Source organism: Ursus maritimus, unplaced genomic scaffold (assembly GCF_017311325.1).
Source record: "Ursus maritimus isolate PB19 unplaced genomic scaffold, ASM1731132v1 scaffold_10, whole genome shotgun sequence".
NCBI lineage: Eukaryota > Metazoa > Chordata > Mammalia > Carnivora > Ursidae > Ursus > Ursus maritimus.
In genome coordinates, this window is record NW_024423344.1 from 59,837,139 (window position 1) to 59,981,317 (window position 144,179).

Sequence of the window (144,179 nt, forward strand, 5' to 3'; positions counted from 1 at the left end):
TTTAGTCAAAGTCTAATACTTTTGCTACCTGTCAAATATCTTGTTCCCTGATGTCTGACTCCAAGCCACCACTATCTGTAGCTGGCGTGAATGCTCCACAGGTTGCATCTTCATCTTTGACCAGTGTAGAGAGCAAAATGGAGTCTCTCACGTCAAGCAGGAGCCTGTGTCAGGCAATGACACAAGCAGTTTAGGTACTGCAGGTAGGAGATATCGTGGGGACCAATGTCAGCTGACACCTCAGAACTGATAAGGCGCAGAACCAGAGGAGGTCTGCAGAGACCCAAAACTGATTAAATCCCTTTAAAAGGGGAAGGATTTGGGCAGCAAACTGTCACACTCTTCAGATCTGACCCCTCTTTGTCTGACCATTTATAAAAGGCAACTGCCGCTGAAGGTTCTGCCTGATTGATCTCTGAACAGAACCGAGATCCTTCCCTGCTTGAACATCAGAAGCAGTAAGTGCTAGAGCTGACCTGGACCCGACCCAGGCCTTATCTCAACTGGGCCCCCACTGACTGACTTTATGTTTGGTTTGTCACTTTCCTCACCTTTCTGTTATCTTGTTGTGTGGCTTGTCTTCTGTCCTGCTCTGTGTGCTGTGTAAGAAGCCAAGTTTAACCACATGGTGAATTGTCATCGAGTTTGGAATCCTGAACCTGCTTTATCATTGTGATTTAACTTTGCTTTATGTTTGAATAAAGCTGTCATTGTGGGAAGACACTACTCGTGTGTGCGCCTTCATGGAGTGCTCATGATAACTAATGATTGTGTGTTCTGTTCCACATCTGAAATAGATCTGACCTTACCTTGTTTTGAAGCAGCAGTCCATTGACTTTTTAAATACCTGAAATTGTTGTGGGTTTTGAGAAGGTTGTTTTAGTTATGTGTTTGTTTTATCATAGTGAAAGCGTGGACTCTAAATGTGTCTTGATGTAGACGAAGGTTCACCACCTTTTGCAGGACAGAGACAGGACACGAAGTAAATAAATCCTCCTTCTCTATGTGGGTTGTTCATAAGCTTAACACACAAAAAATCAAACATAAAGTATGTCTTAGAAAAATGTAGACAAAAAAAAAAAAAAGCATTGTCTGCTTTTATCCTGAATAGTAATGCAGTTTTTCAAAAAGGAGTAAAATAAGTTATTTATTCATTTGAGCATTAATTTAATAACATACAAGGGGAGAGGTACTAAAAGTCTATGAACTATGTATTAAATTTAACCATCCTTTTTATAATTAATAATCTCTGGAATACATATTAAGCCTAAATACCTGAATAACTTTAAATCGAGGGTCACAGTGTTAAATCTCTATGATAAATCTCAGTGAATTTATAACAAGCTAATGAACATACTGTGTAGTACAATTATCTCTTAAATTATTAAGACTGATAAATGTCCTATTTCCAATCCATAACATCATGAATTGTAGTTCAAATGAAATTTTGAATGTTTAAGCTGTTTTTATTTATGTCTTGATTTTATTTTAGTATTTTTTAATGATTCAAAATACAAAGAACTTAAAAAGACAGTTCTAAAACAGCTTGAGGGATGCTTGGGTGGCTCAATCAGTTAACTGTCTGCCTTCGGCTCGGGTCATGATCCCAGGGTCCTGGGATTGAGCCCCACATCGGGCTTCCTGCTCAGTGGGGGGGCCTGCTTCTCCCTCTCCTCCCCGCTCATGCTCTCTCTAGCTATCTCTAGCTATCGCTGTCTCTCTCTCAAATAAATAAATTAAAATCTTTAAAAAATAAAACAACTTGATGTTTTGTGAAATTTTAATACTCTGAACTCAGGCTCAAATTATTTCTAAGATTATGTTTGAATTCATGTGTAAGTTTTTACTGTCCTCTGGAGGCAGCTGCTTGCCCTTGTATTCTATAGGACCTAATAAAACTGACCACCTCTTGTGAAAGGCCTTAATTAAGAATAAAATGGAGAATTACTCAGTATTCTATCTACCATTGTCAAATATATGTAATTTCTGTCGTATGTTTAACTCTAAACTACAACTCTAATAGTCACTGACATATTGTATACTGAAATGAATTTATTTTGAACAATTATGCACATATTGTCTTATAAATACAAGAAAAAATAAAAGCGCTTTTTAAATCTCACTAACCAGAGAATAATATTGTTGATACATTATTATATTTCCTATTTATTGTTTTTTAATGAACATATCAATATACGTATATCCAATTTAAAAATAAATATTTGTCTATTTTTTAACTAAACAATTCCTCATGCTATAAAATAATTGCCATAATAATGTTACTAGTTTCATAATATGCTGGTGTGCAAAATTATAGTACTATTCTGATGTGCAAAAATGTAGTAAGTGACCTATGGTTGTAAATTTTGGTTGTTATCTTTGGAAAAAATATTGCTTTTCTTTTCTAAATCCTAATTATATATTTTAAGTATTAATGTATCTGTCTTTTCTCTAGTGCATGACACAGAGACTCAGTAAATATTTGTTGGAAGCGTGTTTGCATTGTTCTCTGCTACAGCTTCTTTCTATGGAGTTCAAATATACATGATTTGTGTTTTTATTAATAATTGAATGATAAGTATATGATAACTAAGTTCATCATGTTTTTCAGTATTCACTTCAATGTTTATAGTGAATCTTTCTCAGGAATAACACTGGCTTAGATGTTTTATTTTTGAAAGGAGTCCCTATGTCTGAAAACAGTTTCAGGCTTCCACAAAGGACTCAATAATAAGGATCACCATGTTCAGAGAAACTCAAAGCTGTGGCGAACTATCAGGTATTGGTGGTTCTCAGGCCAGATGCAATATCCCCATCAAGTGTCTTTTTACATAAACAATGCTACTTTCTTAGATCGCATAGCACCTTACCGGGTTATCAGAGGAACGGAGCTAAGTAGTTAACCAAAGATCAATTGTGCATGTAGAAGAGGAAAGAATTGTGTTAACTCTCTGCCCACATGTAATTATCTTGCCTTGTATGGATTTCGGTTTCTACACCTTTCTCGAATGTCTTTATACCATTTATGTATAAATTATTTATAACATTTATATGTAAATTATATAATATATACAAATGGTATAAAAACTATACATATGTATACATAACTGGTATAAAGAAATTTGTATATAATATATAATTATTTAATTCTTGTATATATGTATTATATATAGTGACATCTTTGAATGTAGGCAGAGCTTCATTTTCTTTTTTTCCCCTAGATTTATTGAATTATGATTGACAACTAAAAATTATGTATATTTAATGTTTACAACTTGATCTGTGACACCTGTACCAGTGTGAAATATGCACCACAATCAAGGTAATTAACATACCCGTCACCTCACATAGTTACCACTTTCTTTACTTTTCTTGTGTGATGATAAATAACACTTCAGTTCTATTCTCTTAACAAATTTCAAATATACAAAGTGCGTTAACTAGAGCCACATTTTTATACATTAGATCTCCAGAATTTGTTCATCTTCTGTAACTGAAACTTTGTACCCCTTGACCAACATCTCCCCATTTCCCATTCCTCCAGCCCTTGGTAACCACTAGTCTATTCTCTATTTCTAGGAATTTGACTGTTTTAGATTTTACATATAAGTGAGATCATACAGTTTTTGTCTTTCTGTGTCTGATTTATTTCACTTAGCACAATGTCCTCCAGGTTCACCCATGCTGACACATATGGCAGAACTTCCTTCTTTTTCATGGCTGAATGATATTCCATTGTATGTATGTGGATGGTATGTATATGCCAAGGCTGATTCCATATCTTGGCTGTTGTGAATAATGCTGGAATGAACATGGGAGTACAGATCTCTTCAAGATACGTATTCACTTCTTTTGGCTATATATCCAAAAGTGAGATTGCTAGATGATAAAATGGTTCTATTTTTAATTTTTTCTTCCATATTCTTTGCCATATTGGCTGTGGCTTAATTTTCTTTTAGTATTTTTTAGAAATAATCTACTTGCATTTCTTTTATTTTTGATAAATTTTTTCAGCATGGAAACATAGATTCAGTTATAAAATTCATAGGATCATAAAAGATTATGTCTCTTACACCTTTCATTGCTATTTCATTGTTTTAACACACCTGGAATGTCTATTTCTAAATGTCAGTTCTTTGTAGTTATTTATATACCACATACTTTTCCTCCCTTCTAGGTCTTTGCAACAATTCTGTTCCTCTGTTTCCAAAATAATTTATTATTATTAGAATTCCTAGTTGTCTTCATAGGCCACTTTACATTTTACTTCTGTAAGAAATTTTGGCTTCTCGGGACGCCTGGGTGGCTGTCAGTTAAGCATCTGCCTTTGTCTCTGGTCATGATCCCAGGGTCCTGGGGTTGAGTCCCCACATCAGGCTCCTTGCTCAGCAGGGAGCCTGCTTCTCCGTCTGTCTCCACCTGCCCCTCCCGTGCCTGAGCTCTCTTGCTCCCTCTCTCTCTCTGACAAATAAATAAATAAAATCTTTAGAAAAAAAAAATTTTTTTTTGCTTCTCATTTTTGTAATGAAGAACAGGTTTAAATAAATCCATTGTTTCTTCCATATATAACATTATTATTTTAATTATTTTGACTTCTCATTATTTAATCTTATCATTATCTAGTTTTTTTTTTTTTCTCAATAGATCTAGTAAACTGGATTCAGTCTACGGAGATCCACATAAAACTGATTGAAAATCCTGTTTCCACTTTTTGGAAACTCCAGGGTCTCACTAAAGTTTTCTGTTGACATCCCGAGTTTATATATTTTGAAGGAGAATTCAATCTCCGTCCTTCCCCACCCCCAACACACTAACTCTGCTCTATATGAAGGTAGCACAGAACCCAGTCCTGGCTATTCTGCTTTAATCACCACCTGCCACAAAACACACAGCACTGACATAATTTGCATTTGAAGTAGTGAAAATTAGTATTTTAAATAGTGTGATTTTAAAAAGTGATGTGTTCTGTTCATTTTGGTGATGGTAGTGGACTGTATATGTCATTAGAGAACGGTATTGGAAACCAAGATCTGGCTGCTAGATTTGTTCATTGCTACGGGGATGTCGTTACATCTAGGAATCTTAGCTGACAGAGCAAGGAGTTCTTACTAACCTAAACATATATACTTATCTACAAATATTTCTATGCATAACCATCTGTATCTATATTAAGCTAAAGATGAGTTCATACTGACGTTTCCAGCTGTCATCCATTAACACAAGGATCATTCTGGCCTCTTCCCCTTGCTTATCTGTAACCTCCCACTCCAACAGCGAAGAACCAGGCTCCCATTTATTGCCATTCATTTACTTAATTGTTTAATTCCAGTATGCATGTATAGTAATTTCAGAATTATTAATCTGGGGGCGCCTGGGTGGCTCAGTGGTTAAGTGTCTGCCTTCGGCTCAGGGCGTGATCCCAGCATTCTGGGTTTGAGCCCCGCATCAGGCTCCTCTGCTGGGAGCCTACTTCTTCCTCTCCCACTCCCCCTGCTTGTGTTCCCTCTCTCGCTGGCTGTCTCTCTCTCTCTCTGTCAAATAAATAAATAAAATCTTAAAAAAAAAAAAAGAATTGTTAATCTGTATCTGTGTGGGAAACAATTTTATCAGAAGTAATGTATGCATTTGATTTTGAGTTCCAGTTCTGTTAATTTCCACTAACTAATGAACATAAATATTTTTACTATGACAGGTCTATGAAAGAAAACTAGCAGAGAGAAGTCAGTATGCATAAAATGCATCTATGATGATAAAAACAAATAGATGGATGATAAAGCATATCAGTTACTAACTTGCTTACACATCTAGCTTAAAATATGTGTTAAGTAGTTGTTGGTTTTAATTAAAACTAAGCTACTGTATTTGTGCTCGTTTTTGCCTACTAAGGATACTCTGTGGTGAAAATTTAACCCCGGAGAAGAAAGAATTTGAGTCTTGACCCACTAACTCTTACAAGGAATCAAAATAGCTTAAACAATATTGTGTATGTGGGGCGTCTATGTGGCTCACTTGGTTGAGCGGCCGACTCTTGGTTTTGGCTCAGATCATGATCTCAGGGTGCTGGGATTGAACCCTGCATCTGGCTCCATGCTCAGGGGGGAGTCTGCTTCAGGATTCTCTCTCTCCCTCTGCCCTTTGCCCCCACTTGCTCACCCTCTCTCTCTCTCTCTCTAAAATAAATACATCTTTAAAAGAGACCAATAATGCGTATGTGATAAAGATAACTCTTTTGGAAAATAAAACAACTTAATTTAAAAACACGAATAATTATTCTCTTCTCCATCTTCAAACTGCTTAGCGGCCTCGTCTCCCTTAAGGACTCTGCTAGTTGGTTCAGGACCTCATACATAGTTTGGACAGAATCCAATGACTAAATTCAGTGTCTTTCATTCATAAAACTGCCTACGTTCACATGTTTATTGTTTTCAGACTTCATAGGGCTGAATTCCTGTTTAAACTAAAACGCGATGCCCTCTCTCTAGTCAGAAGAATTACATTTGAGGATGTCTGTTAGTCTTCAGTCCTGCCACATCTCAGGATAGAAATAAAAACACAATATAATAAGCAAGCTAGAGATAGTCAAGGAAGATGGAAAAATTCACTCATTTGAAAGTATATTCTGAACTTTAGTTGTTGGCTATTTTTTTAACCTTTACAAGTGCAAAATACTGACATAATAGATGCTTACTTATGAATAAAAACATGCTTTTGGTTTTCCATCCCAGTAACACTTGCTGCCATCACCAGTATCCTCCTCCCTGTAGTAATATGGTATGAATCCTTTTGAACTTTCCTGGTCTCTTCCCTGACCAATCCCTGCAATCCAAAAGAAAATTTTATAAATAGAGAGGACCAATTAGTATACCATCTTTCAGTGTGACCTTGGTGGAAAAGGGTGAAGGCCTTTATTAATTTATTTTTTGGTAAAAGTTTAAGATTATGTAACAAGTGAAGTATAAATCATTTTTTGTTTGTGAATCCTTGAAGAACTTAGCCCAAAAAAGTAGCTTAGTAGTGATAAATGTATTCGACTCTTTTAGTTATTTGGGAAAAATAGCAAACTGCAACTCAAGAGTGTTTTGGTCCTGTATACCTCTGGGACTAAAGTTACTATTTTCTTCTCTCTGGGAGCAGAATCTGTCAAAAGAAAATTTATGGAGGATTGCCAGTCCTGTATAATTTACAAGACCAATGAGGAATCTTAGACATTGCTGAGTTCTAAAGGACACTTTGCAAGTTTTTTCTTTGTTTGCTTTGTTTCTTATTTTGTTTTATTTTAATAGGAGATGAATATATTGGAATAGAAAGAAAAATGAAAAATAGGACTGTGGAGAGAACGAAGTAGTATTAGGAAAGGAAAAAGTGTCCATATGGGAAATTCTCTGCAGGTAGAGACATTCAAATTCTAATAAAATTTTGAAGAAGTAAAATTATTAAAGACTGTGCAGTTGCTATGGTCTTAGTTTATCCCCAACTAACTAGGATAAAAGAAAACCTAGAACCAACTTATAAAAATGCTTTCTGGAGCCCCTAAAGAAAATGAGTACGTTGTGTGTCTGTTCCATTGTATAATCTGATAGAACGGGGAACCTGTAGGTTAAAAAGAGAGGTCGTCTATTTATAGGGTAGGGTATAGTGAACTGGGCATTCCCTAGAGTAGTTTTGTAGGGGAGAAAATGTGTGAACATTGCACTGTTTTATGATTCAGTCCTACAAGTCTACCAAGAGTAACCAGATTTAATGGACTAGCATCAGCCTATTCAAAGTTTTGGTCCACTATTATGTGGTATAAGCCAGTAATTGGTAACTACTTCAGAGTGAGCTGCACATTTAGTGCATGCTGGGAAACCAAGAGCTAGAGGCTGCAGGGCAGGAAAAGGACATTTCTCTCTGAACACCAGCTGATTAGGCCTTACAGGTAAAAGACAAAGGGATTGATTTGAACCGCTTTAACTCTTAGGATTTCACAGTGCCTACAAAATTTTAGCTGAGGGCCATTTTTATTCTTTATTGCAATATTATATAGGCTAAGCTCGAGTGGTAGTTATATCTAATATTTGTGAGGCCCCAGAATTATTGGACAGTTGTTCTGTAGTAATTATTTTTGTCAAGGAAAGTCAATTATTTGAAGAACTTGATTAAAGAATTACTAATTAATAGCATTATCTCAAAGTACCAAGCCCATGTTAATTGTGAATTGTTGTAGGGCAGAAGAAATTAGAGAAAATTAATATGTGTGCAGATTATCACAAAAGATTGATTTATTTAAATTCTGTGTACAGAATGTCCTAGATTGCTTAGTAGCAAGCTAGTTTTGTTTCAGACTAGCAGATACTTTCAGTTTAGGAAAGTAGATAAACATATTCATCTGGCCAATAGGATATATATATATATTTTTAATTCAAAAATGCCTTAGAAAAATCTTTGAAACCCAAGCCTCTTTGCAAACACTGATGTTTCAGGATGTTCCGCTATATTTGGGAGTATGAATTACCTACAGGTGAATTACCTACCTATATTTTGATAACAGTTGAGTTTAAAGAGGTTTGGAAAAGCATGATCAATGAATGTGGAAAAAAAAAAAAAGATTCTAGGGGCGCCTGGGTGGCTCAGTCGTTAAGTGTCTGCCTTCGGCTCAGGGCGTGATCCCAGAGTCCTGGGATCGAGCCCCACGTCGGGCTCCTCCACTGGGAGCCTGCTTCCTCTCCCACTCCCCCTGCTTGTGTTCCCTGTCTCGCTGGCTGTCTCTCTCTCTGTCAGATAAATAAATAAAATATTTAAAAAAAAAAGATTCTAACTTAGCACATAATAATTTTCAATTTTGTCATATCTCAGTGAAGTGTTTTGGATCCATAATAGCCAAACAAGCCATAAAGAACATTAAAACAGTAGGCTTCCCCATATTTTTTAACCTTACCAATTAATGTAAAGGAATTAAAAGTGTTTAGGAGTTAGTGGTTATTTTAGGCAGTATGTCAAAGAATTCCCCAAGATAAAAAGAAAAGAAAGTCTCTTATAAAATTGGTGCTGGAAAACCATATGAGAGTGGATGAGCTCAGTGCAGGCCCAGAAAAGATATTCTGTGCCCCTCTCCCCACCAACAACACGCCCTTGTGGAAGTTTCTCCTTAACTTTTGTTACGCATCGCTGTATTTACTTTCGCTAGTTCTATTATGTGTTCATATTAAATGCTGATGCTATATCTGGGTTTCGGGTGTAGTATATTTCTGTGGGAAAAACATACCACATTTTCTCCTGAATATCTGATTGTAAAACTCTGTATTTCTCAACATTCTTAATTGCCAGCTATAGAAAATAACTCTGCCTAATTCAAAACAAAAAAATGAGTTTTGTTTAATGCTTTTAGTATGTGAAGCTATTTTCATGCAGCCAACATTTAGAATATAAGGAAACTGAATATTGTGTTTTCTTTTGAAATTGCTACCAAAGCTAGCATATTGTTATCTATATATTGAGAGGAAGTATAAAAATTGTATTAGAGTGGATTAAGGCTAGAATGATAAAATGATAGAAATCAATCTGTTCACAGAGAGGCTCAGTTGCAATTCTGACTCTAAGAAGTGGTGAGCTTAGGCGTCTGGGTGGGTCAGTGGGTTAAGTGTCTGCTTTTGGTTTCGGTCATGATATCAGGGTATTGGGTTCCGGTCCTGCATCGGGCTCCCTGCTCAGTGGGGAGTCTGCTTCTCCTCCTCCCTCCGCTGCTCCCCCTGCTTGTGCTCTCTCTTTCTCAAATAAATAAATAAAATCTTAAAAAAAAAAAAGGTGGTGAGCTTAGCAAATTTACAAGAAATGTAGAGGAGACAGTACCAGGGTTTTCACTGCTGTCACTGTATGCTTGATTTGTATTTGGTGATGAAGAAGGAGCCTCATGTGCTGAAATTTTCTACTTCAATGTGGATATCTGGCTCTATGTTTGACTTTAAAGAATCTTTTAATAGAATGTATATATCAAATATAACACATTTCTTTTGGCACCCAGGCATAAATGATGTTAGTGGTATTTGGCTTGCTGATGATGCTGAGCACGTTAAAACTAGTAATGGTTTTTACATCTTTAGAATTTGAGCTGGGAGTCATTAAAGGAAGCTGGTATGATGACGACAGCATCTGTAAATGTCTTGCCGAGATAGGCTTCTGTACGTCCTTTCTTTTTTGTCAGAACCACAGTATCCCTCCGCTGAAGAGCAAGCAGCTCACAGTTCTGTTCCTGGTACTCCACCTAAGCCTTTGTTTTTTCTACATTAGTCACCACCATGAACAAACAGTGCTCCAGGTCTCGTTGGGCAACTGCATTGTCAGATCTGCAGTTATTCAAATGTTGAGCACCAAAAACTGGTTTGGTGAGGTTCACTGATCTCCAGTCAATAATTTTGTCAGAAAAGGTAGCATCACTTCCACTGGTGCCAATTCTCTATATCCCTTTTATTGCGCTGGGACATATCTTTGCAGAAACATATGGTTCCAAGATCAGGAACAACAGCAACTCCATTCAACGTGTTTGCTGGAAAAGATGGATCTTTAGTCTTTGGAGAAATATTTAGATATTAGTGCTGAATACAATAATTACCAAATAACAAAAGATGATAGATTTGTTCTTTGGTATCACGCTTGTTTTGGGTAGTAAATTTTATTTTATTTATTTTTTCCAAGCTTTTGTTTAAATTCCAGCTAGTTAATATACAGTACAATATTAATTTCAGGTGTAGAATTTAGTGATTCATCACTTACATACAATATTGGGCAGTAAATTTTTTAAAAATGGGATCCATAACTCTTGTAAACCTAAAACTCCTTCCAGACATATTTTATAGTACTTCTTAATGACTTCTGTGACCCATGATAGGATACTTAGCTATATCAAAGATAAGACTTTGACTTAAATGCTATCTTGATGTAAGCATCTCATTTTAAAATACTAAATGTCTGCTATATGCAAGGTATTGTACTTGATACATTAAAAAGCAGGTTAATGTTTAATATTATTCTATTACAGATGAAGAAAACATAAAGTTAATAACTGGTAGAGCCAAGTTCAGATTTAGATCCACATAATACCAAATACTATATATATATATTTTCTAGGCACCAAGCTTAGTGTACTGACTTAGTTAATACACACCCTGTGTGCTCCCTAAAATCATACGGAGTTTGTGTTCAAAGGAATATGAAGTTGTTCAGACTGAGAAGAAAGTCTATAAAGGATGTCATGGGGATAAAGAAAAGAGACCTCATATATGCAAGTCACACTGTGCTGTTGGTTTTTTATCAAATACACAGAATTTCAAATAATATGCTTCAACATAGTTATATATATGCTATGTATGTGTGCTTAATTCCAATATGTCATAAATCCTATTCTCATTCTGTTATATCTATGGTATCTCATCCTAGGGTTCCTGAGATTATCCCTGAATTTTGTTTAGCTCTTTTCCTTACTAGGTCTTGTAGCTCTGTTTCAAACAATTTGACATACATTCAATATTGTCTTACTTCTTGGCTCACATTCTATAATTAACCCAAAATGTGGAATATAATATAATATGATATCTTATGACATTATATGATATGGTATTACATACTACATTGCATTATATATGCTATATTGTAGCATTTCACATCATACCATATCATATTATGTTATACCATTGATCTCTTTATGATTTCAACTGTGGCCTAAAATAAGGAGACAGGTGTAACTAGTTCTGTATTGTCAAATCTCAGTACTTTTATGCTATAAGCTTTACACTGGGTAATAAAGTGATGGGATCCATTATGTATATTAGAGTTCCTACTTTCTTCACTTAAAAATGGGAGGACATTATCATGACTTCATTCAAAAGAACAGTATTGCTTCTTATTTACCCAGTTTTCCTTTATTTCCTGTTTTGTTCAACTATGTTAAAATCAGTCTCATAGTATGTAGAGATATATCTGTGCCTTAAATTGGAATTGGAAATAAAAAATTCCAATAATACAAATTCTTAACACTCATGGGAAACATGTCACATTTTCTAAACCTTTCCCCACACAGAGACTCATTTGAGTCTTCGTGCACAAACAACAGCAGACAATGCGTTCATTTTCCTCCTTATTTAAAAAGAGAATGTAAGCCACAGAAGACATTATATGAGTGAATCCTTCTGGTTCTCACAGGCTTCAAATACACCTTTAAGAGTGCTCTCTATCGTAAAGGTGAACTTCAAGCTTCATCCAAGTATTTATTTAACTTCCAAAAATAAATCAGAAGAAATACAATGTAACCATTGACCAACATGTTACTCCCTTTTCCAAGCAGATGTGGTTTTTTTTTTTTTTTGCTAATATCAGTGTTTTGAAGAATTGTTTTAAGATAAAAAAAATTATTTTCTCCTTTTTGTAAAGCAAAGAAAAAGTAAAAATATTATGATTTTTATCTAGAAAATTCCGTTCAGTTAACATCCAACCCTTATGTTCTTGTATTAATAAACTAGCCCTCTCTTTATTTCATCAAATGCAGTTCACATCCAGCTTTGGTGATTGTTAATCCATGCTGTCATGAGCAAGGCCACTTAGGGACAGAAGAAATACTGCCACCAGGAGCTTTTGCTTGGGATTTTTATTCCTTTCTTCTGTTTGTTACGAAAAGACACATACAGGGCATTTTTGATTCTACAAAAACATGTTGTAGATAAACACTTATTCCTACTCCGACATTATCAGCTTTTAACAGAAATGAATTCTTGACACAGTGTTTTGTAGGTAATTAGCCAACTCAGTAATCTGCAGAAGCAGAAAATAAATCTGTACCTAAGGGTGAGTGGCCAATATTTGAGATACTAAGCATTTCCTTTTTGAAATATACAGTCTATAATATGGGGATTGAAATTAGTCACTGCCAATAGAACTGGTAGGAAAGAGAAGAAGTCATTAAAAATTAGAGAAATTTAATCCTTTTAGAAAGCCTTCATTTTAGTATCATTCTTCTATATAGTCTTAAAGGCATACAGATGCAAGCAATTATTTTATGTGATTCTTATTAAGCATTTCAGATATTAACCACTACAATCAAAATTATTATATTATCCTAAGACATGATTATTCTCCTTTTTGAAGTGTGTAAAGAGAGAATATGGTTTTCTGTGCCTCATGGTTACTGACATTCTTTCTGGAGTATGCTAAGACAGAACACAGTTTGAAGAGAAGAAGGTCTAAGGGGAAACCTAATGCAGAAATATTTTATGGGTGAACAAAGGCAAAAATGTCCTATTGGAGAGGAAGGTGGTGTAGCCACATTATACAAAGAAGAGTTAGAGAGAGACTGGTTTCATAAAAACACGAAAAAGAAGAGCCTTTCCAAAAGGAGGTATTTTTTTAATAATGATTCCAAGCAGTCGAACCACATAAAGCATGAATTGTGACCTCTGGATATAAAAATCAGAGAGGTAGATTTTACGTGTAGTTTTGTGAGTACAAAAGAACTAGAGTTGGGGAGAATTTGTTTCTCTTTCCATGAAGTCTGGCAGGGTCAAGGGAAGTGGGGCATCACTTACATGAAGAATAAAAATAAACCGTAACATTTATTGTTGATAATGTTGTTTTTGTCATTTACAGTCAAAGAGACTTTAGTCTAAGGCCTCTACATTGCAAGTTCTCCATAAATGTTAATGAACCAAAAGTACATTCTGAGAGAGGCAGCTACAGTAAAAGGAGATTCTGAAGTATGTCAGTAGAGGAAGGACAGACAATACAGCAAGTTCTTAGAAGAGTAAGAAAGGAATGTGTTGAGAGGACTACGAAAATGTAGGGAAAGGCCAGCAATATGAGAGGAAAGTATTGAGTCTACAGTGAGATTGTAGAAAGTTAACAGAATTCCAGGTGTAAGAACATGTATGGTGAGAGGGTATGTGTCTCCTGTGAGAGGTTTCCTACTTAGGTTTTCAAAGAGGTTTTAATTTCTTTTGAGGGAAGTGAACTGAACTTTTTCATTGGTAAAAGGAAAGTGAGCAGGAAAGAAGGTAATTTACAAAATTATGAGAGAGGAGATTTGAGTTTCCATTATGTCAGACCCTTGTCCTTTCGCCTACAAGTTCCACTCAGAAGGTTCAACCATTTGATGCCTTGCATAGATTACAATTGTGTTTCTAGTGAGAAATCACTTCTTGAACACATCTGCGTTCTGTTTCACCTTGTGCCTTTTTAGAGCACTTATATTTTAGGTCATAAGTGCTTCCTTATATCCTAAAAGGACGTTCAGTAAATGAGACCAGATTTTTCTCACAGCTCAGAGGTACTACCACCAAGAGAAACAGTGAGTTATCTTGCAGTTGGGAAGGGAAGTCCCAGGAAAGCATATATAGAATATGAATGAGGGTACAAAGTTTAATTCGACAAATGAATATATTTCTCAGTCCAAGGAATACCTTAACACTATTGTTAGCTTTTACTTTTAAATTAGAGTTAGACATTATCGTTAGCTTTTACTTTTAACTTAGAGTTAGACAGAGAGCAAGGTCTCTGAGGAAGAAATGAATGCTGTGCTATGATGGGTAGATGGGGATTCTGCAAGCAGGATGGTCATGCACATTTATGGGTCAGAGATTCCTGACCAAGGCAAAGCTTACACTCTGCATACAAGTCATGCCCCTTCTGCCGTCTTCCTGTACACAAAGTACTGTCTTTTCACCAAGTTACCCGTATGCAGGGCTGAACCCATCCAGAAAGAGAACCATTTTTTCTTTTTTTCTAATTTACAGAAAGGTGACTTAGGGGCTAGAAACAGGCCTTGAGCAGGAGCAATCTCTGCCTCTTTCATACAAAATATGAACTGTTTCCTTAATCATTGCTTTTTTCTTCAGATTTGATAAGAGTCATTATGAATCTAGTTAATTTTATGACTTCATTAAGTTAGATAGTAAATAATATATTTAAATTAAATATGTAATCTGAATCCACCATAAATGTATGTAAAAGACCAATAAAAGACAAAATAATAAATGAATGAAGGGGAATGAGAGGTAAGGGCTTCCAGTTACGGAATGAATAAGTCACGAGGATAAAAGATTCAGATTTAGTCATAGGGAATATAGTCAGTGGTATTGTAAAAGTGTTGTGACAGATGGTAATTGTGGTGAGCATAGCATTTTGTATAGACTAGTCAAATCACTATGTTGTACACCTGAAACTAAGGTAACATTGTGTGTTCACCACATTTCAAAGAAAAAAAAATGAAAGAATAAAGGAAGTTAAAAGCTGACACCAGAAGAACAAGATCACTAGAAAATATTAGATAGATGTATGTATAAAAAGAAAAGAGTAAGGTGTAATACATTACCTGCGGTTATGTTTATACATTTAAAAAAATCAGATCAAGTTAAATGAGTTCTACAATGAATGAACACGTACAGACAGCAGCACCAACTCTGTCCTGCCTCCTGGCAGTGCTGAACATGTTTCTGCAGGTGAAATTTGTTCATTCCCCTCTTTATTTTTTCTCCAACTGATCAAAAATAGTCCTTTGGCATTTGAGGTCCTCAGTTTGGAGGTACTCGGGAGAAAGTTCTTTATGTTCCATCCCTTCTCTTTGTGCGTTTCCAAGCTGCATCTGTTTATTTAGAATTGTAAGAAATTGCTTGGGATGGGTTGGGGTGGGGGTGAGGAAGAGGTGGGAGAAGAGGAGTTAATTAATCCTTTCCAAGACATTGGGGCTTATTGGTCTGCCAACCCAGGCACTTCTTAAAGCTGATACCCAAGCTAAAATTAAATTCAGGTTTAACACCATTTCATTTTAAATAAGTCTTTAATAAATTATAAAAATACAATATAATGATATTAAGGTATCTTTCAATCATTTTTAAATAACCTATATGCACATAGTTCAGCGCTCAGAGACTAGTGTCTGGGTATCAAAAATACATTTCCAAAAAGATTAGTTGATAAAAGGTTATGAGTACTTGTCAAAAAGCTGAGGAAAAATACTTATAAATATCATTGTACAAAATGGCAGATGCTAGCTTGGATAGGAAATTAGTTGTTTTGAAAAATCACTTGTCTGTTTCTCCAATTGACAAAAATCATTTTGTATGCTTATTCAAATAGAGCAAATTACTAATAATTTCAATATTAATATTTTTGGGATTGTTCAGTATTTTATGTACACATGATTTCTAAAATGTTAAAAAAATTTGTATAGAATTACTCTGCTGTTATTAGGCTCAGAAATAGAAATTGAGCCACGGTTTATCGTTTCATCAACAATAAATTTCTACCCGAATCTCTTTGCAATTTTTGTAGGATTATTTGCACTATTCTTTTTAATTACAATGTTCATATGCATTTCTCTGTGGCTATTTTACTTCTAATTAGGTTTATTTGAAAAAGCTAATTACACGCTATTCATTTCCTTTCACTTACCATTTAATCAACAGATTCTCAGTGAACCAAGAGGCAGATATTCTGTTAATAAATATATCATAAAACATAAAAGTTAGGCTTTGGCAGTGTATTTTTCCGTGTGCTATCAGATTATGTATTATTCTGTTATTTTTAACCCCTGTATATAATTTATAAATATTTTTGCTCATATTCTATAATATATAATGAACATTCATGTTGAGCAAGCATGTATATTCCATATGGTTTCCTGTTAGATTCATTTTGTTGCATTGAGAAATTAAAGCACTAAGAGATGATTATTGCTGTATAGATAATAAAAAGGACATCAGCCATCATCATAATATCCATCAACACAATAGGACATTGAGCTTCTGTAAATATGTGGTGCCCTGCTGGCATTCCATAAACCAAATTATGTAGCCTAGTCTCCAGTACTCTATAAACTTACAATCACTGACAAAAACATGCCCTTATAACCAACCAACAAACATGAGAAAAGATAAACCTTTAGAACATACATAAACACCAATAATGATCACCACTGAAAAAAAATGTTCAGTATGGTAGAATTATTTATTACAGCAGAATTTAAAAGAAATAAAATCAAAAGCTAATGCTATTCTATTTTTATGAATTCCTTAGTTAACTTTATGAAATCCTTAATTAACTTGACTGGCCATTTCAGAATGAGGAAGGCAAGAATATTCTGGTTGCATAAATGATATAAAGTGCTTTACATTTTTTTTTCTATTCAGCTAAGATGCTGTCAGATTATCAAATAAAATCTGCACCTCAACAAAGCTTTCAAGAATTCTTCTTTTTTTCCATTTATCTCTTGCAATTGAGAGAACAAAAGCCATGCTCACATACTCTCCTGCATGAGGAATAGCTGCCTTATTTGGCTTGTCAGGCACTTTCAAAGAAGCTGAATACTTAGAAATGTAAATAATGAACACTTCTTGCAAACCTAAGGTATCTTGCTACGGGGATGCTTTTGTTGACTAATGCAGTTCTGCATGTGAAAATGAGTGTTCAGAGCTCATCAAACAGTCCAGCCTTGTTGTTTCAAGAAGGTAACTTTGCATATTCTATAGGTTTATCAGTAGGCTTAATTTATGAAGATTTATGAGCTATACCTAATGTCAAAAACAATATAAGCATTCATGTTTTATAATTATGTCAACTCTTGTCAAAGAAACCAGGTAATGTGTTTATAAGAATATGTTTTTAGCTGACACACCTGTGGGATAGCAGAGAATTAGGTGGGTTTTCTCCCTTCTCTCCACCCCACATCTCCCTGATCTTTGACATAAGCTTATGTTTGGAAAATAAAGTCCCTTAACAGATCATTATTTACAAAATATGTTATTTTTATAAACTGTAGACAGAAAGTCCTACCTTCAGAGATTTGGGGAAAATTAATTGAGCACATACATGTAATTGATCTTCTAGCCCATGCTTGTACTTCATAGATGCTCAAAAAATATTAATCTTTTTGCTTTCTCATACTTTTCACAGTTCAATCACATTAATATTCAGGTTCTTTAGGACTCAGATAAAAGCAGAATAATGTTAGAAATCATCTACATATTATTACGTTGTTACACAAAAGTCAATTTTATTAAAAAAATATTCTTCCTAGTAAATTCTTTGAGTTTTCACTGTTTTCTAGAACAGAGACGCTATGACACATTATTCAAATAAAATTCATATGAAATAAAATTTTAAGGGGAAATTAAATGGTATATAGTTTTATGTTATTATAGACATGTGTTCCCAACTGGTAGTCAAACCAAAAGATTCTCTACCCAAAAAAGATATAATCAAGTCCCTTCTGTGATCTTATTCAGATGCAAAATGAGTAATAAAAGCAAAACACAGAGACCATAGTCAACAAAACAATAATCAGTGGTACCAAGAAAATAGAGAGAAGTGAGATCCACAGGTTGTAAAGACCTAGAATACTATGTTGGAGGAAACCAAACTTTGGTCCACAAAAGAAGTTTTGGAGAAAATGAACTTTGACATGATTTTATGCATAGGTTAAGATTTTTTTTTCAATTTTAGCAAGCATTTAGTCTAAGGAAGTGACACAAATGAATGGTTTGGGATGAAGGCAGCACAAGTTTATCGAAGAAGATCCTTACAATCAGAATGAGCAAAAGGAGGCCAAACAAATACAAAAGGCGCCTTTAGCTAAATGTTCTTAGATATCTAAGATGAAATTTGGGAATTTATATATTTATATAATAATTTTATTTGGATACTCTCTGCTTTTTTATATATTTTTACCCAAAAAAGATTCATATAGATAGGATTTGTCATTTTCACTTATTTATTTATTTAGAAATATTTATGTTAAGTAATTATTCTAGGCATAATTAAATATGGAGTAAGAAATCATTACAGCCCAGATTATGGCTCACAGAACAAAGGTAAGCAACATCAATTAAAGGAATCTGTATAGTTAACCTTAAAGTCTAAAGGCCATGGGAAATATAATTATGAATGATAAATATATTATCCTCTAGGTATGTGTAGTCTACCTGGGGAAATGAAGTTTGTGCTTAAGAAATATAATAGGAGTTTAAAATTATGTTTCTGAGTGTAAAGTACAGCTATAACTTGCTTTGAAAAAGTGGACTTGTTCCAACATGATTGATATATTAGGGATGATTCGAGCATAATGCAAATTTCACGTTTGCATATATGTGATTCTGTTCATGAGAAACACCAGGTGAATGCAGAAAACTGCACCTAGTTACATGAATCAAGACATGTGGGAATATACAAAATGCACGGAATACACACACACACACACACACACACACACACACACACACACACCACCCTTCAGACACTTGTTACTAACTACTTCAGTTCCCAGCCTGTTTCATAAAAATCTCCTTCAACCACTTCACACCTATCCAATGCCTGGTCCATACTGGGTCTTTTTCAAGATAAAGTGCCATTCTAGTATTTATTTAACACTTAATCATCTAACATTTATAAAATTGTGCTACCGTATGTATTACACTCTTATCTTTCATTGTGTTTGTACCACTGAGGAAGTTTTTGAGTATTTTGTCCCAACCTTAATTTTCTTCTAAGTCCCGTGGATTTATTGGACTGTTCTGTGTGGTGCAGTGCTATTTAGCAGTGCATATGACACCTTATAATAGGTCAGAAGAAATAGTATTGTCATACACAGAGTCAGAAAAGTTTACAATATTGTATTTTTGCAAAACTTGAAGAAATGTAGAGAAATTTAAAAAGGGAGGGGGCGTTTCAGCACTTCCAGTGACAGAAAGCAGGAAAACAAAAGGCACAAAGAGATAGAGAGGGCACAGAGCATCCGTGTTGAAAAACAAGAAAATAAACTGGTTTGGGCTAAAGGTTACATCAATTGAAAAAGAAATAACGATTTATCCTCAGTGAAATTAGCTTGAGAAGACGATGTACAGTATCTTAATTACCACATTAAAATGCACTTAATTTTTTTCCTCAAAATGTGTGAAGCATGGAAGATGAAAGTATTTCCTTTCTGTGTCATAGTGAATTATTTAAATAGGCCAAACTAAGGATTATTTCATCCTTTAGGATCCTAGACATTATGAAGTTTGATGTAGAACATTGTTTGCTAGAGACTTAAATATTTAGTAGAAAGATAATGTAAGAGTGTATTTCCCTATAGGACTACTTTACAGTTTATTTTTTATTTATTTATTTAATTTTTTTTTTTTTTACTTTTCAATTCTTGAGGGAACTGAAGCATTCTTAGGTTAACATAGAGTTAGTATGATGAAATGCTTTTTACATAAGGGTAGCCTTTCATTCTTAAATTCAGATAGTCCCTTTACTGCTGTAGGTTTCTATTTCTGCCTGGAACCTCTTGAATGGTGACATTAGTGGTTGCCACATTTTAATTGTGTCTGACAAGTGCAGGAGCTCCTTTTGGTTAGTTTCCTGGCTTTAGTTAATGGTATTTCTTTTGAAAATTAGCTGTAATTTGCTCATTCCTGTTCCATCTTTTCTTCATTCCTTGGAAGGAGGCTCACTTCAAATGCAAGAACAGGATGCTAAAACAGGTTGGACTGGCAATCAATGAGGGTTCGTATCACATTCCACCTAAGACCTTTAGGAAATTAATGAATTTGATTTGACAAATGTGAAATGAGTATCTGCAGTGTGATGCGAAACGTGATTAGGGTGGTAGTTTTCACATTGAGCATAACATACTTTTCTGTTCTCAAGGATGGTATCTTATATAAAAAGATGGGGCTAGTTTCCTTTAAGTTTGTTTCATTGACACAGCATTTGTAATAGGCTCACTCATATGACTGCTACTTAGCCTTAATGACCACTTACTGCTTAGTTTAATAATGATAATAAACTCTAGTTTAATTTTTTTGACAAATTATAGACCTAGAACATAGATTATGCAGTGAGAATATTTTAGTTAATGCAATTCCAGAAATAAGATTCTTAAGAAGGTATTATATAACAGGTGTTTAAAGGAATCTATATTAAATCAAAGCTATGACATTATAATTGCATAAAAATAAATATATATCTTACATCTACTATTTAGGAAGATGTATGGGGAATACTTATGATTTGTATCTTAATTTAAAATCATTTATGTTAAGGAAATAAAAAATCCATGTTAAATATATCAGTGTTCAATTATATTTTAAAAACAATCAAGTGTAGCCCATTTTTGCTTCAAACATTCCATTTTATATCAGTGTTTTGTACATGGCAAAGTGCCATGCAATATATTGGCTTACTATTGACATTTATACTATCAGATCTGTAAAAGGCTTATCACCATTTCTATCACTTTGAAACATATGCTAAGATATAGTAGTTTTTAATTTATGTTACTTGATTAACAGATTTTTCAAAAGCACCAACTGTGTATTAAAGATTCTTCTTGACTTTGGGACTATCTTGGTGAACAAGAAACCAGTGACAAGAAATCTAACAATTGATCAGAAAAATGGGTACTGTTCAATCAAATGACTGTCCTGATACACGCTAGCACAGATTCCTAAAGGAATACATAGGCGTGACAACTAACCCAGTCCTGGGAAGGTCTTTTAAGATGTCACAGAAAAGTTCCTTTTCAGCTAGAGTTTAAGAAAGCCATCTAAGGAACAAAAGAAACTCCCAAGGATAGAAACCCAGAGGTATGCATATTCAGTGGGCTCCTGTGAAGCTTATTTTATTTATTTATTATTTTATCTTATCTTAAATTTCTATCAATTGACCAAATGTCTACATTATCTTATGAAACCAAAATCAGACTCAGGTCCATATTATTTCCTCATTGTCTTCTCATTTTACAAACGGTGCAAAATGACCTGTGAGAGATTGCACGATCAGGACAGTTTTGTCAATTTTATAATTTAATCTCTGAAGTAAAAATAATCTAGTTTTAAAAATACTTTATTTTTTTTAATTTAAAAAATAATCAAAACAATATAGATGCGGTCCTGGAATTTTGCCTGTTGACTGACGATTAATTTGGTGTGCTTTGCACTGATATCCTGAAACTTTCTCTGATTGTCTCATGTCTAAATAAAATATTTAAGCAGGCCAATAGTTCGTCTTTGTTTTGTGAAGGCAGTTGGGGCTCCATATTTATGAAATTACTAAAGTATTCTGTTACACTTTGCTGCAGTTTTTAAATAAATTGACCTTCTGTCTGTTTTTCTGTTGCTCATCACTGAAAAAGGCCCAGGTAGATTTTTAATAAGTTTGGGCAGTATGTTTTGACGGATCTCATTTAAATGTATGCTTTGAACATGTGAAAATTTTATCAGTGTTGCGGCCCAAAGGTAGAGGCCGACCTCAACTTAGCTGAATCATTTCCTAAAAAGTGATTTATAAGGAAAAATGCACGTGTCCAATGATAGGAAATTTGTCATGTGTATTAAGTTAGTGGACAGAAAAAGTCAGCTTTGGTTTTGTAATATGAATCTTGAATCAAAAGAAACAAGGACAAATTCCTCTAGACTATAGATATTGATCATTTTTATAGCTGCTTCTCACATAGGCAACTCTATTATTTTCCAAGGTTCATAGTAACAAGGATTTTATATATCTACCTGTGATTAATGATTCCTTATAGGCAATCCTACAGAAAGAACCTAGTTACTTTGTTTAAACGAATAGAAAATAAAAGTTTCTGAATCAGTTGAAAAGAAATATCAGTATTATAAATCTAATTCAGTTGAAATAAATTTGTAAATAAAGGTGAAAAAAACTTAAATTTCATCTTCAAATGAAACATGCATGGGACTTCAGCTCATCTGCTTTCTATTTGAGTATTAAGAAAAGACAAAAACTGGGGCACCTGAGTGGCTCAGTCAGGTAAGTGTCTGCCTTCTGATCAGGTCATGATCCCGGGGTCCTGAGATCCAGCCCCATATTGGGCTCCCTGCTCAGTGGGGAGTCTGCTTCTCCCTCTCCCTCTCCCCCTGCTCGTGCTCTCTTTCTCTCTCTCAAATAAAATCTTAAAAAAAAAAAAAGACGAAAACTAAAGACAATACTAAACTATCTAAATTCTACAGATTAATTTTGTAATTGTGACTCACTGTGATTTAAATTCCTCTTAGATATGTACAATTTGACAAAAATTCATTCCTTTTTTTTTTTTTTAGAATGCGTTATTAGGAATATATTGTGTGAGCAAGTCAAAATTTGAGTCTAGTTTATTGACATACATATGAGGCAGAACACTGGCATGGGTGAACAGAACCACAAATACGATGCCCAGCTTGATTTAAGCTGCTGAAATAGCGATTTTATTGGCAAGACTTGATCTGCCTGCTGTTTTGAGTCAAGTGCCAAGGATACTCAGTGGCAGGTTAGTTTCCATTTTAGACATTAACTATTTCTTTAATTATAAAAGAGCATCTGTTTTGTAACAGAATTGGTGATGAATTTGGGCTCCAAAAACCTGTATCTCAGGGAGGGGAAATGGTGTAATTTACTAATTATTAGACATTAGGTAAATTGTGTAACTTTTTGATTCTGTCTTCATCTACATAAAATGGCATGTTAATAATTGTGCTGAAAGGCTGCTAAAATAATTCAATGAAATCATTATAAAAAGGCATGCGGGAAATATAAAATGCTATCTCCTACCATCTCAGACTGTTTTTTGCTTAGGATTCTCCAGCCACACTGGCCTCCTTACTGTTCTTTGAATATCCCATTCTATCGACAGCAGGGCTTTGGCACTTGCTTTTCCTTCTGCTTCTAACAAATGTGCGTCCTACAGGTCTTCACTCCAAAGTCCTTTACTCAGTGTTGCTTTTTTGGGTCACTCTAAGATTTCACCCTACCCCCACACACATTTCTAACCTTCCTGTCATGCTTTCTTTTTATTTTAGAATTTACTTCTCTTTAATCTAATAATGTTTTATTCATTCATCTATTCACCACCTCCCCAGTTTGAATGTAAACTCTACGAAAATAGTGAATTTTGTGTATTTGTTGACTGTCAGAAACCAGTGTTTAGAGAAGCACCAGGGCCATAGTAATATTTCACTCAAATGAATAAATGTTATATGGGTGCTTACTTTTTCTGTTTTTAAATGGAAAAGAAAGAAATTCCATTTTTAAGTGAGTAGCTGCCTCCTTTTATTTTTATGTTTGTAAGTGAAAGTGAAGGAAATTAATTAAGGAAAATATAAAGAATTTTATGTTTGTTACTTTGTCATGCTCTCCTCACTCTTGGAGGCAGCTTCCTGGTGCACTATGCTGAAGAAATGTGTCATCCTAGATAAGACAAAAGGCCTTTCATCAATTAAAATACCTGCCTTTGGGTCTGGGGTTGGGGATGGGTGTCCAATGAGTGACAGTCTCTGTGGCACATATTTGGCATGCCCATAGTACATAGTACAGGAAATTTTATCAGTAGATATTTGGAAATCTAATGTAACAGATTCACTGGTGTAATATAATCCATCCAAACTGGTCCTGGTCACTTAGGTTCTTTAACTCCGTGACAATTCCAATCCCCCTGTAGAGAAAGATGTCCACTTACTCAACGATCAGGTTAAAGCCCAGTAGAGCCCCTAAAACTTCCACAGGCCATCATATAAAGGAAATTTAACAACAGAACTTATAAAACATAAAGTAACTGATGCAATAAAAACTGTGGGTTCTCCGAATGCACGTAAGGCTTTTGGAATAGTTTAAGCAGTTAGATGTTGTGGAATAAAACATATGCAATGCCCAGAGCTAGAATAAGTTGTCTGCACAGTTTGCACAGTTAGAACACTAAGTTTATGGAGGTGTTTTTTTTTTTTTCTTTCTTCTGTTAAAAATGAAAGGCTGATAGATTGGGAGAAACTATTTGCAAAAGTTATTTCTGATAAAGTCTCCAAATATACAAAGAACTCTTAAAACTCCACAGTAAAAATGAACAACTCAACTAAAAATGAGCAAGAAGCCTGAAAAGACCTAGCAATGAAGATACACATATGGCCCATAAGAAAATGAAAAGATGCTCCACATCATGTTTTATCAGGGAATTACAAATGAAAACAATGAGCTACAATTGCATACCTATACAAATGGCAAAAATCCAAAACACTGACAAAACCAAATGCTGCTAAGAGTGTGGAGCAACAGGAACTCTCATTCACTGCTGGTGGGAGTGGAAAATGGTACAGCCACTTGGGAAGACAGTTGGCAGTTTTTTACAAACTAAACATGCTCTTACCATATGGTTCTGCAGTGCTCCTTGCTTTTACCCAAATGAGTTGAAAATTTATTTCCCATGAAAATCTGCACACAGATGTTTATAGCAGCTTTATTTATAACTGTCAAAACTTGAAAACAACCAAGGTGTCCTTCAGTAGTTGAATGGATAAATGAGCTGTGGGAGATCTGGATAATGGAATAGTATTTACTATTTAAAAGAAATGAGTTATCAAATCATGACAAGACATAGAAGAACTTTAAATGCATATCACTAAGTGAAGGAAACCTGTGTGAAAACGCTTCATGCTCCATGATTCCAAATACATGACATTCTGGAAAAGGTGAAACTGTGGAGGTGGTATAAAGAGTACTGGTTGCCAGTGATTAGGGAGGAGGGAAGGAAAATTAGGCAGAACATAGAGGATTTTTAGGGCATTGAAACCATTCTGAATGTTGCTGGATTAGTAGATACTTGTCATCATACTTCTGTCAAAATCCATAGAATGTACACCACCAAGAATAAGTTCTAATGTAAATTACGGACTTCAGGTGATAATGATATGTCGATGTAGGTTCATCAGTTACAGCAAATGTCCTACTCTGGTGTAGGATGTTGATAGTAGGGCAGGCCGAGATGGGGGAAGGGTAGAGAGCAGGGGTATATGGGAAACCTCTGTACCTTCTATTTAATTTCTCTGTGAACCTAAAACTGCTTTTAAAAAGGGGTCTTAAAAAATCCTCTAGATCCCATTTTGTGTGGGTATGTTAGAGAATGTATGTTAAGAGGAAAAACAGGCCTAGCAACTGTTTTTTATCCACTTTTAAATTCATAGAAAAACTTTTATATTTCACTTAGACCTCATGACCTCATTAATTCAGATCTGCTCATTTCAAATGCATGATATTCAAGCTGGACTGAAGACTACTTTTGTAGTTCTACCCTACACCCCTCAAAGAAGGGGTTTTCTAAGAGGAAAAAGCTTGAATAGAGAATTCTTATTATTCTCAAAATATTCATCTGTTTTCAATTATTTTAAGCACTTTAAGAAGATCATTTACACATGAATGGCTGAAATGCTAGAATACAAAACTCTTATCTATATAAGAATACCTATCTGCAAGTTTCTTTGCTTTGAAACTTTTTAGTTATATAGCAATATAAATGTTTGCCTTTTAAAAATATCTCTGAAATTGATTTCTTTTGGTAAATGTTTGATTCCTGCCTCCTACAACTTTTCAAAATAAATTTTGATGCTGTTTGTGTGTAGAATGCCTATTGCTGAAAAGATTACTTTTAAGTATAATATGAATAACTTCTAACTTTTGCCTTATTTAGTTTTAAATAATGTATATTTGTCTACCAAGTTAAATATATATATATATGCATATATATATATGCATATATATATGTATGTATATATATATATCAGGCTTTCAGATCTGTAAATGTATTCCACATCAAAGACCAATTTTCATTCATGAAGATGAACTTAAAAAAAAAGTATCCCCCCCAAATAAAGTAAAACCCAAATAGGTAACTTTAAAGTAGACAGCAAGTCTAAAAACAATATAAACAGGGCACCGTGCATGTTCATTTTGAGTGCTTTTTCTGCATGATATATCTTAAAGTACTAGTCCAGTGAGTTTGGAGTTACAATTTTTTTCTATTAGTGTCCCTTATACAAACAGTGGCATTTTTTATTTTTCTGAAAAAATTTTTAAGAAGCTCAAAATTTGGATTATCTGACCTAATGTAAAATTTTTGTTGAAAAATACTCTGAATGCCTTTATTGAATAGCACAAATCTGCCCCCATCAAACTCTAGCTAACTTTTCTAGAAAGGTATCTAATGATCTCAGAAGAAAATTAGTACCATGCTTTAAAGTACCTTGTTATGTTGACCTGTATACTTCCTACATAATACAACAGCTTTCCAGCTTTCTTAATTGTAGGGTTTTTTTTTCTTTTCATGATGTGTCAGGTTATTTTTCTGCAGCATATAAAATTTTGTTTAATTTCATTTATTTCACCATACATTTTAACTAAAAATGCTTTTATTTTTACTCAACATTAATTGTATAGGCCCAACACCAACTGGATTTTTATCTAGGTCTTGATTCATATTTAAAAAATTGTACATCTGAGTTTGGTTATTTTTAACCAGATCTAGTTATAATGAAAAAAGGAAAGCTATTAGTTAGGATTTGCCAAAAATATAAATTATTTGTCATTGCAATTGTTGTCACTACATACAAAATTTTAAGTAAAGGAAATGATCATGCGGAGCACCTCTTAAGGAAACATGACTAATTCAGCAAAATTGCACATCTGAATTTTTCACTTCATAGTTGCATGACATTGACAAGAAAATTATTTTTTTCAAATTTATTTTAAAGGCTTTTAGACTATTGTGGTTTCCATGTGCTAACATGCCTAAGTACCTTAGCACACCATCTGTTATAAAATATGAGCTCAATAAATTATTACCTGAAATCCAATAAATGAGGAAGATGCAGTGGATACACAGGAACATTTTCACCAAGTTTATGACCAGGAGTTAGTTATAGCCTATATTCTAAAATATGTCATTATCTTTCCAAAGTTCGTTATGTGGACATCTTATATCTTCAGTATGTCTAAGCACTAATAATAAAGAAAAAAAAATACTGCTAAACGCTGAAATACATTTGACTACAGTGCACGTTGGACTTTAGGAATTTTATTCATGAAAGTCTATTTTAGTCTTGTGTAGACTCCTGATGTTTACTTTAATAATAATGACAGTAAGTATGTAAAAACATAGAATGTCCACATGGAGACTACAAATAGGGTATGATAGGAAATGGCAGCAAGAAAAGATGAAGAAGTAATGCTAACTAAAAAAAAAGAAGAAGAAAGAAAAAGTGGGCACATTAACTTGAGGAAGAACAAACAGTATTCTGTAACCAAGAGATGCAGAGATATTTAATACAGGGCTATTAAAAGTCTAGACATGATAATGAACCCCCAAGACACCAGCAAATAATTGTACAGTACCTCAAGTCATAAAAATAGAGCAGACAACTCCCTTCCTTATGGACACAAGAAAGTCTGTGAAACCATTCATCTAAGTTTTTGTCTAAGCTATTAAAGAAATACTGTGTGCGTGTGTGTGTGTGTTTATGTGTCTTCGATACTAGAGAGCTAATCACTAGAAAGAAAACTTTATTAGCTAGAAATTTTCAATCTTCTAAAAGTACCAGATATGTAATATTTTAGTGTGGTTAAGCATTCTTAAGTTTTGTAAGTGTTTGACTTTTGGAATGCTGTTTTTGATAAAGCCCAGGTCTGCTACAATGTCTAAATCTCACACTACTGTGTGAAAATATGAAGTTTTACTCCCTCATTTGCAGTAGAAAAATGAGTATCCGATTATCCTTAGAATAGAGTCCATGAAATGCCTTAGCTGGCAAAAGAAACAGAAAAAGATAGACATATAACTTAACTTGAGACAAATAGTGGAAAGCTTCAGTCTGCTCTGTTTTGTCAGCAACTTCTGGCAGTCAAGTTAACAATAAAAAAATGCATATTGCTCAGCAAAATCCCCATGAATATTAGGGTGTGTGTGTGTGTGTGTGTGTGTGTGTGTGTGGTGTTCAGGACACATTATACCACAATATGGTATTTTGGCATATTGAATATTTTAAGCGGAGGGAGTTTGAGTAAACCGCAGAAAGCAGGAGAGTCAGTCTGGCATTGTCCCACACCCCTTCCTCTGAAGCGGGTCATAAAACTCTCATGTGAAAGGTGCCCTCCCTATACCTGGGACAAAGGGACACTGAGAAGGACCTCAACAAGCAGTCTGCTGTTTCCTCTGCTTTAGTACACTTACCCCATCCTCCTTAGCCTACTATGTTCCTCCACGACTGCCCACTCTCATCAAACTTAGTATCAAAATACTCTGGTCTGTTTCTTTTGGTTTTCGTTTCCTTATGAAAGCTCCCGAGTCACATAAAACTCACATTAAATAGATTTGCATGCTTCTCTCCGGTTAATCTGTCTGTGTCAGTTTAATTTTCAGACCCAGCCAGAGACCCTAGAGAGTCAAGGAAACGTTTTCCTCCCCTACAGTCTGTTAGCCCAAGTATGTAAATTTTTAGATCATAGCATTCTAAAAATTGTGTGGTAGGTATGAAATGAGGCCAAATTCTAAAATACATGTAAGAAACAGGTCACAGATTGATACCTAATCATTCAACTGAGAAAAAAAAGAATAGTAATTTAAAAGTTATTGCATGTATTTTTTTTGATTTCCGAATACACAATCAGATTTTATTTTTTCCATCCTTCAACATAGTGGGAATTTAAGGATGAGCTGGCAGCTCTAGTGAAATCATGCTAATTCTTTTAAATGTTACTACATTAAGGTGGAATTCTACAGTAATGCCTGTTGTGATTCTCCTAGGCAGAATCTTTAATTACTAATCTATGCAACCAAGGTCTTCCCTTATATTCTTTCATTATGACATTTGCCATGTTTTATTGCAGTTATTGACTTGCTCGTGCTTCTCGTCATTGCCCTGTCCTTGAGGAAAAACACTCTGTCTCTTTGTATGCTTAGTCCCAGGGCTTAAAATAGCAAAAATAATGGTTACCAATTATTGAATGCTTACATTGAACCTACTAATTTGTCTGTCCATCTGAATATAAAACACAGTCTCTTATTCTAATTGTTGTTAGTTTCCACAATTTCTGTCCATCGCCCTTACAATAAAGGGAATAACAGATGATTTTTATCTTTTGGGATTCTCTAGTACAAACATTAAGAATAAAAAAAGCCAGAAATAAGCAAAAAAATTCTCTGATTTTCCCCCAAATTTCTTCTGGATAGCATATAAAAATTTACATATAATATTTTTCATAATGCTTTTTCTTAATCTTCAGAAGACTTGTGTTTTGGTTCCCAGGGTGATTTCTACCACTTTTTTTTTTTTTAAAGATTAAGTCATCCCTACACCCAACGTGGGGCTCAAACTTACAACCCTGATCAAGATTTGCGTGCTTCACCTGCTGAGCCATCCAGGCACCACTCTTCTGCTCTTTTAAAGATTTAAGTATATAGATAGAAATTTATAAGATTTATATAGATTTATATAGTATATATATATAGTATATAAATATATAGTATATATATATACTATATAAATATATAGTATATATATTTATATATAGTATAAATATGTATAAATAGTATAAATACTATATATAAATAGTATAAATGCTATATAAATAGTATAAATATATAGTATATAAATAGTATCTAGATAGAAATAGATTTATAAGATTTAAGAAAACAAAACCAAGATTAAAACCTTAGTGTTGAAGATGATTAAATCCCCTAACATGCTAATTATTGAAAAACATTAATTCAGAGGCTGATAATAAGGTCTTTAGTATTTCCTGCATTCATTTTTCTGAAATTTTTTGGAGTGGTGTTAAGTTTTAAAAGGTCAGCTTAGATACTCACAAACGTAAGACAGCTAACATCACTGGGAGACATCACCATGGGTGGTAGATATTTTGTGAAAACAGTTTTAAGTTAAATGAGTTGTGATGTTCAAATAAAGGTTCTGGATTAATTTAGTTCTCTCTTTAAAATATAAGAAGACAATAGTTGTCTTGATTGCTTTTTTTTTTGGTAGTAATTACAAGACAATTTCCTGTGAACAGTGTCTGTCTCTTAATCACAAGCAACAGCAGGTACTGAGCAATTGATATGCCACACATCTTACTTTGAACAACACCCACAAAAAAGCTATATTAAGATAAATACTAAAGAGCTCCAAATTAAATAATGATGCTTCTTTTTTCCACTTGACTTAATAGTTGTAGCAAACTTACTAGCAATGCATTCAGAATTCATGTACTCCCATGTATATATGTTATTGTCATGGTTTTTTGTTGTTAATTAATATTAAAATTTTATGAAAATTTTAGAAAAATATTTTTTAAATTGATCAGACTTTTAGAAGCATATACTTTTTGAATCAGCATTTCCAGTTTTATCTCATAGAAAACCATTTCCTATAAAGTATATTTTCAAATACACTTTATATTATATAGGAAATCAAAACAAGATAAACAGCCATAAACACTGACTACTCATCTATCTAATAATAAGATAGTTGTTGCATAAATTATGCACCAAGGTGTCAAAGGAGAATTTCATGGACAGCGTTAGGAAGTTAGGCGAGGGAGACTTTATTCAAGACTTGTAAGAGTCAAGATTATTTCAGTAAGAGAAAGGGATTGAACTCAACTCCACCAAAATAAAAGATGAGAGAGTTTTTATGTGCTAATGTGAGGAGGAAAAGTACTAGAGCACATTAGGATTGATTAATGTGGTTGGAGTGGCATTTACCAAAGTTTTACCCTCCTACAGAGACTAGGAGACAGAGGCCCTACATTCCCTGATGATTACATTTCAAAGGGATGACTCCTGGTTCCTTGAGAAAGTCCTGGGTTGTAAAACTGGCCAGAAGCTGGGAGAAGATTTATATCTCAAAGGAGCAGAGAAAGAGTTTACAATTGCATGTTTTCTAAAGTAAATGCTCTAAGAATAGAGAGGGCAGGTGCTTGGAGTCAGGAACAAGCCTATATAAAGTTTAGTATGCAGGGAACATTAAAGCCATCCTGAGCAGTCATACAATAATACATGATGGCTATTGACAAGGAGGCAGCGTGTGGTGCCTGAATCTGTCCTAATCCCCTCAGGGAGAAGAGAAACTAGGATGGAAAATAAGAAAGCTTCATGGAAACTAGGTAACAGAATACCACAAACAGCATAACTAATGCAAGTGGGGCCAAATCACCAGTGGCAGGAGAGATGCATATATAAAAATCCAATGAGCAGTAGCCAGAGGAGGAGAGACAAGAGGCTTCCATTGGTCCTAAGAACCAGATAGCCTAACAATCACCAAATAGGTCACGCGTTGAAAGGGGTACTGTCACATAGATGGGAGGCTCCAAGTGCCGTTCTGTGACTAGCAGATAAACTGGGAAAGGTGATTACAGGAGAGTGACAGGAGAGGATGTAGGAGGTTGTCTGGATCCACAGACCTTTCAGAAATGATAGATAGATAGATAGATAGATAGATAGATAGATAGATAGATAGACAAAAGAAGTAAGTCCCATAATGAGGAAAATAATAGAACACAAATACACAAATGGATCAAGGCAGGCAATTTGAGGGTACAGGAGAGAGAGATACCTGATAGTAAATGAATGGGAGGAGGAACAGAGGAGTCATGTAAAGTATATGACAAGGGGATATTTTAATTACTTTTTGAGAACAAGAATTGAAGGAACACTACCGATATGACCCTTGAAGTTATTCTGCTGTATCTTGGCCCCAACAGAAAACTGCTTCCCTTTTCTTGCCACCCCCCCCAAAAAAAGTTCAACTCACCTGAACATGAGAAATAGAAAAGACTAGCTTTTGAACTCAATTCAACGATATTTCAAAAGAAAAAAAAAAAGCAAAAAAATGTGAGTAGCATCCTTGAAGAAAATGAAGACACACCAGAAATACAAGGCAAAATATAGAAGCAAACTACAAAGTGAGCTAAGTGATATAAAGAAAATAATACAAGCATGAAAAACATATAAATCAGAATTAGTAATATTTAGAAATAAAATACATGGTCAATAGGAGGAAGTGAAAATGTAGCTTGTTTGCTCAAGAAAAAAGTAATACCAGGAAAAGATTTCAGAAACCAAGACCAAACTAGAAGTAACACAAGAATAAACAGACATCTTAAAAAACATTTGCTACAGACTGAACTGTCCAGCCACCCCTCCGCCCCCACCTAATCCCTGTGTGGCTGTACTTAGAGATGGGACATTTAAGTAGCTAATTAGGATTTAAATGAAGTCATAAGGGTGGGAATCTAACCCAGTAAAACTGGTGTCATTAGAAAAGGAAGGGCCGCGGGCAGTGTATGTGCATGGGGCAAAGACCAAGTGAGGACATAAGAAGGTCACCACCTACAAGACATGGAGAGAGGCCTCTGGAGAAATAAACCTTGTCAGCACCTTCACCTTGGATTTCCAGCCTCCAGAATTATGAGAAAATAAATTCCTGTTGTTTAAGCCACCCAATGTGTGATATTGTGTTAGAGTACATTGAGTAGACTAATGAAATTTTTTAAGAAAAAATATATCCTATAAAGGAAAAAAATTAATTGCAACAAAATTTTGAAATGAGATATAAAAATTTTTGAAGGACAATTTTAGATACAGAAGACAAGCAAAGAAGACCTATTCTACAGATGATAGTAATTCTCAAAGAAGGCAAAGCAATATAAGAAAACTACTAAAAATCATAATAAAACAATGAAAATAAGAGAAAATACAGACCGACTTTTTAAAGGCACATTGTTTAACGTGGCAATTAGCACAAAATGTGTAATGCTGAGTCAAATATAGTAATACTGAACTGTAAAGAAAAGGAACAAAAAATCATTTAGCCACACAAGCAAAAAGACCGGGTCACTTTTAAGGGATAGAAAATTAGATTAGTGTCAGGCATTTTTGGTGACAACATGTGCAAAGAAAAAAAAAAAAGTAAATGTGAAAGAAAATGTGAACCAGGGATATTATTTGTAATCAAATAGAACTTCAGATATAAAGGTCATGGAACAACCTTTATGATTATGTAGAGACTCCAGGAACCAAAATATAATTGGAGAGGCTTTCTCAAAAGGCTAGAGGTGTACTATATAATTTTTTTTTTTTTACATCCAGACAAAAAGCAGACATAATGGTGATTGAAGAGTCTGCAAGTGATTTGTGTTCTGACAACATAGATCTGACAGAATGACTAAAAAATGTGAGGGGTCGGGAGGGAATGAGAATACATAGAAAGTTGAATAAATTCACTGCTTTCGGCAGAGGTCAATAAATTAAGTCTTGGGACAAATCCAGCTTGTTACCACTTTTGTAAATAAAGTTTTATTGGAACACAGCCATGTTAATTTGTTTGCATATTGTCTAGACTTCTCTAATGCTGCAAAGGCAGATTTTAGCAAGTATGATAGATTGTATGGCCCACAAAGGCTAAAATAAAACATTTTCAAGCGTACCTTTACAGAAAAAGATACTGTGTACCCTTTTAAAAAGTATTAATTGAGAATGAGGAAACTGTGTGTGTGTAGGGTACTTGATGCCTTCTTGATGAATTCCCTTCTTAATTATATATGCAGAATTATTTTCTTTGCTTATAACTAGGATCCCAAACTGAGAAATACTCTTCAAGAATCCCTTGCCCTGTGTCTGTAGTATACAAAAGTATGAACACCTAGAAGAGTGATTATTAATCAACTTAAAGTCAAAGGTATTTTCCAGTCTGTTTCTAGTCAGGGAAAAGTAGTAAATACAGTAGTCTTCACTGTCAGGCAACCAACTTCATTTATCCTTTGGAATTACAGTTAGAATTTAAACAAGTGGTTGAACAGAAATTGAGATAAAGTATACTAAATCCCCCAAAGCAAGTTATCCATTAATTATGGAAATAGAAATACAGAAGGAATGCCATAGAGTTAGCATCAGTCCTGAAACAAAGGATAAAGTCTCTGATGCTTTTTCCACATAAAAGCATTTTGCAAAGGAAAATACTACAGTAGCAATTAACTACAAACAATGAGTATGTGTAATGGCACTTCTGAATTAAAACTAACCAAATCATTCAACTAATTTAATCTTCCATAAAGTTAGTTGTCTTAGGTTGGCTTCCCCAGAAATAGACTCTGGGAGGGAGGTTTACATGCAGGTAGATTATTGGAGAGCGGAGGATATAGACTTCCTCAAAGGGAGGAGGCGGAACTGCAATGCAGTCACAGCAGAGGCACCAGCCAGTCAAGTCCAAGGGAGCTCTGGAGCTGGCAAGGCTCTTCAGAATTCAGACAAAGCAGCCACTCTTTGAATGTGCACTGTCCAGGGCCATAGGGTAAACTCGTTTTAGCCAAAGGCAATTCCTCAAGCTTATCTCCACTGAGCTCTCAGGCTTACAGTGCTCCCAGTAGCCTGGGGAAGGAGTGCCTCAGTCTTCAAGAGCAGATCTTAATGGCACACTGCAACATGCAATATAATCCATTCCTGCTTACTCTGTATCCCTTATATAAACAATTCTGATAGAAGCTCCTTCAGAATTGTTGTCTCTTTTCTTAGGGAAATTTACAGGAGGACAGGCAGTGGAAACAAGCTAGAGGCTGCAACTGATGTTCATCGTCATCCTCTTGTACTGATTCCAGATTTCCATTGCCCCCTGGGCAGCTTGCCTGGTGGGGAGACCCAGAATCCCATCCTTGATGGATCTGAGTGCCTTATCATTATGACCTTTTCAGTCTATGAATGCTACACTTGTTCATTTATTATCAAAATTGAGCAAAGTAATACCAACATCTCCTCTGTAAATTCCCTTAAATGTCAAAGATATTAACTATCCTCATTTGTTTTCTATTTTTCACTTTTCTTTTTTAATGTGGTAAGAACACTTAACATGAGATCTATGCTCTTAATGAATTTTTATCTGTACAGCACAGTGTCGTTACCTATAGGCACAATGTTGCACAGCAGATCTTTAGAACATTATCTTGCATAACTGAAATTTTAGATCAGTTGAATAGCAATTCCCCATTTCCCCCTCCTCCTAGCCCCTGGCAACCACTATTCTACTCTCTGCTTCTATGTATTTGACTATTTTAGATGCCACATGTAATATTACATTAATATTTGTCCTTCTCTGACTGGCTTATTTCACTTAGCTTATTGCAGTTGTTAAGAAAAACAGTATGGAAGTTCCTCAAAAAATTAGAAATATAAATACTGTATGATTTAGCAATCCCACTTTGGGGTATTTGTCCAAAAATACTGAGTTGAGGATATCAGAGATATCAGAGATATATCCACTCCCATGTTCACTGAAGCATTGTTTACTATAGTCCATTGGACTTGGTCCATTGGAATACTCTATGGCATTCTATCTTGGCAGATCATGTGTTCTAGTGAAGATACATCATTACTCTTACAGAATGGAAGAAGTACAACATAATCACTTATCACCAAGTTGTTGCCATTGCGTCTCCTTCTGTGGCAGTGCTGAAATGGAGACTCAGCATGGATCTCATTCCGGAGGTTAGATGTGCAAGAGCAGCAATAGCTTGATCAGTCTTTGTGTGTAGGAGTACAAGGTGTTGGGCCAATTCGTAGCCTGCATCCTCCACCCCTTGCATCATGGCTATCATCCGACCAGTATTGGGTTAGCCATGGTCATCTGGCAAAGCCATTTTGCACACTTAGTTGGGTATTGCCTCTTTAATGATGCATATCCTTCAGTGGATACTAACGTGCAACACAAAGCTCTTTACAGTATGTGCTCACTTCCACAGGTCAACCAAATGCTGCTTCCCCAGATTGACATGCTTTCCATCTTCTAATCTTTTCTGGGTTTCTGACCAAGCAGACAAGCCATTTGCCGCCGCCCATGAGCCCATACATATTTTTATCAGCCTTTTCTTTTTCCATCGGAAGTGAATCACTAGATATACATTCCAAAGCTCTGTCCACTGGAAGGAATTCTCCTCTCTTCTGCCTTTGACAGCCATCCCTGAAAGGGGGGACCGTAACAAAAAGCAGTCCATTCTCAGATTGTACCCATATATTGACCATAAAACAAGACTGCCATTTTTCTTATCTTCCATCAGATCAAGAAGTACCCCATCATTTGGCCATTGGTGTGAGTGAAAAAGTGCCAGTGCAACATTGACATTAGAGTCAGGGCCACTTGTGCCTACAGCTTTCCTGTGGCTTTTTTTTGTGCCTGCTCTTGTCCAATCCCAGATGTACCACTTTCAAGTTATGATGGATAGTGTGAGTGAATTTGTGGACCTAACAGGATGAAGCCACTGCGGGGCATTTCTGATCACATGAACATTGATATTCCATTTCATGTGTTCCACCCCTACCAAGGATCAGTAGCATGACAGCAGCTGTTTGTAAAATGGTACATAATTATCTACTGCACGTGGCATAACATTGCCCCAAAACCCTAGGGGCCAATGTTGTGATAGTCCAATTGGAGCTTGTTATAAACTCTATACATTATGTTTTCCAAGATACCTTTAATACCATAGGGACTGCAGATGGTTTGGACCAATTGGTGATGCCGTTTGCACGGCTGCCTTGACCTATGCTGTTAGCCACATCCAAAGTTTATAGCCTTTTGTGTGTTACCCAAGAGAAGGGGAAGAGAAATGTTCTAAGATGTGAAAAATGCTACCCCCAGAAGAGGTCTACCACGTATTATGCTTCCTTCTTAGAGGTAGGAGGTGTGAGATACAATGATTTGTCTTTTACTTTGGAGCAGATGTACTGATATGCCCCAGACTCCAGCTACTATTAAAAACTACTTCGCAGACTCTGAAGACTTCACAAATTTATTTCCCATCATTTGGAGCACATCTTTCTTACCAAGTCCTCCAGCTTACTTGCCACTTCTTGCTTATACAATTTAATTTCTGTAGTATTCTTTAAAATGTTCAGAGCGTCTCAAGTCCCTTTGGACTACATTTTAACAGAGGTTAAAATAACTAACATAGCACTAGGACAAGGCAGTAAATGTAGACTGTTAGTTGAATTATGGTGTAATTTGACTTTTTCTATACATTTTGGCCAAGATCAAGGATAAAATTGGGGTAGGATGTCTTGTCAAGTGTTATTTTTTGTATGAAATCTAACAGAAAGGAGTGGGATACATTGCTGCAGATTCAAAGTGTGTCCATGTTTTAGGAGGTTTCAAGGCTTTTCAGTTGGCTTGACTCAAACATTGCCATTCCAAGTCAAAGAATCGCACTTATTCCAATTAAGGCTTTATTTCTCTGTAGGAGACTAGCTAGAGATGGAGAATTCAACCTTCTCTAAGGCTCTCCTGTTTTTAAAATGAAGTGTGAGGTTTTATCATCAGCTCTCTGCCCTCTTGCTGCAGGAACTAAGAGTCTTTATATACTACAAAAGAGGCCCTCTAACTTTCAGCATTGACTCTCATTTAGTGAATTAATCATTCTAAGCATTTTATTGTATTTCTTCAGTGCATCAGTGCTTATTGTCTTTGCAATTACTACTATACTTGAACCTGTCTAAAGTGACCCATCCATCACCCACCAGTGCATTCTCTTTCATTGGTATCCCATCCAACTTCACCACTATGAAAAGCAGGAGGAGGAGGAGCAGGAGGAGAAGAAGGAGGAGGAGGAGGCAGAGGAGGAAGAGGTGGAGGAGGGAGAGAAGGGGGGAGGGGGAGGGGGAGGAAGAAGAGGAGGAGGAAGAAGAAGGAGAAATTTAACAATTATACATGGTATGCTAACGTCATTGTGACAACTACCACCAGTGATGGAAGAAGAATTGTCAGCTCTGAGTGGATATCAGTTCCAAAATCCCATTTTAGAGTCTGTTTCCTTGGACCTTGTCAGGCACCAATTCTCTTTGGTAGGGTTTTCTGAGGAACAGACTCTGAGATTGGTATTTACCTGCAGGGAACTAATTGGAGAATGCCTTGGGATTAACTACTGTGAGGGTATGAAAGCAGTGACTGATCAGAGGGAGGCATTTGCTGCAGTGCAGTCATAACCAAGGTCTTAATTCATTCCACAGAAAGCTTGGAGCTCAGATGGCCCCTAGAGTTGTTCCAATTCAGGCAAGTAGGCCGGGTCATTAATACTTTAATAATAATCAAACCAGATCTTTTACTGAGTAAGCTGTGTTGGAAAAAAGATAATTGAATAGTGTCAGAGCTGTTGTGAAATTATTGTGTAGAGCCAAGAGCATAACACAGATTGGTCACTTCTGTCCATTTCTCCATTATGAGCCCTGACCCTGATATAAAATAAGTAGGAAGATGGGATAGTCAAATGTACATCCTTGGCTCTATTAGAACTTAAATATATTGGCATCCTTCTTTCTGTTCTCACCTCTTTGAGGGATATGGAAAAACTTTGAACCTAGGAAGCCCAGTGTTAGCTTTCATAGGTGAGGTTGAAGAGAACATAGATGCTGTCACAGGAGCTGAATTAGGAGAAAGGGGAAGTAGATCCATATTTTAATTCCAGTCTTCAGCTTCAAGCAATGGGCAATTGGTTCTGGTGATTAAGAACATTTCAGAGGGATTCTATACTGTTTATTCTTATCCCCTTTCTCTCAAATAGAGAGGAACATTTTAGTAATCAATACATATTATACTTAAATTTGTATATATGTGTTCTTTTTTTTTTTAAAGATTTTATTTATTTATTCGACAGGGATAGAGACAGTCAGTGAAAGAGGGAACACAAACGGGGAGTGGGAGAGGAAGAAGCAGGCTCATAGCGGAGGAGCCTGATGTGGGGCTCGATCCCGTAACGCCAGGATCACGCCCTGAGCCGAAGGCAGACGCTTAACCGCTGTGCCACCCAGGCGCCCCTGTATATATGTGTTCTAAACATAAATTGCATAAAATCTAACATAGTTTTTATATTGGAAATTAGATGGACATTGGTTGACAGAATTATAAAAATTAATAAATTTATCATTTATTAAACTTTAAAAATACTGTTCAGAATTATTGAGAATATTATGACTTAATTTTATTAACTGGAATTTGCATTTAAACTTTAATGGATACTTTAAAAATTTTGAGCAAGATAATCTTTGCTCAATTATGGAAATAATAAAATTTTTTTATTTTTTATTTAATTTCCATGTTTCATAATATATTTATGAGATAACATATTGTGCATTTTATTATTTAACACTTTTGGTGATTATTGCTAATAATTATATCTTGCATCATAATCTTGATTATAGCAACATGATACATAATTATTCAAAATGATTGAATACTAACACATTGCTATTTCATATTTTATTACTTAAGAATGTAAAACATATTTAACATTCAATATCTAGATTATTGCCTCATGCCTCTAAAGGCTCACAGATTTTACCCTACTTGCAAACTATTTGTTAGCTGGCCAGAGTCTCATTGTTTCTTTTAGAAGACTCCTGAGTTAGAGACCAAAAGCATTTTATTATTCATAGCAATGATGGTAGAAAATTTACATTTTCATGGTGGTTACCCAAGCCCTACTTCCCACAGGGTGACCAAAAAAAAAAAAAAAAAGCCAATGGTTTCCTAAATCTCAATCTTTAATTATGAGATAAACATGCCTGCCCTTTGCTTCAGAGAACAATACTAATTTCCAAGGCTGTTCACCATACAAACATTCTTGAAAACAGTCCGAAACAAAGGTTAGCCAGTGACTCTGCTTACCAAATATGTTAGAGACCCATGAAAGATTCTCTCCCAACAATCATTACTGCCAATAAAATCTGAATTATGCAAAAAGCTCGATTCTAACAACTTAAATATTTTTTTCTGGAATGAAACTTAGACACTTTTAGAACAAAATATTTTAAAACTATATATTTTAAAAAAAATTGTTCATTCAAATGTTCCCTGCCCATCAGCGGAACATCTGGATGTTTGCAGTATTAAATTCAACCATCTCTGATACTTTGCATACTTTCATTCATATAAATGCCATAACTTGACATAAATCTTTTGTTTTAAACTATATAACTTTTAAATATTTAAATATATTATACTTGAATTTCCATTTGTATTCTTGTTAAGATGTCAATAGTATTTTTATGTTAATTCAACATTTTGCACTAATATTCCTTCGTGCAATCAAGTTGTCAATAATATGTTTTAGAGGCCTCATTTGAAATGTAATTTCATTGTCCAGTTGGATATATTGTCTGAGCTACTCTTGACTATTGCTCAAGTCACTGTGATAGTTTCATTAGTCCTACGACCATTCAGCATCATTGAACTAAGGTCATTTTTTGTTTAGCAAATTAATAATTTGACATATGTCATGTGTAGGTATCCACAGATAACTGTTCAAGATAAAAGAAATATTGGTGTTGGGCAACATTAGGAACAAATATAAGGTTCAGGACTGGCGCAGATCTGTCACTAAATGTATACAAGAGCAAAAGTTTTAAGTCTGTGCATTGAACAGAAAAAATGAATAATCCTTGCTTTGCCCAGTGACTTAAAGGCAATTTTTAATTTTTCTATATTCCCCATTTGACAAACCATTATAGGAGACACAGAGAAAGAGAAATTGCCCAAATCTCAGCAGTCCTGCATTATTAAGAATTAACAGTAGCATACAAATGCATATCAGAGATTGTGAACAAACCATCATACTGGAGGCACTAGTGTCTATGAACCTTAGTGATCAATATCTCAGGGTACAATACATAAGCCTTGAGAGTTAATTTATAGTTGCAGATTGTCAGGTGGGATTGAACATTGAATCAAAATCACAGTGACTTGCATGAAATTGAATTTATAATTAAGCAGAGCCTTCCTCAAAGAACAGAAATTGCTTTCAAAGAGATCATCAAAAACTAATGCACTTTAGTGCATATATTTCTTGCAGTTTTCAGCACCACGGTTTCCTAGTATATACACTAGAAGGCTACTAAATGTATACTCTTATTTTATAAAAATAATTCATTTTCTGTGCAGTGGTTTTTACCTTAGTAATTTGAAATGCAAGTTAGTGTGCCCCTATGGTAAATTCAGATTTGTAATGGTGTGTTTCATGGTGTGTTTGATAAAGAAAATCATGTGTACCAAAAATTTAAAGAATGCTCTTCAAGCTGTACTGTTAAAAAAATTGTACTAATGCCATCAATTGTTAGTTACTGTTGTAAGCTCTCTCTACAATGTATTGTTTACACTAAAATATGACCTGTACTTTAAATAAATTAGAACTCCAAGGCTACCAAGAATTAATAGACTAGATTTTAGCAAGTTGCTTCACAGAAGCCATATTGTAGCATTATGTAATTAATAAGAAAATTACACTTCACAAATTGTTTTATTACAAACAAGTTAAATATTAATTGATTAATTGAACTTGTTTAATTCATCTGCACATCCAGTAATAAAAATAATTATATAAGATATAGCATATTCACATGATTGAATATGTATTTAATTATGTAACTAATGGCATATGAAATGACTCCTATGAATAACCAATAATAATAACAATAATGGAGCAGTGTGAGTATACAAACACTCTAAGTAAAATTATGTGAAAATACGAATGTGAAATATGATCAGAAATAGCAGAATCTAGAGAAATACAAAAATTGTGTTTGAGAAGTGAGCATATGAATACATTCCTCTTTGGTAAAATATCTTTATGTTGCTATATTAATATTCAGATTTATATAATACATATTAAAAAGCTATTTATGTAGGATAGCAGAAATTCAGGCTTGAATTATATCAGATTCCACAGCATTAAGGAAATTAATCAGTGTAGGTAAAGTTGTATATTTTTTATCAGTGTTATAAAAATATAAAAGAGCAGATCTTCTAAAAGAAAACTGTGTTTCATTATATACAATATATGTTCACCATTTCAGTTGAGTTAACATATATGGTGAGCATGAGTTATATAATTAACTCAGCTTTGTTTATCCACCCTAGAACACAGGGTTGCTTTAAGTAGTGGAGAAATGAAGATGGAGAAAGAAAGAGAAAATACCATTTTAGCCTGTGTCCCCTATGAGATAAGTAATTTTCACCCCCATTTCATTGATGAAAAGACTGACATTTTATAATAGCTTGATAGGGTTACCATAACAAAGTATTATACACTGGGTGACTTAAAAATTTTTTATTCTTTCACAGTTCTGGAAGCTAGAAGCCCAAGGTCAAGGTGTCAGCAGGGTTGGTTTTATCTGAAGCCTATCTCCTTGGTTTGTAGATGGCCATCTTCTCCCTACATCTTCACGTGGTCTTCTCTCTGTGCATGTCTGTGTCCAAATTTCTTCTTATAAGGACACTAGTTATAATTGGATTAAGGCTCTCCCTAATGACTTCATTTTAACTTCATTACCTCTTCAAAGACCCTGTATCCAACCATAGTCACAACTGAGCTACTGGGGGTTAGAACTTCAACACGTGAATTTTGGGGGACAAGATTCAGCCCATAACACACCTTGTAAGTTGATTAATTTTCCCAAGTTCCATGGTAGAGCTTGTATTCTTGAATTCCAGAAGCTATTTTTTTTCATAAAGAAAAGGCAAAGCAAAATATTCTAAAATAAAGAATATAACATAGAATATCTTCTTTACAAAGCTCATAAGATCCATCATCACGAAATGTGTCATCACACACTGGAACATATATAAAAATAAATTGATCATCTGTGCCTCAGGCTGACAGGCTGACATTATACAAACAATTGGCTCAGACTTTTTCCTCCCAGAAGTAGTCATCTGTATACCAGTTATATGTTTATACAAATACACTATTTGGACGTTTTCTCTCATGAATATTTCTCTTTTGTGGTTTATTAACCCATATCCTAAAGGTTTCAACACATTCACTTCCAATTTCATCTACTTTTTAAAAAATATTCCTTTCAATATTGCCCATTTAAAAATCATATAATTGAGTATATAGATAAAAAGCACTTTAAGTGGCAGATAGTAGAGATTAAATATGGGTTATAGTAGTATTACATGATATGGTTGCTCTTGTCTGTATTGTAAGGTAGTTGAATTCATCTTTCTCCTTTTTCTTGTGTCCTTTATCCACAATGTTGTGTTGCTCATTTGTCTCCCTTCTATGCCTTTCTTCCCCCCCCCCGCCCCCCGACCTTGAGCCCTTGGGCTGCTGCAGGTGCTATCAGTGCCACACCCCTGCCCACAGCACGAATCTCTCCTGTTCTTGGTTTCAATCATGCCTATCCTCCTTCAGGTACCTGTTCTCACTTCTTCCTTCTCAGTTAAGGAATCTTCCTATTATAAAGGGTCAAGTTAGGAGGAAAATCATCTGATGAAGCAAATTGACCCCCAGCTGCCATCCACTGGTGACTGCATTTTATACATTCATACTTTTTAACAAAAACATACTTCATTCCAATTAATAACTTTCCAGATTGATTAACAAAAGGAAATCTGAAAATATTCTCATCATTTTGTTGATATAGGACATTTGTAGTTACTCTCCCACTTCTTGGCTAGTGAACCATAATATTTTTTAAACAGCAATGAGGCCCTCCATGGTATGACTCATGATTAATCTAAATCCATAAGCTAGAGCAAAGTATGTGGCCCAACAGTGACCTCTGAGACACAGAGAGACCTACTCTGTATCGGGTGAGGCAAACCATCAAGGGGTCTGAGTGCCCCTGCCCGTTCTTACAGGGTACACAAAAATGCAAGGCCCTGATTATTCTTTACGTGGGCTGAATTTCAGGTTGTGTTTGTAGGGATGAGTCTTGAGGACTGCGATAATGTCTCCTCCTGGGAAAAGCACAGACTTGCTTACTGCTTGCTTGTTCATATAAAAGAGCAGCTTTTCCAAAGTCAGTGATGGTCAGTTGCCACACAAACCCAGAGCATGCACAGCACTCGTCAGGGCCCACACTGCGTCCTCGCCGTGGGACCTGGGGCAAAGGGAACCAGTGCAAATTCTGATGCTCCTGTGCTTGTTGTGTTGTGAGTTACAAAGGTGTGTGTGTCTGGCCTAGAAATCTTGTGTCTGCCAAATTTGTCAAGACTCAAGTTTCTAACATTTTATTGTACCCTACTTACAAGTTAGTAAGTTAGTCTGTTTTTGTTTCTGGATATTCCAGAATACACTGAGTAATATTTATTTCCTGTGAGGAGAGAGGCGTGTGAAAAACTTGTTTGGCTCCCCTCTATCCTGTTCCTACAATAGGTGACTTGTTAACTTTAAATGCATTGTAAATGTCAAAGGAGTTAAGAGAAGGGGGTGATAATGAAAACTGGGGATGAAACGGAAGGGGAAACCTCAGGAAAAGTTTAAGATTGATTTCAAGTGTGGGACACTGGGTGGTGCAGTGGGTCAAGTGTCTGACTCTTGGTTTCCGCTGAGGTAGTGATCTCAGTGTCGTGAGATCGAGCCCTGTGTGGGGTTCCAGGCTCAGTGCAGAGTCTGCTGGAGCTTCTCTCTCTCCTTCTCCCTCTGCCCCTCCTGCTCGTGCTCTCTCTCTAGAATAAATAAAAGGTATTTTTTTAAAAAAAGATTAATTTCAAGTGAATTAAACTTGAGTAAAAATTTAAGTACAGATGTCAGTAGGCATGACAGTGGCCTAGGCCACCACAATTATTTATGTCAGTGCACACAGCTGTCCTCATTTATTGTGTATTTTGAAACCTGTCACCGCATTACACCTGTGTGCATTAAGATCCATGTGTGTATCACTTAGTGTCTAAAAGAAAGGGCAGTAATATTTAGAGTCAGACCTGTAGGCACATCCTTTTCTAACACTTGTTACTTTATTAAGTTATCGTATTTCCCACATTAATATTGTTTGGCTGCAGTTGACAGCTAACCCAATTAATAGTAGGTCACATAGCACGTCTGGAGAAGATTCCATTTCGTTCTGCAAGACCCAGTCTCTTGCTCAACTTCCCTGCCACCTACTATAGCATGTTTGCTTGTTGTCCTTAGTTTTCTTTCTCATGGTTACAAGAAGACTATTTAGTTCCAAACATCATGTCCTCCTACAAGTATTTCCAAGGGAAAAAAAGACAAGGCCAGGGTATCAAGAGTCTTTTTGTCTGGCTATTTTATCAGGAAGGAAATGCTTACAGTACTAACTGCAGTGGAGGCTGGTAGAAGAAAATTGCATTTCTTTAATAATGAACAGTTTTGAATCCCTCTTCATGTATCAATTGATATTCATATCTTCTTTTTTTTTTTTTTTTTTTAAAGATTTTATTTATTTATGTGACAGACAGCCAGCGAGAGAGGGAACACAAGCAGGGGGAGTGGGAGAGGAAGAAGCAGGCTCCCAGCCCAGGAGCCTGATGTGGGACTCGATCCCGGAACGCCAGGATCACGCCCTGAGCCGAAGGCAGACACTTAACGACTGCGCTACCCAGGCGCCCCGATATTCATATCTTCTTAGATGAAATGTAGGTTCAAATTATTTATCTATTTTTTAACGGAGCCATTTCCTTTTTTCTTATTGAATTAGGAGAATTTTTTATAAATTCTAAGTGCAAGTTCTCTATCATATCTGTGTATTTCGAATGCTTTGCTGTCAATTCATCACTTATCTTCTCATTTTCCTAACAGAATATTTTGAAGACAGAGAATCTTAATTTGCTAAAGTTCACATTATAATTTTTCCTTTTCACATTTCATGATTTTTTGTGTCCTGCATAAGTAATTGTATATAACCACACATGACAAATTTCCCCCTACTTTTCCCGATAATTTTATAACTTAACTATTACATTTAGCTCAATGATTTGTTTCACATTTTTTACATCATGGGACTCATATAAGACTTGTGACTTCTATAGATAGGCAATTAATCAAGCCCCATGTGTTGAAACGAATATGTTTACTGAATTGTGGGGTTTTTTTTTTTAATCAATTATTCGTAAGTAGGTGAGGGTATATTTTGATTCTTTTTTTTTTTTAAGGTTTTATTTATTTGACAGAGATAGAGACAGCCAGTGAGAGAGGGAACACAAGCAGGGGGAGTGGGAGAGGAAGAAGCAGGCTCATAGTGAAGGAGCCTGATGTGGGGCTCGATCCCAAAACGTCGGGATCACGCCCTGAGCCGGAGGCAGACGCTTAACCACTGTGCCACCCAGGCGCCCCTATTTTGATTCTTTTTACAGCAGTCTATGTTTCTATCCTTTTGCCAATACTACAATGTTTTCATTATGTAACTTTATGATAAATTTTAAAATCAGATAGTATAACTCTCCAGATTATTTTCTTCATTTTCAGACTGTATAATAATTCTAGGTCTTTTCATCTTCAATATATGTTTTATAATCTGATTGTTGATTTCTAAAACAGAAAAAGAAACAGTTGAAATTTGTATTGAGATTGCATTGAATATATAGATCAATTGATATCTTAACAATATTGTGTATTGTGTCTTCTGGTCAATGCACTTCATACAGCTCTCTTTTCTTAGGGTTTCTTTATTTTTTCCATCGATGTTTTTGAATTTAAGCATATATATCTTGTGCATCAGTTGTTAGATTTATTTCTAAGTATTTCATTTTTATTGATATTTAAATTTAATACATATATATACATTTAATATATGTAATAAATTTAATATAAATATTTTCATTTTCCAAATGTTTGCTGCCGGCTTATAGAAATACAATTTAATTTTGTATATTGAATTTTATTCTTGGACCTTGTTAAATTCACTTATTTAAAAGTAGGAATTTTTAAAGAACTTTTAGAATTTTATATATAACCAATCATGCTGTTTGTGAATACAAGTTTTTTTTTTCTTCCCTTTTAATCTTCTAGTATGCCTTTCAGTAAAATGTTAAACAGAATGTTATTGGCTTGTTATTAAGCTGAGAGGAAAAGCATACAATCTTTCACCGTCAAATATGATTAGCTGTAAATTTTTATAGCATGAGAACAAAATTTGTTGCAACTTTCTACACCCTAAATGGAAGTCCTGAGGGGCTGTTTTGATTGTCGTAATGCCCTGGGAGTACCATTGCTACTTAATATGAAAGGGCTGGAGTTGCTACAAAATGCCAGTAGTTATCCCCACTGAGCCAGCGCTGGGGCCAAGAAGACAAAAAAAAAGAGTTTTTGCTGAGAAATAATGAAAAAAATGGGCTTTTTTAATAGGAAACTTTTAGTGTCTTCTGCAGCTACTTTTTTATTTATATAGTTGTAATTCCCACAATATTTCCAACATTTTATATTTATTTATGAAGTAAATACCTTTGTGTATATTTACAAATAATATTTTACAAGAATATTACAAATTCATTTAGAATCTGTGTTTCACCAAGCTCTTAATATTTTTTGTTCGGTGGTTGGATTACCAATAATTATACACACATATGTATACCATGTATTATTTATAACAATTATATGTATAAATAATATACATATATTAAATACATCATATATATACATTTATTTTTCCTAAACAGTTCATTGTAGGCATTAAGAGGACATACTAGAACTAAAATACATATAAATAAGACATATACATGAAATAAGATATACAGTGCAATATTTAAAACTCAATATGGTAAATATATAATTGAAGGAATGCACTGAGTTTTAGTATTGGAACACTCAAAATATTTTCAACTTTTATACTTTTATTGTGGATTCATGTTAAAGAGAGCACATATAATGAGAAATGGAGTTCTTCCAAAAATGTTCCTTACTCAGATATAAAAAGTATTTTAGACAGGGGACTACAGTAAATGGGAGTTGTTCAGTATACTTGTGAAAAAAATCAGAATGAACGGATAATTAATCTTCCAAGTACTTCTAAAAACAGAAAATAAAAAAAATTTGTAAATACTGAAGGCAATGCTTTGGGAAACAACCAGAAGCAAGAATGATGAGTTGAATTTTACAAGGTAATATTACTGTACAGAATTGAGATTTGTAAGTCATTATCTAAGAAGAAATAGAAAAAGCCTTTAGCAGAATGTATATCTACATTCAAAAAGCAAATATGAATTGGAATTGAATTGCTAAAAGAGTTAACGGTAAAACAACAACAACAAAAAAGACAGGAGAATTGCTGTTTCGGAAATTAGCTAATATTCACTTAAATTGCTGAATCTAGTATTGGTCATGCTAACTTTACAATACTGTAATCGGAAAGGGTTCTTCATGGACTATCAAAAATGAATACTAAATCCCTGATTCATTCTTAAGGGAAAATGAAATAAATTTAGCCAAAATGAGAGCAGATTGGGAGGAAAGAGGAAGCATATTTCACTTTTTAAGATCATGGGAAATGTTATTTATTTCACTGAAAATAGACTGTTCTTATTCACTTTATTCATCATGGCTGCAATACTTTGTCTTTTGTATGTGCTGTGCCATATCGAAGTAGTTACAGATGTCAGACAAAATGGGCACTAGGAAATATGTAGCGATGAATGGCTCTGGACTACATTGTGCCCTTATCACCAGATGTGGTTAGAAAGCAAATGCTAATTTCCCATTTCAGATCAGATTAAATAGCCACTAAATATTCTGTAAAACTCCCGGTAAATGGCATTAAGAAAAACACTCTTTGAACAGTTTTGATTTGTATTCCCTGTTGGTCCTGAGAGCTTCACAGACCACTGGCATTCAGCTCTAACAGATATCCTAACCCCCAGGGAATTTCAAGAGCCTAGTAAACTATTGTGCACCTTGTGAAGGTTAAAATATTTTATGTTGCTGACTTTCCTTCTGTTTTGATACCTGCCTCGGATCCTTTCTAGAACAGAGGGCTAGGTAGACTCTATTAGAGATAATGATAGATGATAGGTAGGTAGGTAGATAGATTATACATCCACTCCTCCCCACAATAAACACCCACATATAGGCACATATATTTACATGTCAGTTCATTCAAAACTACTAAAAATGAATTGCATCTGAGACCAGTTAGCTTCAAGTTAGAATAAGCTCCTTGATTTGAAATAGTATCTTAATTATCTTTGAATCACCTATATCAGGTACAATATTGGGCACTAAATGATCAAAAAGCAAACCCAAAACAACAACAAAAATGACATGAACTAAATAAGAAAAGAGATAGAAGTTTCAAGTGATAGTACTATATACAAACACCCCAAAGAATACTTGATTAGTAAGTAGACTGGTTGTAGACATCCTCCAATTTCCATTGCCTAGCAGGAAACTTACCCCATTTAAATAATCACAAGAACTCAGTGCACTAAAAAACTCTCAGCAAAGAAAGAATTAAGGCTGCCATTTGAGGGTGAGGTTTAGGAACAAAGTGTGGGAGTCTTCGGTGAAAAGTGAGACAGTTACCTTTGCAAGCAGGAGAGACTGAGTTGGGAGATATCAGCATCCTGGCTTGAGAGCAATGAAGGTTCATTTAAGATGGCGATTCTCTATTTCAAGGATATCTTTGGTCATATTCAGCAACATTGTGATAGGCGTTGCCTTAGTGAAAAATTGGACTTAAGTAGGATGGTAGCAAAAGAGTTGATATGTATGCAATAGAATGATTTCAGTGATTTATCGTGGTACTTAAGCTAAGACAATGCATCAAGAGTTGATGGGAAGTGAAAATAGCAGGGTCAGTGGATTGAAGAACCCACTGGAAGGCAAAGGATTATTCAAGTTGAGGTTAAAAGGAGGGGGTGGTGAATGGAGAGTGAGAAGTTCAAAATTTAAAGCTGTGGAGGAGATGAAGTATTGCTGATAAGAAGGTAGTGACTGTGAGAGGCAGAAATTGAGGAGGGTCAGATATAGAGATCATTAGAGAGAGAAGCCAAAGAAACAGAGCCTTAGACATTAAATGTTTCACCTATATGGATCTTGAAATCAACAACAATTAAAAAAAAAAAGATTAGAGACCTACAGTGAACTACAATCACACTTTTACTGATGATACATGATTACATCTTTCATTTAACAAAATTTAAATTGAAGATCAGCTAGGGTTTGCAATTCGGCAGAGGTCATGTAATATATAAACTGTAAAATACATGATTTTGTGAAGAATAGGAATGTAGTTTCTCCAATTTTTAAATAATAATCTCTATAACATAATACAACCTGTTTTTAATGGGGAGTATGGTTTTTCTTTGAGAAAAAAGTAGGAAAAAATCTTTGGAACATTAACTTCTATAATAATACAATAAGCGAATTTTGAAAAACAGTGGTTATTCATGTCTGAGGTGTATTCTTAAATAATAATCTTGTTATAGAAACAAATATAATTTAGGATTCTTTAAACTTATGAACATTTTACAAAATAAACACAGTGAATGTGTTCAAAATCAAAATAATTTATAGAACATAAGAGTTTTTGTATGTGTATACCTTTTTAACAGTTCAAGGAAATTTAATTTTAAAAATTTAATTTATATTTACCATAATAAAAATGAGTCAGTTAGGGGGCACCTGGATAGTGCAATGGTTAGAACATGTGACTCTTGAACTTGGGGTCATGAGTTCAAGCCCTATGTTGACCTAGAACTTAGTTAAAAAAAAAAAGTCATTTAGTAAAAATATTGGGCAAAAATGGGCCACTATTGGAAAATACGTTAAGTGTGTTCTGATATAATGGACATGCAATTTCAGTTTTATTTCAAAATGAATTCCCACCACATATAAAAACCCACAGATCATACAAGGAAGGACTATATCCATTTAAATAGATTTCAAGTAGTACATTAGTCTTGTATTTAAAAAAGTTTTAAGGGGTGCCTGGGGGGCTCCGTTGGTTATTCATCTGGCTTCAGCTCAGGTCATTATCTCAGGGTCCTGGGATCGAGCCCCAAGTGGAGCCCGGCAGCCAGCTCAGCACTCAATGGGGTGTCTGCTTCTTCCTCTCCCTCCCTCTCTCCCTTGCTGTCTCTCTGAAGTAAACAAATAAAATCTTTTAAAAAAAAGAGTTTTAAGAATGTAAAGGGAATTGAAGATTATGAAGTTAGATGGCTGTTACGGAGCTGCCTACAAATTTGAGTCCTAGTTAATTATATATATTAAATGTTTTCATAATGTTTTATTACCTTTAAGTAATTACAGCCACTTTCAACTAAAATATTTTGCTAAATAGTCTACAAGACATGCACTCTATTTAAAGATAAAATATGCCAGGTTTCAATTTCTGGTTTTGATATTGATGTATTTTGTGATCTTATTCTCTCTGAGCTGAAAGTTATTCATTATTAAGATGGTAGATTGACCAAGACCATTTTATATCATTAACACCTTTCAAATTCAACATTGTATGAACAATTTAGATGTAATTGGATTTCTGCTGTGTGTGCGTGTGGTTAAAAACAGCTTCAAAGAAACATAAATTTTTATCTTTGTTAACACCATCAGCAAATCAGGTTTAAGTAATTGGTCCCAAAACTTCAAATTATAAGAGATTAGAAATCAGTGAAGTTTCAAAAATGAAAAGTTTGAAAAAGTGACTTTTCGGAGAGTCATGGTGGTGAAGGGTTAAAGTTATATACAAGTAAAGAAAGTAATGGACTTGATTCATAAGGGTTCACTATACATGATGATATTTAAGGTGACCATTCATTCATTTATTTAGAGCATGAGCAGGGAGGAGGGGGCAGAGGGAGAGAGAGAATCTTAAGCAGGCTTCACACACTGCATGGAACAACCTTGAGGTCATGACCTGAGCTGAAATCAAGAGTCAGCTGCTTAACTGACTGAGCCACCCAGGTGCCCCTTAAGGTGACCATTTATTAGCTTGATTTTTTTTTTCAATAACTGGATGTTTCTAGATACATAATCTGAACATTAGTGGGATTGAATTTTTCATTTTTTATTAATGAACACAGAGAAACTAAGGAGCATCTACTGTTTATTTTGGTGTACTATGGATCACATAGTTAACTATTAAAAATAAAAAAGATTGTTTCCTAAACTATTTAAAAGAAAAAACATATTAATGTAATTATTGTTTTGTTTTTATTTAAATTCCAGTTAGTTAACATACAGTTTAATATTAGTTTCAAGTGTGCAATATAGTGATTCAGCAATTTCATATATGGCGCCAGGTGCTCATCCTGGCAAGTGCCCTCCTTAATCCCCATCACCTCTGATAACCATTGGTTTGTTGTCTATACTTAAGAGTCTGTTTTTTGGTTTGCCTACTCTGTCTTTTTTCCCCTATGCTCATTTGTTTTGTTTCTTAAGTTTCAAATAGGAGTGAAATCATATGGTATTTGTTGTTCTCCAACTTATTTCGCTTAGCATAATACTCTCTAGCTCCATCTTTGTGGTTACAAATGGCAAGATTTCATTCTTTTTTAACTACAGAGTAATATTCCATTATACATATATATCACATCATCTTTATCCATTCATCAGTCCACGGATACTTGGGCTATTTCCATAATTTGGCTGTTATAGATACAATGTTGCTATAAACATCAGGATGCATGTATCTGTTTGACTTAGTATTTTTGTAAATGTAATTATTTTTAAGCAGAAACAAGTATGAAGTTCTAGAAGTCAAATTAAGTAACATCTACAAACACACAAATTATACATTTACCCACATTTAACTCTGTTTATTTTACCAATAACTGTAACGTAAACCCAAATTTTAGCTTCATGAAAACTAACAATTAAGCAACCATTTAGTCAGAATTTCAAAACCAATAAAAACTGTCACTGAGATAATTTAACAGAATGTTTTTAAAGTTTTAAAATTTAAAAAAATAGTTTTTAGGCCTTGTTAGTATTTTTCAGAATATACTGTACAACCAGGATCTATGATATGTCTTAGACTGCATAATGTCACTGCATGAAAAGACATTAAAAAAAAAAAGAATGCTTTGAAAGATAATGAAGCAATGTGGGAATGATGAATTCTGCTCCATTATTTATATAATCTAGGTCCAACATTGCATTAAGAACATAGATTAGATACTAAACTTCTGATTTTGTTTAATTTTGACAAATTAAATGAAAAAAACTTCTTGTACCTTACACATTTCTGAAATTAATGATAAATTCGAACCTTCATATATTTAAAAAAATTTTATGATGCAAATTGGCAAATTGCTTATGCTGATAATTATTTTACTTCATACTTAAGGTATTCGTAGATTTAGCCAGCATGGACCATATTTTAAACAAGTATTACAATAATTTTATATGGGCACTGTGTCTCTTATCCCTTTATCCATTAGTTTATTTTAGATAAATAATTAAATTATCCATATCCGCTTCCTATTTCAAATTGATCACGCTATTACTCAAGATAATGCAGTGCTCTCGAAGTTTAAATTGCAGAAAGAATATTGACAACTGGGCACAGTCTTTTTGAAATGGTCTTTTTTGAGACTAGCTATGGTATTTTATTCTGATTGTGCTCACTGAATACCAAAGGAGTTTATCCTATTAGGATGTGTGTAAATCAAGAACAATTTTCTTTTGGCATTATCATTTGAGGCAAGTAGAATCCTCATTGTGTAAAATGTATCTTTGATTTAAAATGTAGAAGCATAGGTTAATTAAAATGCATACTTTTTACTGAGATTAGGATCAAATTCTAAAAAACAAAACTAAATACTCCAATCTACCATCAATTAATGGGAAGTCCTATCATTGCTTGGAACATTAAGATTTAAGAATGTGTTAACCAAAGAGTAACAGTGACAAAAACAAAATGAAACAAAGGAGCAACAATAATATGTCTGTATGATTCTTTAGAGAGGTAAAGTGAAGAAACACACCAGGAGATTAATTAGTCACTTCAGTGGAATGACAATGGAAGGTGTTTACATTTTTTTCCCCTTAAGACAGCTTTGCTTGTTTCCGTAGAACCAAATTTATCTAAAAGGTAATTTTGACACTACAACAAAAACTTAATGATGTACTATATGCTGGCTAACTGAACATAATAAAAAATAAAAATAAAATATTCTGTCTTTTTCTATAAGTCAGATGTTCAGATATTATAGTGTAATCCATAATTTTAGCTACAGTTTCAACACTTCCATTTTTGTATAATAGAAAATTTATGTAAAAATGATGTCAGTGGAATTTTAGATTATTTATTCTCCCTGTTCCTCTTTTGAATGTGAAATATGCCTTGCAACTATATACACATCATTGTATTTAGATTTATCTCATTCTTTTTTAAGGTTAATATTTATATCCCATTACATGAATATTGTTTCTTTATGTAAACAATATTTTGTTGTTGAACACAGTTTGCTCCCACATTTTTTGATATTACGCACAATGTGCAATGAACATCTTCCCACTTACAAATGAACTTGCTTTTGTAATAATATCCCTATAATGAATTTAAGCAAAATTATGCACTTTAAAGGTTTACCAATGGCAAATTACCCTCCAAAATATCACCTTAATTATACTCCTCTAAGTTTTACCATACTGCTATCAAACTTTAAAAAGATGGGCACCTGGGTGGCTCAGTTGGTTAAGCGACTGCCTTTAGCTCAGGTCATGATCCCGGGGTCCTGGGATCGAGTCCCACATTGGGCTCCACCTTTTCTGCAGGGAGCCTGCTTCTCCCTCTCCTTCTGCCTGCCACTCCCCCTGCTTGTGTCCTCTCTCTGTCAAGTAAGTAAATAAAAACAAAATCTTAAAAAAAATAAAATAAAAAATAAAAAGGGTTTGTTTTTGCCTACCATTAGTTACTAATAAATGCAGTATGCTTTCTGATGCTTACTTTCAATTTATTTTTCACTGTTTATGAAACTTTTTGATATTTGTATCTGTAGTTTTAAAAACTGAGTTGTTGATCTTTCTTACTGATTATTGTTATGTTTATAAATTATTCTTTTGTCATATCTGGTCGCAGTTTTTGTTTTAGAAGAATTTTCTATTATTATTTGTATTAATACCAATTAATCACTTACCTTATGGCTTCTGCATTTTGGTCACATTTTGAAATCATTGGTGGCACCTTCCATTTTCCAGATTTTTGAGGGGACAAAATACACTTCTGTAGAATGTAGCAAGAGTGTAAATTGTTCCGTTCCCCTTTTCAACAAGACTGTAAGTTAGATATCAATGTATGCTATAGGAATCATAACACTTGGTTATAAAATGCTTAGATCATCATTCCAAAGTCCCCCATACTAACTTAAAGGTGACATATTATTTTTACATAGAATAGAGAAAGCAAAGTATCTTCATCTTTAGTCTCTTTCCATACAGTGTGTGTAAATATATATATTTACATATTAATATGCATAAATATAAAACATAAATATATAAAACATATATAACATTTATATAAAACATATAAAATATATAAATATTAAACATATAAAACATATAATATATTTTACATATTATATGTATTTACATGCATATTAGAGATAATATGACAACACCCCTTAACTTACCAGCTGTTTTCCCTTAGAAGCCGAAGTGTTGAGTGTGTTTCTTATTAGAAGAGTTAGGTCCTTGCGTGTTTCCTCATCAATCTTGCCATCACTAGCAACACAACTTTCATTGTTTTTACTCATTTTACCAGAAATACATCTTAAATTTCAGTTTAAAATATCTTACAGACCTTAGGGGCACCTGGGTGGCTCAGTTGGTTAAGCGTCTGCTTTCAGCTCAGGTCATGATCCCAGGGTCCTGGGGTCAAACCCCATGTCAGGCTACCTGCTCAGTGGGAGCCTGCTTCTCCCTCTCCTCCCCACTTGTGCTCTCTCTCACTATCTGTCACTATCCGTCTCTCTCAAATAAGTAAATAAAATCTTTTAAAAAAATATCTTACAGACTTTAAATAGTATAGAGACTTCTGGCTATATTCGTCTTTTGTTAAAATTAACATATAAAAAGCATTAGGTATTTATTGGGTTTATTGTAAGAATTTCTGAGTAACTGTCTTCCTTCCATAGTAATATAGAAAAAGTGACCTTAAAAAATTTCTATACTAATTTTGTTTCATATACATTTAAATATTTAAATCAAGCCAGCACACTTTCTTTTTAAACCTGATTTTTTCCACATAAAATTATGTAAACTGTCTTGCTGCCACCTTAAGCAAATCTGCTTTTCTTGCTATGTATTTGAATAACAATTTATGCGAACGATGACCTTACATTTAATTTTTCACTTCCTAATTTATAGCAGTCCTGACTTCACACCTCCATGTCATTGATCATTTTCTTACCTGCATATTCATGTTCTTTTTTTCATGATTTTTTTAATATGATAAAAATTTTTCACTTTTGTCTGGGCAAGTAAATGAGTTGCGAAGGTTATGCATATTTTTTTCAATTTTAAAAAATCTCATTTATCTTAATAGCTCATTTGTGTATTTTTTTTCTAAGTTTTCTTTCTCATTTTGTCCCAAGGTTTCTCTCCCATTTCGTCCCACAGATACAATGTTATATTATGTAATACAATCTGAGTTGAGCTCCATGGTAGCAATCTTTATACTGAGCTGAAATTACTTGTTCATGGAGCTCTCTCCTTCACCCATTTAGATACCAAGTATCTCAAGAGTAAAAAAAAACCAAACAAACCATAACATGTTTCATGAAATGTAATGAATTTTTGTTGGATATAAGATCAGTTCTATTAGTTAATTTCTTTTGGTTTTAAATAAGAGGAAACAGTTCTATATTGCTTTAATTAAAAAAAATAAGTAAATGAATAAAAGTGAAAGAGCAGTAGCAAAGGCACCAATAAATACAATGGAAAAATCTGGGAATAACTGAAAGACTCCTGAGGCCTGACTGATGAAGCAAACCTGAAAAGACCAGGAAATAGGCCTGTTCTGAGCATATCAGATAAATTCATCAAGATTCCTTTCTAAAGGCCAGTCATAAAGTGATATGAATCCAGGCTCTTAATGTCTTGAATTAATATTCTACTTTAATGCAGAGGAAAAAAACAATGATAGTCATGGTGCAGTATAAATTTCTCCTTTTAAATTGTCTATATCTCTATTTTATCCATATAGTTGGGAAATAGTGGCTAGAGGCACTTTCTGGTATATTAAGAGTGATTCCCAGAGAAGATGAATTTGGAATTAAATAAGCAGCCAAACCAAGATGTGTTTAACACATTTGGATTCCAGGGGATTCCAGTGTTTGCTTTGAAGATTATTAATTATAATATTAATCATAATATATTGAGACCATAGTCTGTGCCAGAAGATAGGTTGGATACAATATCCTCTTAAATCCTCAAAGCCACCCTGCAAGGTAGGTAAGATTATAATAATCCCCATTTTATAGGTAATGAATCTAAGGCTTAGATGATTTCATTAGCATTGTTCTAATATTTTCCCATGTGCATATCTTCGCCTCTGCTGTCACAATTATATTGAAAAGTTGCACTTTTATTATGTATTGGATTTGGTCATCTTTCAGTAATATCATTCTGTGGTGAATGATTAAAGAACTGACAAAATTTATTGAAAATGAAGACATGAAAAAAATTAAAGTCTATTCTTATTCCTAATAGTGGAAAGATGTACAAACTTGCTTTGGCAATAATTTTAATGATGAGATAAGAGAATATAATCCTATATTCAGTAAGAATCGATGTATCATTATTTTATCTATATCTATGTGGGCAAGGCAGATTTTTCTCTCCACTCTCTTAGGGTTTTTCAGGTGTGCCTGAGAATTAAATTAACATACAATGGATTGACTGGACAAAAGCATTCAGATTTATGTAAGTTTTACATGACATGGGAGCCCTCATAAGAGATGAAGCTTCAAAGAAAAGGTGGAACCTACAGTGCTTGTATAGTAGGTCAAACATAGAAAGGCAATCGTCTCTCTGGGTGGAATTTTCTGTCTTTACTTCTTGTCCTCTATGGTAAGAATGTTAACTTTCCTTCTGGTACAGGGAGGACATCTTTCACATGGGAATTTCATTTCCTGCTTTTAAGAAAAGGAAGGTCAGAGTGTTTTTTATGCAATTGCTATTTTTAAAGTGCCTTTAACTCAAAATAATCTTAACTCCAAAGTGGCATTATTTGGGGTGGCATATTCTGTCACCCTTCATTTATACCTATACTTATGTTTATATCTATGCCCATGCTTATACATATGTCTGATTTAACATCTGTGTATCTATCTATCTATCTATCTATCTATCTATCTATCTATCTATCATCTATCTATCATCTATATATCTGTCAACCTCTGTAATTGTATCTGCTTATAATTTACCACAAAACAATAAAACTAACTTCATACTTTTTTTCTTGCATCAAATTTTTCCAAAATAATAAAATTAATAATAACAACAGGGAAAAGCTTAAAGAACTTTGGGCTAAGATTATCATAAAGCAAAAATTTTATATCAATCTCTGTTGCTTTTATGTATGATAATATTAAAAATTTTATATCAGGGGCACCTAGGTGGCTCAGTCCATTAAGCGTCTACCTTCAAGCCTTGGGTTGGGGTCCCTGCCGAGCGGGGAGCCTGCTTCTCCCTATCCGTCTGTCCCTCCATCCCCCGACTCATGCTCACTCTCTCCCTCTCTCTTTCTCTGCTCTCTCAAATAAATAAAATCTTTAAAAATTTTTTATATAAATTTCTGTTGCTTTCACATATGATAATGATAGGCATATGTTAGCAATAAGTCTGTGCCCAAAATTCAATATTATCAAAAAATATTTTAAATTCTGTTTCTTAGAAAAAAGACCGTGTGTGTGTGCATGTGCGTGCATGAGCATGCACACACATGTTCGTTTTTCTTTAATCTAGTAAATGCAGAATGACATTTTTTTTTTAAATCTTAAACTAATGCTTAAAAGAATAATAAACCAGTATGAAATAATGGACGAAAAGCCCAGTCTCCAGAAAGTTCTTTTTGCATGTACTATTTGTTTTCTGTATTATTATCTATTTTTTTGTTTCTTATAGTAATAATGTGACTTGGATAGAAATAAGTCTTACAGAGTTACAGTGAAAAATAATTTTCTTTTAAAGACCCATGCTTTAAAAGGCAAAGATATGCCTTGGTCAAAAGTTGTGTGGGTTGGCCTCATTGCGAGTTTGTGTGAATAAAATTTTCAACTGCTGCTAAATCTTCCTTTTGTTGATGGTCTACTGACACTTTATTACATAAATACTTAGCTTTAAGCTCTAATTTCCATTTAGGCAGCATATCAACATTGCCATTGTGTGGAGTTTGGGCATACTAGTTCTTTCAATTTGTGTGCCTACTGCTTCTTACCTATTATATTCTATACTTCCAGATTGTGAGTTCATGCTTAAAGTAATTTTTTAAGTGGAAATACTGAAAGTCCTGGGTTGAGAGTGTGTCCCTATAGACCCGGTCTATGTTTGTACAGTACTCTAAGAGTCTTACTGCTCTGTAACCAATTCGGCAGGTGGTGGGAGAAGAGTGGACTTATTGTTTGGGGGATTTCTGGAACATGTTTAGTATAAATTCCAACCTTAGACACCTATGATACTCAGTTTAGTAGTTATGAATTCTAAGAATGAATTAAGTTTCTACCCATGCATCTAGCAAAAACAGTGAATGCTCTTTGTGCCACTGGGCAGATTTTTTCCTCAAATATAACTTTTCTTTTAAGGTGCAACTTGATTTAAGGGTAATAGTCCCAAATCTCCACTAATATTTTATCTTCTTTTTCCATAAGAAACTGTATAAGTACATACCATATATACTTCCTTACATATACTCTATTTCCATAAGAGTATATAAGGTATGTATATATGTAAGATATATATACTACATAGATTATAATTCTGTTTGTTTTAGTAAATGTTGGGGTTTAGTAAAATTTTTTTAAAAATCAAATAATACATCATAACTTTTTTATATGAATATTGCAATTTGCATCAAAAGAAATGACATTGATAATGTATAATGTATGTAGAAGTATATATATATATGTATATATATATATATATATATTAAAACTCACTATAAAAAAACTCACTATAATCCCATTCCCCAAGGTTTGTGATAGCTCAGAATTCTTCCCTTGATTTCTCTGAGTTCCGTGATGTCATCATCATGTGTTTTCTGCTTCCATACATAGCAACAAGGTAGCAATCCAGTGCAAATTGCACTCCTTCATCAGTTCCCACAGACAATCCATTCAAACTGAGCACTTCTTTAAATTGACTTCACCAAAGATTTTGCCTTTCCTGGCAAAGATCCAAATGTCTGAGTGGACAAGCTCCCAGTCACCTTGCAGGTCTCACTATCCTACTTCTTCCTTCATTCTCTCCAAGTTAGAGCACATCCTCATCACCCACCACACACTTTTCTCCACCTAAGAATTCTTTTCACCTAGGTCTCATACAGGATAAGTTTGCATGTCCAAATGCTTTCCAGGATATCTTGCAAACAAATGCAGATTCTTAAGAGGAATTCTTTTGGCAAATATTGATGGGAAACGATTTTCGCACTTTCGGCAAGTGTGGGTACAGCTATTTTTTTCTTTTCTCTCTTTTTCTTCTTCAGAGGAGCAAAGAAAGGAAAACTCAATAAGATGAAGGTCATCATGGGTAGTAAATTTCACTTTGCGTCAATAATATATTTCACTAAGTGGTATTGTTCAAAGGCTAATGTAATCCCTTGCTTCCTTTGATGCCTGATCCGTCTCTACTGGTGATACTGGCAATGTTTTTGGATAGTGAAAGTATCTTTGTTAGGAGAATATTACTCTCAGGCACCATAGTAGACAAATGAAGGAGGCCTTTCCCCATTAGCATGTGGACTGCCAACTCGGAAAGCTGTTGCAAATATGCAAATAGTCAGGCTAGTAAATCCCCCAATCCAAATTTGTGCTGGTGCAACATGGTGGGTTAACATTTGCTCTAACTGTATTGCTAGACATGCAAGAATGGAAAGCAATTTGAGTCAACAACCTTCTAGGATAATTTTGTATATGAAGGAGATGTACAACCCATTTCTGGCTTCCCCGTTTAGGATTCTATTTTAATTTTGGGTGGGACACGTTTGTTGCAAAATTCATTATGTTTATTTAGAGACATACTCTGTTTTTAAAATACATAATCTTCATTCATCTTGAAATGATGTCTTAAAAGAGTGATGCTAACAGAATAAATAGAAGTTGCTTCAGCCATTGTTTTATAGGCATGGCTTTCTTAGAATTGTGTTCCTTTTCTGGAGGTCCATATAACTAAATGCTTTTTATCTGAAACAGTAAGAAAATAAGGCCTTGGAAATTGTAGTTTCTTTATCAACAATGTCATGTATTTTACGAAACCCAATAGAAAAATAAATATGTCCTACCGTGATCCTCTGATTTTTTTTTTTTTTAAGAAGTGGTTAGGTTGTATTTGCATTTTATATTCTGAGCCAAATGTTACCGCTTGTGGCCAAAGAGTGTCCTCTGAAAGGTGTCATTGTCAGAGAAAATTAATTCATGGCTCACACTCTGCGCCGTCAGCATCAATTGTTATCTTTCTCTTCCTCCTTGTCATTCAGATTAATAACATAAGTGGCGCTATATGCTTACAGCTTTCTTCCCCTTGTCATTTGACTCAGGATCTCCTCTGCACAAGTAATTTTTCTTTGGCAAATTTAAATGTACTGCAATGTGTCTGTATTTAGTTAAAAGTGCTGTACGATCATTTCTCTTCTGACTGCTCTTATTAAAACTAACTTAATAGACCTCCTTCTGTTGTAGGTTTTTATTTCCTAAACACTTCATTGCAGAGTAAATTTGAGGTCTTACAACCATTTTTGGTTATAGTCTGGGACTAACATTATTTTAACGTTGTTTATGACGCCTCTTAAAATGAGCTTTTTATTAAAACTATTAAATCACTAACAAATACACAGTATAGTCACTTTTCTTAAGTCTCATGGTTATGTGATTCTTGCCAGCTATTTGTGCAAATCATCCACACAATTTGATTTATGCATAAATACAGTGAAAGTGGTAAATTATTCTATATTCAAACAAAAATGTAATCAAAGATGTGTAACGTTTAAATGTATAGGTTTTATGTTCAAAAGAAATTAAGTGCATATTCTACTGAGCAAAGACCAGAAACTTTGGAATCATTTTCATTTATAAACCAGGAAGCTAAGCTATCAAAGCAAGACAGATCATTTTTGGAAGATTTACAGGTTAGACTTGGATTTTGAAGATGCTTATACAAGTTTTAATGCAAAAAAAGCAAAACCTGCAATAGGTATTGCACATTTTTATTGTTGGAAGATCTCGGTTTGAACCAGGTCACTGCCACCAGGCTTTTAAGTTCATGCTATGGCCGCTATTGCTGCAATCTGGAAGTCACCAGACATCTCCTACAACCACTCAGGGTTCAGGATACTGTAGGAAACTGTTGCTCCTTTCAGAGCTGCCCTGCACCGTTAAGCTTGTTCTTGCACATTGAAACACAGAAGCTTTCTGTTCTACAAACTTTCTGTTCTTAGGGGTGAATAGATCCTGCCTTCCCAATCTGGCATGGGCTCATTTCCCTGGAACAACCCAAATCACACATCAGACTTAAGTGGAAAGAGTCTGGGATTGTAGTTTTTAGCCCTTCAGTCCTTGCAGTACAGTGAGAGTGGGATGAAGGGGTGGGAATGAATGCTGAGTGTCCGTGACAATAACCAGAATAGCAAGTATTACTTGAGGTGTTGAAAGTGTCCACTTTGCAGCTTTAGAGATTGGGGATAGTGAGAGTTAGAGGATGTGTTCTTCAGCATTATAGTGACTTATGCTTCCAATTACCTGCCTCAACTTTATTTTCCCTAAAGAGGGAAATGAAAATTTGAACATCTAGGTTATATTATCAGGGTCCTGGAGAGAGGGAGATGGGATGTGTAATCTTTACAGCTTTGTATTGTGTCCTGGTGAGCCCCGAGAGCTCTGGGTTTCCCAAAGCAAGGGAGCATGCTAAGGGACTTGTTGATCCCGCACATACCCTCCTCTGTGACACCTGGGTGTGGCACAGACACCTATTGGTATTCACTCTTACTCCTTTGTAAACTCTCCACCTTTGTGTAGGCAGAATCTGTGACTTTCTTTTAACCAATAAAATACAGTTAGAAGTGATTAGATGTCATTCCAGTGATTATATAACATTACATATCAAAGGTGATGGGATATCACTTCCGTGGTTATGTTACGTTATATACAATACCATCTTGCCAACTGATTGGCTCTCCCACCACCTCCTCCCTTCCTCCATTGCTGACTTTGAAGACTCAAGCTTCCATGAATTTTTCAGCTGCAGGAAAATGAATACTACCAATACCTTGTATGAGTGGGAATTGTACCCTTCTCCAGTCAAGCCTTCAGATAAGAACCCAGTCCTGAGTGACATCCTGCAGAAGACCCAGCCTAGCCACACCCAGAGTGGTGACCCACAGGTGCTGTGAGATAATAACTGTGGGATGTTTTAAAATTCTAAGTTTGTGGTGATTCGTCATATAGCAGTGTAAAACTAATTCAGGGGATATGGAGAATTGTAAATGTAGTAGAAAAAGGGCAATTTCAGAAGAAAAAAGCTTCAGAAGAGCATATCATCTTAACATAGTAAATAAATTACAGTGAGTAAAAGACGCATTATGTAATACCCAAGTTTATGACATTGTAGATTGCAAACTCCTCACTTTTTCTCCACAATCTCTTCTTAGGGCAAGATAGGGGTCAACTATTTTGACATCGGTGAAAGGGATGCTACCATGGTCTTTGCCCTTAAGGAAAGAACATAGAATCATTTGGGGGAGTACAGATCTAAGTGTGACTATTATCACAAAATATTAGGTCATTAGCATTGACTCGGTAATTGTTTACTTGTTACAAGTTAATTTAATGTTCAGTCTCATGAAGCATTTAATCTGTGATGATTGAAATTAAATAAAAATAATAACAGAATTATGGAAAATATGTACCATTAAAAGGTGCTAGTGCATCAGAAAATATTTTGGGGTATTGAAAATAATAACTGCCATGTGTTAAAACTATACTTACTTTCATAGTTCAATATTAATAATAAAAATGATGGTATCATCCCCATTTAAAGGATGAAGAAAGTGAAGTTAAGTAAACTGATTTTTCATTTTCTCCAATACAGGTTTAATATTTTCAATCTCAATTGCTCTCCAAATTATGCTTTATAAAATAAGTTTTATGAAGGAAACTTAATCAAATACATTTGGTCAACACTAGGTTAAACTGTTTCTGTTTGTGTGTTTGGTTGTGTGTTGTTGATGAAGTTGTCGAGTTATTTATTTGACTGTTTTACCTCCTACAAGGTTCTGTGAGCCTTGACTGTGCTGCAACAAGGGTAAGCTCTTGGAGTGCCTGGGTGGCTCAGATGTTAAGCGTCTGCCTTCGGCTCAGGTCATGATCTCAGGGTCCTGGGATCCAGCCCCGCATAGGGCTTCCCACTGAGTGGGATGTCTATTGTCTCCCTGTCCCTCTGCCCCTCCCTCTGCATGTGCACTCTCTCTCTCTTTGTCTTTCTCTAAAATAAGTAAATAAACCTTAAAAAAAAAGAAGGATAAGCTTTTGTGAAGATTAGATTCTCAAATTATTTGAGTACAGCAGGCATTGATCACAGAACACCTAATATTACATAGAGCCAGAATTCACCAAAAACACTTCTCATGAATCATTTGTCTAGATAAATGTATAACGACTAATTCTTTCCAAAATTTGTCAAAAAGCTTAATGATTTAAAAAATTGTATTATATCCTATTCGTCTAATTAAATGTAGAGGCAAGCAAGGAAGTTTTACTCTCATATACATCAAAACTATATGAAAACTACATTTTTATTTGGTTACATTTAATGAAGACCATTTATACAGTGAAGATGTGAAATATGTTGCACATGTGTGAAAATTTCAGAATATTGATGGTAAAAATATAATGCAAGTTATTTTCCACATTTTCTATATATATGTAGAAAATCAATCTAAATATTCCTATAACAACAATATTCCTATAGTACAACAGTAAATTTATTTTAATTAAATTTGGGATTAAAAATAGAGCAATTCAATACAATATATTAGTTCAGCTATTAAGTAAAATATGCCTTGAATGGCATGATTCAACCCACAGTCTATACAAATATTTTAAATAACAAGTTGCAAAAAATAAAATAAAAAAACAAGTTGCATTATATCTTCATTTGCTTGATTAATGATTTTAGACTTTTCTGAGTTTTGGTATATTTGATATTTTATGCCTTAAATAAGAATTCAAGAATCAATAAATGTTTTACAGTATGGCTAACCAAAATTGAATATTACATCATGGTGTTTTGTGGAAAAAAGACTAAATATGAAGGAAAAAATCCACATAATGAAAAAGGTATAAAAGAACTAGATGAGGAATGGGTGGTCATTATAAATAGTTACAGAAAAATCAGATCAATTTTATAACTATAATTATGCCTGATCAACCCTAAAATTGAAGCACATATAAATTTTTTTTAGTTCTGTGTATTATTTTTCTTAGGCTTCATAATATATTGGTCAATCTGAGTTATTTTTAACAACAGTACCAACAGAAGTTAATCTCCATGCAGGCCATTGATAATTTTCATTTAAGTGTGCTTAATATTGAAGACATTTATTGGTGAGAGAAGTTTCCTTTGAGTGGAGCTGAGGAGCCAACAGGAAGTTTTGTTTTGTTTTTTACTAATCAAATATGTAGTTTTGCATATAATCCAGAGTTCCAGATTGGCATTTTAAGGAGGGCAGGCTATAGTTCCAGATTGGCATTTTAAGGAGGGCAGGCTATACAGAGTGCATTGACATTTTATTACAAAATTATGTCTTAGACATTGGCACTAACAATCTCTTAGGAATAGCTTAGTGTATGGGCTTTTAAAACAAAGTGAGAATTTTCAGATTCTGTGATGGGTAAAAGACAGTTTCAGTAGGAGGACCCACTGAATTCCCTTCAGATTGTCTCTTCCATTTCTATAAAATATTGGTCCCATTGAGAATATTTCTACGTCTGAGATCGGTGATCATTTTATTCGAATTAGATGCAATTCTTTAATTGCCCAGAGTTAAAACTCAGTTATCAACATAGTGAGCACATTAATGATTCTCTCTTTAGGAAGTTATAAATATTAACATAATACCAATAATAATAATAATTAATATTGCAATATAATAATAATATAATAGCAGTTATTATTATTTTAGCACATTAATACATATTTAACTATATATGATGTAAGAATATCTCCAATAGCATTGAATTAGTGAATTAATGATTTTCTGATACGAGTTTTCTTTTGAACCATTAATTTAAATTAAGACCATTTTGCATCTGAATGATACACTGAATGGCAGTGCGAACTCTTAAGACCGATTTCTTGTACTGTATCTCTCAGTTACATCTGTGTCATCTTCCATCCTTTCATTTTTGTGGGTTAGACCCATAGCTAATAGATTGGCCTGTGGTTAATGAAAAAGATTGTGATGAAAATTTCTGTGTAACCACAATAGACTCTGTATTGAGAATGTTGATTAAGAAACAATGAGGGAATCTGCTAAATAGTACTGGGGTATTAGGCAAAAGTAGCTGAGCTACATTAATAGTGATGTAACAAAATCATAATTAATAAGTAACTTCTAGGAGTGTCCTCTAGGGTGCCCTGAATTCAGTTACAATCTCTGTGAAACCACAACCATTGCCCTCAAGCTCCCGTGAGAGACGTGTCTATTTTTGGTAATAAATATCTTTTTTCTGTAGCTAGCATGATGCTTACCAAAAAATGAAGCAAAACCCACAGTAGAACAGTTTTAAATCTCACTATATCCAATTACTGTGTGACTCTTGTCAGCAATGCATGCTATGTTGTCCTTCCCGACTACCAAATTGGATGATACTAATTTTTAAAATTCTTCTCTGATATTTGCTTGAAAAAATAGAATACATTGAGAATTCATTGAGGAAAGATTTTAAGAATTGAACATTAAACATGGAGTTCCATAAGACACATTTGTAAGATCAAATTAGTGGAAGTCTAGTGCAGTTTACTTTGAAGTGAGTGCTTTGTCAGACATGCTTATCTGTTATCTCTTCGCGCAGCCATTGTCAAACAGTCCGTATTTTGGTCACCGTATTATTGCAAAAGGGAAAACATCCAATTAACATTCCAAGGAAATGTTTTTACTGCTGCCAAGATCTAACACTAATGTATAAAACTGAAAATAATTTTTCAAGATTGTTCTAAGTCATTCTGTCTCTGAAGAGGACAGCAATCACTTTGCCATATATTAATTTGCTAATTTCAGTTTCTCCTACTACTCATAGTCATTATAATTTACTATTCTGGTGAAGCTGATTAGGTTAGGTGGCTCAGAGCCAGCAAGCTCTATGAGTTCCAATTTCTCCTAGTCTCAGTTTGACTCCTCAGAAGTTAAGTGGAGAGACCTGATGTGTGTACTCTAATGGTGCATTCAGAAAATGGTACTTCGAGAAAATCAACCAGTCTACCGCACTGCATTTTTAAATTTATTCTGCTATCCCTTCTCTTTAATAGTTAAGAATTAGACTTGTATAAAATGGAATCCTTGTCTGACAATCAGTACAGTGACGTTTCAACAATCCATCAACCAAATCTCATGATACTGCTCATCATGATCTATATATATTACAATTTAGCCAATGTAACAGGCTGTGAACAGAGGATGTCCAGCAAAATACATTATTTCTTCATAATGCATTAGGAGATTTATATCAGATAATGCATGCACAACATTTTGAAAAGTGCTTATTTAGTAAGTATATAATAAATGTTTATTCTTATTTTGTATTTACCAATATTCATCTTTGTTATTACTTAAGTTGAACTCAGTGAAGAAAGATATTTTGTTCAAATAAAAAAAGTTATTTTTATCACTGTATAAACATTTACTACTACTCCATGAAATAAGAGCTTTCCATATAAACCATCTATTTTTATCTCCTCACTAAATATTGTACAGATAAAAAATGTGATCTCACATGGGATTTGAATTCAGGCAAATTGGCATTGCACCCTGCTCTGCTACAAAGAAACTGTGACTTTGAACCAGCCATCTAATTTCACTGAGCCTCACATCCAAACTCAGAGCAAACCTAGTAAATATTAAGAGGATTATTATAAAGATTCAATAAAATGGAAGAATGTAAACAAGGTCCTGAGCACATTGGCTCTCACGGTAAAGGCTCCGTAAGAATTTTCTTCCCCCAGATGCTCACTTGACGTGTTCTCTTAAAAATCCCTCCAGTGTACTTCATCTCCTTCCCTTGCTGTATTTTTCTCCATAGGTCTTACAACTTACTGACGTACTAGATATGTTCATTGTAGCCGAGTTTGTTTTCTGTTTCCTCCCAATAGTACATGAGATTTATGGGGGCAACTGTTCTGTACCATGATCTTTGCTGTGTGCCTACCACCTAGGACAGTGTCTAAACATAACAGATATTGAATAAATAGTTCTTGACTCAGTGGGTAATATTTCTTTTTTTAAAAGATTTGTTTATTTATTTCAGAGAGAGAAAGTGTGTGATGAGGGGAGGGGCAGAGGGAGAGAGAGAGTCTCTGGCAGCCTCCCCACTGAGCGAGGAGCCTGATGCAGGGCACAATCCCATGACCCTGAGATCAGGACCTGAGCCGAAATCAAGAGCCAGGTGCTTAAGCAACGGAGCCACCTATACTCCCCAGTGGGAAATATTTCTGAATATTATTATTATTAAAAAATTGTTGGATGAATTTTATTTATGTGCTTACCATTCTCAGTCATCCAAATTGACTAAATGTCTAATCCAAAATACCAGTCCTCTTTTTAGACAAAAAAGGATTAAATAATTACAAATTTTCCTAGTGATGTAGGAGTTAATATAGTATATGAGTTATGATTTTTAAAATTCTTTGTGTAAATAATAAATGCCTAAATTCTATTTGCCTTTATTTGAGTTTTGGATAGACTAAAGGATACTAATTGTAGTATATAACAGCAAATATCCATGCATACTAAATTCATTCAAGCCTTTCTTGCAGGTACTGAAGATATAGCAGGGGCAAAAAAATTCTGTCTCCGTGCAGAGTTCAGAGTTTTATATAGGGAGACGCACAATAAACAAGTTAAAATACAGAAGAATTAAAACAAATAAATACAAAAGAAAAATTCAGGGAGTTAGTAGTGATGGTAAATGAAACAGTTAAGGCAGTGGACACTGATAAGCCACTTTTTACGTGGGTTGTTCTGGATAGGTCTCTCTGAAGGGGTGACATATGAGCCGAATCCAGAGTAAAATGACAGTGTTATCTCTGTGAATAATTAGTGGAAATGCTTTCTGGATAGAGGGAAGCATTCCTTAGAGATTCTAAGGAAAAAAGCAAAGCAGAACAGTTGAGAACATTAATAAAATTATTTTGGTTATAACTGAGAAAAATAAAGTTCAAAAACTTGGATTTTTAGGCATTGGGAACAATTTCAATCTTATTTTGAGTACAGTAGGAAGTCAGTGAACATTTTAGTTCAAGAAATGAAGTCGTGTTCATTTGTTAAGAGTATAGATTTTAGGAAACAAGGGTAAAAACAGAAAGACTAGCAGGAAAGCTATTGCAGTAGTTTAGGTGACAGATGACCGGAGCTCTCTGACTTAGATTGTACTGATAGTGACAGGTGATGCGAAGTCCTTTGATTTGAGATAGATTTAAAGGTAGAGTTGAAAGGAGTTACAAATGAATTGGTTGTGAGCATGAGAAAAGTAAAGGAATGGTGAGAATCCCCAAGGCTTTTAAGCCAAGCCATTCTAAGAAGAGTGTCATAACAGAAGATTAAAGAATGAATATGTGTGTAGTGGTCAGGAGCAGTGGTAGTTGAAATCCAAGAGCTCTTTTTGGACATAGTAAATTTGATAAGCTTTTTAAAATTTCCAAGGGAGATGTCAAGTATTCGGGTGAATATATTATTCTGCGTCCAGAAAAGAGATGGGGGCTAAAGGTTAACGTTTTGGGAGTCACTAGGAGAGAGACATGATTAAAGCTGTGGAAGTGAGTGTAAATAGAAAAGGCAAAAGATCTAAAGACTGTGCCTCAGGCTATGGCAACATGTATACTTTAGGAAGAAAAGGAGAGACCAGCAAAGGAAACTGAAAAAGAAAGGCTAAAGTGACGGTGGCAAGACCGGGGTATGTGTTCTGTAAACTCAGTGCTGGAAGTATTTCACGAAATAGGAACTAATCCAGTTCATCATACTGGTGAGAGATTACATTACATAGTGACTAAAAAAAATGCTTGAAATTTTAAAATTTAGGTCAGCATAATAGAAGGAATAAACATTTAATTGGAGTAGGTTAATAAAGGATCATGTGTGATTAAGTATAGACAGTGATTATAGAATTACAGACTTTTTTTTTTTCTATTTTGCTGGGAAGATGTGTAGACATTGGGCAGAAAAGGTGGATGATGACTTAAGTGAGTTCCTTATTTCCTTTTAACATGGCATATAATCTAGTATATTTGCTAATGGGAGTTGTTGAACAAATAAGAAATATTGTAGAACATAAAAAAGAAATAACTACATGCTTTTTGTCCTTCCTGTTTGGGACTGAATAGAATCCAGTATACCTTAGAAGGGTTGTTTTTGACTAGAAACACTGACAGATCAATGACTTTATAGGGTGTGTGTGTATACACACACACACACACACACACACACACACACACGTCAGTGTATATGGACACAGATGGATTGAAATTCAAGTAGCCTTATAAATTTAGAAAAGTGGTGAGCATGATGATGATAATGATGATAAGCACTACTCCACTTTTCTTTTCTAAGTGAAATAAGAAGAAAGATAATTCCCTGAAAGTAAAGAAAGGACAATTTTATGGTGGTGTAAGGAGTTAGAGATACTTTAAATAGTTCATTAAGTGAATAGGAGAGTGAATATGATCATAATTTGAAACAACAATAAGACTACATAGTTAACTTTTCCCAGCCATTTTTAGCTATTTATAGGTGAAAATTTGGATAAAATCATGGCTGGGGTCTTTACCAGGTGAACATATGGAAAACAATGACAAGTGAGTTTTGAACAGGTGCTGGAGTGATTATGTAATAATGGGCTTTGTAATCTAACATGGATAAGAAGAACAGAGATAGAAGTAGAGCCATGGAGAGTGGAAAATCAATTGACAGGATATCCAAGTAGGGTCAGAGAATCTTTGGAGAAGAATTAATGATGGCAGAAAGTTGGGGTTCAGAGAAAAAAAGTTATTATAATCTCAGTATCAATAACAATGCAGTAGTTGATGTTGACAAGGTCTTGAGTATAATTTGTTGGCTGAAGTTCATTGAAGAAACAGAGTGATGGGCTCAAGAAATTAAAAACCCGGGTTTTGGATAAACTGACCATATGATTGAGGAAGCTACAAAGAATAGGTGGTAGGAGCATGTAACAAATGTTCCAGTGTCTATTTAGGAAATTTCGACATTTCTGGAGAGAGAGTTAATCTAAGTTTCTATAAATCATTCTTATTTTCTTACACCCCTCTATTTTCCCTATTTACTAAATAATTCTTATTTGTATAAGGCTTAATAATGTCTAAAAAATATTTTAAATACATTCGTTTATTCCATTTTTTACAATAAACCTACTTAATAAATAGGGAGCTAATATGTTAATTTTAGAGAAATGGAAATCAAGACTCAGTATTTAACTCTATCTTAATAGAGTCAAATGTAGTTTGTTTGTTTTTAATCTTTTAGGTTACCTGCTTCTTAGAATGTTATTGCTTTACATTCCCATGGTGTTAAAGTGCTATCTTTCTTTTAAAGAATCCTGTTATCTTGGAAGTCAAAGACTTTTGCAACATGGTGCTAAATTCATCTAATTAAATCTTCTCCGAACTCTGAACTCAAATCCCTGCTGCCTTCTTAACACCTCCACTTGCACGTATGCCAAATCTCAAACAGTAGATGTCCCAAAATGCAAATATTTGTTTACAGGATTTGTTCATCACCCACCCATTTCTTTTCCCATTTTAATAAGTGAATCCTAATTTACTCTTTTGTCCAAGACATAAATCCAGGAATCATCTATGATTTCTCCATTTCCCTAACTTTCCACTCAAGGCCTGTTTCAAAAAAATATTTAAACTTAGAAAATCTATCTGCATTGCTACCATCCTAGGCTAGACCCACATAATGGATTTTCCGAATTTTACGACAGCTTGCAACTGGTCTCCCTGATTTCTAATACAATCCATTCGCCCCTCATAAGTCTAAATGCGCTTCTTAAAATGTAAATTGAATTATGTACTTCTAGCACACTTAGGAAAAAAATCAAACTCTTTGCCATGGCCTTAATGTCTTACATAATCTGATACCATTTCTATGAACCTTGCTTGGAAAATTGCTCCTTGCTCATTAGCTTCCACCTAATTAGGATTTAAATTTGTTGTTCAAACATATCTTGATCTGTGCCATCTTAGGACTTCTTATATTTTATTCTATCCATCTAGAATTTTTTCTCAACTTTATGTTATTTGAGTAAAATTTTCTCATCTTTGATGTCTGTTCTTCAATATCATCCTTTTAGAAAGGCTTATTAATACCCTATTTAATGAATTCCTGTAAGCACTGATATTTATCACAAACATAAAAGCACAATAATAATACAAAGATCTACAAAAATGAAAGAACATTTATCCATAAGCCCACTATTCGGATAAATATTGCGATGAATATCACTTGTATGCACAGTATTTAAGAGGAGAAACTCAGAAAATATATACAGATTTAACAAGCATATAATATTATGCGATATGGATATTTTGTTCACTAGTTACACAGTTTTACATTTTTCAACCTGCGGTTTTTCTTCAAAATGCTTATGTATTCTTCATTACAGAAATAAAAATAAAAAACTCATTAAAGAAAATTCATAGAAATAAGAATCCTTAAAGGTAAATTTCTATTTTAAGGGACACAGAAAACTTCTTTCTCATCTCTAAATTTCTTTAAAGAATTTTTGTAACAATCTATAGTATTATGAGCTAAATCAAACAAATCTAAACCAAAGACTCCACTAAAAAAAGAGAATTAGAGGCCTATATCCCTGATGAACATAGATGCAAAAATTCTCAAGAAAATACTAGCAAATTGAATCCAACAGTACAGTTAAAGAACCATTCACCATGATCAAGTGGGATTTATTCTGGGCTACAAGAGTGGTTTGGTATTTGCAAATCAAGCAACATGATACACCACATTAATAAAAGAAAGGATAAGAACCATATGATACTCTCAATAGATGCAAAAAAAATTTTTTTGACAAAGTACAACATCTATGTTTGATAAAAACCAGCAACAAAGTAGGGATAGAGAGAACATACCAACATAATAAAGCCCATATATGAAAAAACCCACAGCTAATATCATCCTCAATGGGGAAAAACTGAGAACGTTTCCTCCAGTCAAGAACAAGACAGGGATGTCTACTCTCACCATTTTTACTTCACATAGTATTGGAAGTCCTAGCCTCAGCAGTCAGACAACAAAAAGAAATAAAAGGCATCCAAATCAGCAAAGAAGTCAAAATTTTACTATTCACAGAGGTCATATACTCTATATAGAAAACCCCAAAGACTCCACCAAAAATTCCTAGAACTGATACACAAATTTAGTAAATTACAGAATGCAAAATCAATGTACAGAGATCTGTTGCATTTCTATACACCAATAATGAAGCAGCAGAAAGAAATCAAGGAATTGCTCCCATTTACAACTGCACCAAATATGATAAGATACTAAGAATAAACCTAACCAAAGGGGTAAAAGATCTGTACTCTGAAAATTATAGAATACTGATGAAAGAAATTGAAGATGACACAAAGAAATGGAAAAACCTGCCATGCTCATGGATTGGAAGAACAAATATTGTTAAGATGTTTATACTACCTAAAGCAATCTACACATTTAATGCAATCCCTATCAAAATACCACCAATATTTTTCACAGAGCTAAAACAAACAATCCTACCATTTGTAAGGAACCACAAAAACAAACAAACAACAACAAAAAAAAAACAAAAAAAACAAATAGTCAAAGCAGTCTTGAAAAAGAAAAGCAAAGCTGGAGGCATCACTGTTCTGGAAAATTCAAGTTATATTACAAAGCTGTAGTCATCAAGACAGTATGGTACTGGAACAAAAAAAGACGCATACATCAATGGAACAGAACAGAAAACCCAGAAATGGAACAAAAAAAGACACATCAACGGAACAGAACAGAAAACCCAGAAAACCCAAAAACCCAGAAAACCCAGAAAACCCAAAACTATATGGTCAACTAATCTTTAACAAAGCAGGAAAGAATATCCAATGGAAAAAAGAGTCTCTTCAACAAATGGTGTTGGGAAAACTGGACAGCAACATGCAGAAGAATGAAATTGGACCACTTTCTTACACCATACATAAAAATAAATACAAAATGGATGAAAGACCTAAATGTGAGACAGGAAACCATTAAAATTCTTAGAGAAGAATACAGGCAGCAACCTCTTTGACCTCGGCCATAGCAACTTCTTACTAGACACATCTCCAGAGGAAACAAAAGTAAAAATTAACTATTGCAACTTCATCAAGATAAAAAGCTTCTGAACAGTGAAGGGAGAAGTCAACAAAACTAAACGACCTATGAAATGGGAGAAGATATTTGCAAATGACATAGCTGATAAAGGATTAGTATTAAAAATCTACTAAGAGCTTACCAACTCAACACCCCAAAGCATATAATTCAGTTAAGAAATGGGCAGAAGACATGAATAGACATTTTCCCCCTGTTGGTGGGAATGCAAACTGGTGAAGACATCTGGAAAACAGTATGGAGTTCCCTCAAAACATTAAAAAATTGAACTACCCTACAATCCAGCAAATGTACTACTAGAGATATTAACCCAAAGGATATGAAAATACTGATATCAAAGGGATACATGCACCATGTTTATAGCAGCATTATCAACAACAGTCAAACTATGGCAGCAGCCCAAATGTCCATTGACTGATGAATGGATAAAGGAGAATGGATAAAAGAGAATGAAATATTACTTAGTCATTGAAAGAATGAAATCTTGCCATTTGCAATGACATGGATGGAGCTAGAGAGTATTATGCTAAGCAAAGTAAGTCAGAGAAAGACACATACAATATGATTTTGCTCATCTGTGGAATTTAAGAAACGTAACAGATGAACACAGGGAAAAAAAGAGAGAGGCAAACCAGGGAACAGACTCTTAACTATAGAGAACAAACAGAGGGTTGCTGGAAGGGAGGTGGGCAGGGGGATGGGGTAAATGGGTGATGAGTATTAAGGAGGGCACTTCTTGTGATGAGCACTGGGTGTGGTATTTAAGTGATGAATCACTAAGTCCTACATCTGAAGTTAATATTACACTGTATGTTAACTAACTGGAATTTAAACAAAGACTTGGAAGAAAAAAATTTTTCTAATGATCTATATACTATTATGAGCTATTTTTGAAAGTTTCTGAGATGGTTTATTTTATGTTTCAATGTGGCTGGTTAAGGGATCCCCACATGGCTGGTAAAACATGATTTCTGGGTATGTCTATGAGGGTGTGTCTAGAAAGATTAGCATTTGAATTAGTAGACTGAATAAAGGTTGCCCTCACCAGTGCCAGTGGACATCACCCAAACCACTGAGGGCCTGAATAGAACAAAAACTCAGAGTCATGGGCAAATTTGTTCTCTGCTAAGCTGGAACATCTGTCTTTTTCTGCCCTTAGACATTAGCGCTCAGGATTCTCAGGCCTTCAGACATGGATTGAATTTATGTATATAAATTCATATATATGTATGAATTTATGCATACATAGAGATGGTGGAGGGGACAAAGAAAGAGAGAGGGAGAAGGGGGGAGAGAGAGAGATTGGATAGTTGTTTCTTCTTCAGTGAGCTACTTTTGCTACGAACACCCTATTTATGTGCACTTTGAAGCATTCATTGCAATGAACCCAATCTTCAAATTTGGGAGCCTTTAAGATCATTTCGTATAATAATTCCCCATGCACATTTATATTATATATTAATGAGAAAAATCATCATACAAGCATCCTGAAGGGGATCTTACAATCTTCCTGAAGGAAGAGGATAAAGCCTATCACTTCCAAGGACTGAACATTGCATTAACAAAGAGGTCTACTATTTAAAATGTCTTTATTTAATTTAAACTAGATATTCTCCCTTCACTGATGCTAGTTCTGCTCTTTGGAATGCCACACAATAAATTTAAACTCCTTTTCTTTTCAGGGCACTTTAATTACTTGAAGACACAGCATGCCTTTCTGTGCATAAGTCTTCTTTTTTCCCTATTATACATCATCAGGACTTTCAACACTTGCTTATATATTTTGTTTTACAGACATCATTCTGATTCTGCTTTTAACAATACATATTTGAAAGTTAGTCATCACACCTCAAAGTAAATTTAAAATGGTTAAAAATGTGAGAGTCTTTAGGAATTCTATAATTTTGGTGGTTCAAAACACATGATATTTATTTTGGGGCAGGAGCAATATAGATACATTCACTGATAGAACATTCAGTAAGAAAAAAAAATTCCAAACTTCTCTTCAAATGGAGAATTTTGTAATAAACAGTGAGATAGAAAAATTAAAAGGCACATTTACTAGGCGTAAAAATTTTTTTTCCTGGGTACTTACTGTTTTCTAAAAGTAGGGGTAGAGTGGGGCACCTGGGTGGTGCAGTTGATAAGTTTCCAGCTTGGTTTTGGCGCAGGTCATGATTTCATGGGTCAGGCTATCAAGCCCCCTGCACCCCCCTCCCGGGGGTCAGGCTTCATGCTCAGCGGGGAGTCTGCTTGAAGAGTCTCTCCCTCTGCACCACCACCCCCACTCATGTGTGCACTCCCTCTCCCTCCCTCTCTGTGAAATAAATAAATAAATCTCTAAAAAAATAAAAGTAGGGGTAGAGTATATATAATGCTTAACAGCAAGGGCATTTGACATAATAGACAACTGTGCTCCAGTAACTTAAAAGATTCCAATTAGGGTGATTTATTTATTATATTTCTCAAGCTCTCAACTTTTTTTTATGGATAAAATGAAGACAATAATAGAACCTAATTGGTGAGCTTGTTGTGTGAGATAACTCTCTTAGCCCATTTTTCACAGAGTATAAATGAACTATGGAATATTTTTATATTATTTTAATATATTCTACATAGCAATAATATGTGTATTGCTGTATAAAATGTTTCAGAATTTTAAAATTTCACAAAATTATAGTTCATAAAAGTTAGACAATAAAATTTCAACGATCCATATGATTAAAATAATAATGTACACATAGATCTGACTGTTATGCATGTATTTAAGAATAAATGTAGCAGCTGGCATTCAAATTATTTTCTGGGAACTGCAGGTGATAATGTTGGCTTGTGCTGAGTTTCAGCACTTGCTAAAATCTTTTATTATGAAATAAATATTTATTTACATATGCTGTATGATAGAAATGTGTCAAGCACTGAGGCTACAATAGTGAGCTAGATAAACATTATATTTATTAAAATGAGTTCCCCCATCCTAATGATTTCCTTATCCTGGGATATTCAATTAGTATGTCATCTACATTTTTTAACTTACTTCTAATGTTTTCAATCTTTCCTTTCTTTCTCTGTCTCATTCTGTTTTTCATTCTTTGTCTTATACTTATTCTATATTCTAATTTAGTTATTCTCTTATCATTATATCTGTTCACATTTCTAGAATTCTGTTTGGTTCCTTTCAAAATTCACTTCTCCTTCTCTCCTTTTGTTCAACTCTTGTCATATTTTTTATTCATTCTTTCCCCACTGAACATTTAAAACCAATTTAATTTAAATTTCTGTTAGCTTATTTCATGAACTCTGACTTATGCTCCAAAACAATGGCATGAGCATAACAACTCTTTAATAATTCATGACCATGACTATAGTGGGCAAGTGCCATTAATATGCTCAAGATTATTGGTATTATAACTATGACCTTAGGTTCAGATATTCTTAATCAGTTTGGTTCTGCCCACCATGTATTCTTATACTCTTTCCTCATTCCCAAGATCCATAAAGTTAGACCATAAAGCAATAAAACTCAACAGTGGTCCATGTGGTGGTTAATTTTATGTGTCAACTTGACTGCCACCAGGTGCCCAGATTCAACATTATTTCTGGGTGTGGTTATGAGGGAAATTCTACATAAGAGTTGTATTTGATTTTGTAGACTCAGTAGATTGTCTTCTCCAGTGTGGATATCATGCAATCCATTGAGGTCCTGAATAGAACAAATATGCTGAGAAAGGAGAATTTTGCCCCCTTTTTGCCTGCCTGATTCTTGAGCACTTGTGTTCAAACTGGGATTACATCATTGGCTCTCCTGGTTCCCAGGTCTTTGGATCAGAATGAATTACACCACAAGATTTACTGGGGGTCCAGCTTGCAGAAAGCAGATAGTGAGACTTTTCGGGCTTATATCATGTGAGTCAATTTCTCATAATAAATTCTATTTCTCTGCTATGAAATAGAAGCACGATTCATTTGTGTGTGTTACCTTGTGCCCTGCAACTTTGTTTAATGCATTTATTAGCCCTAGGGCTTTCTTGTGGATTCTTTTCCACTTTCTATATATAGGATCATGCCGTCTGTGAGTAGAGATTTTAAAAAATTTCTTCCTTTACAGTTTGGATACCTTTTATTTCTCTTGCCTGTCTAATTGCTCTGGCTAGAACTTACAGTAAAATGTTGAATCGCAGGTGTGAAAGAAGACATTCTTGTCATATTCTTGACATTAAGGGGAAAACTTTCATTTTTTTCAGTATTGAGTATGATGCTAGCTATGGGTTTTTCATAAATATCCTTTATCGTGTGGAAGTTCTTTTTTTCTTAAGCTTCTGAATGATTTTATCATGAAATATTGTTGGATTTCTTATTCAAATTACTTCTTCATCAGTTGAGATGATGACTTTTCCCCTTTCATTCCATTAATGTGATATATTAGATTGTATGAATTTTCTTACATTGAATCACCCCTGCATTCTTGGGATAAATTCCACTTGCCTATGGTATCTAATAATTTTTGTATCCTATTGGATTTGGTTTGCTAATATTTTTTGAGGATTTTTGACTCTATATTTATAAGGGAAACAGTGTGTATATTTCTTTTTCTGGGTAATGCTGGCCTTATAGAATGACTTATGAGGTGTTTTCTCCTCTTCTAATTTTTTTTTTGAAAAGTTTGAGAAGGATTGCTGTTCATTTTTCTTTAACTGTTAAATAGAATTTACCAGTGAAGCCATATGGCCCTGGACTTCTCTTTGTTGGGAATTTTTGGTTAGTGATTCAATCTGTTTACTTATTTTAGGTCTGTTGAAATTTTCTTTCTTCTTAAGCCAATTTGGGTAATTATTGCATTTCTCAGAATTTTTCCCATTTCATCTGGTATGTCTAATTCGTTGGCATACAGATCTTTTTAAATCTTTCCGTGGTGTCCCACAAACCTATTATCAGTTCTATTTTTATCATTCCTTTGTTCAGTTCAGAAAATTCTTATCAACCTATCTTTTATTTCACTGATCCTGTGTTCTGTGTTCTCCTGAATTCTAGCAAGTCCTAACAATGATTTGTTGGTTTTGAATTTTTAATTTTTAGTTATAGAATGTCCTTTTGGGTTTTTTTTTCAGAGATATTTTCTTTGTTGAAATGTATCCTTTTTTTCACTCTAATATCATTTAAATTTTTTTGACTAATTCCAATTTGGCTATCTTTGGGCCTGCTTGTGTTGTCATATTTATTTCTATTGATTCTGAATCTCATTTATTTTCTTCTCTATTACGTTAGCCTTTCCTTATAAAAGAACCCTGGCACCAAAGTTATGTTATTTCTTTCCACAGAGACGTCAAGCATCATCTTCTCTTAGAAAAATAGAGTAAGAGAACTGAATAGTTAGATCCATTTGAAATTGAACTAGGCCGGGGCTCCATCCCAGACCCCTGGGTTCGTGACCTGAGCTGAAAGCAGATGCTTAATTGACTGAGCCACGTAGGCACCCTTGGTCATATTTTCTATTAATGCCCATCTCAACTAACTATATAACTTATATGACTATAAGCTCTGTGAGGGTGGAAACTAAGTGAAAATATTATCATACAATTTTCACCATATTGTCACTAGAACTTAGCACCTTGCTGGTACATTGCAGTTGCTTTGTAACTATGTATTTAGTGAATAAATGTACACATTATGGAGATTTGCAGAGGATGGAGAATCTCTCAGATGGAGAGAAGTGTGAGAGTAAAGACAAGTATTTTTCAGGTAGTGGGTTGGGTACTAGAAATTGAGAAGCTATAGAGTTCAGAAACTCGAGAAGATTTTGACATGATGACTAAAAGCTAAAATTAGGGGAATATGTAGAAAATAAGGGCTTAAAACAAATATTTAATTTTTTAATTAAGAAAATAAAATTATTTCCTTAAAAGTAATACATATATGTTATATATATTATTTTATAACCCTGTCTTTCCAAAGAAATATTACTAGTAAAATTACTAATCTACACTCACCTCACTATAAAAATTCCTTATTTATTATTGCCTCAAAATTCCTTAATAGTTTCACAGTATTTTAGAGATTGTGTGATTCCATGGGGTAACCCAAGAAGGAGGATTGGTTTTGACTTCTAAAATGGAGATTCTAATATTGTTTGTATCAGGCACTTCCCTTTCTTATTTGATGAAGTGCATCAAACTTAATTTTGTGTGAAACCATGATACATTTATGTATCTGAATCAGCTCATGTTTCATTTGTTCAGTGGACTTTCAAAATTAATTCAACGGGGGGGCCTGGGTGGCTCAGTCGTTAAACATCTGCCTTCAGCTCAGGGGTGATCCCAGGATCGAGCCCTGCATCGGGCTCCCTCCTCTGCTATGAGCCTGCTTCTTCTTCTCCCACTCCCCCTGCTTGTGTTCCCTCTATTGCTGGCTGTCTTTCTCTCTGTCAAATAAATAAATAAAATCTTTAAAAAAATTAATTCAACGAATATTTGTTTATACTTACATCAACAAGTACCAGGAACTGCTGTTAAAATGGAAAATAAGGAAAACAAAGTTTATTTCATGGTAGCTTTATATTCTGGGGGATAAGTAAGACAACACCAATGTGATAAAAGTCATGGTACATTTTATTAATGAAGGTAACCAAATATCCGAGAAAGATAACTGGTGGGTGAGAATCTACTTTACTTAAAACTTCTGCCAGGAAAAGTCTACCAATAAAATTTCATATTTCAGCTGACATCTAAAGGTTAAAAAGCATAAAGCTATAGAAAGACCCAGGTATGGAGTTATTTCCAGCCTCACATGGGCAAATGTCCCCATCTGAGAAAAGCCTACTATGTTCAAAAAACTTAAAGATCAACCTAGAGAACAATAAGCTGAGGAGACTATTACAAAATCAGTTGGGTTACAGAGAAGAAAGATAACAGAACAGAATCAGATGATAACCATCATAGTGAAGTTTTTCAAAGTTCAGTAGCACTTCAGCTGTTACTTAGTAGGAAAAAGTCTGAGAAGACCAAAATTTCTATCCTTGAAGCAGATTTAAATAGAGAAAATAATTGTTCTAATATACCAGATAGCTTCCAAGGCAGTCAGAGGCCAATGAGAATAGCAGCTCATCGAGCTAAGTGTAATGTTTTACACACTGCTCTTCCTCTTGGGCATTTGCTGTTTCTTCTACGGAGAGAGACTGATGGGAATCTGGACAGATAAAGGCTTCTGGGGGACAGAAGCCAGAATTGTTGAGGCAATCCAAAGGGAGATCGAAGTTGTGGTTGAAGGTTATCAAAGCAGCCAGGTCCTGAATGACCAAGATACGGGAGGTAACAGAATGCAGAGAAGTAGGCCTGATACTCAGTATCAGTTTTCCCCTTCAAAGAGTTAGCTGATTAAGTTGAAAAGACACAAAGTTTAGAAAGTCTAGAATAGTTAAGATAGCTAGGGCTTTGCTATTGTGAACATAGAAGTAATAGTTTGGTACAGCCACTCTGGAAAACCGTGTGGAGGTCCCTTAAAAAGTTAAAAATTGAGCTACCCTATGATCCAGCCATTGCACTACTGGGTGTTTACCCCAAAGATACAGACGTAGTGAAGAGAAGGGCCATATGCACACCAATGTTCATAGCAGCAATGTCCACAATAGCTAAATCGTGGAAGGAGCCAAGATGCCCTGCAACAGATGACTGGATTAAGAAGTTGTGGTCCATATATACAATGGAATATTACTCAGCAATCAGAAAGAACGAGTTCTCAACATTTGCTACAACATGGACGGCACTGGAAGAGATAATGCTAAGTGAAATAAGTCAAGCAGAGAAAGACAACTATCATATGATTTCTCTCATCTATGGAACATAAGAACTAGAATGATCAGTAGGGGAAGAAAGGGATAAAGAAATGGGGGGGGTAATCAGAAGGGGGAATGAAACATGAGAGACTATGGACTATGAGAAACAAACTGAGGGCTACAGAGGGGAGGGGGGTGGGGGAATGGGATAGGTCGGTGATGGGTAGTAAGGAGGGCACATATTGCATGGTGCACTGGGTGTTATACACAACTAATGAATCATCGAGCCTTACATCGAAAACTGGGGATGTACTGTATGGTGACTAACATAATATAATAAAAAATCATTATAAAAAAAAAAGAAGTAATAGTTTGATTTCTAAGGATTATTTGCACATTTATTAGTTGACATGTCACTCAGTTGTATAGTGATTCATGCAGCACTCCTGTCCGACACCCTGTAATGCTTTCCTTAAGTGTAACTTGCCTGACCGCTCTATTGAAGATGACAACCTTTTCTCTTCTGTGCTTTATTCTCTTCACGGCAATTAGCATTATCTAATATACTATATATTTCACATATTTTGTGTATTACTTCTTTTCATCCATTACAGAGTTTTTGCTGCGTTGTGTTAGTGCCGGGCAAGATTCATGTCCTTCCTGGAGCTTTAGAATGTGGATTTATTTAGAAATGGAGTTATTAAGTTATAATCAGTTAAGTCAAGATTAGGTTGTGCTGGAGTAGGGTGGATTTTTAATTCAATATCTGCAGAAGAACAGGAGAAAAGACACAGGAAAATGCCAAGTGAAGAAGGAAGCAGAGATTGGAGTCCTACTGTCATAAGCCAGGGCATACTGAGGATTGCCAGCAACCACTGCAAGCTGGGAGAGGCAAGGAGCACAGTATTCTTCCGAGACCCCAAGAAGGAATGAACTTTGCCAACATCTTGATTTCAGACTTCTGTCCTCGGCACTATGAAAGAATATATTTTTATTATTTTAAGCTACTCAAATTGTACTTTGTTCCAGGAGGCCTAAGAAACCAATAATACGGTACAAGATCCTTGAGGGCGAAGATTTTTATCTTTTTTTTCATTGCTGAAATGCAACCTTCCAGTACGGACTGTATTGTTATTACATAGCCTTCACTTCTTGAGATAATGTACCATGAGTTTATTGATACAGACTTTTAAAATTTGCACAACACCTATGAGCTATTTTCAGATGAGGAAAATATTTTTTGTTTTTTGTTAAGTCACGTAGTTTAATGTTGGTTTATGATTCATATTAGAGTTTATATTTTTTTAGTCTTTGTTTTTAAACAGTGCCTCAGTGCAACATTAACGTTTCCTTTTTCTTTCTTCCCATCCTCCTCATCCCCTCCCTCCCACCCTCTTCTCCCTTCCTCCCTCCCCTCCTCCCTACCTTCCTACCTACCTTCCTTCCTTCCTTTTTCCTTCCTTCCTTATCCCTCCCTTTATTCTTCACTCTCTACTTCTGTCTCAGTCCTTTCTTCTTAACAAATCTAAAAAAGAGGGAATTTACATTTAAAATTATTGATGAACTACAATCTCTAGCACTGCAGATAAGCTGCAGCCCTGAAATTCTCCTCAATGTTTTCGTATTTACTCAAAATGCATGTTAAGTCTCCCCTTTACTTTTGTCAAATGACTTTTACCAGTAACTTTCTACATAATAAAAGATCCAGAGTTTTAAATTAAGTAATTCAGTTCATCACCATCTCAATTATGTTTTCAAGTAATATATTACCAATTTTTACAAATTTGTTATTTGAGTAAATGTTAGTACTTCCGTATTAATTATGTGACTGTGCCATAGGTTATATTTTGAATTCTTATATATCTTTCCTAGAATCAAAATTCATATTTTAAGAAGCCCAATATTTAATTTTTTCACTTTATCAACACCCTGTCTTCTAAAGAATGTAAATGTCTTGTAAGATGAATGGATGTTTCTTCAGAAGTGTTAATGAATGATAAAATCATCATCTGGTTTGAGTAGATTACACTTCATTTTCTTTAACAACATTTGGTATAATTTTCCAAATTTTATTATGCCATGGTAAACCCATATTCAAATGTAAGCAACCAAATTTATCTTGAAACACACTTAAAATTACAGTAGAAGCAATCGACAAAATATTTAAATTGGCCAAGAGTGCACATTTAGCAGACTTCTATTTTATCTGGCTAAGCTCACTCCATCCATTATTAGAAGCAAGTGCTTAGACATTATGTATGTTTAATTTATTTTTTGGTATTATTTTAGTTGCAGCGAAGCTGCTCTGTGAAGATAAACTTTGGACATCCTGGCTTATAATGTGCTGTACCTGATTTTTGTATTACCTTTTATGCCTACAGAGATTTGCATTCATTATTATTGTAGAATGCCTTCAGATTACCTTTGAATATCTAACAGTGACATGTGCTTTTGATACATTATGGGTGTGAGTGTTGGGAAGCTTAAATTGTATTAAACTTTTATTAACTAAGGATTTTCTCCATATAATTGAATAACTCAAAGCTCTGACAGCTAACATGACTTAACAAAGATTAAATCTTCACATTAAGTTATAAATAACTTTCATATTTTGAGTTAAGAAAGTAAATAAGTGGAAATAAACTTTGAGTAAACATCGTTTATATTTGTTGCTTAGAGTTATATTTACTTAACACTCATGACCTAAATGATTCTTCATAAATATTAGTTTAAAGTATTTGTCTTCTTTGAAAATAGTTTTGGATTATAAATTCTGATGCACCATAAGCAACAAAAATTCATTTTTATTTTATATCAAAGCATATTTGCATTTTTTTTTGTTCATGAGCAAATGATACTTGCATATTTTGATGCAAATCATATTACCATATTTTCAAGATGTTTAGTTTTTTGGTATTAGCTTTTAAGTAAACTAAATCAAACATATCACCTAATTATGTTCATCGACATTACTCCCCTCAATGCATTTTATGTTACTTAAATTCTTAAACTGTACATAGGTGAGACCAGGAATGCCTTTGGAAAAGCTTAATCTGCTTCATTGCCTGATTAATTTCTGAAGTTTCATATTAAGATGTAATTTTACTACAAGATATGACTTCTCTATTAATTACTAATTGCGTTTTATGAATGAGGTGATATAATTTGATACATAGTTGGAGTCAGGAATTATGTATATCCATGTGTATTATACATATATAAAATGATGAAATAACATTAAAACTACTTCTGTAGTGCTTTTTAGTGGATTTAATTTTCTTTATATAAGATGAAATCTCCCATTTTTTTCCTCCTCTTTCTCACTATCCTCTTAATCTTCATATTTCCCTTTTTTTCTTATCCTTTGTTTTTACTCTCTCAGCACTTAAAAATTAGCCAGTATGAGCACAGGCATTGATTCAGACAGTCCTGAGCTCCAGTCTTTTCTCACCAACACTTACCTGTGTAAACTTGGAAAAGTGACTTTTTCCTGTAGAATTTAAAATTCTATAAAATAGGAATAATTATGGGTTGTAACTCAAGGTTGCTGGGAGGAATATTGTAAAAATCTAGAGAGTATATTCTATGCCCACACATATAACATTAATGTATTAATGAACATTTAATGCATTGCATATTAAAATTAATGTATTACATTAAGGATCTACTTATATGCTAACTAAGTTCTCAATACAATTTATCTGATATTGATGATCGTGCTGATGGGAGTAATCATTTTATAGTATCTTCTATGAGGCAGTAACATGACATACACTATCTCTTTGTTACCCTTTAGAGGTATTTGTTATTATGTGCTATTATGACCATTTCACAGATGGAGCTCAGAATAAGTGACTACCTCATGTTATACAGGTATCAGGTAACAAAGCTGATTTTAAAATCTATACTGTATTAAAAATATCATGCTATTTCCACATGGTGAAGGATTTTTAATTATTTTGATGTAAATAGAAGTTGGAGGCTGAAGAAAAAATTACAAATATATATATATATATATAGATAGATAGATAGATAGATATCTATATATATATCTATATATATATCTTCATGCAATATACACCAAGACATTATTGGGCATGGGCCATGTTTTGAGTTCTGAATGTTATGGAGGATACAAAGACAGTCAAGTTGTTTGGTTCGTTACTGAGGTAGATTAATGGAGTCATAGGAGCAGTAACTGGAAAGAGACTCAGTTTCAGTGATGGTGTGAGCACTGGAGACAGACCCAGGGCATAGTGTTTAAAAACAGGATAGTGACAGTTGAAGCAGGAAAGGGATTAGGGTTGAGGAAATTAAAAAGATCAAACCAAAGATAGTGTGTTTCCTGACAGATGAGTCACCCAGTGATGGGACACCCGGGGCCATTTTGAAATCAGAAATCTGAAAAGACCATTATGCATTTGGAGTTTAGGAAAGTCCTTTAGATCTTACCAGGAATTATACTACACGGTAGAGGACACTCTCAGTCTTTTTGAGGGAGAATAGATGAATTTAGAAAGTACTAGAAATAAATAACTAGAGCACTTCACCCACATGAAGAAGGGAGCATGAACACATGGGCAAATGAGGCATCGACAGAATCGGAGTATAAGATGGACATCCTGTGAATTGAGCAAATATAGAGCTAGCTAAAGTTCCTTAATTTACCCTTCCCTGACCCAGTGTTTGGCCTGAAATCTGAGCCTACCCACGGAAGTACTTTTCTTTGTGTTCATACTGTATTAACTAAGTAAAGGGCCTACTCTTCATTCACTATTTTCTCATTCATTTATTCACTCATTTATTTGTAAATATGTATTGAACAACTTCTTCCAGTCAGGCATTAATTTACATACCAGGAACTTATACATGAATTAAAAGCAATACTTGATCGTAAGAAACTTAAACAAACTATTACAATATAGTATGATGTATTTAAGTACAAGTTATTGGGAAAACAGAGGAAAAGTTACTTAATCCAGTCTCGGGATGGCAGTGTTATTTGGAGAGGATGAGGCCTAACTTGTGTTATCAGCTTTCTACTTGAAAGGACTAGAGAATGCAACCTTTGAAAACACCTAAAAATCAAAGAATGTACTTACTGAGGAACTCTTAAGATGTGCAGTGAGACTAGGTAATGGTCTGCTAATGATTAAAGTATGGAAATTGGTAAAATATGAGGCTAAAAAATGATTAAGAACCAAAAAATGCCATATGTACCACACAAGTTAGTTTTCAATCTATCTGAACACAAGGGGAATTAGGTAAGATAGGGGTTTTAGGAAGGTTGCTGGGACTGATGTGTGAAAGATAAACTGAAGAGGAATAAGATTGAGTAACAGAGCAAAGAGTGTATAGTTACCATCTTAAAATGGCATTTAGAGCAGATGGCAGTAAATGAGACGTAGAGAGATAGATAGGTGACTGATAGATGGATGATTGATAGACAGATGCTGCCTGGACAGAGGCCTCATTCCTCTGTGATCAGAAAAACAAGGTCCCATTTCCTTCCATAACCAAGATATAAATACTTGAGCCTCAGACAACCTACTTGTCAAAAATAATTTCGCCAGCACCTTTTACCCAGCAATTTGTGAGAGTTTTCAAAGGTTTAGCCTTGTATGTGTTTAGAAAAAAAACAAAACAAAACAAAACACAACTTTCAGGTTATTATCAGGCTTTCTCGTCTTCCACCAACTTGATGTTTTTGTTGTTAGCCAGCAACCTAATCCCAGCACCTCATCTCTGGAACTACTCCTTCTGTTTGTCTGAAACCATGGGGGACGCTGCCCTCTGCTGCACTTCTCAGTACAATCAGAAGTCTCTCATAATTCTCCAAAGCACAAACTGATAACTGCATATAAATTTTCATGAGTATTTTCTTGCAGTCCAATGATAATGAGGCACAGTGCAATAAGGACCAGTAGTTCAAGGTCAGCGTGCATAAGAATCACCTGGAGAGCTCGTTAAAACAAACATGCCCAGACGCCAATCCCAGCAATTTTGATTCAGTGGGGCTGAAGTGGACTCCTACATACTACATTTCTAATAAGCCTCCAGGTAATGATGTTAATTCTAGTCCATAGACCTTACTGTGTATAGCAAAGATCTATACAACTGCCCAAACTGAGCCATAACCTCATGTCTCTAAAAAGATCATGTTCTCTCATTTTTATCTGACTTTAAATTGTACAGGAGTTCCTGATCCCATTTCTAAATGTAACTGACCCTCTCTATTGGTGAGAATCCTAGGGAAAAAAAGAGCAAGCCCTGGTCTTGAGAGCTTTCTTCCGATTTCATGCAAAGAATGTATCTTCAATTCCTCACATACTGCCCAAGATCATTATTTTCTAAAGATAAATTCTAATAGACTATTTAGTTTCCTTTAGGAAAACTTCTAAAAGATAGGGTCTGCTGTCATCAGGACACGTTTTATCCCATTTATTTAAGTATTTGTTAATACCTGTATAAGACTTACTGTGTACTTCTAAATACTATATAAAGATGGATTCATTTAACCTTTATAAATTTATTATAAATTATACAATACTACTAACCCTCTATACAAATACGAACTGAAATATAAAGAGTTTCAGTAAATTTCTCATCCTCACACAGCTGATGACAGAGAATGCGGTCTGGTTATAGACCCCATCCTCCTGGCTACTATTTTATGTTCTCTCTCCATTTTGCTCTACAGCCACTCCAAATCTGTATTATTTTCCCTTTTCATGTCCACCTTATTTGTACTAGAAGGTAACTGTTAAGTTTGTGCAGAAGGTGGAATGGCAATGGCATGGGGAACAGGGACCAAAATGTACAATGAGATGTAAGGCCACAAGTGCAAGTTGCATTTCTGCTGTATTTCTGGCATTATGAATGTTGAGCTTTTCTTTAAAGGGACCATTGTGACATAGGGGGTAGAAAGGAGGGTTGATCTCAGCTTCAGTTAAATGAACACATGCAAAGGTCAGAGAATGAAGTATAAATCGCCTCTAGAAAAGATAAGAAATACCTTGGGGGCTGGGTTGCAGTCATAATAGGAGGAAATAGCACAGAAAAGAATAAACAGAAAGGAATTTTGATAGAGATTACATGATTCTGTACATTGCTTTGGGTAGTATGGACATTTTAACAATATTAATTTTTCCAATCTACAAGCATGGAATATCTTTCCATTTATTTGTGTCTTCTTCAATTTCTTTCCTTAATGTCTTGTAGTTTTCAATTATGAAGGTCTTTCACCTCCTTGACTAAATTTATTCCTAGATATTTTGTTCTTTTTGGTGCAATTTTAAATGGGACTATTTTCTTAATTTCTCTTTCTGATAGTTCATTATTAGTATATAAAAGCACAACAGACTCTCATGTATTGTTTTTATATCCTGAAACTTTGCTGGATTCATTGATTAGTTCTAACAGTTTCTTGATGGAGTCTTCAGGGATTTCTATGTGCAATATCATGTCATCTGCAAATTAATGATAATTTTATGTCTTTCCAGTTTGGATGCTTTTAATTTCTTTTTCTTGCCTGATTTCTTGGGCTAGAACTCCAATACTATGTTAAATAAAAGTGGCCAGAGTGGGACATCCTTGTCTTGTTCCTCACCTTAGAGGAAAAGCTTTTGGCTTTTCACCTTTGAGTATGGTGTTAGCTGTGAGATTGTCATATAAAGCTTTTATTATGCTGAAGTATAAATTTCTTGAGTTTATTTAGAATTTTACCTTCTAACAGTGTATCTCTAAGGACTTACACTTCAGGGTTTTTTCTTATTTTGTAAATTTTACTGTAACAGTTTCTCTTGGTTAATATTTCTATGCAATATATTTTTTCCAATTTTTACTTACAGTCCGTGTATATCCTTTTGTCAGAGATGAACATATAGTTGGAAATGTATATCCAGTCTAAAAAAGTCTTTTTATAGAGAATTTACAGCATTTTTTTAAAGTACTGGTATACAAGTATCCATCACTATCTGAATGCATTAACTACTTAGTTTAAGTAGTAAGTGGTGAGAGCTGAGATGGTGAAGATATCTTAAAAGTTCATTTGACTTTTTTTTTTCGATCTGAGATTTCATAGCCAGACTTTGAGTACCAATGGTTCAGATGATGAAAAATCCATTTATTTGATTTCAACTTACTTTTTTACTAAGTGATTTCTTCTTGGTTTAACAGTTTGATATTTCTATCTCCTTTGTATTTTTTTGGATTAATATTTTTTGTTCTTGTAGAGCTCACTATGGCATTAGTGCTGAGTTTTTTTGTTCATAGTCTTTTTTTAAATCTTTTTTTATAATAATTTTTTATTATGTTATGTTAGTCACCATACAGTATATCCTTAGTTTTTGAGGTAATGTTCCATGTATCATTATTTACATATAACATCCAGTGTTCATAGTCTTTATCAGGTTGAGGGATTTTCCTTTTATCCTTAGGTTTCTGAGAGGTTGTTTTGTTTTTTCTAATTATGAGTTGGTTTTGAATTTTTTGTTAAATACTTTTTCTGTTCCTTTGAGAAATTGGTATCATATACATTTTTTCTTTTATTTACTAAGTGATAAATTACATTGAATGATTTTCAGATGTTAAAAACAACCTTTGTATCTGAGAGATAAACCCTACTTGGAAAGGAGCATTATATTTTCTATATATAGCTGGAATTAATGTGTTGTATATTGCCATTTTTGTGTGGTTTTATGTCATGGTTATGTTGGCCTAATAAAATTAGTTTAGCATTGCTCTTTTTGCCTCTGTTTTTCTAAAAAAGTTTATATATTATTTCTTTCTTCAGTGTTTTATAAAATTTACCAGTGAAGTAATGTGAACCTGGAGTTTTCCTTGAAAAGTTGTTTTTAATGGTTAATTGAATTTCTTCAGTCAATATCGTGGTAATCAGATTTTCTAATTTTTCGTGGTATTAACTTTAATTGTCTTTTCTTCTTCCTTGGTCAGTGTAGTCAAAAGTTTGTCAGTTTAACTGTACACTTCAAAAACTAACTTTTCATTGCCTGTGTGTATGTATTTTAAATTCCTTTTATTTGTTTGCTTCCCAGTGTATTAATTTCTGCTCCTATAATTATTGCCAACTTTCTTTTAATTGGTTTAATATGCTCATCTTTCTCTAATTTCTTAAGGAACTCTTGGTCATTAGTCTAAACCTTTCTTCTTTTGTAATATAAGCATTTATAGTTATAATTTATTTTAAACATTTCTTTAGCTGCATCCTTCAAATTGTGATGTTTTGCTTTTGTTTTGTTTAAAATATTTTCTAATTTTATTTGCAGTTTCCTCTTTAATTCATAGATTATTTAGAATTTTGTTGTTTCATTTTGAATTATTTGAAGATTTTGTAGACACCATTTGATTATAGATTTCTAATGTAATTCCAACATGGTCAGGGTATATACTCTTCATATTTTCAAACTTGTGAGATGCATTGGGCTTTTTTGTTTTATGACCCCATCATATGGCCTATTTAGTGCACTTAAAACTTAGCACAATGCACTCGAAAATTGTGTGCATTTTGCTCTTGTTGAGTGTGGTGTTTTATAAGTGTCAAACGGACCCAGTTGGATGAAGGTACTATTTATGTCTTCAATATCTCACTGATTTTCTGTCTATTCGTTCTATTGCTTGCCGGGAGGAGAGTAGTAATATTTCCAACTATAATTGTGAGTTTATCTAGTGTCCCTTATTTCTGTCTTTGTTCATGTATTTAGAAGTTACATCCATGATCATGTTCATATCATTTGTTTAATTACTGTAATTATTTTCTTACAGTTTTAATGATTGTTCTGGTGCAATATAATACTGGCTTCTCAAAGATGCCCATGCCCTCATCCCTAAAACTTATTAATGTTTTAATTTACATGCCAAAAGGTATTTTGGTGCTGTGATTAAGGTTAAGGACCTAGATACGAGGAAATTAGCCTGGATTATCCCGGTGGGCCCAATTTAATCGCCTAAGTCCTCAACTATTGAGAAACTTCCCAGCTGTTCAGAGAGCTGCAAAAAAGAGGAGTAATATAATGTGTCCTGAGAAGGACTCAACTTGCCTTGGGGCCTCAAGAATGCAGGAGGAAAGCATGAGCCAAGGAATGTGGTGGCATCTAGAAACAGGGAATGACCTTCAGATGTCAGCAAGAACATGGAAACTTCTGTTCTACAACCACAAATAACTAAAGACTGCCAACAACCTGAAAGAGCAGGAAATGAATTCTCCCTCAGAACTCCAGAAAAGAATGCAGTCTTGCTGACACCTTGACTTTAGTCCAGTGACACCCGTCCCAGCCTTCTAGATCATAGACATGTAAGATAATACATGTGTGTATTTTGTAGTTTGTAATTTGTTATGGGGGCAATAGAAAATGAATACATCTTGAATTTAAAACGTACATTTTTACCTTATTACAGTCTACCTTCAAATGGTATTATAGCACTTTATATATAACAAGACCCTCCATTTGTGCTCCTTCCGTGCTTTGTCCTATTTTTGTCATATATTCTACCTCAACATGTTTTAAACCTATGACACAGTCTAATATTTCACTCTTGTTCAATCCATTTTCTCACTCTTAACTTACTTTTCTTATTCCCCAGTGTCTTATTCAAGTTCACCGTTCTTTTATATTTCAGGATTTATCTAATATGTTCTTAAGCCCTTGCAGTGAATTTATAATTTTAAGTATTTTTTCCTTTTATTCTAGAACTCCTACTTGGTTCTTTAAAAATATAATTTCCACTTTTCTTTGATACTCTCTTTCTTTCTTTGCCTTTATATTATTGAACACATTTAATAGAGGTTAGAATAGTGAGAGTCCTGGTCATTTCATTCCATTGCCTCTGTCACTTCTTAGTTTTTCCTATCAACTCATTTTCTTCCTTGTTTATTGTCATAAGTTTTGCATCTTTGCATTGTCAGTAATTTATGACTTAATGCTGGGCATTATGAACATTATGCTGTTGAATGTTTGGACTTTATTGTCTTCCTTAATAGAGTGTTTGGTTTTATTCCAGCAGGTAGTTAAAAGTCCATGGATATATTTGGTAGCATATTTTAAAACTTTGTTCATACATGTCTTGAGCACCCTTTAAGCCTAGATTAGTACTCCCCCTAAAGCACAGCCTTTCTTTAGATTTTACTGAATGCCCAGCTTGTTCAACAATATTCCTCACATGTGGCTTTTTGGACCCATTGGCCCTGTGCCAGCTCCTGTAGTTTTTTGTTGTTGTTGTTTTGTTTTTGTTTTTTTTAGCTCCCCATGCTCTAGTTTTTGTTCCCTTCCCAGTAGTTGTTTTTAGCTGGTCTCATGGAGTTTCTCATAGAGCGTGTTCAGTTCAATTGTTGGCTAAAGACTCCAGGGAACCCAGATTTCTGCAGCTCCCTTGCTACATAGTTCTCTCTTCTCTGACACCCAGCCCGCCACACAAGTTCTCACTTCAGTACCTCAAACGTCAATCTTTGTTTCCTTAACTCAGTGAAACCCTATCTTTGTGTTTCTTCTCTCTGCATCGCTGCCAGGAAAGTGCTTCCTGTAAGAAAACTGAGGCAGTGGTGGATCTCACGCTACCTGTTTCCATTTGCTCTCAGGAATCATAGTTTTCTGCTTCTTGTTTTTCAGATTTGAAAATAGTTATTCTGTTTGATTTTCCAGTTTTTACATTATGTATAGCCACTTATCTGACAGTGATTAGAAATGAAAATCACCACACACACTACAGAAAATTAAGTTTATTATATAGTCAACATTTATTTAGATTTACCCACGTTTGTTGAATCTTTCATGGCTCATTGTCATTTCCTGTATCTCTGATATTCCATTTTGGATACATTTTTCTTCTGCTTAAGGAATAACCTTTGGTGTTTCCTTTACTATGGTTGTGTTGGTGACAGAATCTCTCAGCTTTTGTTATCCTGAAGATGTCTTCATTTCATCTTCGTTTTTGAATGATGGCTTATTCAAGAGGAGGAAAATGAGACTATGAATTAAATGAATGGTTATTTCTCAAGTTGTAGGATTAAACAGAAGTTTAGTTTTATTGATAAAATGGCCTTCCAGGGGTGACATAAAAGGTAGTTTTAGGGCAATCTGTGATTGAGTAATCTCTAACTATGTCTTCGCCAATGATTTTGAAGACATATTTTTATTTTCTCTCTGTGAGCAGCCAGTTTACACATAAAGCTTAACAGTGTTTATTTCTACCACAACATTATATTGCAGTAGTCATTTGGTCTTGCATCATGCAAATCAGTTGTGCTAATTTACTTTTAAATTTTAGTTATTTTGCAGCATTTTTCCACTAAAATTTTCAAGCATATAGAATTTGAAATTTGAGTGCAATGAATAATGATATATTCCCTAACCTAGGTACATCTGATTTTAACAATTTTTGGTCTCTCTAAATTATATTTATAATAAATCAACTACATATAATTGTATATTTAAGTTTTTTAAAAATTTTTATTGGTGTTGCAGTATCATGTGAAAATAAGATATAGATATCATGCTAGTTCACTGTTAAATACCTCACAGTAGTTATGCTGAAAGTAAAATCTTTTGCATGACCACATTACTAGTTTTTCATAAGAATAATCTCTCTATATATGTTCATCTTATATCATATAATAATATAATTATCTGATACATAGTCCATTTAGAAAATTTCCTAGTTTTTACAAGAAAAATTTTGATACTATGAATCATTTTAGGTTCATGCTTTTCAGTTATTTCACTTCTCGTGTATCTGTTAGTGTGGAGGAGTTCTCCCATTTATTTTTTTTTAATGGCAATACTTTGAGTAATCCAGGTCAGCTGTCTTCTGTGTTTTGTATGTGTCTGATTATTTTATTTTAGAGACATGTGACTTACTCCCCATAACCTCTATATTTTCTCTAATGTAGATGTTAGGTATTAGAGGCTTGATTAGATTAAATGTAGTTAAACATTTTGAAGTTAGAATATTTCGCAGGTGATATTCATACATCATATTGCATCATTTGCCTACCGTTAAGTAGTATGGTGAATTAAAATTCCCACTGATCTTCTATGATCCTCCTATCAGTAATATATGTTGCTTCCTTTGGATCTGTGCCAATGTTGTGACTATTTTAAATAATACTATACTGCATAAAGATTTAGTGTCAGTTTCTGTTCTCAGGCCTTACAAAACTGGAAGCTTCAAATTCTTCTGTCTGTGACAGCTGACATGTAAGAAATGTGTCCATCCTTAGACCACCAGACGATGAGAAACTTAAAAACCATAAGGAGACACTCTGGATTAAGACCAGAATTAAGAGACACTATGTGAAGAGAGAAAGGGGTGGGGGAGGGGAGAGAAGGAGAGAGAAAGGAGAAGAGAGGGAGGGGGAAAGTCAAAAGAACACCAAGATGCCAAACATGTCACTAGGGAGACCATCTTGAAAGAGAATCATTGTCATGGATTGAACGTAACCCCCCAAAATCCATGCCCACCTGGAATTCCAGAATGTGACCTTTATAGAGTCTGAAGGCGTAATTAGTTAAGGTTGGCAAGATTAAATCCTAGTTGGAAGTGGGCCTTAAATCCAATGACTGGCATTGTAAGAAGAGGAGAGGATACAGAGAAAAATGCTGGGTTGAAGATAGAGGCATGGAGACAGAGAAAGAGGCAAATTGTGATGTCAATCCTTGGAAATATCTTGACACAGCATGTCAAGGATTTCCAGGAGCTGCTCTTACAGAGAGGAAGAGAAAGTGAGGGATTCTTCCCCAGAGTCTTCAGAAGGAGCATGGCGCAGATGGATAGCTTGATTTTGGTCTTCTAGCCTCCAGAACTGTGAGAAGATAAGTTTCTGATGTTTAAGGACACCAACTTGGTGGTAATTTGTAATGGCAGCCCTAGAAAACAAAGACAATCTTCTAGTTCAGTAAGGCACATGATGCTGATGATATGTGGGCCACAGATGAACCACCGAGCTAAGCTTTCCTGAATTTCTGACCCAAAAACTGTGAGCAAAATAGAATAGTTGTATGAAGCCCTAAGCTTTAGGATGGTTTGTTTTGCAGCAATAGATGTCTGTAGCAGAATTTTGTACGTGGAAGGGAACTACTGCCATACCAATAACAAAACATAGGGAACTGACTTCAGAATGAGACAGCAGGCAGAAGTAGGAAGGGCTTTGAGGAGATGGTTAGTAAAGGGTTGAAGGACAGTGATCCAAATGTTACTGGAGGTTGGAGAAGGATGATGCTTGTAGTAGCACAACATTTTATTTGAAAAATAGGACATCTAATTGGCTTGGGGAAATGTTAAATCTGGGCATGTTGTTCAACACACCTACTGGATCCTTCTCACTGCCTAGAATAAAATAGAAGGGAAGATGAACCTTGTAAAGAAATGTTCAGTTTTAAGCAGAATTAATTGCCAATACAGAGTCTAAAACAATCTGGCCAGAGAGCAAGATGTTCTCAAAGAAAGTAATGACATTGGGCAAATACCAAGTCCGATTCATGAAGACCTAGTTTAAAGGTAAAGAAATAAAAGAGTGTAATGCAAAACTGTGCTCGAACTACAGAAGATTTCAGGTGGAATCTCATATACCCTCTGAGTTATATGAAGCTTTCCAAGTATTATAAGAGTGAAACCTTACGGACTAGCTCTGTTAATAATAAACCTTCTAGGACTCTTAACGGTGTCATATCATCATTTTTAGGGTACCAAAGGTACAGAAGGGCTTTGTTTGAATTGATTTGTGTGTTTAGCTTTTTTCTAATAGAGTTCATTATAGTTTGATATATAGGGAGTTACTAATATTTTTCAAGCCAGTACATAATAAAATTGGACTGAAAATGACAAAGGTTTGAAATCAAAAGAGCCTTTGTACCCACAACCCGTTACATATAAGATGCAGACTAAAACATTATGTATCTGAAAAAAAAAAAAAAAGAAGAAAGAAAGAGAAAAAACAAAAAGAAAAAAGAAAAAAGAATTGTTCTTATTAAAGGATGACTTAGAGAATGAGAGAAAGCACACAGAGAACAGATCCAAAAGCTCCGGCTCGTCATTTCTGGGAGCAGAAGTGGGTCCGCATGAAGGAGCTGACAGTATACACCGGGCTGGAATCGAGAACTGCAATGAAGCAGTCAACTGCTGCGGGTTGCCTTTCATCCTCCCTTTTGAGGAGGGTCATCATTACTCTCAAGTTCAAGTAGATATTTCCATTTCAGAATTAACATCCTGAGACTTTTTCTGAACTTTTAAAATTTTATGTTTGCAGTGTGTTTCTATTACCTTAAAAATCTAGTTTCAAAAAGAGGCTTGTCTCTTAATACCTTTAATTCTTGTATTTGTTTATATTATAATCATAAATATTTTCAAAACCTGCAATACTAGTATTTCCTGATTCTAGAAGTAAAGTTCCTTGGTGAAATTCAGTATTTCTCTGCAGTTGCTTTTGTGTGTAGAAAATATCCTAGTTAAAAAAAAAACACTGTATTCAGAAGTTGTTTGAAAAAATGTGTTCTGTTTGATTTAGAGTTAGGTATATTTACTTCTATGTCCAGTTTTAGGATTTTCTTTTGTTATTGATTAATGTTTAGTAAGTTATTTTCATGGCTCCAAATCAAAGGTAAGTTAAAACAGTTTAGAAGTTTTACTCCCATTCCTATTTTCTCCACTCAGTTTACATTCAACACTGTCAGGGCCTATTTTCTGCACTCAAGTTTCCCTTCAACACCATTAGGGAATCATTTAAATGATTAGTCTTTGGTTTTCTATATTTTGATTATCTAAGATAAAAAAACCTAATTATTTAAATATTTTAAAATACAATTTATTTTAAAATGAATCCTGTAGGGGCCTGGCTGGTTCAGTTGGTGGAGCATGTAGCCCTTGACCTCGGGTTCATGAGTTCAAGCCCCACGTTGGGTGTAGAACTTACTTAAAAAACAATCATGAAAAAATGAAATGAATAAAATTAATATTGTCCTATTAATATCATGTATTAATATTATACTTTAATATTTAAAATTAACATTTATTATGTGTGCATGTGTTTGTATATATATAAATAATATGCACATGCTCATGTTATGTAGCAAGATTAGAACATCCATATCCATATAACTATATGCTTAGATATACATTTTTTTTCTAAAGGGGACTAATAGGTGACAAATTAACTAAATATTTTGCCATGGCTTGTCATGAGCTAACACTATAAAATTCCGTTTTTGTGATTACATTTTGTAAAGATTACAAGCACTACTACTTTCATATCTAAACCGATAAGATGACTAGTCTGAAGGGTTTGTTTTTTTTTTTAAAGAGCAAATGAGCTGTGGGGGCAGGGGAGGGGGACGGCAGAACGAGAGAGAGAGCACACGCGTGCACATGAGAGAGAGTCTTAAGCAGGCTGCATGCCCAGGACAGAGCCCAACAAGTGGCCCAATCTCACTGACCCTGAGATCATAACCTGAGCCAAAACCAAGAGTCAGAGATTCAACCAAATGAACCCCCAGGTGCCCCTGAAGTTTTCTTTTCCTTTTCTTTTTTTTTTTTTTTTAAGAGAGAGAGAAAGAGAGAGGGAGAGGGGGAGAAAGAATCTTAAGCAGGCTCCAGGCCCAGCACAGAGCCCAACTCAGGCCTCAATCTCACAGCCCTGAGATCATGACCTGAGGCAAAATCAAGAGTTGGACACCTAACCGACTGAGCCACCTAGGTGCCTCCAAAGTTTTCATTTTTAAAGATCTGCTTCCAGGAAAACATTATTGTTTGAAAACCATATCATTAAGGATTCCACCAGAAAATAAAAAAACGCTCTAAATATTTAAGAACAATATTTTTTTATCAATTGATATATATATATATCCTATATGATCATATATAGATCATATATGATATATATGCAATTATTTTAAAATGTGTATATGTAGCAGTTCTCAAACATTTGGTCTCATACATGCATTAGGGCCTTAAAAAAGTTTTGAATAGGGGCACCTGGGTGCCTCAGTCGCTTAAGCATCTTCCTTCAGCTCAGGTGGTGATCTCAGGGTCCTGGGATCGAGCCTCGCATAGGGCTTTCTGCCCAGCAGGGAGTCGGCTTCTTCCTCTTGCTCTCCCTCTGTGCTCTCCCTCTCTCAGATAAATAAATAAAATATTTTTTAAAAAAAGTTTTGAACATGTTAAGTTTCAATGTGTGTTATTTTTTCTATATTTACTCTACTAAAAATAAAACTAAATTTTTCAAAATATTTTATTAAGGATATCAAAAATAAACCCATTAGATGTCAATATAAAATGTATTTTCAAGAAAAATACCCGCATTTTCCAAAACAAACAAAAAAAGGAATTAATGAGATGAATGACATTGCTCTACATTTTTGCTGATCTTTTTGATGTCTGACAAATAGAATGCAGCTAGATATAAGGGAAGAGTATTGTAATAATTTTCAGGTAGTTGTTAATATTTTTGGTACTACACCAGAAGGTGACAGATGGTAGTTTCTTAAAGCTTAGCTGTAATGTGGAATCTGAGAATACAACAATGAACTTTTTCTACTCTTACACATTAAAATCCATTGGACTAATTTGAACTTTGAAAGGATCTTTTCCCCTTACGTACTTTTGTATTTTCATGCATCAGTCATTTGGAATATATTGGTTCACTGAGTTATGGAGATGCTCTGAAATTTGACGCATATAATTATTTAATACAAAAATATTGCCAATCTCATTAGAAGTTTTTTAAGTATTACAAATCTGTCAAAGTTATAGCGGCAGATACAAGCTTTATAGAATTCTATTATTCCTCAAAGATTGGATTTTACAATTGGCAGCAAATACTGTCAGTTTCCTGAAGTGGATGGCTTACTTTGTTCATTTTTAAGAAATTCCTTAACACCCAAATCTGGTAGCTGTATTTGTCACTCATTCTTTCAAATAAAACTGGTATTTTGTGAAAAAAGCAGCTACTTGAGCTTATAACTCAATCACAAAATGCTTTTCCTGAAAACAATCATTGCAACTTTATAAGTACTTATCTTTTGTTACACAGAATATTTTTCTCAAGTACTTCAGAGTCAAGATGTGAGAAAATAAGTAATTTCACTGCTTCATCAGGGAAATACTTAAGTGAAACTGACTCCTCCCCACCCTCCCACCAGTGAGTTCATGGTAGTGCAGAATATAAACTATTAATCCAGTTTAGAAAGATTTCCTTTATTAATGTCAAGATGGAAGCAGTTTTATCTGTGATTTCATGACAATTTTATGAGTCAACATAGTGAAAAAGACAAATATTGTCTTACTGTTAGTATGAGAATGGTCTTGACCTTTTAAAACCTGAAAGTGTCTCAGGGAGCCTCAGGGTTGCTTAAACCATATTATGAGATCCCATGATCCGCTGATTATTTCTGTGTGTGTGTGTGTGTGTGTGTGTGTGTGTGTGTGTGTGTGTTCGAAATCCATTTTTCCTATATAGTACACTTTCTAATTTCAAACATATTGCCTTATTTGATTTATATGTAGCTAAAGTCTCGCAAAGGTTGTAATTTCTAATTTAATTACTATCATCTGTGCTGACAATGATTTGTATAGATCAGTTAATTCGTCCTTCCCCAAATATTTCTAATCTGTAAAACCTCAACTACCTACGACCAGTTTGAAAGTGTTACTAATCAGTGTTCCAATAGCACAAATGGCTGTTTTTTAAAATAATTCAGAATTCACAGAAGCAAGTTGAATTTCAAATTCTTAAGGTATCGGCCTGAAGAAAAATAATTAAATTATTGACTACCTTTACTGTATTAAGTTCATAACTCTCTCCTCAGTCAAAGTTATTGGTTTATATTTCATTCTTTAATTATTACTGTATTTATTCACATGAAGTGAATCAGTGGAGAATATTTTATAATATTTTAAACAAAATGCGTATGAGAATTAAACCCTTAGGTATATATTTCTCTAACATTAGTCTGTGAAGATGTGTCATTGATTTTTTTGTTTTGTTTTGTTTCTTATTTCAAACCATAGTCCTATGGTTTGAAAAAGGATGTGGTTCGATCGAATAAATACATGAGAAGAGAATTTAGGAGAGGTTTATTTTATTGCCCTATCCATCTTGATCACAAGTTGTCTCTGCATGAAATATTTATCTCCCTATTTTCCCTTAAGTAAACAAAAATTTTGAATGCTAATGGGAAATATGGAGGAATTTTTATTACATGGTTGTTTTTCACATTATTATTTATTTAATGACTTTTTATTAATGAGTCATACAGTTATTTTTTAAAAGTCTTCATGAAAACTTATATTCTAAAAATAACATTATATTCTAGGACTTCAGAACCTAAAGATCAGTTCAGAAAATATTTAGGATAAACTTTCTGCTCTTTTACTTTAATAGTCATATGTTCTAGTAAGTACTATTTATAATACTAAGATTTGATATAACCTAAAAGAATAATGTTCCCTAAGACTTGGTTCATGAATTTTTAAATAATTTATTTTCACCCTATAGTACAGCAAAGGTATTCAAAATAAACTTAATTTTATGATTAAATTTTCATTCATACTCAGTTTAGATCTAATGCTGATAATAATGATTTATTATGTTTATTTTAGATATTAACCCCCTATCTGATACATAATTTGAAAATATTTTCTCCCATTCTGTAAGTTGCCTCTTTATTGTGTTGATTGCTTCTTTTCCTATGCAGAAGCGTTTTAGTTTGATGTAGTCCCACTTGTTTATTCTTGCTCTTGTTGCTTGTCTGTTGGTATTATATCCAGAAAATCATTGCCAAGACCAAATGTCAGGGAGCTTTTTCCTATGTTTTTCTCCTGGAATTTAATGTTTCGGTTCTTAGGTTTAAGTATGAAACACATTTTGAGTTTACTTTTGTGAGTTGTGTAAGATAGGGGTCTAATTTCATTCTTCTGTATGCAGTTATCCTGTTTTCCCAATACCATTTATTGAAGAGACTAAATTTTTGCCATTGAATGTTTGTGACTCCATTGTAAAATATTAGTTGACTGTATATGCAAGAGTTTATTTCTGGGCTCTCTATTCTGTTCCATGATCTTTATGTCTGGTTTTATGCCAGTACCATACTATTTTGATGACAATAGCTTTGTAGTATAGATTGAAATTAGAAAGTGTGATGCCTCCAGCCTTGTTCTTTCTCAAGATTGCCTGACCTGTTCAAGGGTTCTGATGATTCCATATGAATATCTGTATTATTTGTTCTATTTATGCAAAAAATGCCACTGGAATTTCAATAAGGATTGCATTGAATCTAGATCACTTAGGGTAATATGGGTGGGCATTTTAACAATATTAATTCTTCTGATCTGTCAATATGGAATATCTTTCCATTGTGTCTTCTTTAATTTCTTTTATCAATGTTTTATTGCCTTCAGTATAGATATTTTACCACCTTGGTTAAATTTATTCCTAAGTATTTTGTTGCTGGTGGTGCTATTGTAAAGGGATTGTCTCTTTTTGGATAGTTTGTTGTTAGTGTAGAGAAATGCAACTCATTTTTGTATGGTGATTTTTATATTCTGAAACTTGACTTAATTCATTTATTAGTTCTAACATTTTATTGGTGGAATTTTTAGTATTTTCTTCATATAAGATCATGCCAACCACAGAGACAATTGTACTTCTTCCTTTCTGATTTGGATGCCTTTTGTTTCTTTTTCTTGCCAAATCACTCAGGCTAGGACTTTCAGTATTATGTTGTGTAAGAGTGGTGATAGTGGGAACTCTTTTCTTATTCTCGATTTTAGAGAAAATGTTTTCAGTTTTTAGCATAGAGTATGATGTTAACTGTGGGTTTACCATACATGGCCTATGTTATGTTGAGGTATGTTTCTTCTATACCCAGTTTATTTAGAGCGTTTTCCAAGAAAGGGTGTTAAATCTATTTCTGGATCTATTGAGAGAATCATACTATTTTTATCCTCCTTTTCAACATTTTGCAAATGTATATTAGTAGCTTGAAAGAATATTCAAGTTTATTGTTGAAACACTTTAGATTAAGCAGTCTATAATAATAATAGTTGATAAATTCTGTGCAACAGTGTAACATCTTATAATATATTTATTTTTAATAAAGAAACAATCCTGAAAAATCCTCAAAGGAGATTCTGTATACTTGCTGTTAATGGATGTTCACTTATAATAAGAAAAAATTTTAATACTTTATAAAGTCTCTAAGAAAAGAGTTGTCAGACATTAGCAAAGTATCCATGTAACAACACCCTGAAGAATTTTATTGTAAATTGAAGTATCAAATATGAAAAAGTCAATAAATGAAATTCAAAATGTTATAAAAACTTTAAAATGATATTTGATTATTCATTAGTGGGCTGTAGAGTGGAACATTACAGTGTGCACACAGGACAAATATTTTAAGCACAGCAGAAGATACTGACTAAAATAAAGAATAACTGAGATGCCTGGGTGGCTCAATAGGTTAAGCATCTGCCTTTGGCTCAGGTCATGATCCCAAGGTTCTGGGATCAAGTCCCCCATCCTGCTCCTTGCTCAGCAGGGAGCCTGGTTCTTCTCTCCTGCCTGCCTCTCCCCCTGCTCGTACTTTCTCTCTCTCTCTGACAAATAAATAAATACATCTTTAAAAAAATACAATAAAGAATAACTCATTACCACAGAATATATAGATCATTTCATAATGGAATCAAAAATTGTCAGTAAAATAAATCACAGTTGCAAAGATTTTCATGGTTTGAAAGAGAGGCAATCACCATCCTCAAACGTATCAACCAGAGTTGGCAAAGGGCTTTAACATATCTCTATCATTTATGCAATAATTATTTTTAAGTATAAGTCATTATGTTCAGTGTCCGAATTTGTAACTCTGGTATGATTAACATATAAAAATAAATTTAATAAATATAACTGTAATTTTATTATTCTGCATTATTCCAGTGATATTAAGACCACGAATGTTCATTTTTCCAGTTAGGCAACGATATATCAAAAATATAATCATTAAATCTCGAGCTTTTAAATGATAAAAGAGGTTAAAACATCTTTGAAAAAGACAGATTCTACTGACACAATGTAAAATGAATTGAAAATTTGAACATGAGATGAAATACGAAATGTTAATTCTTTCTGTTTCACTGATACAGTTAAATATAAAATGTACATGAGATTTTTTAGAAGAATCAGAATTGCATAAATGTTATAATGTATTCCATCTTGTTTCTCTTGACAAAGCTCATTACTGCTATGTTGAGAGAATTTATTTTTGAAAATAATTTTCTTCAAAGGTGAATCCACAGACACAAGATCTTTACTAGACTTTAAGAAAAGATAAGAAGGTAAATGGGGAAGGAAAAAAAAAAGACATTCCAAGAGAGGCATATGAAAGTTGAAATGCTTTATAAAAGTTAGGTTTCCTGATCTAGTGTAGGCAAGTTTTATGGGTCTCAGGGGACATTTCTTCAGCCAAAAATGTAGTGGCCTTAGACTTTATGTCTCTAAACTGAGAAAAAAGAGAGTTAATAAAATTTACACTCTTTTTTCACGGATCTTCAGTCATTCAGTAAGTGTGTGTGTATGCGTGTGTGTGTGTGTGTGTGTTTTAAGACTTAGAGAACACACATAAGAAATGAAACAAAATGGGAGAAAAACAGACATGGAGGAAGAACAAAAGTACTGTTTAAATGAACTTACCACATTGCCTTTTTCTACTGTTAGCATAGTGCTATTAGCATAGTTTGAAGTAATAAATACTTTAGGAAGTTTATTCCTTAACAAGAACAACAAAAAAAGACCAATGCAGAATGACCAATTGGGTCACTGCTATAAAATTTGAATTAAAGGCGAGCCACAGACAGTGCTCATCACTGTTCTCCATGTGAGCTCTAAAGATAGAGAAAGAGGGAATTCTGAGCAAATTAAAGGGACTCTGGGGAAATGATAAAGGAGAAATGGACATAGGTCATATTCTCTTAAAACTTTTTCATTAAAGCAAGGGACTTTTGTAAGAAAAATCTATATTTGAGAGACACTAAAAAATACTTGTCCTTGAACTTAATATTTCAACAATGAAATTGAAAGAAGAAAAAGTTTTAATGTGGTAACTGAAAAAAAAAATCCATAAAATTCTGCTTCAGAGATAGAGCATTAAAAAGCAATTTTGAATTTAAGAATCAGTGTAGATGACTTCTCACATGACTTAAGCAGCTTAAACAAATGCATAGTAAACTCATATTTGTCTACAGAACAATTCTTTTTTAATTGAATTAAATAAATTGGAGATGATTTAACATGTTTTTGGCAAAATTTTGAATGATCTGAAGACTGAAGAAAAATTCATTTACCTGAATATTTCTAGTGATTTAAATGTATTCAACCAATAAAAATTATTACTTTATTATTACATATACTTTATTGTTATTTACTATCTTCTAGGCCCTATAAATGTAAATAACAGAAACACTTCCCTTGAAGCCCTTCAATGAAAAGCAGCATATAGCACAGTGGAATTACAATGATCTTTGAAACCAAAAGAACCTGAATTCAGATCTCATTTCTAAAGTTAAATAGATATGAGAGTTTTGGATTACCTAAATTTACTGAGACTTAGTTTGCCTTTTGGGGACAATAATATTTATCTCTTAAAGTGATACAGGATCACGTAGAAAACTCTCTTGTGCATAGTAACTATAACAATATTATTTCATCAAACTACAATGGGCTTTTACTAGATTGTGAACATCTTGAAATAGGAACCATTTGATCTTTTATTATCCCAGTGTCTAAAACATTGTCAGAGTATGGAAATTGTTCGAACTTAATTATGCTCTGTATGCATTTGTTGAATTCAGTTATTCGCTGTAGCTTGATTTTGCATATTACTGGAATACTGAAAACTAAGTAAACAAACTCAAAATAAAATCCAAATGCCGTGAAATCTTGGCAATGCAGCAAACACTAAAAATTACTTACATAAATATACACTGGTTATTGTTGCGCCCTTGCCATGGTTAACTACAAAGCCACAGAGAGAGATTGGGGTAACAGTATTACCAGGAGCTCTATCAGCTTCTAAGTCCCTGACTTCCTAAGGGCCAAGCCTGTTACCACATTAATAGAGTTTATAATTAAATAACGACCTGTCTCTTAGAGGAGGGTGGGTTGGAGGTGATCCGCAATCACTATAAGAAACGTATTATTTTCTAGTCTGGAAGCGGAGGTAATTATAGATAAATAATAAATTATATTCCTGGTCTTGATACTTGGTCTGTATTCTCCGAGAGTCTAATTAAAGTGGTTCTCACATCTTATCTATATATTAGAAATGTCTGGGAAACTTTACAAAGTACCTTTCCTTCCTTTCAGATCACTTAAATAAAAATCTGTAGAGTATTAAGGCTCTGATATCAAAAGTTTCACAGATGGTTCCAATGGACAACCAGGCTTGAGAATTACTGGACTGACAAGATCACGTCCTTTTCAATTACCTCCATTTCTTCAGGTGAGCTCAAGATCATCTGGAGAGATAATATAAAAACAGTTAAATTTATCTTAGTTATCCTTGGTAATTTAACACTAAATCTTTGCTGCCATGGTTACTGAATCTCATGCTTTGCCTGGTTCCCACGCCTTTGGATTTCTTGGTGTTCTGCTGAACAAGGTACTGGTCACAATATCAATGTTATCATTTTCATTGAAGTTGGTGACCAGAAAGTAGTAGGTACGTTAGATTTCCCAGTAAGATAAATGTGTGCCAGGGACTTTCCACAATGGTGAAATTTTGGGGGATCAGTTGATCTGGAACATGCCAGGACATCTCCTCAGTCGGTAGAGCTGCAAGTAGTATAAGTGCTATTCGGTTTGTGTACGTGGAATGTGGCCTGACTGGGGATATACACTGACTCCTGTGCAGGAGAAAATGGATTGGCTATAGTTCAGGAGTCAGAAAGAAACAAGACTAGAAAATTCAATGTCAGGGGCAGCTGCAGTTTCATGTGGAGAGAACCTGTGGGAATGAGAAAAAAGTATATGAGTTTTTGTGCTTCACATTAATACTTTCCAGAAAATATCTACTGCAGAGGATGATCTTGTCAGTGCAGTGACCATATTAACTCTTTCTAGAAACCAACCATCCTCCCTTGGAAGAAAGTGGCCATGATACCAGAAATGAGGCTCTTCGTAAACCCAGAAGTATCAATCAGTTTCTTCCCACTAAACCTTATTTAGCTAAAATAACTGCTCAAAAATCTCTGCTTGTCAGCAGCAGAAACCAACACTGAGACCTCATTATGGCCCCATTCCTCATGTTAAACTGCCAGGAACCTGTAACAGGATTTTTACACCAGGTTTTTTCCATGTTGATGGGGGCAGTCATTTTTCTTAACAAAACAGTGTATGCTGTAGACATGGGTGTGGTTTCCTTGTGCACTAGGCCTCCACCCTATGCTACTATTGGTAGAATGCCTGATGAATTGACTTAGTATCCCATACAAGTTGGCATCAAGTAAATGGACCCATTTTAGAGCAAGGAAGGAGTAATGGCAATGACTGTATGATTACAAAATTCACTCCAGTATACACCAACACCCCAGCACTGAGCAGTGACCAATACATGGTTTGTGTTTGGCAGTCCTCAGAGTCTGGAAACCAAAGGGTATGACTGACTCCTCCTCATTCCTAGTGCATTGTTTGTGCACTTTGTGCTTCTCATCTCCACAACCTCAGGTCCTATGGTGAAGAGAACCTGGTTCCTCTTTGGCAAACTGTCTTTCCAGGGGAAAGCATGAAAATTTCACTGAACCAGAAAAGACAGATACAACCAGGCCATTTTGAATTCTTGCAGACAGAGGAAAGGCATTATGGTACATGCTGGAGAAAGAACTTTAAATACTGTCAGTGTATAAGGTTGCTGATAAATAGCAGGAGCAGGGAGAAATATTTCCAGAGCATATACAATGTTCTTGGGTATGTTTTGGTAATTTTTATGCCTCGCAGTAATGATGAGAAGGCAATGGCAGCAAACATGGCTGAACGAGTGCCAGGCAGATAGAGGTCTGGGTTATCCTGGCAGAGGTGAGGTGATGAGTAACATTGAAGTCCCTAGCCATGATCGTAGATGCGTTTGCTCATCCATTTCAATCTTTCAAGAGAATACAACTGATCTTGACGTTGAAGGATTGCACTTGTAATGACCCTCTTAGGAATGAAAGGAAGGCTTTTTGTTCTCATAGGATGTTCATGTATTCTAAAAGGAGGTGAGTGGATGCAAGCCCAAGGAGAAGCTGTGATCACTCAGGAGATGCATCATCTCAGGTCTTGAACCTTGCTGTCCTGTATTGCCCAAAGAGGTTACCCGGGGCTCACAACTTTAGCGTCTTCACAGCCACCATGTTGCTGTGACTGCCTGCCCCTCTGTTGCTAACGAAGGATCTGAGCATTCTGCCATCTATTGTGGGAGTAAGTTTTCCCTTACTGGGCAAGCATTGTGGAAGAGCAGGTGGCTGAGAGGCAGGGAAGAGTTAGCTCTCCACAGGTTGGGCTTTAACCTCCAGGAAAAGAAAGTTTATAGGGATCTGTGGGTTAAATTCTTCCTTTGTCTTCCACTTAGATAGACGGTTCTAAGGCCTACTTGGCCTCTGCGGAAATGTGGTTGGAGACCAAGCAATCAGTCCTTTGTTACAAAAAATAAACAAAGGACAAATGCACTTTTCTCCTCGTGTGTTCTTTACTTCCCTTTTGCTCTTTATACTCTGGCTTCCAGGGAATTGTGTATCTCCACAGAGTTTTAACGTGCAAGTTTTTCCTTAGGTTCTATTTTCTAAAGAACCTGAGCTAAAATATCAATCATGCACTGTCTGCAAAATATACATTTAAGAACAACTTGTACTCCAAATAATAACGTAGATCAAAGAAGGAATTGAAATGCACTTTATCATTACTTACTATATTTAGTTGGTGGTTTAAAGCAGCTAATATATCTGTATTTTATCCAAAAAAAAACCCTAGAAAATAAATCTTCTCTAATTATTTTGTTTTTCTTCCTCTTTTAGAATCGATATCCATTTCAGGATATTACTCTCTGTCTCTCTCTGTCTCTCTTTTTCAAAATAAGACCACATCCATTCTTCATAACTCGATCATTAGGAGAAAAAAAATAGGAGCCCCCAAACACTGAGTGACTGTGATTAGATCACCTCTCCTCTGTACCTTTATCATGCACATCACTACTGAGACTATTAGTACTAACTTCTTGATGTCAGTGATCACAAGAAAATGGTATCCTCATTGCCGAGACTCTAATTATCATGGGGTCATGCACATCTCCTTCTCTCTCTCTCTTTTTTTTTTAAGATTTTATTTATTTGACAGAGAGAGATACAGCAAGAGAGGGAACACAAGCAGGCGGAGTGGAAGAGGGAGAAGCAGGCTTCCTGCTGAGCAGGGAGCCCAATGTGGGCCTCGATGCGGGGCTCGATCCCAGGACTCTGGGATCGATGACCTGAGCTGAAGGCAGATGCTTAATGACTGAGCCACCCAGGTGCCCCAATACATCTCCTTCTCTTAACCTACTTTCCATTCCCAATCGACTTTGAAACCTTTTCACTGGTTTCTGGAACACCGAGTTGATAATTAGTGAATTCCCTTATGACCTGAAAATCTCTGAAAATTTCCTTTGCTTTCTTGTTTTAACTGAAATGTAGCTTTTCCCAGGATACTGCTTCCCCATTGTCTTGCCAGGGTTGGATGTTGTTACGTACACCCTTATATAGTTGTGTTGCCGGGTGAACCCAGGAGACCCCAGGCCCTAAGGCCTCAACCCAGCCTGTTCCAAATATGTTGCGGAAGGTTCTTGGTCTCCTTATGAGAAAGAACTCAAGGACAGATACACAACACAGCAGACAAGCAACTCAAGCAGGAAAGTTTATTAAAGTGAGCGTATACTCACAAGCTGTGAAAGCAGGCTAACTGGGGTAGGGGGTGCAGACAGAAAGAGAGGGGACATGGAAGCAAGAGAGATCTATGTGCCCTGGGGTTTGGGTTTCTATCTTTTACTGATAGTTGTTAACTAGGAGACAGAATATTTGTTACTTGGGGGTGGGGATTTCTTGGAAGGAGGGTTTCAAGACTTTCCTTCCTTATTTGGTCAGGGGTTTCCTGTCATGGCATCTGCCATCTTGGGCCTATCTGGTTTGATCTTGCTTCTTGTGGAGTGTGGCCAGGATGGGCCTCGGACTTTCCCAGTAGCTGGCCATCAATTCCTCTTTGCTGGCCTTCAGGTATCCTGTTAGAATCTAATGAACTACCTACTTTAACACTTGGAGTGGGGTTGGTGTCTTCTTTCATCTTCACTGCTACTTCCAGGCTGTTCTTTTTCTCCTCTAAAAATTTCAGGTTTGAATTTTATGGCATTAAAATATTCTAAGTGAAGTAATCTATTATCCCCAGAACCACTCCTTTCTATTCCCACAAGCCTGTAGCTTCTGACTTGTAGTCACTCTCTCAGTTGCTAAGCCTACCAAGATCATTTGTGATTTCAGTTTGTATCCAGAACCCTGCAATAAGCAGGTCTCTCAGTTCTCTGAACACCTAGATAATAATAGTCTTATCCCCTTTCATACTTCATCCATTTACTTCTTTGGTCAGAACCTAAAACTTGTCATTATTTACATATTTTTTGTCATCATTTATAAATGAAACTTCATAATTTTGATTTCCAACATCCCACTTTCAAAGGCAGTATTCTAGACTATCCAGAAGTAAATAAACATAATGATATAAGAGTTAGAGAAAAAAAAAAAAGCAACAAAATTAGCATTGATCCCAGATGATGTAATTTTGTTCACAGAAAATCCAAAATAAAATCTACCAAAAAAAAAAATCTACAAACAAATTGCTAGAATTAATAAAAAATTTAGTTGGTTGGATATGTGATCTTAAAAATAATTTGTTTTCTTGGCATTGGCAAAAGTAATTAGAGAATACAGTAAAAATAATACATATTCATAATAACAAATATAAATATTTAGAAATTGTTAATTCATGAAGGAAATTTATGGAGAAAATTTAGTCTTTTTGAAAGACATTAAAGAGCGACACCTGGGTGGCTCAGTCTGTTTAGCATCTAACTCTTGTTTTTGGCTCAGGTCATGATCTCATAGTTGTGAGATTGAGCCCCGCCTGGGCTCCACACTGGGCATGGAACCAGCTGAAGTTTCTCTCTCTCTCTCAATCCCTCTGCGCAACCCCCTCGCATCCCCCCCCCCACACACACTCACATGTGCTCTCCTTTGCTCTCTGTTTAAAAAAAAAAATTAAAGAAAATTTATATATGAAAAGATTCTGTCTCTACCAACTGGGAGGCAATATTGTAAAGATGCTTATTTCACCCTTATTTACCTAAGTAGCTTACTTAAAGTTGTAGATCTCGTGAAAGTTGTCCGTGTTGTTTCTGCTTAAATTTGATCCAAAATTTAGCCGGAAGGCCAAAATTCCATTAAAAAATTTAAAAAAAATGGTGTTGGGAATACAACTAGCAGACTACCAGAAGACCTTGAGTTAGACACCAGGACTGTAATCATGGGAATTTTATCACTGATAAAAAACACAACTCCTCAGGAAGAATAGTAGATCTAATACATTTCTGTTAGTTACAACTGATTTTTTTAAATTACTTGAACAAACTAAAAACAGGTTATCCAGTAAGTAAATGCTGTATTGCTTTCTGAGTAATTACTGTAGTAACTGTAGGTAAATAATCTCCCAATTCATAAAAACAAAACAAAACAAAAAACCTGAAATGCAATACCATGATTTCTTCAGGAAAAATAGTAACATGCATGCAAATTATCCTTTTGATATAAAGGAATTCAGTCTGCACAGTTAGAAAGCATAAATAATTAGTTTAATAAGGGTGTATTGTCCTCCTTTACACTTTTTAAAAAAATCAGCTCAGATTAGTAAGAAGTTATATGCATTTTTCATCATGTTTTATTTACATTGCTATGGAATGTACATGCAGGGAAAATAAAATATTAAGTGATACTGGTTTCAGTTTAACATAGTTTAACTGCTTGCCCATGGATGATACATTATTTAAATAGATGGCATAAATGAATGTTTCTATTCCTAAAAATGGGGACAAGCTCCATATATAATGTATAATTTTTAATATTGCAAATGACCAAGTCATTCTTTGGCCAGTTTCTATTCTCCATCACTACTATGATGCAGCATCCTAATAAATCGTTACTGGGACACTGCTCTGAGATATATTAATGCATCATCAGAACTACTGTGATAAAGGCTGCCCTTGTGATAGTACATTGGTCTGCTCATACACACACATTTAGAGCATACTTGCTAGAAAACTAGAAAGACTCTTTAAAGGACCTAAATTAGCAGCGTGTATAGATGACAAGAAATACTGCATGCTCAGTTGCTGTACAATTATTCATGCAAACGTAGCTGAGATGACTATAGAGACGTAGAGAGATGACAAGACAGGAGCCACTGAAGGAAAGTTCTCTATAGTGTGTTTTCTGATTGAGTCATATTTTAATTTTTTCATTTTAAAAATTAGCAAAAAAAAAAAAAAGGAAGAGAAAAATAAGCACTGAGAAGATTTCCTAATGCCCCGAAGCTTCTAGTGCCTAGAAGGTCTACTACATAAAAGATAAAGGTTGACTGATTGAATGATAGATTTTGTTTCTTCTGCAATACTTAAACCAGTTAGTAAATCGTTTGTCAGTGGCAGAGTCATGGTTCAAATGGTGGTCAATCTAAATCCAAAGCCAGTACATGAAATTATTATTCCCTGAAATCTGCCAGCACTATCATGTAAAGGAACTTAAATTATTTTTGTTTTGTTCTTCCCAATGGGATGCTTTATTGGTGCAATCTCTGAATGACATTATTAAATGAACTATCTCAGCTTATTAGAACCCTTTTGGCATCAACTTCTTGCTTGATGAATTTCTTAGAATAGAGTAAATACCTTTGATTGTTACCTCGACTTCTTGAGTGGTAAGAAGTAGGGGAAGATTTTTATGTTATCCTTTCTGCTTAGACGTCCCATCTCTTTCGAGATACTTCCAGCAAGATTAAAGGATAAGAAATTTAGGAAATTTGTCAGTTTGCTGAGAGGTTGATGCCAGCCTACCTCATAGTAGATCCATTCCCTCCATTTTTCTGATAAGTACTTGCTTTCTGATTGACTGAATGATTGTCTAAGTCCTTCTTTCCTTTATCTAAAATGATTTTGAAACATTTTCTATATGCCAGTAACTATGCTAAAGGCTGAGAATAACAGATTGGAATGAGTTTGGTTCTCTGCTTAAGGGTCTCAGAGTCTGTAAGAGAGAGCAGATACATAATTCCAGCAAAGTCAGAAACTATAGAATAAACACTTAAGCATTAATTAATACATACATTTTTGCTTCTCCAAAATTTAAATTCAGATTTTTTGGTAAGTAAAATTACCATTTTTTCCTTATTTCAATATCAGATATTAATTTGACTGTTTCAAGGTGGGTATTTTTTTCCACTGTAAGAAAAATGTAACTTTTACATTTTTGAAAATTTGGTTCTAAATTTCTGCAAAGATATTAAATAGTGTTGTGTTTTCCACTGTTACCATAGGATATAGGATATTCAAAGTATCAAGTCAGTAAGAGTATAGAAATTGCCTCCATAGGATAAGGAAAGGGCCAAAGCCTAGATACCTTTTTTCAGTTTATTTGCTCTTGTGCTTAAGATGTTCCCTATTTTGTTCCAAAATAGTGAGTCCAAATGTTTACACTATGTTTTGTTGCAGTTATGTGTACCTTACCTTTAGACTGATCTTCCTGTTCCAGTCTTGTCCTTTGTAGTCCTTTTCACACACACCAGCCAGAAATGTTAACGTGTTAAGTGAAATTGTGTGAGTGTCCTTGGCTCACAATCCTCCATGGGTTCCCATGTCACTCAGGTTAAAACCAGTGCTCTGTGGTGGCCTCAAGGCCCCATGGCGCCTCCTTCATTTCTCATCTCATCTCCTATGATACATTGTCTTGACTTTAACATGCCAGAAACACTCCCCACTTCCTCCTTCATCATTCAAAGTGAACATTTTTCTCAGTGCCTATACTCTTGCCATTCCTTTGACCAGGGAGATGATAGGAAAGAAACTTGGTGTTTTCCATAATCAATAGTAATCACAATTTAGATGACACTACCAATTACATGTTATGAAACAAAGAACACTTGTCTACACTAGCAGTTAAAAACAAAAATGAATTTTGATAAACTATACCAGGGAAAAGACTGAACTATTTTTCTGTCTTTCAAGAAGATTCCATAAACTTTGTAATTGGAATAAAATGTATGCAAGAAGTATATGGTCCAATATTCAAGGAGTATACCATCAAAAAATGTATAGAAAAATTATTATGGGGATGCATCAGGCAGTTAATTATAAGTATTATAAATACAAATTATATTTACATGCATATCTATTTATAAAATTCAAATTCATCAATATGACATGTTATTTTTCTGGATTTTGGCATGTGTGTTATTTTCAGCTTATTTAAATTTATAGTTGGTTGTGATTTCTTTTCTCTATCTAAATAAGTGTTGACTTTCATGCCTAATTTTGTGTTATTTTTCTTGAAAAGAACTTCTGTAATTGCATGAACTTCAAGTTCCACAAGGCTGGGACCTACCTTGCTTTTACCCACACAGAGGCACTAACAATCTCTTCAGTTCTTTCTAAATCGAGGTTCCTGAAAAGCCTAAGTCCAAAAGACCCTCTCTCACTTTTGTGCTTTCTATCTCACCCCTTTTTTCTTTCTCTGTTACTGTTATATTTGAAAATCCTATAAATCCAATCTGTGGCATATTATTGGAATCGAAGCTGGAAAACACTTTCATAAACTGTGTAAAACTTACTCATAGAGAAAAGACAAGAAAGAGGCCCCAGCTATTCCAGCTATATTTGTTTTTGAGAAAAAATGAACATGAAGTAACACACCATCTGTTTCTTCCCTTACGCCTTACTGTCCATATTATGCTATATTTGACATAATAAACACATGTATGGTTAAGATTTTAGAGGCAACATATGTACTCTTTTGTCTTTGTAATACTGACTCTACTAATAATTGCCAATCATGTCTTTATATTTTGCCAATTACTTTCAGAGGGCACAGAGTTCTAGTCGAAGAGATGATTTTGTTTTCAGTGAAATGATGGGTATACCATTTTGCCCTTAGTTAAGAGGCACTTGCATGGTCACATTAATCAAGCCCAATTACCTAGAATACTTCAGAAAAGTTTCCATGCTAAGCCTCCCAAAGAGATCAAGCTAGAGGAAACAGGAATTCATTCAGTGGCAATATATTAAATGTTTGCTTTTAATTAAATTTTGTGTCATTTAGCATTTGTGGAATGAAAAATGCCAGCCAAGTATAAATCAATAAAAATAAATAATTTTTTATTCTCTTAAAGGATGCTCACTGCTAAATTAAATATGAACTAGAAATAAAAGCTTAAAAACACATTTTGCCATTTAGAGTAAAATCAATCCATCCTGGCCAATGAGGAAAAAAGGCTTTTTTAAAAAAATATTATTTATTACAGTTGTCTAGCAAAATGCTGGTTTTAGCATTTGACTCATTATTTATAAGAAATAAAAATGTTGCCATGATATCATATTATATTGGTGCTTTGCTATTCCCTCAACTCTTACTTGAATAAAACTTTAGTTCAACTATAACAAGGTACCTAGCTATATCTTAAGTTTAAAACTCATGTTGAGAATTTTATGCCAATATCTATTTTTTTATTGGTTTGCACTGTTTTTCTTACTTCTTCTTATACTACGGTTATTGACAATGTCAAACTTTGCCCAAGCCGTGTGATTTTGCAAAACAGCTATGGTTAAAGTATCCCCCTCCCACCACTCTGTGTTCTGGAAAATGACTCACTATGAAGAACCATCTGTCCTTATAAGACTTGGATAAAACTTAACCATAACAGGGCCAAACATGGTCTCTTCAAATTCCCATTTGTCACCTTATAAACTGTTATCTGAACTGTTTTGTCCTGTTATCAGTTAGAACCAAAGCCAAAGTTTAGTTAAGGATTTTCTCCTTCCTTGGGACCCCTGAATTTTGGTCCACCCTCAGACTGAGCCAGCACAGAGCCTTCCCTTAAGGGCCACTCCTGGAGAATGCCTCAGCATAAAATTTTTTCTCATCTAATCCCCAAGTATACCGCTCTTTCATTTTACTCCTTCACCCCTAGTTCTTTCTAGCCTTGTTTACTCTCTATAAAAGAAAAACCCTCTTTGCCCAGCTCTAGTGAAAGTAAGAGATCATATATTCAGTGTTCTTATTGTAATAGTCTTTTCTTTAAAAAAATTTTTTTTGAAGATTTATTTATTTGAGAGAGAGAATACAAGTGGGGGCTGGGGTAGAGGGAGAGAGAGAATCTCAAGCAGACTCCCTGCTGAGTGCGGAGCCTGAGGCAGGGCTGGATCCCACAACACTGAGGTCATGATCTGAGCTGAAATCACCAGTAGGTCACTCAACCAACTGAGCCACCCAGGTGCCCCTATAATAGTCTTCTCATTTTTTTTTTAAGATTTATTTTATTTTATTTATTTGACAGAGAGAGAGACAATGAGAGAGAGAACACAGCAGGGGGAGTGGGAGAGGGAGAAGCAGGCTTCTCGCTGAGCAGGGAGCCCAACGGGGTGCTCAATCCCAGGACCCTGGGATCATGACCTGAGCCAAAGGCAGACACTTAACTGCTGAGCCACCCAGGTGCCCCTGCAATAGTCTTTTCAAATGAAGTCCCTCGTCACCCAAGTCTGAATATGTTGTTAATTTAATTTTATATAACATATTTACATTAGGAGAAATTCTGTGGAGGTATATGGTGTCAACCTTAAAAAGTAAAACAGCCAGTTATTTTTCCAGCAAAATGATTTATTCAGGAATAGTAGGGGAATTGCGTTTGAGACATGCAAGCCAGGCAAAACCATAGGCAAGTCTGGAGATGGAAGGAGAGAAATGCTACCTTATCAAGAAAAGGAGGAAGTTGTGAAGAGTTGCTTTGAATGAAAATCCGTTGGCAGAAAGGGAGGGTTCAGGATGGTAAGAGTTTCTTATTGGCTGAGTTGTGGTATTTTTTTATTGCCAGTGTTTGTTGCTGGCAAGGAGAAATCCTTCCTTCCTTCCCCTGGAGTAGTAATGCAGACTTCTTCCTGCTGGGAATGTCAGGTGTGTCTTGCTGTTGGGGTCTGCAGTTGACGAGGAGTGGTAGTGTGTAAGAGCTTTTCCTCAGGCCTCCCAACTCCGTTTTAAGTGAGGTATCCTTTATTCAGTTTTACAGTGGGGAATGAAAGTCCCCTATACTATCTTTATATTTCTTATATAAGTTTCTTAAAAATAAAAAGTTAAAGAAACCAAAGGATGTTTTCCAGTGTACATTCTAAACTTCTTGGAAATTGTTTTATGAAACTGGTAAGTGATAATTGCTGAGGGAAAAAAAGACAGGAAACTCAGAGAGTTTGAAATATGACTCTTGATATTGACTCAGTATCCGCGTGAAGACATTGATTAGGGGAGTGGTCAGAAGGAAGCTTCCGAGAGAGTCTCACCTTCATTCTGGCCACATCTGTATTCTATCTGGACACAAGTTCTCTCTTCCACATGACAATAACCCACGATTGCTCCCACTCCTTTTCAGAAATTGCCTTTGATTAGCACCTTTCAAGGGTCTATTCTCACAGATAACAAAATTTTAAAAGGTTATTTTAAAAGGAAAACTGATCATATGTAAGTGGGAAAATGGTAAACAAAAATAGAGTTAGATTTTTTAGATATTGGACAGGGGTTGTATTTGTTCAAAAGAATGTATAACACTAAGTATTTTTGTTTGTTTGTTTGTTTACTTTTTAACCGGGTATTATGACCTATCCATCTTTTAATTATGAAGTCACAAATTCTTTACTCTGTTTTTGAATACAAATATTATTTTCCTGGGACTTTTCTGATATATCTCCGGACATTGCTTTGTCCTGTACTATTTCTCCTGCTCTTTCTCTCATCCCTAGATGCCTCGATTTCTACACATACTATACATCAATGTCATCTTCTCCCCCCACATAGGGAATGTATTTATTCCCACATCACAGCGTCTTACTTTTTTGGGGGGGGATTTGTTTTAGGACATATTTGCTATTATTTTACACATACGTGTTATGGAATTTTAAAACTTTTTATGGTAGGAATGCAAATTGGTACAGCAGGAAAAATAATCTTCCTCTATACTTCATTGCTTTTGTCTGACACCTTTCTGTAAAAAAGATAGACTAAGAAAAAGACAAAAAAAATGTTAACTGCCTGGGTTTGTATGTACAGGCACAGGGTAAACTGTGGAAGATTTGGACAATGAAATATTACAAAGCACTAAAAAGAAATGAGCTAAAAAGCTGTGAAAATACATGGAAGAACCTTAAATGCGTGTAAGGAATGAAAGAAGCCAATCTGAAAAGGCCACTTAGTGTATGAATCCCACAGCAGTAGTTCCCCCTTATTTGCAGTTTTGCTTTCTGAGGTTTTATTCCAGAAGCAGAACCTTCCTGATGTATAGTCAGAAAGTTAGTAGTAGCCAAATGCTGGGTCACGATGCCTGTATCATTTACCTCACTTCATCTCATGTAGGCGTTTCAGCCTCTCACATCATCATAAGAAAAAACATGAGTACAGTAAAATACGATACTATGAAAGAGAGAGGGAGAGACCACATTCACATAACTTTTACTACAGTATATTGTTATGATTATTCTCTTTTATTAGCAATGATTGTTCTTAATCTCTTGATGTGCTTAATTTATGAATTAAACTTTATCATGGATATGTATGTAGAGGAAAAAACAGTATATATAAGGTTCTGTACTATCTGTGGTTTCAGTTATCCACTGCGAGGCCTTGGAACATACCCCCAAGATAAGAGGAGACTACTATATATGACATTCTGGAAAAGGCAAAACTATGGAGACAGTAAAAGATCAGTGGTTGCCAGAGGTTCATAGGGAGGCAGGGGTGAATAGGCAGAGCACAGAGGATTTTTAGGGCAGTGATAATACTGTGTGTGATTCTATAATGAAGAATACTTGTCATTATACATTTTTTTTACACCCATAGGTTGTACAACAGCCAGAGTGAACCTGTAGGTAAACTATGGACTTTGGGTGATAATGATGTGTCAATGTGGATTCATCAATTTTAACAAATGTGCCATCCTAGTGTAGGATGTTGATCATAGGAGAGGCTGTGCATGTGTGAGAGCAGGCTGTATATGGGAAATCTCTGTATTTTCCTCCCCATTTTGCTATGACCTTAAAACTACTCTAGAAATAAAGTCTTTACATATGAAAAAAATCAACTATTTTGAAGCAAAAAGTTCCAACCACTGCTATGACTATAGAATTTGTATTCTGCATATTTCTTAGCTATAGTTTGTTTTGAAATTTAGGTGATTTTGTTGTTGTTACTGTTCAGAACACATGTGGTAGATGCTTGGTAAATCCTCTTTAATAGAGACCAGATAAAAATTTTCATTATAAAAAGAATGTAAAGGAATTGTTCAAATTTGAAAAGTTGTAAAATGTCACATACAGTTTATATGAAATTATGAAAAGTGATTTATATTTTATTATTGTTATATCATTAGTCACTTAATTTTCTTAATGAAATAGAGTGATTATAATAGCAGAAGACGTACAGGCTTGCGACTGCCGAATAAAAGGCAAGTTGACAATAAAAATAAGAAGTGGAAAGCAGACAGAGTGCCTGAGGCCAGATCCAAATAATACCTGAAGTGAGAGATTTCAGAAAACCTTATTTAATATAGGCAGGCCTGGGTTGAAAGCCTCTAGAGGTATGCTTTTATGTCACGCCTGAGGTGCTTCCCGAAGGAATTCCCTAAGAAATGTAAAAGTATTTTAAAGCCTAAAGTGGTGGTCATTTAACTCAAATGCTCCTAAGCCCCTCTGGGAGAGGTTTTAAAAAGCCACGGGTGCATAGTGGAAGGCACCTCAGGAATTAAAACTTTAAAAGTTATTCAAGACAATCTAGCCCTGATCATTGCTCAATATATGCTTCCAATTAAATGGCAACAGTTGAATTCCAAAACATCTTTGTGGGCTATCAAAACATAGGAAAAAACCAAGAGGTTGTCTGGCCAGTGAAGGGTAGTAGAATATGCCACCCCAAAATGACAGCCCTGTAAGCCTGTAGTTGTTCAGGATGGGCTAAAACATACCACTTTGTCAATGTTGATTATTTCAAGCTGTAGGCAATGGAAAAACAGCAAATGCAAGAAGAGGCTTACTCTGAACACCCCTTGTCTGCCTAAAGACAGGTCTTCCAAAAGGAGCTCAGTTGTCATAAATTCCCTTCCCAGGAGTTTCAGTAACCAGAGAAGATTGACTTTTATCACAGGAGAAGAGACTAGACATCTGCACCACACCCCAACAGACCGTCCCAATCTACCCTACCTCCCATCTGTTCTTCTAAGGGCTCATTCATCTTCCCTGAAAATCATTCACTCTCCCCTAAGAGGAATACATCCCTCTCCCTTTCTGTGTTAAAATGGTATTTAGCCTGAATTCTAAGCCACCTAGGGGAATTACTCATTTTCTCCTGTTTCTCCCATGTATATGTGAGGTTATATGATAATAAACTACTGTTTTTTGTTTCTGGTTTTGGTTTTGTTTTCTCTTGTTAAGCTGTTGTTTATTACAGTGGTCTCAGCTAAGAACTAAGAAAAGTAGAGGGAAAGTTGTTTCTCCTTCTCTACACCATCGATCATATTTAAAATCTAAAATTCTAGCATTTTATTCACTATTTAAAACTAAGTCTATGGGACAGGGGAGAATATGAGAAAGAGAAACACACATACCAGAGGGTAATTTTTTTAACCATACAAACACAATATTAAGTACCATTGAAAATAAGAATTAGAGTGAGACGTTTTGTGTTTCTAAGAGTTGCAAGCTGAATAAAGTAATGTGAAACTATTAAATGAGATGACCTGACCTGCTAAAAGCAATTTAAATCTCACTAAAGGAAACATTCAGCACTTTTCACATGTAGATGGAAAGAGTTGTCTTCCAAAGGGTCAGTTATGTTAGAAAGACTAAAACATATGGGGGAATATCAGAAAATTGCCCTTTGGATACTTAATGGAAAGCATTATAAATGACCTTGTGCCTAGCAAATTGAGTCTGAAAAGATTCAATCAGCTTGCACTGTGAGCATAATACAATTTTTTAAAACTTTAATACCTAGTTATTTTCAGCCAGGAGGCAATTATTTTTTCCCCTGGTAGAGTAGGCATTTTGTGGATCCTGTTTTAATTTGTGGCTCCAAAATATATCAGTTTTTTGAATTCTAAATTTGAGCAAAACCTGTCTTGAATAAATACCTTTATATATTTACCCTAAATATATTATCGCTTATACTAAGAAATATATATGATGCACAATTGTTTTGCTTTCTGTCAAGTAATGTATTGATAGTCCATGTTTCAAATCATCAGAAAGGAGTAGTTTCCATTAAAAATTTTCTAAGGGAAAGGTAAAATAATGAGTTGTAGTTGTAAAATACATAATAATATCGCTACTCAGGAGAAGAATCCGAAGGAAAAATGAGAGTAATAGAAATGGAAACATTCATGACAAATATCTATTTCATGTTTCTGCAAAGCTAATTGTGAAAGCATTCTTAATCTAAATGAAAACAGCAAACAGAAATGCTCTAAATATCAAATATTGGGCTTCTCTATTTTACATATTCTCATGTTTTATATATGGCAAGGGATCCAGTTTGAAATGTATTTACTACTCTGAGGCATGTCTAGCTCTTTAGAATTCAAACCTGCATTCTAGATTATGTTTCCAAACTGTTTACTGTTTAGAACTGATCATGTGATACCTTAAAACAAATGCAGCTATAACCTCTGTCAAGGCAGCGATTTCTGTGCATATCCAGAAGATCTGGGACACAGTAGGCATTCAGTATTTATTGGTTGAATGTATACAGTATAGGAATTAATGTTCAAATATGTTAAGATCGTCTTATGATATTAATGTTTCTGTTTTTACTCTGTCATCATGTAATAATAGAAAAAATGAATTAAGGCCATTTCACTTCTGATAATTATTAACTGTGTGACACTGGGTGAGTCACATAGCCATCTGAGTCTCAGTTTCTTCATTTCTAAAATGTAGTTCATATTTATTTTTGAAAATTCTATTCTACCTTCTCTGGGTTCCTACAGGTATATGTGTAAAGTTACCTTATTAACCTAAAGCTCTAAAAACTGGGAAGAATATTCAATTTGATGATCTTTGAAATTAAATCTTAAAGTACAAATTTTTTAAAAAGTCGTCTTGTTTTATTGCACAGAAGAATTATATATATGTGCTATATAAGATTTCTTTTTACCAACTATATTGCCTGGCATAATTCTGGATATAGTTATTTATATAAATATGCCTGCTTGGCATCTCTTTGAATGTTTCCCTGAGATTCAAAAGGCTGTTTTAGAACTAATTAATTTTGTATATTTTCCCACATTTCTCATCATCATGGCTCTGATGTCTTTGATAACAGTATCCAGTTGGAAGAAATAATGCCATATAAATCCTAGTATTTTAGCTCTGCCAACCTGTTATTTAGTACATTTTATAAACAACCTAACATTTTAGTTCCTGAAGTAACCTATTTAACTTTACATCCATAACTTTACCTACATGATTTTTTTACATTCATGAGTAGATGTTAACAAGTACATGTTAATTCTCTTTATAAAGCTCTACCTTTAAACTAAAGTGACTATTCTTCACACAGCACTGTGATTTTCTGTTATACAGCTATCCTGTTTGACTCTCAAAGGCTTTCACACTTAATAAACTTGTTTCACAATTTAAGCATGCTTGTATAGGAGTTCAATTGAAGGAAAGAGAAATGTCTCTATCATAAGAACAAATTTATCCATATCTCAATGAAGCCTTAGACTCATCAGTCTGAACAAAAACATCTCTCCCTTCCTCTGTTAATGGTGAAGCTCCTGGAGGCTTGGAAGAGGTTTCATTATTGCAGTGCTGGCTAAAATAGTACATTTGACTAATAATTATTCATATAATTCTGTTTGTTGAGTATCTTCTTCAACAGGCACAGAGCTAGCTGGTAGGAATAGAGCAGTAAATGAAAGAAACCTGATGGCTGCCTCAAATGGTAACCCATGGTTTCCTGGGAAAGACAAACATTGGGTAAATAATTAAACAACTAGCTGTAATTGTAATAAATTCTATAAAAGACAATGTAAGATGTTTAGAAAATGTATATCAGGAACACATGGCCTAGTCTTAATAGCAGGGAAGGTGTTCCTAGGAAAGTGACAGGTAAATTAAGATTTGGATTGATTCTTATTTTGTGATGGAGATTATCACAGATGTTTCTTTTAAGGTGATATGTAATTTTCTTCCTCAGGTTTAAATGGAATTCTTTTATCCAAATTTACTTAAACAATTGAAAAATATTATTTATGTAAACCTTGAAGGATGTTGCAATAATACTTCACAAAAGCATTAAAACCTCCAGTCTCAGGAGCACACCAAAGAAATAAAACAACAACAACAACAACAACAACAACAACAACAACAACAAACTCCACCAGATTTGGTGTTTTATTACAGTGGTGGACTTTGGAAATACGCTGTTTTGGTTGTGAATCTAGACCACTAACCAACACAGCAATTCCATGCTAGTAATCAGCAGAAAGACCTTACATATTTACTAACTGATTCATTTAAATATGTGCACCATTAATTTTACATAACATTTAAGATTATTTTTTCACTTTATCCTCAAAATTGATTCTAGTTCCTAAAACTTGCACTTGTATCTGTTTATGCACTCTGTGAATTGTTCCTTCCAGAAAACAAATATTTTCTGCCATTTTAAGTGGATCGTTCAGTTGTACTGTCTTTGGATTTGCTCTTGAATGGTTTATGAAGTATTTGACAGTTTATATCCTTTAAGACTATATGTAGAATTCATGTATTTAAAATGAAAATTAGAATATTAATTCTCTGTTTTATTTCTCCAGTTAATTGGAAATATAGGCATAATTTCATCACATGGATTTATTATATTCATAGAGAATTTGAACTCACAAAGTATGAGTAAAATTGAGTTAACACTTGGATATCAAATATTAACATCTGCAAATCAAATTGTTTTATTTCATGTGCTTTTTATTTAAGAATTTCAATGTAAAAAGTACTGGTGAGGAGCATAACTTTTAAAAATAATTTATTTGCTATTATTTTAGAATAAACCAACTGAAATATAAAAAGTATCATTTTATAATTATGACAGTCTTAACATAATGAATTGCTTTAGCCGATGGACATGAATGACTGAAATGGTTTTTCAGTAAGTACAGCACTCAGGTGCAGAGACAGGAATAGCTTGAAGCGCATTTGCATCTGGATGGAGAAAAAAATTGATTCATGTTCTGGGCACTTGTTCTAATTCCTCATTTTCTCCTCATCCTATATGAGGTTGATTAAATTATGCCCTCGTGACAAATAGTCTCCTTAAGCAGTCATTCATGTAATGGAATGAAATAGCCCTAATAGGGGATATGGGTCATTTGTCATCTTCTCCAAACTCCCATCTGTGTGAGGGGCTGTCTCACAGGATCTGCATGCTTGGGAGTCCTTGTGATGAAGGGACAGTGCAGGCCGGGAAAGGGTTCTCGTGGACTAATCTTAGCTGCTGACAGGGCACTATTAGAGAACATCAGCGAACATGGCCAGGTTCGGTGGCAACCCTTAAACAGATGAAGTCTCTGACCAAATAGTCCATCTGTTTGGGGGCTCTGCTTTCAGACCAGGGGACTGGGAGCACTGCTTTAGGATCAACGCCATCTGCATGGATTTGAGATATGATTTTCAGTGAGTGAAAGAAAAGTTTATCCTATACATTATCTTAACAAAGAACTTCCAGATACAATGAGGGGAGATTGCAAAATTTTAATGACCCATTATGTTCTCTGACTTAAGGCCAAGAGATTTTTAACTCAAATTAATTTTCATTGAGTGTATACTATATACGAACAATTATAACAAGCAGACTTCCTTAAAACAAACAAACAAACAAAAAAGCATAAACACTCATGGAGTTTATGATCTGCTGAAGAAAGCAGACTTACAGAATAATCATTATGCCAAAGTAAGAACTATAGAGATTTATTCAGAGCCCATAAGCACCATGTTTACAGGAAGTATGTCTGCTTGGTCATCAGTGTATCTGGGACCTAGCACATTATTGGCACACTGTAGATTTATAATGATACTCACTGAGTTAAAATGAAGATATTGAGGCCACATTATACCAGATTTTAAATACCATGCTAAGGAGTAATAATAGTAGGGCTGGGGATGGATACAAGAGGTAGTGTTTGTTCGTCTTTTGAATATACAGTCAACGCAGTGGCGGCTTCTAAAGTCTTCGCTGATACTGCTAAATCCCAGTTCCTGTTTGCTGTGCAGGACATTGCATTCCATATTGACACACGCCTTCTCCCTATGGTGTGGTGTCACCACAGTAATCTCTGGAGTTATTCAAAGCCTAGAACGGACCTCTGTTGTTTGTGGTTTCACAGTACCACTCCTTTACCATATTTGGCTACACACACGAATGTATCTCATAAAAATATTAATATATCTCTCACTACAACAATTTTACTAAGATAACTTTTTTCTCATTTTTGTTAGGTCCAGTTGCTCAAGCATATGCTCTTGAAGGGGCTAGGGGGAAAGAGAAGTGATAGAGTCAGAGCCTGCAGAGCAATACAGTCTGAAATCAGGTGTTCCTTTGCATCCTCTTTGGTCTTGGGCATCTCCTTTTATTTTATTTTATTTTATTTTATTTTATTTATTCATTTACTCATTTATTTATTCATTTTGTTTTCTAGGACAAATATTCTTTATCTTGTCACCATGGGTAGGCTACTGATGGTCTATGAACACTTTGACAGATACAAAGATGAATATAAATATTTTATGGGAAGAGTATATAAGGATTTATAAGTCTCTCAGGATTTTTGTGATTCAAAATTTAAAAAGTAGAAGAAAGGAAGAAGTGAAGGAAGGAAGGAAGGGTGGGGTGGTCAAGAAAAGAAAACAGCCAGAGAATATTAGAAGGCCAATGGAGAATAAACATTTAAAAATATGATGTGATCAGTTATAACAAATATCTCAAAGTTTTACATGAATCTAGAGTAAGAAGGTTATTTGTGAAATTTAAAGCAATTTCAGCCAAAGGGGAGAAGAATCTTATTGAATGGAATTTAAAATTAAAAGTTATTAAATTGTTTAAAAATATCCTTTTAATCATTTTTATTGTTCAGAAATGGTTCAGTAATGATCAGATGATGCCCATTTTATTTACAGGAAAATAGAATTTTAGAAGAGTTTAGAAACTTATTCAGGATATATATGAAAACATAAAGTCGGAAATAGAACTCTAGTCATGTGACCATTAATTTCTTACTCATATTGCTACAGCCTTCATCCTGTTATTATAGTTAGACCTGATTTATTCACAGTTTTCTGTGGTTTAATTCACCTTACTTAAATTCACGGTAACTTTCACTATTGAGGATACGTGCCAAAAAATAGTCTACTTTTTTGGCTGTATCCATATGAACAGACGGCTTCTTTGATAAAACAGAACAAATCAAAAGAAAAAAAAAAGCACTGCTTGATCAATGTACACTTGGGAGAAGTTCACAGTGCAGAAATATAACTTTAAACTAGGTATTCAAACTTGTACAAATGAAACCTCAATAGCATTCACTCCATTGAAGATAAAAATCAATAAAATATGTTTAATCTGGAAGAACTGTACCTCTTTGATTGTATTACTTCAAAAGGTGTTGAAATTATGCAGAAGCAACAGTTTCATACATTTTTAAACTATTTTCAGAAGTTATCATGCTCTGGGATTATCCGTTCTTCTTTAGATTTTTTTGAATCATTATCCAAAATGTTTAGTAGTCTCCATCTTTCATCCTCCTGCCATGACAGTTACTTTATCACATAGTTAGACATCTGCTCCGGGCCTGGCTTTCCTCATGAGTAAGCTGCCACCTAAGAATTATTTGAAAGGTAACAGGTAAGGCCATCTTCATTTAAAAACAAAAAGCTCCTTATTCCTTGTGACAAATGCTTGGTTTCCATTAAATCATTTACTCAAATTAAACATTGCTAAAAATGAATACTGATGGGCACATTTATAAGTCATTTATCCACTAGCATGAAAGAGCATATTTTTTCCCCAAAAAATGTATCTTTTATATGAACTGGAAAGGCCTGCCTATGTGGAAAATGGGGTTGCAAGTTATTTCAAGGTCAGACACACACACACACACACACACACACACACGAATCCACAAGAAATTAACAGCATGGCACATGAAATAACTGAAAATAAAAATGGAATAAGAAGCAATGTTTTGATAACCTTATTATCATTTTATTAAAATTTTCCTAGTTTCCCCAAACTCCAAGAATTCATTTCTTAGGAGCAATAAGTAAAATCAACACTATGGAAATAAGCAGACTATCAAACATACAGCAGACCTGGGATGCACCCGATATGTCAGCATTAAACCAGTTTTATATAACTTGTCAGTTTAATTCAGACACACTCAGTATTTTCCTGAAGCTCCAGAGTTTACAATCCGCATTACCTTTGCATTCCTCAGGACACTGCCGCAACGCTGGTGTCATACCCCATTCTGCCCTTTATTTGGCTGTTAGGTCAGTCAGGAAGGCTTTAATCACAAGTCACAGAAGAACTGAGTAACAGAAACTTAGCTTTTCTCATGTAGGAGAAGAAAAACAATTTTTCCTCCACTCTTTTGAATTGTTAGCTGAGACACCCATAGTAAAAGACAGATTAACAAGAGAAAAACAAAACAGAAGTGTGTTCACACGTGTACCTCATGTATACACGGGCCGTACCCAGGAAGGAATGAGTAACTCTCTGAAGTGACTTATATAAATACCATCTCAATAGGGAAAGGGGGTGGGAGAAGTAGGCCTCTTGGGAGACAGTAAATGATTTTTTAAGAAAGATGAATGGGCCCCTAGAAGAACAGATGGGAGGTGTGATAGTTTGTGACAAAGTCTGTCTAGATGTGGTGTCCATTTCTAGTCTCTGAGAAGCAGAGTGTGATAAAAGTCAATCTCCCCGGTTGATGAAACTCTTGGGAAGGGGATTTATGACAACTGAGTTTCTTTTGGAGGATCTGTTTTTAGGCAGATAAGGAGAGTTCAGAGAAAGCCACTTGCTGCATTTTTTTTAAGTGCCTACAGTGCAAAATAATCAATACACCCGAGCAGCACATTCTGAGGAGGCATATTTTGCTCCCCTTCCCTCCCATGAAATGTGCAGGCAGGTGTTTCTAGTTTGGATGCAGCAGCCTTATGAAGTGGTTCATGTACCGGACACCCTCCATGTATTTATTCGGAAATCCTCAGAGACTTGGCATTTTGTCCTATTATTTCACGATCACACGAACATTGTAATCATCTCCTGTTACCACATCCTTAGATCGTGTTCAAAGAGGAGAAGCAAAGTGGGCAGCAGAAATTAGTTATCCTCCTGATCTGTCTGCTATCAGAAAGCAATAGCTTCCCCGCAAACCACTCTCCGTACCCTGCAGGTCTCCCTGTATGCTGTCCTTGCCAAAAGTTGGTCGCGTGGCCACCCCGGCCATAAGGGAAACTGGATACGTGAATATCTGGCAGAGGAGAGTGGGCTTACCATAATTGCTTAAGATTAATCAGGATGTATCCCTGTGATGAAGGACTTAGTGGCCCTAAACGAAATTGGGATTTAGTCAGCAAGGAAGGGGAGAGAGCAGCTAATAGTGCTTACCACAAATGAATATAATTCAGAGGAAATTGATGGTTTTCTATGCTAAATATTTGTGATCTATTACTCTGTTCTCTTGTATTGAACATAAAATGTGAATAAACATATTGTCTCAGTCAAATTTTGATGGTAAATAAAGCTGACCTAGTACGTGAGGCTGTGGTAGGAGTGTATCATTCCATCACATTCCTTCACAGAGTTTTATTTCTCTGAGATGAGGGGAGAGCTGGATATATGCATTTCAACCAAGAAAAGAGAATGGTATTTACTTGCACCTACAATTTGGCAGCTGGTAGGAATGTAACTTTTACATATGTTTCACATTTAATTCTCAAAATAAAAAGTGAGGTATCTGTGAACACATACATTTTGCCTAGCAATAAATTGAGATTCGGAAATGTCAAGTAATGCATCCTTATGTAATATTTTATGAGTGAAGACATCAACAGAAACTTAGAAGAACTTCAATACATGAGCTCTTCCCACATCATTTGGAATACTTTGATATCACTGAACCAGATTTCACATTAATATAGATCATTTTTAGATCACACTTTTAATGATGTCTGCCAAATGAATTAAGGTATGACAGGGTATTGGTGCGTAAACATACAGAAGATGCTCATCTGTGCATTCATGCAATAAATGACTTTTGAGCATGTGGTAGACTGTTTTAAACACTCAGGATATTAAAAGCAATAAAAATATATTTGATAAAATCCCTTTTCCAAGAGGACTTTTGATTAAAGAGGTACATAGACAAAGGGCACGGCCATTTTCTCATAAATGTTACAGAAGGGATGCTCACATGGTAGCATCAAAATAATGAGAACACCTCTTAAGCCTGCCATGGGCTTCTTGATTATTTACATATCTGAGCACAGTTAGCTCTGCATGTGTGGGGGTTGGGGGGTGGAGGTGGGGGCGTTGTTAGAGGTATGTCCCTGGCAAAGACAAGAATATGTGAAAACAGTAAGAGCTTGAAGATCACATGGTCTAAATACCAAGGAATATTAGGATTTAAGTACCGCTGAAATATAAATAATATAAATAAGGACATGAGTAAGGACAGGCATGAAGGATCTAATACTCTGTGTAGAGACTTTGGACTTTTTTTGTTCAAGGTTATGTAAAATCATGGGAGTGAGCTCTGCTATATTTGTGTCTTAGCTAGAATACTCTTGGTATAAAGTAGAAAATGGGTTTATGGTTAATAAGAATGTAGGCAGGGGAGACCTGGGTGTCTCAGTTGGTCAAGCATCGGACTCTTGGTCTCAGCACAAGTGGGGCCCTGGGATAGAGCCCATCTTCCAGCTCCCGCCTCAGCGTGAGTCTGCTTGTCTCCCTCTCTCTCTACCCCTCCCCCCACTGTGTGCACTCTCTCTCTCTCTCCCTCTCTAAGGTAGATAGATGAATCTTAAAAAAATAAATAAATATAAGAATGTAGGCAGAGAGACAAGTTGCAGAAAACTGGGTAAGAGTTGATGATAATTTGAACTAAGATAATAGAAAGAAGGATTTGAAAATGACATGTGTGGATGGATTTGGGTAGGGTAAAATGTCTGGATATGAGACTATCTACATAGCTCTATTATGTTTGTATTTATTATGATTTTAAAACATGTCTTCTATGGGTGTTGGTCACTTCATACTCTAGCACTGTTGTTGCTCTTGCATTAGCCCTAGCTTACAGAGCCCGCTCAGGATCCTAGACTGTAATATAACCAGTCATATCGTTGTAAGTTCTGAAAAATTCTCAGCCTTTAACTCTTAGAATGTTGTATTTCCCTCATTCTTTCAGCCTGAAATTCCTGCTCAGCAAATATTTAACAGAGTCATTATGAGACTTTCTAACCCTGCAGTAGATTTTCAGAAGTTCACTGTGAGGAACACTGAACTTCCCAAATTATTTTTTAGTTGTCAAACTGGTCACTCTTGAGGGTGGTGGATATTTTGAGAATTTCTCTTCTTACCTTTTAGGACATTTTAGGTCCCATATAATTTGGAGAGACTTCTAGAAGAGTTAGCTTTTTAACTTTCATTAGGAATTGGATTAACACAGTTTCAGGGCTGTGTAACATATAAGTAATGTGTCCTACCATTATTTTAGTTTCCACATAAAGGATAGAGATTAAGAAAATCTGCCCCAGCTTATGTCTGTTGTCTGGGGGAAATAGTTTACGTACATCAGAGTTGTGCTATCAGTGTGGTCGTCCATTTTACTCTTGTTTGGGTCTCAGACCAGGTGCCAGTTCTGATCTAGTTCTGAATGTGTGGGTTCCTTTATATGCATTTATTCGTATTTATAAGTCATTCACAAACTTCGAGTTTACAGATATCATGTAATCAAGATATATACAGATTTCTCTACTTGAAATGAATAATATCAGTCCACACAAGTATTACAATGAAATGTAGTTTAAATGGTAGCCTTCAGAAAGCGTTTCCAAGTACACTGCTTCTCAACACCACTGTCATGTGCTTCACCAAGCCATGAAGTCTAAGGGTTAGAATAGTCACCGGGCCTGAATTTATTTTTGCGAGCACCAGGCCCCTTTACCTCTTCCTGAGCTTTCTGTAATTTTCTGCAACCATAGGAAGTTTACATGGTTTTCTTTTTAGCTCTAATATGTTTGTGTATAGTCTTTTGGTTATCTGGGTCAATTATTTTTCCCAGCTCTCTGGGTGTAAGAGCTAGAATAAAGCATCCCCAATCCCTCCCCTTCCCCACCCCCAAACACACATGTATTTTACTTGAAAGCCTGTAGAGCCATGGGCATAGTTTCCAACCACTGAATTAAGTCCTCTGTAAGAGTCACTGTTCTCTAGTGGTACATGACAGAAAGTCAATGCAAACTAGCTTGAGTTCAAAATGAGATTTATTGGTCCACATATCCAGGAAGGGCAAGGGTGATACTGAGGTCAAATGGAACTAGGAAACTGAATGTCTTCGGGATTCTCTCTACATTAGTCTTTTATGATTTTCCTCCTACGTTATTTTAGCTATATTCTAGAGCAGTCAGGGCTATCTGCATGAGGGATATTTTGCTGGTAGGTCTGGATTCACACTAACAATTTCATGGCCTGTCAGGTAAAACCTTTCCCAATTGTTGTACTTAGTAAAATCTCGGAGAATGAATCAGGTATCCTGGTTTGGACCATGTTCGTCTCCTGACTTTGAGAAATGGGTTGGCATTTTTTAACAGAATAAGAGTGGAAGAGATGTGAGACAAACCACACAAACACAAGTGCACACACATGTGTGCTTATGTGAGTGCAAGAAATATAGATCTCTGGCTCCATATTTCCAGATGTTATCAGAGTTTCTATGTAGTCACCTTGTATTCCCTGCCTTGGCTTTCATCTTTTATTTACCTTTTGCATCCTGTAATACAAGTATCGTAAAGGCTGACAGTGGTGTGGTGTCTTGTTTTTAATAAAGTGTACATTTCAGAAGTACTGCTCTTAATATTAATGGCTCCTTGAACAATCCTTCCTTTTTATCCCATCATCTGTTACACTGTCTTCTACCTTAATACAAAAGAGAATTAATTCATTTTTCCTACTCTCTTCTTACTGACATTCCTACATGAAAAGGTGTCACCTATAGTTGTGTAGGTTGGAAATGCCACATTTCTAGGGTGTGCTATTCTCCCAGATTATCAAGTAACTGGTTTTAACCTGAGTTCAAATATCATCAAATATTTCCCCATTGTTACTGAAAATTGTTTACTACAGGAACATAGTTAACTCTCAGTGTTGGATATTTAAACTTTCCCTTGAACATTCTTAGCTTTTAATATTCATGATACTCAAGCTAAATTGAACAGTTACATCACTTATTGCCCAATATTGCATCCCTGATTCTTATAATATGCCCAAGTTTAAGGTCCTTACAGCTAAGTTCTTGAGTTATACCTGTTAACAGATACAAACTTTATAGAAATTAATATTACAAGTATGAAGGCTTAGACATTCTTCTGAATCTTATTTTCTTAAGGGATCAAAGAACAAGTAATATCATCAGGAAATTCTACTACGGCTGTGTTCAGTTTTTCTGTATGTCTGAACATTCAGTGAAACCCAGGGGATTTAAACCTATGCAGTGTTTGGTTTTGCTTTGCTTTATTAGCAACCTCAATATTTTTCATTGGCACTCTAAAGCTAATAAATAACCCAAAGAATGCATCTGTTCTGGAATATTTGTTTTCTCTATTACTATCATTTTCCTACTTAACGCAATTCTGTTTTTGGTAAGTAGTACTCAGAGAAGATATGCACCATATAATTACTCAGAGAAGTTCTAGATTAGGACCTCAGACATATCTACATAAAGTTTTCTGATCTGAAGATTAGATATATCCTTAATATTTATTTTAAGGAATAAGCCTGTCCAAGAATGTCAAATACTGACAAAGGTCATCAAGTATATGGAAGGTGCTCAACATCACTACTTACTGGGGAAATGCAAATCCAAACCACAGTGACATATCACCTCACACCCGTTAGGATGACTATTATCAGAGAGATAATAGATAATAAATGCTGGCAGGGGTAAAGAGAAAGGATAATTCTTGCACACAGTTAATAGGAATGTGAGTTGGTACCACCACTATGGGAAACAATATGGAGGCTCCTCAAGAAATTAGAATAGAATTGCTATATGATCCTGCAACCCCACTTCTGAGTTTGCATCTGCAGGAAGTGAAATCATGTCTTGAAGGGATATCTCTACTCCCATGTTCCTTGCAATTGTTCACAGTAGCCAAGGTATGGAAACAACCTAAATATCTGTCTATGGATATATCAATAAAGAAAATATAGACATATATACACATACATACAATGAAATGTTACTCAGCCTTAAAAAAGAATAATATCTTGCCATTTGTGACAACAACATGGATTAACCTGGTGGACATTAAGCTCAGTGAGATGAGCCAGACAGAAAAAGACAAGTACTGCATGGTGTTACTTATGTGTAAAATCTTAAAAAAAAAAGAAAAATATGTGAAGTGATGGATGTGTTAACTTGCTGGAAATAATCCTTTCATGATGTATGGGTATATCAAGTCATCATGTTGTAAACCTTAAATATGTTATAATTTTATTTATCAAATACACCTCAAGAAAGCTGGAAAAAAATTAAGGAAACTAAAAAGCAAAAAAAAAAAAAAATGCATGGCAGGTAAATCTGGAGAATTTTACATTTAAAATATCTTCATTCTAACCTTAATATTTGATCAATAATACAGTTTATGAGTATTTTGGGGATACTTCAGGGGTGCTAAGTATGTCTGTCCACCTATTTGTGTTAAGAAGGGGTTTTACTTGTCCATGTGGTAACAGGAAATGATGGAGACCTCTGGAACTCCTAATTTATAGCTTTAGAGTGCTTGTAGGAAGACTTCTAGAACCTTCTTGTCTGGAACATTGACATGATCTCTGTTCTTAATTTGTCATTTCTGTGTTTCAGTTCCTCTCTTTAATAATTTAGAAAAATATTATTTTCCTCCTACAGTGATGATGAGTATGAAATATATAAGGTCATATGGGGCACAAACATGGCATAGTTGGAGGTTGGAGGGCATTTTGGTTAAGAACTTGGGCTGAGAAATCTGGATCTGAAACTTGGCTGAGTCATGTGCTTGGTTGTATAAATTTTGACAAGTTAAATAACCTTTCTAAGCCTCAATTATTCACCTGTAAAATGCGGATAACAGTAACTTCCTCATAGAATTGGTGCAAGATTTGCATATGAAGTAGAATTATTTGTAAAATATTTAGCCCAGTGTTGGGCACAAAGTGAAGGTATTACCTGCTATTATCATTTATAAAAACAGTCTAGTCAGAGACTTACGAGATTGACATAATCACTCAGAAGTGTAAATTTTTTTAAGTTCTCATAATTCTGTTTGCTAGTATTTTAAGAATCCGAAGCCAAAACTTAGCTAGGTAATTCAAGATTTTTTTTAATGGTGACATTAATTGAAACACTACTGTGAACATTCTTGTCAGTAATTGATGTGGGATAATATTGAATAGACCATTTTAAATGCTTGAACCAAATATACCACCAGGTAGCTACGTTAGACACACATTGCAAGCAAACTGTGGAATTTCATGACAAGGATCATGGAACGGCTATGAAACTGGTTTTTAACTACCCATCATTATATAGTTCTTTTTCGAGGAAATTGAAGACTGACAACCTTGTTTCCATCTGGAAACATCTAACATCTGTGGTTGTAAACATCAAAACACAGCTGTTGTAGCTCTGAGTAACCACTCCAATTTATTTATTTTTGACTTAAAAAAAAATCTTCAGTTTTCATGAAACATCACAGTTGTTAAGCCATGTTCTTACAGCAGGAGGAAAAACAATTAAGAGAAATCACTCTATCAAAGATTTAAAAACAATACTTGAAAAAATGAAATGTGTTTCATTTAAAGGAGATACGATCTCGCATCAATTAAAAAATGTATTTTGTGGGTATGCCTTTTTTTGGAAACCACAGAATTTAAAGCCATCGGGATGTTAGAGATCCTGTGTGTATTTTACAGTTAGAATATAATAAAAACCTTTCAGTGAGGCAAATTAGGCTACTCAAAGGCGGTGGCTGGACAAGAAACAAGAATCTTATTCTACTGTTTTTGTATATAGTAGACAGGTGTTTCACATTAATTCTTTTAAGAAAACTTTTTACTAAAAAATAAGTGCATCTTAGTGTAATACTGAGTAAAGAGTATATGATTCTAAAAATGATTTCATGTAAAGAATAATATGTTAAAATTAATTTTCATATATTATATGTGTAGATAGAATAGATAACACCAAAACTTGAATTAGTTTTACAATTCTTAATCATAGCTTTAATTCCATTTCAGCTAGGTTAGCTCCCTAACTGTTTGCTTCCCCATCTGCAGCCAAGGAGACTGGAAAGATGTCCTTTGGCTATCGTCCTTCCAGGATGCTCACTATGTTTAATTCCCCACTCTCCCATAAGACTCCCTGAAGGTGTGTGGTGTCTGATTTCTTAAGTTATGCGTTGCTTCTGCATTTAAACCCAGGCTCTTTGGATTGATTCCTTGTTTGGTCTTTCTATCTGCTTTTCTTCATTCTAGAATACATCCCCTCAGGCTCCGGGCTCTGTAGTCCACCGGCAGGTCCCACCACATCCAGAGCTCAGCCTAAATCCTTCTTTCCAGGGTCTCCGCTGCCTACTACCATTTGTCTGGAAGGGAGAAATGGATAGAATTTTCTTAACTTGAAGAACTTGGTATCTTGTGGTTATTTCTGTATTTAGGACAAAGTTGAAATAGTAACACCAATCCAGAAAAGCCGGGTTCTGTTCACCAACATTATTGATTTAGATGTGTTCGGGAATTATTTGCCAATTCTCCAGTGTGGTTTAAGCCTCAGTCCTAACCTTTGAGGCTCCTGAGAAACCAAGTTTAAAGGCAGAAAGTTTTGTCCTATGGTGCAAGAGTGCCTCCAAGCGGCAGAAAATTAAGGTATGTTGGGTAGCCCTGAAGAGTAAATGACATGCTAAGGTCACCAGAGTGCCACTAGTACCTTGGCAGGAGTTACCTGACACAACTAATATCAGAGAAATTCACAGGTGATAATAACATTTACCCTTTTTCTATGGCTTATCTCAGATTTTTAATTGTAAGCTCTTTTTAGCATAGGGAATGAGAATAATATGCTCAGCATAGCTAGTCTCAATCTTCATCTGTAAGATTTTGACAATAATAGTTCCTAACTCATAATATCATTGTGATAATTAAATGAATTAAAATGCATATGCAAGTGACTAGTATATATAATACCAAATTTATAATATATAGCATATTATATGTGGTATAAAATATGTTGTATACACTAAGTTGTTTGATATATAGTATATATTCCATGTGGAAATATATAATATGTTACGTACGATACAGAGTAATGATATGGAGTATTTGTAATGTGGAATATAATATTTAACATATAATTGATGATAATATCGTGTACTGCAAAAGATGTGCTTTTTCCTCATTTCTGGCTGGAGGTTGTGCTATGAAAAGCTTTACCTTTTCTTTGAGAGATGTCCAAGAGAGCTTTTCATCAGCAGAGATAGATTCAGTGACCTAATAAATTATGGAGTTTTTTGACATCTTATCATGGGAACTAAGTGGCATTATTGTAACTTCCCTGTACAGCTAATGGCCCCAAATGGAAGCCCAATATTATACAATGGCAAAGATCCAGAGCCCTTCCTCTCTGTATCAACATTCTGGTAGACTAAAAGGAATGTTCTCAAATCTGTTGGAGACATGTGGCACTGCCTGTTTCCCAACTGTGGCCATGGATAAATGAAAATATCTAAGGCTACTTGTCTTTCCCTCTTACCCAGTGGCAGCCATACAGCAGGACACAGCTGGATTGAGCCATTATGCTATCTGTGTTGACGTTAACACATGGATGACCAGTTTGTGAATGTCCAACTCATCCTTCCAGGTGATACATTTGCTCTTGTCTTATGCAGAATTCCAATTCTCAGTTCTAAGAACCATATCTGTGACAGAGTAAAGCAGCTGTTCTGTGACTTATGGAAAATTGAATTGCTTTTTTTTTGGTTGAGACTAGTAGCTCCATGGGTCAGTTGACAGTTGACTTCATAGACTGCTCTTTCTTTCCATAATCCTTTTTCTAGGCTACTACTTTCTTGATGTGGTAGATATTGATGATAGACAAGTTATTTTGTGAATTTTGGGAGAGGACAATCACATCATGTGGATATTATTATCTGATTCTGTACACTAATGTTCCGTAACACCTTAGAATTTAGCCTGTGTAGAGCCCTCATTTGGCTCACTGTTCTGACGTCCCAATGGAGTAAAGTAATCCTATTCTTTATGTTTTTAAGAGCTTTGTATTAAAGCCATTTGATTTCATTGGCCTGTGTAGGTAGTTTAATTTCAGTAGAAACTCTGAGGCTGAAAGGAAGACATGGAATTTTGTCTTAGGACATTTAAAGGTTACCACCAAAACTCCATTTAATAAAAGAAGATGAAACATTTATATGAGAATAATAAAGAATAAAATTATAAAGCACAGCCTTCATTTTAATTATGTATTTTACTTGAAAAATATGTTTGTTTCATTGGAATAAGTTGCTGTCATAATTCAATTTCAAGTATTGAAAATTTATTACTGGTATGTCCTTCTCCTAAAGCTGATTCAATAATTTTAAAAAAGAGAAAATGAAAGAGAAGGTTTCTTTTGTCAAAAAAAAAAAAATACTTGCTTCACAAAAAAACTCACCTTGGAATTCAGTATAATAAAGAATGTAGCCTTTAATTTAATCTTTTTTGTAGTAATTTAATAAATACGTACTATGGTTTCCCATTTTATACATCAAAGAGCAGTAATGTGTGAAATTGAAACAGATGTTGGATATTAAATAACAATCCATGATATACTTTGCAAAGAAGGGAAAGAAATAATATTTATTGAATCCTTCCATGGTGCCACATACATAGCAGGGCCATCTAAAGCTCATAGCAATCCTATAAAGCACATGTTATTATCTCAGATTTTCAGTGAAAGAAACTAAAATCCAAGGAATGTAATTTTTTCCAAGGTCAATAAGGAAATTTGAGATGGATGAAGAATCCTTATCATTTGTCAGTTGTCAAAGCCTGTCCACTACACCCTTCTATTTTATCTCCAAAGGGAATGCTCTTTTCTAAGATGGTACCACAAAGAGTAATAATGAGAATAATTTTTAGGCATTTAAATGTCCTTAAATGTCCTAAGACAAAATTCCATGTCTTCCTTTCAGCCTCAGAGTTTCTACTGAAATTCTTCTGTAGTCAGAAGAATGTTGCCAAGGAGGTGCTTTCATTGGTGGCATGTTGGGGAAAATTTGGTCGAAATGAAGACAGTTTCCCAGATATCAAGCTATTAATTTGAATGCTTCCATAGGAGTAACAAGAACATTTGGACCTTGGAATTCAATTTTTGAATTTATTAACTAGTCAAATGAATACCTCTTAGCTTCATAGCTAAGAGATTAAATATTTAACCTGGTCTGTCCCCCATATAAATCCTAATTCTACCAGGTACTTCCTGCATAGTCCGGAAAATTCTGGAGATTATGAAGGATATAAGTTATTATTCATAAGAATGTAAAAACTCTGTTTGCTATATGGTAAGAGCAATATACATCTACAATTAATATTTGCAATATTTTAATACTTGGAGGAAACACCCTCTGATGTTGGTTCTTAGGTGGAAGGGGTTTAATATAGTCATGATTCTACAAAGTAGTTGATTTTAGCTTTGGCTTCAAGAATAAAAGGCTATACAATGGAATATTACTCAGCCATCAGAAAGAACGATTACACAACATTTGCAGCAACATGGACGGGACTGGAGGAGATTATGCTAAGCGAAATAAGTCAAGCAGAGAAAGACAATTATCATATGGTTTCACTCATTTATGGAACATAAGAAATAGGAAGATCTATAGGAGAAGGAAGGGAAGAATGAAGGTGGGGTAAACAGAAGGGGGAATGAACCATGAGAGACTATGGACTCTGGGAAACAAACTGAGGGCTTCAGAGGGGCGGGGGGTGGGGGATTGGGATAGGCCGGTGATGGGTATTAAGGAGACCATGTATCGCATGGTGCACTGGGTGTTATATGCAAATAATGAATCATGGAACATTGCATCAAAAACTGGGGATGTACTGTATGGTGACTAATATAACAAAATAAAAATTAAAAAAAAAAAAAGAAGAAAAGGCTAATGCACAAAATGTCTACTGTGAGAGAACACAACAGAGCAGATAGCACAGGACCTCAGAAATCATAGATCCAGAAAAGAGAGTTAATGCCTAAGAGGAAAGTTGTAGGAATAAGCAAGTAATAAATAAGTTGTAGGGTGCCGTCTGTCTTCCCCTGGAGAGCGGGCAGCTACAGGGTGGTCACACCGTAGTTGTCTTGACCTAATGGCAGACTGTGTAACTAGGCATAGAAACTAGACAGAGAAGCCTGGCCTTCTGGCACACTCTGCGGGCATGTGCAGGACCCCTGAAGGACTGCCTCCCCAAAGAAATCATGTTCAGTACTTACTTTTATAACTTTCCAAAAGTAGGGAGCTAAAGACCCCGTCAAATAGTTGCCACAGTGATGCATCAGCATTGATGGAACCTACAGTTAAGAATCTTGTTCACCTCAGGGATAATGGGAAGAAAACCACCAATTCCCCAAATGTGATTTAACAGCGCTTATTTTTCCTTTGGTGAACTACACATTACACAGAGAAAATCCTGAGCTTTAGCATAATTCAGTACTCAAACTGATTATGCAAATATCAGACAGTGGCCCTAATCACATTTTAATGATTTATTCTTGTCCTTATTTTACTACATGTGTTCTGTGATTGAAGCAGAGGCTGGATCTGTATTCACATTCTATGAAGAAGTAAAGCCTTTATAAATATGCAAACTCTTTTCTGGACCCTGAATTTTCAGGACCCATAGGAACTTGAACATCTCCCTTTGTCTTCTTTTTCATTCTTTGTGATTTGTTAAAAATACACAATACAAACTTTTGGTACACATCCTTACTTCACCCTTTGTAATTAAATTGTGCACTACCTAATCAAATTGAAAATCACGTTTGTGGGCTCAGCATCTAATATTTGTACATAGCACAAATCGCATGGCAGTTATGTATGTGACGATAATATATTCAGTAAGAATCACTCAGTCTGGTCATAGAAATCTACATATTTTGTTTAAAGATTATAAATGCAAATGTATATATTTCAATGAACACATATGTCACTATAGGACAATTTTAGAGCTTAAGAACATAATTCATAAATAAAGTATTTAATTCTGAGAAAACATATAGGAGTTTATTGTGAATTATGACTCCAAGGGACGTGAGAAATACAATTTTTGTTAAATTATGTAAATAATGCCATGTCATAAATTGCATTGCCATAATTTGCATAATTTTCATTAATTGCAAATATCATTGTTATTTCCACTGAAAAACACTGAAGCAATAAAATAATATAGTAACTCAAAACATTTTCAGTGTGTCTTAGTTCAACTTTTGTTAATGGAAACGTATCTAAGTTAAAGTCATGACAACAGATATTATTGAGAATCTATTGCTCACACAGGTAGATAGATACCTGAGAAATCTGGAGACTCAAAATTTGTATGTTCTATATCCTTAAGTACATTTTAAAAATACATATTATACATAAAAATAATACATATTTACTATATACTTACCATCAATAAAATGGATTATAGTAATATAGTCTATTAATGATAATGATAATAGTAAAAGTACTATTAAAAGTAATAGTATAAACTATTAATATATATCGATAATATCAATAATATATTAATTCTTTAGAATAATAAAAATATAAAATATATTTTGCATCAATATAAAATATAAATTTTAAATTTATATTAATAAGAATTATAATCTTTAAGTTCTGTTTTCTTTTTTCCCCCTACTTTTTAGACCCCTTCTTCCCTATCAAAAAACAATCATTGACTTCAAAGTATACTTAGAGCAAAAGTTTGTGCAATAGAGGTGTTTTCACATGTACTGAAAGGGGAGTATTGAGTAGTCATTACATAACAAATTGTTGCCTTAAAAGAAATCACCTTAAAAGTTAAGGATGTTGCTGGGTGTCCCTAACATTTCTTGCTTGATTGGGTCATGTTCTTAATCACAGGATAGCAACTTTTCCATAATATTTAAGAAATTTGTTTCCCTGTTATAATTGTCATAACGTAAAAATAAGTGTTGTTTTATATTATCCTGCTTCATAAATGGATTTATATTCTATAACTGGGGTATATTAATATGAATTATTTTATTAACATATTTACTTATGGTATATTTATATGACATTAATATCAATGTCATTTAAATTATTAAATTAAATATTACCTGTTTATATGGAGGCTATTTATATTATAGTCAGGATATATTTAAATTGCATTATAATATACTGTTAAATTATAATAGTTTATTATATTCATAATAAAAACTTATTTAAAATAACTAGTAGATTTGATGACTTAATATGCCTTTCCATTTTGGAGTAAAAGAATATTCACAATGAACTTTAAAAAAATTACATTGTTGGACTTGCACATCATGGAATATTCTTAGTATATTGTTTTGCAAATTTGGAAGTTAAGAAAAACTACAGAATAGCACATCATGCTGTTTAGTGAGATTTATTGTTGATGAAATTGCATCAGGAGAACAGTGATTCTTTTACTAAAAATGTAATGATTTCTAATGTAATATATTCTTTCTGAAAATCAAATTATTGCTGTATAAAATGGAGAAAACAATCATAGTCTTTTGAGATTAAAAGTATTGACATAATGTATTGGAATGATTTCTTTCATTTCATGGAAATTAAAATACAGGACTTTTAAAATAAAAATGACTACTTATAGAAGTAAAATGCAAAGCAATGTTAGCCTTAACAAACCATATACCAGGGACCTAAACACATACCAGGACTCGTTGTAGTTGCCTTAATATGCCTATGGATTGTAAAAAAATACATGATCATTCTCTCTACTGACAAAATAAAGAAAAAATAAAAAGAGAAGATTGAAAATACAAATGGATATTATTTCACAATGGCATCAGAACCAAATATGCTAATGAAACAACAGAAATTGCTATCACTGGGTTTAAATTTGCACCAGTTACTTAAACTGTGAGAATTATTTCTATATTTAATCCACAAATAATATACCTTTGAAGGCACACAATACTTTTATGAAGTATTTGAATAATTTTATCTCTGCAAAGACATCAAACAATAATAGTTTTTTCTCCATATAGTGATGTTCCCGATATCCCACTATGATTGTTCTTATTTTTCTCCCATGTGGTAATTGATAAAATTGCATAAAGAAAATGTTGTTACATCCCAATTAAAAATAATGTGTATATTTGTTAGCTGGCTGGTAAAGGAAGATATATTTAGAATATTCATGGTTCTATTTACTACGTATGTATTCCTAGTTTTCAAAGAATTTTAT